This window comes from Salmo trutta, chromosome 24 (assembly GCF_901001165.1).
Source record: "Salmo trutta chromosome 24, fSalTru1.1, whole genome shotgun sequence".
NCBI classification, from domain to species: domain Eukaryota; kingdom Metazoa; phylum Chordata; class Actinopteri; order Salmoniformes; family Salmonidae; genus Salmo; species Salmo trutta.
Genome location: NC_042980.1, coordinates 38,005,442 through 38,149,620, shown reverse-complemented (window position 1 = coordinate 38,149,620; position 144,179 = coordinate 38,005,442). Strand labels below are relative to the sequence as shown.

Genomic DNA, 144,179 nt, shown 5'->3' with positions numbered 1-144,179 from the left:
CTGTTAAACAGCTTCTATCTCCAGACCATCAGACTGTTGAACAGCTTCTATCTCCAGACCATCAGACTGATAAACAGCTTCTATTACCAGACCATCCGACTGTTGAACAGCTTCTATCTCCAGACCATCAGACTGTTGAACAGCTTCTATCTCCAGACCATCAGACTGATAAACAGCTTCTATTACCAGACCATCCGACTGTTGAACAGCTTCTATCTCCAGACCATCAGACTGATAAACAGCTTCTATTACCAGACCATCCGACTGTTGAACAGCTTCTATCTCCAGACCATCAGACTGTTGAACAGCTTCTATCTCCAGACCATCAGACTGTTGAACAGCTTCTATCTCCAGACCATCAGACTGTTAAACAGCTTCTATCTCCAGACCATCAGACTGTTGAACAGCTTCTATCTCCAGGCCATCAGACTGTTGAACAGCTTCTATTACCATCAGACTGTTGAACAGCTTCTATCTCCAGGCCATCAGACTGTTGAACAGCTTCTATTACCATCAGACTGTTAAACAGCTTCTATCTCCAGACCATCAGACTGTTAAACAGCTTCTATCTCCAGACCATCAGACTGTTGAACAGCTTCTATTACCATCAGACTGTTGAACAGCTTCTATCTCCAGACCATCAGACTGTTAAACAGCTTCTATCTCCAGACCATCAGACTGTTGAACAGCTTCTATCTCCAGACCATCAGACTGATAAACAGCTTCTATTACCAGACCATCCGACTGTTGAACAGCTTCTATCTCCAGACCATCAGACTGTTAAACAGCTGCTATCTCCAGACCATCAGACTGTTGAACAGCTTCTATTACCATCAGACTGTTGAACAGCTTCTATCTCCAGACCATCAGACTGTTAAACAGCTTCTATCTCCAGACCATCAGACTGTTGAACAGCTTCTATCTCCAGACCATCAGACTGATAAACAGCTTATATTACCAGACCATCCGACTGTTGAACAGCTTCTATCTCCAGACCATCAGACTGTTGAACAGCTTCTATCTCCAGACCATCAGACTGATAAACAGCTTCTATTACCAGACCATCCGACTGTTGAACAGCTTCTATCTCCAGACCATCAGACTGATAAACAGCTTCTATTACCAGACCATCCGACTGTTGAACAGCTTCTATCTCCAGACCATCAGACTGTTGAACAGCTTCTATCTCCAGACCATCAGACTGTTAAACAGCTTCTATCTCCAGACCATCAGACTGTTGAACAGCTTCTATCTCCAGACCATCAGACTGTTGAACAGCTTCTATCTCCAGACCATCAGACTGTTGAACAGCTTCTATCTCCAGACCATCAGACTGTTAAACAGCTTCTATCTCCAGACCATCAGACTGTTAAACAGCTTCTATCTCCAGACCATCAGACTGTTGAACAGCTTCTATCTCCAGACCATCAGACTGTTAAACAGTCACCACCAGCAGGCCTCCACCCGGTACTCTACCCTGCACCTTAGAGACTGCTGCCCTATGTACATAGTCATTGAACACTGGTCACTTTAATAATGTTTACATACTGTTTTACCCACTTCATATGTATATACTATATTCTAGTCATGGCTGATCCTATATATTATACTACTAAAAAACATAAACGCAACATGTAAAGTGTTGAACCATGTTTCATGAGCTGAAATAAAAGATCCCACAAATTTTCCATACTCACAAAAAGCTTATTTGTCTCAAATTTTGTGCGCAAATATGTTACATCCCTGTTAGCAAGCATTTCTCCTTTGCCAAGATAATCCATCCACCTGACAGGTGTGGCATATCAAGAAGCTGATTAAACAACATGATCATTACACAGGTCACCTTGTGCTGGGGACAACAAAGGCCACTCTAAAATGTGCAGTTTTGTCACACAACACAATGCCACAGAAGTCTCAAGTTTTGAGGGAGTGTGTAATTGGCATGCTGACTGCAGGAATGTCCACCAGAGCTGCTATCAGACTTTAATGACATTCAGAGACTTGTCCCGAAGTCACTCCTGTGTTGTATTGGCTATGTGCTTAGGGACATTGTCCTGTTGGAAGGTGAACCTTCGCCCCAGTCTGTGGCCCTGAGCACCCTGGAACAGGTTTTCATCAAGAATCTCTCCGTTTCCTTGGTCTGTTCCCTCGATCCTGGCTAGTCTCCCAGTCCCTGATGCTGAAAAACATCCCCACAGCATGACGCTGCCACCATGCTTCACCGTAGGGATGGTGCCAGGTCTCCTCCAGACGTGACGCTTGGCTTTCAGGCCAAAGCGTTCAATCTTGCTTTCATCAGACCAGGGAATCTTGTTTCTCATGGTCTGGAGGTCCTTCAGATGCCTTTTGGCAAACTCCAAGCAGGCAGTTAGTTATATGTCTTTTACTCAGGAGTGGCTTCCATCTTGATCACTCTACCATAAGGGCCTGATTGGTGGAGTGCTCCAGAAACGGTTGTCCTTCTGGAAAGTTCTCCCATCTCCACAGAGGAACTCTGGAGCTCTTTCAGAGTGACCATCGGGTTCTTGGTCACCTCTCTGACCAAGGTCCTTCTCTCTCAATTGCTCAGTTTGGCCAGGCGGCCAGCTCTAGGATGAGTCTTGGTGGTTCCAAACTTCTTCCATTTAAGAATGATGGAGGTCACTTTGTTCTTGGGGACCTTCAATGCTACAGAAATGTTTTGGTACCCTTCCCCAGATCTGTGCCTCAACACAATACTGTCTCGGCGCTCGATGGACAATTCCTTCGACCTCATGGCTTGGTTTTTGCTCTGATATGCACTGTCAACTGTGGGACCTTAATAAAAACAGGTGTGTGTCTTTCCAACTCATGTCCAAGCAATTGAATTTAACACAGGTGGACTACAATCAAGTTGTAGAAACAACTGAAGCATGATCAATGGAAACAGGATGAAAATATAAAAATACATTTGCAAAAATGTCTAAAAACCTGTTTTTGCTTTGTCATTATGGGCTATTGTGTGTAGATTGATGAGGGGGGAAAACGATGTAATCCATTTTAGAATAAGGCTGAAAAATAACAAAATGTGGAAAAAGAAAAGGGGTCTGAATACTTTCCGAATGCACTGTATATACCAGTCAAAAGTTTAGACACACCTACTACAATATTTTCTATATTGTGAAGACATCAAAACTATGAAATAACACATATGGAATCATGTAGTAACCAAAAAGGTGTTAAAAAAATCTAAATATATTTTATATTTTACATTCTTCAAAGTAGCCACCCTTTGCCTTGATGACAGCTTTGCACACTCTTGACATTCTCTCAACCAGCTTCACCTGGAATGTTTTCCAACAGTCTTGAAGAAGTTCCCACATATGCTGAGCACTTTTTGGCTGCTTTTCCTTCACTCTGCGATCCAACTCATCCCAAACCATCTTCAATTAGGTTGAGGTCATCTGATGCAGCATTCCATCACTCTCCTTCTTGGTCAAATAGCCTTTACACAGCCTGGAGGTGTGTTGGGTCATTGTCCTGTTTAAAAACAAATGATAGTCCCACTAAGCGCAAACCAGATGGGCTGGCGTTTCACTGCAGAATGCTGTGGTAGCCATGCTGGTTAAGTGTGCCTTTAATTCTGATTAAATTACCGACAGTTTCACCAGCAAAGCACCCCCACACCATCACACCTCCTCCTCAATGCTTCACGGTGGGAACCACACATGCGGAGGTCATCCGTTCACCTACTCTGAGTCTCACAAAGATACATCGGTTGGAACCAAAAATCTCAAATTTGGACTTATCAGACCAAAGGACAGATTTACACCGGTCTAACGTCCATTGCTCGTGTTTCTTGGACCAAGCAAGTCTCTTCTTATTGGTGTCCTTTAGTAGTGGTTTCTTTGCAGCAATTCGACCATGAAGGCCTGATTCATGCAGTCTCCTGCGTTGAGATGTTTGTTACTTGAACTCTGTGAAGCATTTACTGGGGCTGTAATTTCTGACTGGTAACTCTAATGAACTTATCATCTGCAGTAGAGGCAACTATTTTATATATATTTTTTTTATTTAACCTTTATTTAACTAGGCAAAACAGTTAAGAACAAATTATTATCTACATTGACTGCCTATCTTGGCCAAACCCTAACCCGGACGACGCTGGGCCAATTGTGCGCCGCCCTATAGGACATCCGATCACGGCCGGATGTGAAACAGCCCAAGATCGAACCAGGGTCTGTAGTGACACCTCTAGCACTGAGATGCAGTGCATTAGACCGCTGCGCCACTCGGGAGCCCAAACTCTGGGTCTTCCTGTAGCGGTCCTCATGAGAGCCAGTTTGATCATAGAGCTTGATGGTTTTTGCGATTGCACTTGAAGAAACTTCCAAAGTTCTTGACATTTTCTGGATTGAAGTAATGATGGACTGTCATTTCTCTTTGCTTATTTGAGCTGTTCTTGCCATAATATGGACTTGGTCTTTTACGAAATAGGGCAATCTTCTGTATACCATCCCTACCTTGTCACAACACAACTGATTGGCTCAAACGTAACCTGTTAGGGATGGGGGCAGTATTTTCCCGTTCAGATGAAAAGCGTGCCCAGAGTAAACTGCCTGCTACTCGGGCCCAGAGTCAAATATTTTCATTTTATTAGTAGATTTGGATAGATAACTCTGAAGCTTCTAAAACTGTTTGAATGATGTCTGTGAGAATAACAGAACTCATATGGTAGGCAAAAACCTGAGAAAAATCCAACCACGAAGTGGGAAATCTGAGGTTGGAGTTTTTCTTTCTAATCCCTATCAAAACTACAGGGTCTGTGGGGTCACATTGCACTTCCTAAGGCTTCCATTGGCTATCAACAGCCTTCAGAAACTTGTTTCATGCTTCTACTGTTACTGGGCAGAGAATAGGAGCTCAGTCAATTAGTGGACTGCCTGGGACCAGTGAGTTGTTCACGCTTGCGCGCCGCTCCTTCTTTTTCTTCTGTAATGAATACGCTATTGTCCAGTTGGAATATTATCGAAGTTTTATGTTCAAAAGACCCTAAGGATTGATTGTAAACATCGTTTGACATGTTTCTAAGAACGGTAATGGAACATTTTGACCTTTTGTCTCTGGTTTTACGCTCGCGCATTTTGCCTTTGGATAGTGATCTGAACGCGCAAACAAAAGGAGGTATTTGGACATAAATATGGAGTATTTCGAACAAAAATAACATTTCTTGTGGGAGTCCTGGGAGTGCATTCCGACGAAGATCAGCAAAGGTAAGGGAAGATTTATAACACTAATTCTGATTTTAGTTGACTCCAGAACTTGGCGGGTAACTGTATAGCTTGCTTTGATGGCTGAGCTCTGTACTCAGAATATTGAAAAATGTGCTTTCGCCGTAAAGCTATTTTGAAATCTGACACAGCGGTTGCATTAAGGAGAAGTGTATCTATAATTCTTTCAATAACTGTTTTAAAGTTTATCAACGTTTATGATGAGTATTTTTGTAAATTGATGTGCTCATTCACCAGAAGTTTTGGGTGGCAATACATTTTCTGAATATCACGCGCCAATGTAAAATGGGTTTTTTGGATATAAATATGAACTTTGTCGAACAAAACATTCATGTATTGTCTAACATTGAGTCTTGGGAGTGTCATCTGATGAAGATCGTCAAAGGTTAGTGATTAATTTTAGCTGTATTTCTGGTTTTTGTGATGACTCTCCTTGCTTGGAAAATGACTGTGTGGTTTTTCTTGTGAAGTTGATGTCCTAACATAATCTAATGTTTTGCTTTCGCTGTAAAGCCTTTTTGAAATCAGACACTGTGGTTGGATTAAGGAAAATCTTATCTTTAAAATGGTGTATAATAGTTGTATGTTTGAGAAAATTTAATTATGAGATTTTTGCTGTTTTGTATTTCACGCCCTGCTGTTTCGCTAGCGGAACTCCTGTCCATAACATGTTTTAAGAAGGAAAGAAATTCCACATATTAACTTTTAACAAGGCACACCTGTTAATTGAAATGCATTCCAGATGATCACCTCATGAAGCTGGTTGAGAAAATGCTAAGATTGTGCAAAGCTGTCATCAAGGCAAAGTGTGGCTACTTTGAAGAATCTTAAATATAAAATATATTTTGATTTGTTTAACACTTTTTTGGTTACTACATGATTCCATATGTGTTATTTCATAGTTTTGATGTCTTCACTATTATTCTACAATGTAGAAAATAGTAAAAAATAAAGAAAAAGCCTGGAATGAGTAGGTGTGTCTAAACTTTTGACAGGTACTGTATATACTATTACTTTTGGATTATGTGTGTATTGTTTTGTACTGCTTGCTATTATTGCAATATTGGAGCTAGAAACACAAGCATTTAGCTGCATCTGCAATAATTTCTGCAAATCTGTGTATGCAACCAATAAATGTTTTTTATTTAAAACATGTTTTATAGGTAAGCATTGCCCAGGTACAGTCCACTGTGATAATAAAATGGTAACAGCCCACCCAAGGCCAGGTACAGATGTAGGATTAATTTGACCTATGTTGTCAGAGAAAAATAATCCTGCAGCAATATGATTTTAGAATTTGGTCCATAATGCTGCTTGATTGGTGGTTAGGCTATTAGCTGGCCAAAAGTAAGCTACATGAAAGTGCAATACTATTGTGTTAGTGTGGGTTTACAGTGAATTAATGTTTTCTCAGCAACAAAAGACTGATCAAATTAAGATCCTAGATCTGAAAATCAACTTCTCTAGCTTTTCTCTGTGTGACACCTGTTCCAAACCCAGCTAAGTGGTCAGTTTAGTTGAATTGAGTATGTTTTCTGTGTTCTGCAACACTCTGTGAAATCAAGACATTGTGGTTGGCCCTTAGGTGTAATTTTGTTGATGGGCTATTATGTTTCGCTCCAACGGGACCACATATTTTCTCTATAATCTGACCCCGGGTCATTTCATTTAGCAGCATGTTGAACTCCTATTGAACTCACGTTGGTTTGTAACATGGTGAAATGTACTTGTTCCCCCCTGCTTAGTTTTCTTCTCTATTCAGTTAGTTTGCTACTGACTTGCATCATGCTTGTTATTTTCTGTTGGCAGGCTGTTTGTTTGGCTCCCAGACAAAAGAGCGTAACTTATTCTGAGCACAGAGCAACTGGCTTTCAGAGCCAACTCTCAGTCGTCAGATAGACTCACAATACTCATATAGAAAAACACACACCCTACTTCCTGAGGCTTATTTATAGAAATACGGACTCAGCTCTGATAACTCCTAAATCCTGGTGTGTGTGGGAGTGTGCGACAGAGAGAGAGAGAGAGAGGGAGGGAGGGAGGGAGGGAGGGAGGAAGGGTGGAAGTGGGAGAGGGAAAGGGAAGGAGACGGAATGGGGGCAAGTGTGGTAACACTGCCCTCTTTTGAATCTACTTGACCGCATCTCCAACAAACTGTAGAAACAGAAATAAAGCAATGAACTCTTTTGAGAGAGACAGAGTGAAAAGTAGCACAGTCATATGTTGACAGTGTATAATGTAAACAAACAAATGTACAGGACAGTAAGGAGGCAGTAGTAATAGAGGCTTGTTGTGAAAGAGGACCTCTGTGGTTTTACCACCAGCTCTTATCACCCTCTCACTGTCTGTCTGCTGTCCCTCCGACCATGTCACGACGTCACATGTCACGCCAGTGTTCCAAAAGGGGCGTGACCTCGTTGTTCATTGCCGATGAGGTGACTGCTGCTGAGAGTGGATGGAAGACGGGCAGCACTGAAATAACCACCAACCCTGCTCTCCTTATCCCTCCACCCTCTTCTCCTCCACCACCCTCCTTCTCTTCTCTCTAAGCAGGAAGCCCAACCGCCCAACCAGATCTCATGGTTTTACCAATTTTACTTCACATTCCGACGTTTATCCAAATTTCTCCAAACGTCAAATTTCGAAGTTAAAGATTAAGGTTTGCGATGGGGTTATAACAAAAAACAAAAAATGACTATCTACCACTGGGATTGAACATGAGACTTTCGGATCTGGAGTCATGGGATTGAACACAAGACCTTCGGCTCTGGAGTCATGGGACTGAACACGAGACCTTTGGATCCATAGTCATGGGATTGAATACGCGACCTTTGGATCCATAGTCATGGAATTGAACACGAGACCTTTGGCTACATAGTCATGGGATTGAATACGCGACCTTTGGATCCATAGTCATGGGATTGAACAAGCGACCTTCGGATCCATAGTCATGGGATTGAACACGAGACCTTTGGATCCATAGTCATGGGATTGAATACGCGACCTTTGGATCCATAGTCATGGGATTGAATACGCGACCTTTGGATCCATAGTCATGGGATTGAATACGTGACCTTCGGATCTGGTGTCATGGGATAACACCCATTCACCACCCCCGTCCACAACGCCATATCAAAACCCAAGGCTACTTGCAATCACTGTTGCCCCTAGTGGCCGGTAATGAAGGCATTTCACGATGTCCTCAGGACTGTCCAATTTTGAAGTCAATTTTGAGCTGCAAGCTGCTCAGGTGTTACCGGTTTGGGTTACGATCCGTTACCCTGGTCACCTGTTACCCCCCTCTGGTTCCGCTCTGATTCTTCTTCTCTCTGACTGCGCACACACACACACACACACACACACACACACACACACACACACACACACACACACACACACACACACACACACACACGGTCTTGTACAACTAACCTTATGGGAACACAAGATTCAGTCTCATTCAAAATCCTATTTTCCCCTAACCCTAACCCTAACCCCTAACCCCTAACCCCTAAACCCTAACCCCTAACCCTAACCTTATCCCTAACCCCTAACCCCTAACCCTAACCCCTAACCCCTAACCCCTAACCCTAACCCTAACCCTAAACCTAACCCCTAACCCCTAACCCTAACCCCTAACCCTAACCCTAACCCCTAACCCTAACCCTAACCCCTAACCCTAACCCCTAACCCTAACCCTAAACCTAACCCCTAACTCCTAACCCCTAACCCTAAACCTAACCCCTAACCCCTAACCCCTAACCCTAACCCCTAACCCTAAACCTAACCCCTAACCCCTAACCCTAAACCTAACCCCTAACCCCTAACCCCTAACCCTAACCCTAACCCTAAACCTAACCCCTAACCCCTAACCCTAAACCTAACCCCTAACCCCTAACCCTAACCCCTAACCCTAACCCTAAACCTAACCCTAACTGTTACCCTAACTCTAACCTAAACCTAACCTTAATACAAAAACCTAACCTTTTCCCTAAACCTAATTCTAACCCCTAACCCTAAACCTAACCCTAACTGTTACCCTAACTCTAACCTTAACCTAACCTTAATACAAAAACCTAACCTTATCCCTAAACCTAACCCTAACTGTTACCCTAACTCTAACCTTAACCTAACCTTAATACAAAAACCTAACCTTATCCCTAAACCTAATTCTAACCCCTAACCCTAAACCTAACCCTAACTGTTACCCTAACTCTAACCTAAACCTAACCTTAATACAAAAACCTAACCTAATACCTAATTCTAACCGTAACCCTAAATCCCCTAAAAATAGCATCTGACCTTATGGGGACTAACAAAATGTCCCCAGTTGGTATAATGTTTGTTTGTTTACTATTCTTGTGGGGACATCTGGTCCCCGCAAGTATAGTTAAACAGATCCACATGCACGCACAGCCACACAAACACACCGCTCTGTTCCCCGACCCTTGCAGTCTGGTGGACAGGTCTGATAAAGTCATATCACTCATGATGAGGAGAAAGAGAAGGGTGCTGAAACTGTAGACCTTGCTAATTAGCTGACTGGATGGAGGGAGAGATAGAGGGAGAAAGAGATGAGGGATGGAAGATGGCAAATCAAAAGGAAGGAGGCTTTATTGACTGTGTTGGTTATTTATTTATAGGAAGGCTGAGGGGAAGTTTCAGAATAACACTGGGATATTCTGGGATTGAACACATCACCCTCGGAACCGGAACTTATGCCCGTCCTTATGCCCGTCTGTCTTCCCCGTCCACAGCGCACTAGCAAAATCCAAGCACTTGATGGTAACAGCGCTCACTGTTGCCCCTAGTGGCCGGTTTTCAAGTAATTTCCTGAAGTCTTGCTTACCTGGAAGGACGTCTAATTTCGCAGTGGATCTTGAGAGACCTGGCTGACGGGAGGGAGGAGACAGCAGGAGAGGGTGGGGATACGGGGTGGGGTGCAGTAAGTCTAGCCGGTTATAGAACGAAGCAGAGACGGGGCTAAAGAGGGGGATCGTTTTCAGTCTCCTGGGGACGTCAGGATTGGCGTGGCACCATACCGCCCACCCGACTTAAAGAGTCTCAGGTAACAACACTCTCATGGGCTACATAATCACCCTGCTGTCTCTGTCTGTCTGTCTCCACAGGGACCATCTGGGGGAGAGAGATAGAGAGAGAGAGAGAGAGAGAGAGAGAGAGAGAGAGAGAGAGAGAGAGAGAGAGAGAGAGAGAGAGGAGAGAGAGAGAGAGAGAGAGAGAGAGAGAGAGAGAGAGGGAGAGAGAGGGAGAGGGAGAGGGAGAGAGAGAGAGAGAGAGAGAGAGAGAGGGGGAATGAGAGAACAAACACAGGCAGACACATATCCTATCATGAATATATAAATCCTTTAAGAGGGGAAGGTTTCACAAAAACACACACAAAACACTGAGATACACACACACACACACACACACACACACACACATACACACATACACATATCTCTGAGGATGCCCTCTCTTTGTTGCCGTAGTAACAGCGCGATTGACACTCCTATCCCCGTGGAGATCAGAGGATGGACACCATGATTATCAGCTCACCGTGGTAACCGAGACACCTCTAATCCCATAATAATCCTTCAGTCAACACAGGAGTGTCCTGACCCCCTCTCTCTCACACATGCACACACACACAAGTAAACATGTGTGCACACACTCAGGCACACTCAGGCACACACACCTCCCCTAACATGACACAAGCAGCAGAATAACTTTACATGTGTGTAGATCAAAATTGCCTCTTGACTAATAATAAAATATCAGAGTAACAATTGAAATATAAAGGGTTGAATTGATAATTTAGAGATGAAGGATCCCTATTTGGGAGGTTTAGGACTAGCATTGAGCCATGCTCACTGTCATCTGCCAAGTCTCTCCACACTTTCCTATGGTCCCATGTCCCATGTCCAATCTGATTGCGGCTCTATCCTAGCTTTAGGTATAACCCTAACTCTAGCTATAACATTAATCCTAACCCTAACCTTAACCCTAACTCTAGCTATAACCCTAACCCTAACTCTAGCTATAACCCTAACCCTAACTCTAGCTATAACCCTAACCCTAACTCTAGCTATAACCCTAACCCTAACTCTAGCTATAACCCTAACCCCTAACTCTAGCTATAACCCTAACCCTAGCTCTAGCTATAACCCTAACCCTAACTCTAGCTATAACCCTAATCCTAACCCTAACTCTAGCTATAACCCTAATCCTAACTCTAGCTATAACCCTAATCCTAACCCTAACTCTAGCTATAACCCTAACCCTAACCCTAACTCTAGCTATAACCCTAACCCTAACTCTAGCTATAACCCTAACCCTAACTCTAGCTATAATCCTAACCCCTAACTCTAGCTATAACCCTAACCCATAACTCTAGCTATAACCCTAACCCTAACTCTAGCTATAACCCTAACCCTAACCCTAACTCTAGCTATAACCCTAACCCTAACTCTAGCTATAACCCTAACCCCTAACTCTAGCTATAACCCTAACCCCTAACTCTAGCTATAACCCTAACCCTAACTCTAGCTATAACCCTAACCCTAACTCTAGCTATAACCCTAACCCATAACTCTAGCTATAACCCTAACCCTAACTCTAGCTATAACCCTAACCCTAACCCTAACCCTAACTCTAGCTATAACCCTAACCCTAACTCTAGCTATAACCCTAACCCCTAACCCCTAACTCTAGCTATAACCCTAACCCTAACTCTAGCTATAACCCTAACCCCTAACTCTAGCTATAACCCTAACCCCTAACTCTAGCTATAACCCTAACCCCTAACTCTAGCTATAATCCTAACCCTAACCCTAACTCTAGCTATAACCCTAACCCTAACTCTAGCTATAACCCTAACCCCTAACTCTAGCTATAACCCTAACCCTAACTCTAGCTATAACCCTAACCCTAACTCTAGCTATAACCCTAACCCTAACTCTAGCTATAACCCTAACCCCTAACTCTAGCTATAACCCTAACCCTAACTCTAGCTATAACCCTAACCCCTAACTCTAGCTATAACCCTAACCCCTAACTGTAGCTATAACCCTAACCCTAACTCTAGCTATAACCCTAACCCTAACTCTAGCTATAACCCTAACCCTAGCTCTAGCTATAACCCTAACCCCTAACTGTAGCTATAACCCTAACCCTAACTCTAGCTATAACCCTAACCCCTAACTCTAGCTATAACCCTAACCCCTAACTCTAGCTATAACCCTAACCCCTATCTCTAGCTGCATCAACTTGAAAGGAGACTTGTTTTTAGACATGACAGGTGTGGGTAGGCCTACACATACACCCTGTTTTGAATGGCAGGTGAAAGAGGCCTTATACTCATCCTTCACTGTTAAACATCCTTCACTGTCTGACCCCTGACCCTTAACCTTTGACTCACTCCGAAAAATCTCATATGACATACACTCTTTGGGGCCATTGAATACAATCCAGAATTGTGATAATCAGCATGATCTTATCATAATTACCAATGACACTTATGAAGTGTCCATGTATTTTCAGTTGGAGGTTCGAAGTGAAATAAGGGCTTCATTATTGGGTTAATTGATTGGTACTCAGAAGAAGCCTTGGTCAACAGCCTCCCCCATTGATTATGATCATTATCAGTCTGAAGAGTCATTCCTCTCCACTGTAATATGCTAATTGCTAAATTGATTGGTTGATTAATTGGATCGGCATGGGAGTGATGCTCCTGTCTTGTTCTCACTCTTGTCCAGTTGTTGTCATCCCGGACGAAACTAGAGTGGTTGTAGTGTTGTGTACTCATCCATTCATCTCTGTCTGTTTATCTGTCCAGCCATCCGTCCGTCCATTCATCTGTCCGTCCGTCGGTTCATCCAATCATCCATCACCTCTCATCTCATCTCAACCAGGGTAACTCCACACTTAGGTTTCCAGTTACAGTTTTTTACAATCACTTTGGCACTAATTTCAGAACCATGTGGTCATTTTTCAAAACTCTAGACACAAAACTAAAAACGGTCATCACTTGTAACACAGGCTGTCCAGTGTTCAAAACATTGCATTGTGCATTCATATCTTTAAAGAAACCTTGTACTTGCAGAATCATTGGTTCAAATAACTCATTTATCCTGAAATACCATAGGAACATTCATTTAGATCAGCCACACACAAGATAGCGATAGTTTCACTGTGTAGTTGCTCGTACGATCATTAAATAAGTACAAAACACTACAGACACAGTGGAATCATTGAACAAAATCTGAAATTCATTGATGAAATACAATAACATCACAACATAGGTTTCTTTGAATAAAGCAAAAATAATTAAAGAAAAAAACTACAGTAAAACGTCAACTGCAGTGTTCCTCACCCGGCTTACTGTAAATGGCAAAACAAAGGATTGATTACTGTACTTCTATATTTCCATCAACCCTGTCTTGTGGATTAGCCAAACATCTTGGGAAGAATCTTCTGGCATGGCGAATCCAGGCCTGACACTGGTCTGCCGTGATGTCATCCAAGGCCTGGAGAAGGGTGGCTTGTTCGTGAGGGCGCCTATCATATACCTTCCACCTCCATGTGGAGAAAAATGAAGGAAAGGAGAGTATGGGGGTAAGTACAGGGTGGTAAATTGTGGATGGGCCTGAAACCATGCTTGCACCATTTGAACCTGACATTAACCCACACAATGACATATGTCACACCATCAGCTCTACAGACCTGATTTAGCTCATCAAGGAAGGTCTCAAGGAGAGCTGCATTATATGATCCAATACGAGGTCTGTGTCCCACCACACCATCAGCTCTACAGACTTGATTTAGCTCATCAAGGAAGGTTACAAGGAGAGCTGCATTATAAGATCCAATACGAGGTCTGTGTCCCACCACACCATCAGCTCTACAGACCTGATTTAGCTCATCAAGGAAGGTTACAAGGAGAGCTGCATTATATGATCCAATACGAGGTCTGTGTCCCACCACACCATCAGCTCTACAGACTTGATTTAGCTCATCAAGGAAGGTTACAAGGAGAGCTGCATTATAAGATCCAATACGAGGTCTGTGTCCCACCACACCATCAGCTCTACAGACCTGATTTAGCTCATCAAGGAAGGTTACAAGGAGAGCTGCATTATATGATCCAATACGAGGTCTGTGTCCCACCACACCATCAGCTCTACAGACCTGATTTAGCTCATCAAGGAAGGTTACAAGGAGAGCTGCATTATATGATCCAATACGAGGTCTGTGTCCCACCACACCGTCAGTCAGAATTTTGTCTCTGCCTCCCCTATTTGGCCTAGTCTCAATTCTGCAGGTAAAATGACAGTAAGAACACATTTAGTCACCTACTCTGTGGTACACATTGGCATGCAGTATACAGTCATTTGACAATTGAGAGTAGCCTAATGTTTAGTGCATGCTGAAGACTTACCGGTTCTCATTGAGGAAAGTTCTGATGATTGAGGCCACGGTTGATCTTCTGAGGTTTGGTTGAATCATTGTAGCTGCCTCAGTCATTGTCATGCCATGATTTACCACATGGTCTACAACTATTGCTCTGATTCCATTGGACACTCTTTGCTGTTGCTGCCGCTGTCTTGGTCCTTGGCCTTGTCCTCTACCACGTTCCCCCACACCTCTCAAACGAGGCCCATGGCCACCTCTCAGAAGGGGTGCTTGTCCCCTGCCATTCCTTTGTCTTCCTCGTCTTCCTCCTCCCACTGCTTGACCTCTATTGTGACCTGGATCACCTGCCGGCTCCATGTTATCGCTATGTTGTTGTAGGTGGATACCACTCATTTCACTATATACTCGTACCAAAATATGAAATCAATCATCAGTAACGAGTTGGCAGTATTGGAAAAACAATTACATGGGCCTGCAAACATACACTCACCAGACACTTTATTAGGTACATCTGCGTGTTTAATGCAGATAGCCTGCTCCTTCGAACAGCGAATCCTGTGGCTGCCTGCAACTCAATATATAGATTATATAGAGTAGAGAGCTTTAGTTGTTGTTTGACCAAACATTAGAACGGACAAGATGCGTAATCTAAGCAACTTTGACCGTGGTTTGATTGTTGTTGCCACACATGGTGGTTCCAGCATCTCAGAAACAGCTGCCCTCCTGGGATTTTTACAGACTACAGTCTCTAGAGTTTACAGAGAATGGTGCGATAAATAAAACACATTCAGTGAGCGGCAGTTCTGTGGGCAAATACACCTTGTTAATGAGAGAGGTCAGAGGACAATGTCCAGACTCATTCAAGCTAACAGAAAGGCCACAAATTCTCAAATAGATGTTTAAAACTGTGGTGGGCAGAAGGGCATCTCTTAACGTACAACACCATGAATAATTCAGGCTGTTGTGGAGGCAAAAGGGGGTCCTACCCAGCACTAGATAGGTGTACCTAATACAGTGGCCAGTGAGTGTACAGTAATGTCAAATGTGAAAACATGGTCTGGAAAAGTGGTACATGGGACCATAGAAACAGTGTCTGATAAAGAATGATGATGGAATATTACATCCATAGATAATGTAGTCCAATTGGTTCATGTTCTACGGTAATTGGTGTCAATGGATCTCGTTATCCTGAAACTTTCATGATCTAAATATGGAATATTGTTTGTCAGTTTCCATAAAACTATGCATTAAGAGTAATGCAACAGTTACTTATCATTTTGAGCAGTTGTATCAATTGATAGTTAGATCATTGTAATGAAATGAATAGAGAGTCATCTCAGATGTAATGTGTGAATTACATTTTGAAATGGTAATACTTTGATGTTAAGTTGTGTCATTTTGAACAGGTGATTTTAGTTCAATGAACAAATGATTGGATTGTGTGCTACGGGTGGGTGCTGCTATGGTGACCAGTGAGCTGAGATAAGGCGGGACTTTACCTAGCAAAGACTTATAGATGACCTGAAGCCAGTGGGTTTGGCGACTAATATGAAGCGAGGGCCAGCCAACGAGAGCATACAGGTCGCAATGGTGGGTAGTATATGGGGCTTTGGTGACAAAATGGATGGCACTGTGATAGACTGCATCCAATTTGCTGAGTAGAGTGTTGGAGGCTATTTTGTAAATGACATCGCCGAAGTCAAGGATTGGTAGGATATTCAGTTTTACGAGGGTATGTTTGACAGCATGAGTGAAGAATGACTTGTTGCGAAATAGGAAGCCGATTCTAGATTTAATTTTGGATTGGAGATGCATAATGTGAGTCTGGAAGGAGAGTTTACAGTCTAACCAGACACCTAGATATTTGTAGTTGTCCACATATTACATTTACATTTAGTCATTTAGCAGACACGCTTATCAAATCAAATCAAATCAAATTTATTTATATAGCCCTTCGTACATCAGCTGAAATCTCAAAGTGCTGTACAGAAACCCAGCCTAAAACCCCAAACAGCAAGCAATGCATGTGAAAGAAACATGGTGGCTGGGAAAAACTCCCTAGGAAAAACTCCTGAGAAAGGCCAAAAACCTAGGAAGAAACCTAGAGAGAAACCAGGCTATGAGGGGTGGCCAGTCCTCTTCTGGCTGTGCCGGGTGGATATTATAACAGAACATGGTCAAGATGTTAAAATGTTCGTAAATGACCAGCATGGTCAAATAATAATAATCATAGTAATTGTCGAGGGTGCAACAAGCACGTCCGGTGAAACAGGTCAGGGTTCCGTAGCCGCAGGCAGAACAGTTGAAACTGGAGCAGCAGCATGGCCAGGTGGACTGGGGACAGCAAGGAGTCATCATGCCAGGTAGTCCTGAGGCATGGTCCTAGGGCTCAGGTCCTCCGAGAGAAAGAAAGAAAGAGAGAAGAGAGAATTAGAGAGAGCATATTTACATTCACACAGGACACCGGATAAGACAAGAGAATACTCCAGATGTAACAGACTGACCCTAGCCCCCCGACACATAAACTACTGCAGCATAAATACTGGAGGCTGAGACAGGAGGGATCAGAAGACACTGTGGCCCCATCCGATGATACCCCCGGACAGGGCCAAACAGGCAGGATATAACCCCACCCACTTTGCCAAAGCACAGCCCCCACACCACTAGAGGGATATCTACAACCACCAACTTACCGTCCGAAGACAAGGCCGAGTATAGCCCACAAAGATCTCCGCCACGGCACAACCCAAGGGGGGGGCGCCAACCCAGACAGGAAGACCACGTCAGTGGCTCAACCTACTCAAGTGACGCACCCCTCCCATGGACGGCATGGAAGAACACCAGTAAGTCAGTGACTCAGCCCCTGTAAAAGGGTTAGAGGCAGAGAATCCCAGTGGGAAGAGGGGAACCGACAAGGCAGAGACAGCAAGGGCGGTTCGTTGCTCCAGCCTTTCCGTTCACCTTCACACTCCTGGGCCAGACTATACTTAATCATAGGACCTACTGAAGAGATAAGTCTTCAGTAAAGACTTAAAGGTTGAGACTGAGTCTGCGTCTCTCACATGGGTAGGCAGACCATTCCATAAAAATGGAGCTCTATAGGAGAAAGCCCTACCTCCAGCCGTTTGCTTAGAAATTCTAGGGACAATTAGGAGGCCTGCGTCTTGTGACCGTAGCGTACGTGTAGGTATGTACGGCAGGACCAAATCGGAAAGATAGGTAGGAGCAAGCCCATGTAATGCTTTGTAGGTTAGCAGTAAAACCTTGAAATCAGCCCTTGCCTTAACAGGAAGCCAGTGTAGGGAGGCTAGCACTGGAGTAATATGATCAAATTTTTTGGTTCTAGTCAGGATTCTAGCAGCCGTATTTAGCACTAACTGAAGTTTGCTTAGTGCTTTATCCGGGTAGCCGGAAAGTAGAGCATTGCAGTAGTCGAGCCTAGAAGTAACAAAAGCATGGATTAATTTTTCTGCGTCATTTTTGGACAGAAAGTTTCTGATTTTTGCAATGTTACGTAGATGGAAAAAAGCTGTCCTTGAAGCAGTCTTGATATGTTCTTCAAAAGAGAGATCAGGGTCCAGAGTAACGCCGAGGTCCTTCACAGTTTTATTTGAGACGACTGTACAACCATCCAGATTAATTGTCAGATTCAACAGAAGATCTCTTTGTTTCTTGGGACCTAGGACAAGCATCTCTGTTTTGTCCGAGTTTAAAAGTAGAACATTTGCAGCCATCCACTTCCTTATGTCTGAAACACAGGCTTCTAGCGAGGGCAATTTTGGGGCTTCACCATGTTTCATTGAAATGTACAGCTGTGTGTCGTCCGCATAGCAGTGAAATTTAACATTATGTTTTCGAATAACATCCCCAAGAGGTAAAAGAGCAACTTACAGTAGTGAATGCATACATTTCATTTCATGCATTTTTTTGTACTGGCCCCCCATGGGAATCGAACCCACAACCCTGGCGTTGCACACACCATGCTGGTGTTGGAAACACCATGCTCTACCAACTGAGCCACATTCTAAGTCAGAACCGTCCAGAGTAGTGATGCTGGACGGGCGGGCAGGTGCGGGCAGTGATCGGTTGAAGAGCATGCATTTAGTTTTACTTGCATTTAAGAGCAGTTGGAGGCCACGGAAGAAGAGTTGTATGGCATTGAAGCTCATCTGGAGGTTAGTTAACACAGTGTCCGAAGAAGGGCCAGAATTATACAGAATGGTGTCGTCTGCATAGAGATGGATCAGAGAATCACCAGCAGCAAAAGTGACATCATTGATGTATACAGAGAAGAAAGTCGGGCCGAGAATTGAACCCTGTGGCACCCCCATAGAGACTGCCCGAGGTCCGGACAACAGGCCCTCCGATTTGACACACTGAACTCTGTCTGCGAAGTAGTTGGTGAACCAGGCAAGGCAGTCATTTGAGAAGCCAAAACTGTTGAGTCTGCCAATAAGAATGCGGTGATTGACAGAGTCGAAAGCCTTGGCCAGGTCAATGAATACAGCTCCACAGTATTGTCTTTTATCGATGGCGGTTATGATATCTTTTAGGACCTTGAGCGTGGCTGAGGTGCACCCATGACCATCTTGCATAGCGGAGAAGGTACGGTGGGATTCGAAACGGTCGATGATCTGTTTGTTAATAACTTGGCTTTCGAAGACCTTAGAAAGGCAGGGTAGGATAGATATAGGTCTGTAACAGTTTGTGTCTAGAGTGTCTCCGCCTTTGAAGAGGAGGATGACCGCTGCAGCTTTTCAATCTTTGGGGATCTCAGACGAAACGAAAGAGAGGTTCAACAGGCTAGTAATAAGGGTTGCAACAATTGCGCTGGATAATTTCAGAAAGAGAGGGTCCAGATTGTCTAGCCCAGCTGATTTGAAGGGGTCCAGATTTTGCAGCTCTTTCAGAACATCAGCTATCTGGATTTGGGTGAAGGAGAAATGGGGGATGCTTGGGAAAGTTGTTGTGGGGGATGCAGAGCTGTTGACTGGGGTAGGGGTAGCCAGGTGGAAAGCATGGCCAGCTGTAAAAAAAGAAGCTTTTTGAAATTCTCAATTATTGTGGATTTATCGGTGGTGACAGTGTTTCCTAGCCTCAGTGCAGTGGGCAGCTGGGAGGAGGTACTCTTATTCTCCATGGACTTTACAGTGTCCCAGAACTTTTTGGAGTTTGTGCCATAGGATGCTAATTTTTGTCTGAAAAAGCTAGCCTTTGCTTTCCTAACTGATTGTGTATATTGTTTCCTAACTTCCCTGAAAGGTTGCATATCACGGGGGCTATTCGATGTTAATGCAGAACGCCACAGAATGTTTTCGTGCTGGTCAAGGGCAGACAGGTCTGGAGTGAACCAAGGGCTATATCTGTTCCTGGTTCTACATTTTTTGAATGGGGCATGCTTACTTAAGATGGTGAGGAAAGCACTTTTAAAGAATAGCCAGGCATCCTCTACTGACGGAATGAGGTCAATATCTTTCCAGGATACCCGGGCCAGGTCGATTAGAAAGGCCTGCTTGCTGAAGTGTTTTAGGGAGCATTTGACAGTGATGAGGGGTGGTCGTTTGACCGCGGACCCATTATGGACGCAGGCAATGAGGCAGTGATGGCTGACATCCTGGTTGAAGACAGCAGAGGTGTATTTAGAGGGAAGGTTGGTCAGGATGATATCTATGAGGGTGCCCGTGTTTACGGATTTGGGGTTGTAGCTGGTAGGTTCCTTGATAATTTGTGTGAGATTGAGGGCATCTTGCTTAGATTGTAGGACGTGTTAAGGGTGTGTTAAGGGTGTTAAGCATATCCCAGTTCAGGTCACCTAACAGTACAAACTCTGAAGATAAATGGGGGGCACTTAATTCACATATGATGTCCAGGGCACAGCTGGGGGCTGAGGGGGGTCTGTAACAAGCGTCAACAGCGAGAGACTTATTTCTGGAAAGGTAGATTTTTAAAAGTAGTAGCTCAAACTGTTTGGGCACAGACCTGGATAGCATGACAGAACTGTGCAGGCTGTCTCTGCAGTAGATTGCAACTCCACCCCCTTTGGCAGTTCTATCTCGGTGGAAAATGTTGTAGTTGGGGATGGACATTTCAGAATTGTTGGTGGCCTTCCTAAGACAGGATTCAGACACGGCTAGGACATCAGGGTTTGTGGAGTGTGCTAAAGCAGTGAAAAAAACAAACTTAGGGAGGAGGCTTCTGATGTTAACATGCATGAAACCAAGGCTTTTACGGTTACAGAAGTCAACAAATGATAGCACCTGGGGAATAGGACTGGTACTGGGGGCTCCAGGGCCTGGGTTAACCTCTACATCAACAGAGGAACAGAGGAGGAGTAGGATAAGGGTATGGCTAAGGGCTATAAGAACTGGTCATCTAGTGCGTTGGGGACAGAGAATAAAAGGAGCAGATTTCTGGGCGTAGTAGAATAGATTGAAGGCATAGTGTACAGACATGCGTATGGTAAGATGTGACTACAGTGGAGGTAAACCTATGTGTTGCGTGTTGATGAGAGAGGTTTCGTCTGTGGAGGCATCAATTAACGTAGGTGAGGCCTCCGCATGTGTGTGGGGTGGGACGAAAGAGCTATCTAAGGCATTTTGAGCGGGACTGAGGGCTCTACAGTGAAATAAAACAATAGAAACTAGCCAAGACAGCAGTAGACAGGGCATATTGACATTAGAGAGAGGCATAAAGCAATCACAGGTGTTGATCAGGAGAGCTAAGACAACAACGGGTAAATGGTGATGAATGGGCAGAGCGGGTCAGTTAGATACATACAGGACCTGAGTTCAAGGCTGGGGCCATCAGGTAAACAAAATGAGGTACCATGTTATTGAAACAATCCAGTAGGCATCAGCTGTGTAATCGAGTGATCATAGGGTCAAAAGAGTAGCAATAGGTGAGTCAGGGTGCTGTTCGGTTATCACTATTACGCTGGGCAAGCAGGGGACACAGCATTCAGAAAAAGCTAGCGGGCCAGGGGCTAGTAGATGGTTCTGTAGCGATATCGTAACAGAATAGCCTGTTGAGACCACATCGGGTGATCACGTCGGCAGTCCAGTCGTGATGGATCAGCGGGGCTCCGTGGACCCTCCAATAAAGGGTCCAGGCCAATTGGCAAAGGAGGTATTGTAGCCCTAGAATTAGCTGGTGTAACCAATGTGAAATGGCTAGCTAGTTAGCGGTGGTGCGCGCTAATAGCGTTTCAATCGGAGACGTCACTCGCTCTGCGACCTTAAGTAGCTGTTCCCCTTGCACTGCAAGGGCCGCGGCTTTTGTGGCGCAATGGGTAACGATGCTTCGTGGGGTGTCAGTTGTTGATGTGCGCAGAGGGTCCCTGGTTCAAGCCCAGGTTGGGGCAAGGAGAGGGACGGAAGCTATACTGTTACACTGGTATATGGGCCTAGCTTGAGGCTAGCTCAAGGCTAGCTGGTGCTTGCTTCAGGACAGAGGCGTTAGCTAACAGTAGCCACTCGTTTGCAGCTAGCTAGCTGCGATGATCCGGAGTAATGATTCGGTGTAATGATCCAGAGCGGCAGGATACCGGTGATATGGTAGAGAGAAGCAGTCCGATATGCTCTGGGTTGATATCGCGCTGTGCAGACTGGCAGGTGTTGTCTGAGCTAAGGCAGATCCGTACCACAATGGGTGAGGCGGGTTGTAGGAAAGTATATTTAGTTCGTAGATAGGAAGTGAGATTAAGATATATACGAAAAAGACTGGCTATTTACAAGGGATAAGACACGGGATAAGACAAAGACAGATATACACGTCCTACTGCGCTGCCATCTTGGATTCCAGGTGAATATGGTAATGATGCAGGCAGGGGTTAGAGAGTTTGGGGGGTACTCCTGTCACCCCACATGGGGTCTAAAGAGGGTGGTCCCGTCCCGTCTTACCAGAGCAAGAAATTAGTTCCTGTACTCTGTTTCACCCATTTTTGAGTGGCACAATTTGCCCTGGTAAAGTGGAAAAGGTGATTTTTATGTTAGAGTGAGACCTTGATCGAGTTGAAGGTTTGTGAAACCTTGCCCCGCTTTACTTCCATGAGAGTTATCATCCAATGAAAATAATGGCAATGTGGTCAGCGTTGGGTGGAATGTACTGTAAAGGTTAGTGCTTGTTTTGAAACGCTTTGCTCTCCGTTCTATTATAACTATTGTTTTCACATTTTACAGAACTCAGTGATCTATATTCTATAACATGTAGGACATATAAAAACAAGAGCTACATGCAGTAGAGATACATCTGTCAGAGACAGTGTCACTGCATCATTTACCCGACAGCACAATCATGTTTCACCGCGAACATACAGCAAATACACAGCTCCAGTCTCCACAGCTCCAGCATGAGGAGAAATCATAAAAAACACAACCAACCTGTCAACATGTCTCTCAGGAAAATAGAGCAGCTTTGTGTGCGTGTGTGTGTGTGTGTGTGTGTGTGAGAGAGAGAGTGTGTGTGTGTGTGTGTGTGTGTGTGTGTGTGTGCGTGTGTGTGTGTGAGTGTGTATGTGTGTGTGTGCGTTTGTGTGTGTTCGTGTGCATCTTTCAGACATCTCGGTATCTTTCTTTCTGGTAGAGGATGGCAAGCCATCTTAATAAGGTTCCTGTGCAGCCTTGGGCAGACAGAAAGGCCTGTCTCTCTTTTGTTTTCAGCGGGAAATAATCGAGTTTCAAGCTTTGCCTTTGTGTAGAAACCATGTCTTCTTTATATCCACCTGAACAAAAACTGTCCACCTTTAGTATCTGCTCATATTGCTGTCTGGCTGTCTATTCATTTGATCAATCATATATTCAGCAAGAAGAGGGAGTATAACACCCTTTCCTCTCACTGGTTGTGCCCACTCTGTTTTAGGATGGTGGAGACAGAACAATTAACACCTCCTAAGACTTGAGACAATGGCAGGAGGGTATAGGATTATAATTATTTTTCCTTTGGGCCTCCCGAGTGGCGCAGCGGTCTAAGGCACTGCATTGCAGTACTTGAGGGGTCACTACAGACCTGGGTTCAATCTCAGGCTGTGTCACAACCAGCCGTGATCGGGAGTCCCATAGCGCACCGCACAATTGGCCCAGTATTGTCCGGGTTAGAGGAGTGTTGTCCAGGTTAGAGGAGTGTTGTCCGGGTTAGAGGAGCGTTGTCCGGGTTAGGGGAGTGTTGTCCAGGTTAGAGGAGTGTTGTCCAGGTTAGGGGAGTGTTGTCCAGGTTAGGGGAGTGTTGTCCAGGTTAGGGGAGTGTTGTTCGGGTTAGAGGAGTGTTGTCCAGGTTAGGGGAGTGTTGTCCTGGTTAGGGGAGTGTTGTCCGGGTTAGAGGAGTGTTGTCCGGGTTAGAGGAGTGTTGTCCGGGTTAGTGGAGGGTTTGGCTGGGGGGGCATTACTTGGTTCGCTGTGCTCTAGTGACTCCTTGTGACGCACTGGGCGCCTGCAGGCTGACTTCGTTTGTCAGTTGAACGGTGTTTCCACTGACACATTGGTGCTTCTGGGTTAAGTGGGTGGGTGTTAAGAAGCACGGTTTGGTGGGTCATGTTTTGGAGGACGCATGACTCCCGAGACCAGGCAGAACTTCAAGCTTTTCAAGTGCTCAGAACAAGTTTCTTGTAAGAAAGTTCAGGACAGAAAGAGTCAACAAAGTTGAACAGAAGTGTGGTGAAAGGAGGGTTAGAGTAGGACAAGAAGAAAGACCCCTCAGAGGACTGAGACACACCTGCTGTTTTCATGCCTGTCGGTGTGTGTGTGTGTGTGTGTGTGCATGCGATCACATAATTACCTGTGATTGATGGGGTTGAATATGAAACCATGCCTTGAGCCATCCTCTGGGCAGCGTATTGTAAGTGGAGATGTCTGGAACCTGAGACAGGTATTAGCATCACACCATCTCAGTTAAACAGGCCTTAGAACAGACATATACTGTACACACACTTCAAACCAGAAACAAAAGCACGTTATATTTATGTATTTGACCCATATCTGACGGACATAAAGAGAGATGTTTTACATTTTTAAGTGATCCATTCTCTCTGGTTCAGAACTCAATGTGGATCCTTTCCTTTCCTTAATCAGTAATTTCCTTTCCTTAAACAGTAATTTCCTTTCCCTTAACAGTTATTTCCTTTCCTTAAACAACGTACAGTATCACTCACTCATGTTCATACTCTCTGCTTCTTTCCTAGGTTGATCTGTACACTGCTTTGTTCCTCTGAGGAAGATGAATAGCTGCTTTCAGATCAGCACTCTGTACACTCAGATTGAGACAGATGTGAGAAGAAACAGAAATGCTTCAAAGCCAAACATCTGCTGAGGCAAAGAGAGCCCTCACTTGTTATAAGACACCCATCTCCACATCTCATCCCCCCCGTCTCATTTATCCCCTCCATTTCCAAGACAGATTTATTCACCCCTTCCCCTGTGTGTGTGTGTGTGTGTGTGTGTGTGTGTGTGTGTGTGTGTGTGTGTGTGTGTGTGTGTGTGTGTGTGTGTGTGTGTGTGTGTGTGTGTGTGTGTGCGGGTGTGTGTGTGAGTCTGTTACAGGGTAGTGGCTGTTACCTTTGATAAAAGGAGGCGGAAATCAATCACCTCAATTGACAACCATGTGAGTGACACTAGAGGACAGTCATTTGCAATCTCTCTCTCTTTCGCTCTCTCTCATTTTCTTTCTCTCTCTCTCTCTCTCTCTCTCTCCTCTCTATTTCTCTCTAATTTTCTCTATTTCGCTCTCTTTCTGTCTCTCTCTTTCTTTCATTCTCTCTTTCTCTCTCTCTTTCTCTCTCTCTCTCATTTTCCTTCTCTCTCTCTCTCTCTCTCACTCTCTCATTCTCTCTATTTCTCTCTCATTTTCTCTATTTCGCTCTCTTTCTGTCTCTCTCTTTCTTTCATTCTCTCTTTCTCTCTCTTTCTCTCTCTCTCTCTTTCTCTCTCTCTCATTTTCCTTCTCTCTCTCTGTCTCTCGCATTCTCTCTATTTCTCTCTCATTTTCTCTATTTCGCTCTTTTTCTGTCTCTCTCTTTCTTTCATTCTCTCTATCTCTCTTGCTCTCATTTTCTCTCTCTTTCTCTCTGTATTTTGTCCTGTAGTTCATTCAATGTAATGGGAGAATCCAGTGGGTTCTAGTAGTCTTTAATAGGTTATTCTAAAATTGGTATTTTATCATGTGTTTTTGTTGTTTGTTCTCTGTTATAGAGCCAAAAAGATTGGAGAAGTGGTTTCGTACTGTTTTGGATAGATAACTCTTCGTGTGGTTGTTTGTTTAGTGTGTTTTCCCAGAAGTGTTTAGATTCTATGGATTCTTCATTTACATTGAGCTGATTTCTGATGTGCTGTTTCTTCTTTTTCCATAGTGTATTTCTGTATTGTTTTAGGGATTCACCATAGTGAAGGCGTAGATGCAGGTTTTGTTGGATAGGTTTCTCAATTTCTTTGTTTGGTTTTTGCATTCTTCAACAAACCGTTTGTCATTGCTTCTTAGGTTGTCTGCTTGACATTTTTTGATTTGATTGGGAAGCTGAAAGGTCAAATAGGCTTTCTACTGCCAAGTTTACACCTTCACCATTACAGTGAAATGTTTTGTCCAGGAAGTTGTCTAAAACGGATTGACTTTGTTGTTGCCTAATAGTTTTTTGGTAGGTTTACACGCTATTTTCCTTCCATCTATAGCATTTCTTAACCTGTTGGGGCTAGGGGGCAGTATTTTCACGTCCGGATAAAAAACATACACGATTTTAACTGGTTACTACTCTTGCCCAGAAATGAGAATATGCATATAATTAGTAGATTTGAATAGAAAACACTCTAAAGTTTCTAAAACTCTTTGAATGGTGTCTGTGAGTATAACATAACTCATATGGCAGGCAAAAACCTGAGAAGATTCCATGCAGGAAGTGCCCTGTCTGACAATTTTTTGTCCTTCTGTTGCATCTCTATCAAAAATACAGCATCTCTGCTGTTATGTGACACTTTCTAAGGCTTCCATTGGCTCTCTGAAGCGTTCAGAAAGCGGAATGACGTGTCTACTGTCTCTGGGCAAAGTACAGCAGCAGAGTTTGTAAGTGGCCTGCTTGGGGACAGTGAGACAGATGCGCTTTCACGAGACTTCTCCATTTTTTTCTTTCAGTCTTTGAATGAATACAACGTTGTCCGGTTGGAATATTATCGCTATTTTACGAGAAAAATAGCATAAAAATTGATTTTAAACAGCGTTTGACATGCTTCTAAGTACGGTAATGGAATATTTCGATTTTTTTGTCACGAAATGCGCTCGCGCGTTACCCTTCGGATAGTGACCTGAAAGCACGAACAAAACGGAGTTATTTGGATATAACTATGGATTATTTGGAACCAAAGCAACATTTGTTGTTGAAGTAGAAGTCCTGGGAGTGCATTCTGACGAAGAACAGCAAAGGTAATACAATTTTTCGAATAGTAATTCTGAGTTTAGGTTGCCCCAAACTTGGTGGGTGTCAAATTAGCTAGCCTGTGATGGCCGAGCTATGTACTCAGAATATTGAAAAATGTGCTTTCGCCGAAAAGCTATTTTAAAATCTGACATAGCGTTTGCATAAAGGAGTTCTGTATCTATAATTCTTAAAATAATTGTTATGTATTTTATCAATGTTTATCATGAGTAATTTAGTAAATTCACCGGAAGTTTTTGGTGGGTATGCTAGTTCTGAACATCACATGCTAATGTAAAAAGCTGTTTTTTGATATAAATATGAACTTGATTGAACAAAACATGCATGTATTGTATAACATAATGTCCTAGGAGTGTCATCTGATGAAGATCATCAAAGGTTAGTGCTGCATTTAGCTGTGGTTTTGGTTTTTGTGACATATATGCTTGCTTTGAAAATGGCTGTGTGATTATTTTTGGCAGGGTACTCTCCTGACATAATCTAATGTTTGCTTTCGCTGTAAAGCCTTTTTGAAATCGGACAACGTGGTTAGATTAATGAGAGTCTTATCTTTAAAATGGTGTAAAATAGTCATGTTTGAGAAATTGAAGTTATAGCATTTTTTAGGTTTTTTTATTTCGCGCCACGCGATTCCACTGGCTGTTGACTAGGGTGGGACGCAAACGTCCCCCTGGCCCAGAGAGGTTAATATTATTCAGTTCCTTTGGATTTGATGCCTCATGATTGAGCATAGCTCTGTTCAGGTAGACTGGGATTTAGCCTTCCACAAGCTTCCCACAATCAGTTGGGGGAATTTTGGCCCATTCCTCCTGACAGAGCTGGTGTAACTGAGTCAGGTTTCTAGGCCTCCTTGCTCGCACACGCTTTTTCAGTTCTGCCCACAAATTTTCTATAGGATTGAGGTCAGGGCTTTGTGATGGCCACTCCAATACCTTGACTTTGTTGTCATTAAGCCATTTTGCCACAACTATGGAAGCATGCTTGGTGTCATTGTCCATTTGGAAGACCCATGTGCCACCAAGCTTTAACTTCCTGACTGATGTCTTTAAATGTTGCTTCAATATATCCACCTAATTTTGCTTCCTCATGATTCTATCTATTTTGTGAAGTGCACCAGTCCGTCCTGCAGCAAAGCACGCCCACAACATGATACTGCCACCCCCGTGCTTCATGGTTGGGATGTTGTTCTTGGGTTTGCAAGCCTTCCCCTTTATCCTCCAAACATAACGAGGGTCATCATGGCCAAACCGTTCTATTATTGTTTCATCAGACCAGAGGACATTTCTCCAAAAAGTACGATCTTTGTCCCCATGTGCAGTTGTAAAACGTAGTCTGGCTTTTTTATGGTGGTTTTGGAGCAGTGGCTTCTTCCTTGCTGAGTGGCCTTTCAGGTTATGTCAATATAGGTGTTACGTGCCTCCTAGTAGGAGGGAGGTGCAGGAATCAGGAGCAGGAGAGCAAGGAAGTCCCAGTGGCACAATCATTTTATTTAAAGAGTCCCAAACAAACAACAACGTGTCGGAAAACATGCTAAAATGAAGTCGCCACACACAGGGAAGAAATGCAACACACGGAGGAGAAACCTCTACTACTAGACGAATAAAACAAAATGGTAAGGTTACCGTGAGCAAAGAAAACCCCATGGTGCAATACACGCACCCCTAACAAAGTAACATAGAACAATCCCGCACAGACTAGCAGGCAGCGGGGTGTAAATAAACCCATTGAAATCAACTAAATGAACACAGGTGTGAAAAAACAGACAGACACAAACGAAAAGGAAAAATGGATCGGTGGCAGCTAGTAGGCTGGCGACGAAGACCGCCGAGCGCAGCCCGAACAGGGAGAGGAGCCACCTATAGGACTTGTTTTACTGTAGATATAGATACTTTTGTACCTGTTTCCTCCAGCATCTTCACAAGGTCCTTTGCTGTTGTTCTGGGATTGATTTTCACTTTTCGCACCAAAGTACGTTCATCTCTAGGAGAAATCGTCTCCTTCCTGAGCGGTATGACGGCTGCGTGGTGTTTATACTTGCGTACTATTGTTTGTACAGATGAACGTGGTACCATCAGGCGTTTGGAAATTGCTCCCAAGGATGAACCAGACTTGTGGAGGTCTACAATTTTTTTCTGAGGTCTTGGCTGATTTCTTTTGATTTTCTCATGATGTCAAGCAGAGGCATTGAGTTTAAAGGTAGGCCTTGAATACATCCACCGGTACAATTCCTATTGACTCAAATGATGCCAATTAGCCTATCAGAAGCCATGACATAATTTTCTGGAATTTTCCAAGCTGTTTAAAGGCACAGTCAACTTAGTGTATGTAAACTTCTGACCCACTGAAATTGTAATACAGTTAATTTGAATTGAAATAATCTGTCTGTAAACAATTGTTGGAAAAATTACTTGTGTCATGCACAAAGTAGATGTCGTAACTGACTTGTCAAAACTATAGTTTGTTAACAAGAAATTTGTGGAGTGGTTGAAAAACAAGTTGTAATGACTTCAACCTAAGTGTATGTAAACTTCTGACTTCAACTGTAGGTAGCACGCAGTAGGACATTTTTCTCTGTTGAAATCATTTCCTTATTAATATCTAGCCAGATGTAAAATGTTCCTGTTTTGACAAATTTCATGGAGTGGGTTAGGTCTGCTCTACAATAAAGTAGCATACCCCCTAAGTCTCTTCCATGTTTCCCACCTGGTAGTTTGCTGGATGGGACTGCCAGCCCTCTGTAACTCTATACCATGTTTCTTGTAGGATGACAATGTATTTATTTCCAATTTCTTTGGTGCAGTCTGGGTTCCTGCTCTTTAGACCAAAGGCAGATGACCTCAGACCTTGTATATCCCAGGATGAGATAGTAAAAGTTTTGTGTTCCATAGTGTCTAGTGTTGTTTTTGTGTGGTTTAGGCCCGGACCATTACAGTAAGTGTGAGCAGAGCATGTTGAACATCTGATACATACCTCTTAGGTTGCAGGATGGGGCTTGGGTGGGTGTATTAGTGGGGGTTGGGCCTATTGCTCTGCTTATGGCCTGGGCATATGTGCGGCTCTCATGTTGAGGTCTTTGCAGTGGGGCGGGGGGCATGGGGGGCAGAAGGGGCATAGGTCTGATCTGGGGGGCCTATATAGGGTGTGGCCAGGGTTTGTTTGGGCTGGTCTCAGCTGGTTGGGGTGTGGCTGATGAAGCTGTGGTCTGGGTGTAGGTCCTCTTGGTGTGGGTTCTCTTGATGCAGGTCCTTCGGGAGGGTGTCTCGCTGGTCTGGGAGGGGTGTTCGTTGCTCGGTTGCTCCTGTGTGAGGTGCTCGGGTCCTCTCTCTTTATCTCTTTCTTTATCTCTTTCTCTTTCAATTCAATTCTATTTGCTTTCTTGGCATAACACTGTAACAATGTACATATTGCCAAAGTTTACTTTTGAGATTTACAATATTAACATAATTCAAATAATAATAATCCATATTGTCAAAGGGACAACAGTAACAACAAAAAATATCCATACATTGAACAATAACAATAACAATAAGCATAGACGGCATGTGCAGGTTTGTTGGTCTGTCAGACACTGTCCCTCATCTTATGTCAGGCAGCAATGTAGTGCGCTGCCAACCCGCAGCTCTCTGCGTCCTCCCCCAACCTTGATCAAGGGTTTCAAATTTGGGGAAATGACACTGTCATGACTTTCCTTGCTGGGTGAGGATCAAAGAGAGCCACCCCCCACCCCTCCACCAGAGAATAAGGGGGGGAAGTGGGGCCGGTTCTAGGACTTTAACGACCAGTCGTAAACTTTCTCTCTCGTGCACATCAGTACGGAGAAGTCAAAAAACCTTTGTGTGTAGAGAAAGAATCTGCCACCAAAACTCCAACATCCAAAAGTGGATAATGAAACAATTTTTCTTCATAAAGAATGTGGGAACTGGTTGGTGGGGCTCCAAACAATAATCATCTCAAATCAGTGTTGTTTTGTGATATCATTAAGGACGGTATAACTAAATAACTGTATCTCTGAAAGTGTACGCAGGTTTACATCTAAATGTTGTAAAACTTATATGATTAAATATGAAACTATTTGTGAGAAGATGAGATGTGGTTTTAGCCTTCTAAATGAGTTAATTGTTTTAATATAAACTTTTGCCAAGGCAGTAACCACACCCACGTGAGCACAGACATTGTGGCAACATGATGGAACCACTCTCCAAAGCGAGGGCATTAAAGGACTCCTAACATAACGTACATTAGACCAGAAAACGTGGAGCGGTGGCTACTCGTTGAAATGGTTGCAATTTAAATACAGACCAGTACATTGCAGGGTTGCTACTGGCGTGTAAAATGGTTTAAAACTACTAGACCACTATACGTGCAGCGCGAGCTGAATACGTGACAAATGGTTCTAAACCTACAAGACCCTCTGAAACTCGACGAGTGAAGAAGACTAAGACATGCACCGCCTGCAGCTCTGTATGTAAAGTAGTCTAGAACTTTGGCCAAAGACACAAGGAAGATCTTATCAAACGACCATTGGAATGTCTGGAGTATCCAGTCTAACGAACACTTCCAGAACAAAGAAAGCTACTACTACTACTAACTACGAAGGACATGGTGAACTCTGGTGGACAACCAGAGACTTACACAGTGACTTTCTGTCAAACTATTCGTCACAGACAAATCAGGCGATTTCAACAGAGAGAGACGACAAAGACATACAAGCGTAAATATGTACATTGCATTTCTAAATCCGAATGAGCGGTTGTTAGGGTGCTAAATATCCATATTTACGAAGAGCGTATTATTCAACTGTATGTATGATAGTTGAATTCCTTTGTCTCTCCTCCTCCCTCTCTTTCTTTCCCCACCCCTTTCACTGTGCAACCAGCCGTCATATCGGGTTAGTCCACTAGGGACTTTCATTGCGTTATGTTAGTAATCATTGTATAATCTATCCTGTGTGTTTCTTTATGTAATTCTGTGTGGTTATTTAGTTAGTAAATAAATAATTAAGCCAATTTGTGTATCGCTGAATCATCCTTTAGACTAGGTTTCGTGCAGATTTGAAGTCAACAACATTCAGAATGAGACTGATATGAGGTAATAATAATTAATGGATGACTAATATGATAACGATATATTCTGATATTCTTGAGTTAATTCGGGAAATGGTAACTCATTAAACAAACTTTTTCTGTGGTGCCCCATGATTGCTAATGAGTTAATTGTAACATGATTAATTTAATAATATAATAATTAAACATAGTTCATTGATTTGATAAAATAGCATCTCATCACATTAATGATAGTCACGTCATGACAACACTCTCTGATTGTTTTATATATTTATTTATTATCTCCAGGAAATGCAGTTCTGTCTCGGATTCTGTCTCGGATTCTGTCTCGGATTCTGTCTCGGATTCTGTCTCGGATTCTGTCTCTGATTCTGTCTCGGATTCTGTCTCGGATTCTGTCTCGGATTCTGCTGTGATGCAGTGGTTGCACAGCCTTTCCTCTAGAGGGAGGGAACCAGGTTTTCCTGTGTCTACCCTTCTTAATGGCAAGGCTGTGCTCACTGAGCCTGTACTTTGTCAAGGTTTTTCGAGGGTTTTGATCAGTAACCCTGATCAAATACTTTGCCACGGTGTACTGTCGATTTAGGGCCAGATAGCACTGCATTGTGCTTTGTTATTGTGCTTGTGTTTCCCAATAAGCAATGTAGTTTTGTTTTGACTGTGTTGTAATTTGGTTTATTCTGATTGATTGGATGTTCTGGTCCTGAGGCTTCAGTGTCTTAGTAAAACAAGTTTGTGAACTCAGCCCCAGGACCAGCTGGATGAGGGGACTCTTTTCTTTGCCCAGCTCTTGGCATTGCAGGGCCTGGTAATGATATGAGAGGGGGTCAATGTATTTTAGATGTTTCCAAAACGTAATTACTCTTTTTTGAGTTTTTATTATTAGAGGATATTGTCCTAATTCTTTCTGCATGCATTGTTTGTAGTTTTCCTCTGGACATGTAGAAGAATCTTACAGAACTTTGCATGCGTGCTTTCTCTCTCAGTTCATTCACTGCCTCATTAAGGTGTCCAGTTGAGCTTCTTTTTAAACCTAAGTAATTGTAGTGTGTGCAGTACTCTATATATTTAAACCTAAGTAATTGTGGTGTGTGCAGTACTCTATATATTTAAACCTAAGTAATTGTAGTGTGTGCAGTACTCTATATATTTAAACCTAAGTAATTGTAGTGTGTGCAGTACTCTATATATTTAAACCTAAGTAATTGTAGTGTGTGCAGTACTCTATATATTTAAACCTAAGTAATTGTAGTGTGTGCAGTACTCTATATATTTTGTACCAATTGAGAACTTTGTTCTAATTCCCTGAGATCTGCATCTTCTCTGGAAATTCATTGTTTCTGTCTTTTGGGGGTTTACTGCCAGGGCCCAGGTCTGGCAGTACTGCTCAAGTAGGTCCAGGCTCTGCTGTAGACAATGTACTGTGGGTGACAGCAGGCACAGGTCATCTGCAAAGTGCAGCCATTTAACCTCTGAATTGTGGAGACTAACACCAGGGGCTGAGGATTTTTCAAGAATAGTGGCCAATTCGTTGATCTAAATATTGAAGAGTGCAGGGCTCAGATTGCAACCCTGGCAATCTTTCTCTCTCTCTCTCTCTCCCTCTCTCTCTCTCTCCCTCTCTCTCTCTCTCTCTCTTGCTTTCTCTTTCTCTCTCGTTTTCTCTCTTTTTCTCTCACTTTCTTTTATCTCTTTCTTCATTTCTCTCTCTGCCTCTCTCTCTTTCTCTCTGTCTTAGCCATTGGCTCCTATCTGTATCTTTGAAACTGTCTTGTTAACTAGCCGTATGTGACGCTGACACACACAAACACTCACGCACACACACTCACACTCACACTCACACACACACCACCTGGTGTAGACATGGCAGGATTAGTGTGTTGTATAAGCTGATTTCTGTGATGAACACATGTTCAGTCACTCTGTCTGCCTATGTCACAGTGTCATTCTCATTTTGCTACCACACGTGTGCGTGTGGGTGAGTGTGTGTGTGCGTGTGTGTGTGTGTATGCGTTCATGTGTGTGTTGGAGGGGTGAGGGGGGCACCAAAGCCGTAGAGAGTACTTGGCAGAGTCCCCTCTCCCTCTCGCTTCATCGTTCAGCTCCAACCCAAATCCTATTTAGCGGTGCCAGGCATTCTCTCCCTGGGATCTCCACAGCTCCCGTCTTTAAGTCCCTCTCCTGGCATCCAATCTGGGCTTGGAGAGGAGCGAGACGGGGTGCCCAGCACCACTGCCAACATCACAGACACACACCTATTATCATTACCCATGCTACATGGTCCTTCCATGTTCACTTACACACAAAGTAACTCACAGCCTCACCAGGTTTCTGAAACATCCCTAAAACCAACAGTCACAAAGTCACTCACAGCCTCACTAGGTTTCTGAAACATCCCTAAAACCAACAGTCACAAAGTAACTCACAGCCTCACCAGGTTTCTGAAACATCCCTAAAACCAACAGTCACAAAGTCACTCACAGCCTCACCAGGTTTCTGAAACATCCCTAAAACCAACAGTCACAAAGTCACTCACAGCCTCACTAGGTTTCTGAAACATACGTAAAACCAACAGTCACAAAGTCACTCACAGCCTCACCAGGTTTCTGAAACATACGTAAAACCAACAGTCACAAAGTCACTCGCTCAATCAAAAACTCATCAATGTTCGTACCCATAGCGACACACACACACACACGCTCACTCACTCACTCACTCACTCACTCACTCACTCACTCACTCACTCACTCACTCACTCACTCACTCACTCACTCACTCTTAGAACTGTTTTGTTCATTTTAAATCCAGTCATTTGATTCGGCTCCACAGTTTCTAAACTTAACATTATCCTTAAAAATTCAGAGTTAATGCCTAAACCCTTCAAAATTTGGCGTTTGGAACAACTTCGAAATTTGACGTTTGAGAATCATGGGTGAACGTCTAATTCTGACGTGAGACTGTGAAAGCTGGTTGCAACAACAGGAAATAATCAGTTCTGCCTCCAGAGCAAAATTCACGACAATAAACGTTAACATGCGTTCTGATGAAGGGTCACTGACTTTCAATTCAACCCTAGTGGATTCACAACATGAAGCAGTGGATTAGACAATCTGAAGTGTGCATGTTCAACAACATACCACTAGATGACAGCACATACTAATATTTCATCCTGAAAGCTTCCTAATGTGAAGTGAACTTGGACAGAGATCAGTATATAATGACAAGAAGCTCATGTTTCCACCCTAACAGTGGGAGTCGCATTGGGCTTATTTTGGACAGATTTTGGCGAGAGTGGAACCTCTCGCTTCGCCTCTTCCTCTCTGACTTGGACAATCACAGAAAGTCATTGCCTGAACTGTGTGTTTCCCTGGACTCTACCCTTCTGGCCTAACAGTCTTGTAACACACGTCCCTTCTTACATCCTCTGATGTCAAGGTTTTTACTAAGGCCATTGTCCACAGTTTCTATTACAGGTGTAGGATCTTAATTTGATCACTCTTTTATTGCTTAGAATTTTCCTGCACAGCAGGAAATGCAAACATGTAGTGTACTCAAGATTTAAAAAGGCTTCTAAAGTTTGTAATTTCCAAAAAAAGTACCAGCCCCTACAAACAAATATAAGAATAAAAATGTCCTGTTGCAGTATGATTATTTTCCTACTGTAGCAAACTGGCTCAAGTTAAGATCCTACATATGTAGTCATCCTCATTCAGATATGGTAATGCTATCTGGGGCGGTGGAAGTAGACCTGCTCCTGTCACTACTCTCTAAATACACTCGAAACCTAAACAATGTATGGTTGGCCTAATGGCCTACTACATATTAGAAATAAGTGAAACACTGACACAGTCAGATTTTTTTCAATATCCCTAGATTAAGGTCAGGTAGGGTAATCTGATGATAAAGACAACTAAAGACAACTTCTAGCTCTAAAGTTGCCTCCATGTGACCTCCCTCAGATAGATTCAGTCACGGGCAGGTAAACAGCAACATCTCCAGACACAATCTGAAATGAAAGAGTGAAGCAGGCCAGAGTAACCCACCCTGAATGACACACCTCTAACACTTCTTGTGATGTTGGTTACCCTGTGGCCTATTTCCTGCTAGTCTCTTGTGCACTACGGCGGTGCCCCCACAATTAGACAGCTAGCGGGCGAAGGAGCATTAGCGCCGACCCATTTCCCACAGTCAGCTGGAGCCACCATGTGCAGTCATCTATGCGATAACCACGGCAACATCCGACAGAACAAACACCCCTCCTTGCTGCTCATTGGACCAAACATGAGGCCCAATCATTCCTTTTTATTTGGCCACCTTGCAGTCCAATCCTAGAACACAGATAGCATCCTGTCTGATGTGGTTTTAGCTTGAGTTAATATTGGTGCTATGGGGCTGGAAGATAACATTATTAAAGGGATTAAGATAGCTGAATTCATAGAATGATCGGCACCTACAATAGCACTTCATATGGATGGATGATGGATGGATGGATGATGGATAATGGATGGATGGATAGATGGATTAATTAATTAATTAACGAATTAACGAATGAATGAATGGTGACCTGTCCTCAGTTTTACAAGCAACACAAAACAATGTCGACAATACATTTCAAAGCCACAACACACCTATGTGATGTATGGCTACAAAAGAGGGAAGTGTAATACTCTATTGTCATTAAACATTTATAACCCAGGGGATGAGGGAGATGTAAACAGCGACAGCCAGCACTAGCACATTAGCGCTGTAAGTGCTGGATCCCTTATGCATTATTGATAACGCTGATGCTAATTGAAACTCATAACTCCACAAATGAAATGTCTGGGCAGACAGTCAGACACACTCTGATATTCTGTAATACCAGTGAATCTTTCTCTGATGGGAGAAGAGGCTTTTTTAACTGTCTATGTGCTCAGCTCAACAAATACATAGTCATGGGTCTAATGGGAGAGTTGAATTCTTGTTTACCCTCTGAGCAATCCTTGTAGTCAATATGTTATGTCAGAACTCAGTAGACTAGACTTAATTTACACTTCGGCTATTGTATAGAGCCATGCTTGTTTTACTCTGCTGCTGTGAGCTCTCTCTCTCTCTCTCTCTCTCTCTCTCTCTCTCTCTCTCTCTCTCTCTCTCTCTCTCTCTCTCTCTATATATATATATATATATATATATATATATATATATTATTGGCCTTTTATTTTTATTTTTGCTCTGTCTCTATGCACACTCACAGGGCCCTACACAATCACACACACACTCATTCCATCATCTGCTCACTCACACACAATATGCACATACATTTATACTGACTCTACACACATGCACACCCACTCATATTCAAGCTGCTGCTACTGTGTTTATCTTATGTCTTGTTGCCTAGTTACCCTTATATATATCTACCTCCATCACTCCAGTATCCCTGCATATCGTAAATATGGTATTGGAACTGACCCTGTTTAAACAGTTGAAATCGGAAGTTTACATACTTAGGTTGGAGTCATTAAAACTCGTTTTTCAACCACTCCACACATTTCTTGTTAACAAACTATAGTTTTAGCAAGTCGGTTAGGACATCTACTTTGTACATGACACAAGTCATTTTTCCAACAATTGTTAACAGACAGATTATTTCACTTATAATTCACTGTATCACAAATCCAGTGGTTTCAGAAGTTAACATACACTAAGTTGACTGTGCCTTTAAACAGCTTGGAAAATTCCAGAAAATTATGTCATGGCTTTAGAAGCTTCTGATAGGTTAATTGACGTAATTTGAGTCAATTGAAGGTATACCTGTGGATGTATTTCAAGGTTTACCTTCAAACTCAGTGCCTCTTTGCTTGACATCATGGGAAAATTAAAAGAAATCAGCCAAGACCTCAGAAAAAAATTGTAAACCTCCACAAGTCTGGTTCATCTTGGGAGCAATTTCCAAACACCTGAAAGTACCACGTTCATCTGTACAAACAACAGTACGCAAGTATAAACACCATGGGACCACACAGCCGTCATACCGCTCAGGAAGGAGACGCGTTCTGTCTCCTAGAGATGAACGTACTTTGCTGTGAAAAGTGCATATCAATCCCAGAACAACAGCAAAGGACCTTGTGAAGATGCTGGAGGAAACAAGTACAAAGTATCTATATCCACAGTAAAACGAGTCCTATATCGACATAACCTGAAAGGCCGCTCAGCAAGGAAGAAGCCACTGCTCCAAAACCGCCATAAAAAGCCAGACTATGGTTTGCAACTGCACAAGGGGACAAAGATCGTACTTTCTGGAGAAATGTCCTCTGGTCTGATGAAACAAAAATACAACTGTCTGGCCATAATGACCATCGTTATGTTTGGAGGAAAAAGGGGAGGCTTGCAAGCCGACGAACACCATCCCAACCGTGAAGCACGGGGGTGGCAGGATCATGTTGTGGGCGTGCTTTGCTGCTGGAGGAACTGGTGCACTTCACAAAATAGATGGCATCATGAGGAAGCAACATTAGGTGGATATATTTAAGCAACATCAAAAGACATCAGTCAGGAAGTTAAAGCTTGGTCGCAAATGGGTCTTCCAAATGGACAATGACCCCAAGCATATTTCAAAAGTTGTGGCAAAATGGCTTAAGGACAACAAAGTCAAGGTATTGGAGTGGCCATCACAAAGCCCTGACCTCAATCCCATAGAAAATGTGTGGGCAGAACTGAAAAAGTGTGTGCGAGCAAGGAGGCCTAGAAACCTGACTCAGTTACACCAGCTCTGTCAGGAGGAATGGGACAAAATTCACCCAATTTATTGTGGGAAGCTTGTGGAAGGCTACCCAAAACATTTGACCCAAGTTAAACAATTTAAAGGCAATGTTACCAAATACTTATTGAGTGTATGCAAACTTCTGACCCACTGGGAATGTGAAGAAAGAAATTAAAGCTGAAATAAATAATTCTCTCTACTATTATTCTGACATTTCACATTCTTAAAATTAAGTGGTGATCCTAACTGACCTAAGACAGGGAATTTTTACTAGGATTAAATGTCAGGAATTGTGAAAAACTGAGTTTAAAGGTATTTGGCTGAGATGTATGTAAACTTCCGATTTCAACTGTAGTAGTCCTTACTTACTTACTTATTGTGTTCTTCATATTTTTTTTATTTCTTGTGTTTTTTTTTCTATTATTACATTGTTATTGATTATTGCATTGTTGAGTTTTGAGTTTCGAGAAAGTCATTACACTGTACTTGTGTATGTGTAACCGATGTGAAATGGCTAGTTAGTTAGCGGTGGTGCGCGCTAATAGCGTTTCAATCATATGCAAGATTAAACCTTTAAAAGTAAAACTATATATAACAGTGCCATGAGAAAGTTTTTGCCCCCTTTCTAATTTTTACTACTTTTGCATGTTTTTGATACTGAATATTATCAGATCTTCAACCAAAACCTAATATTACATGTAGTGAACCTGAGTGAACAAATAACACAATTACATACTTACAGTATTTCATTTATTTCATCAACTTTTTTTATTTTTTAAATTTTATTTAACCTTTATTTCACTAAGCAAGTCAGTTAAAAACTAATTCTGCTACTACTTATCAAATGTAATAAGTAGTAGCAAAGTTGCTAATTACGTAAAATTGTCAGTGATGAACCCCCCAACCAACCACCATCCTTTCGTTTTTGCTTTACGTAACCTTCTGTCTTATGCACCCATACCAAACGTAAAATTTCTTCCCAATTTGAGAGTCTAGGATTTATGTTTACTATGTTACGTATAGTCTATGTTACCAGGCTGTGCATGGGGAGAACAATTTCAATACGCAGGCGCAGCGAAGCATTCTGACGTATGGAAGCGATGAACCTTTCGCATTTTCTCCCTCCAGATGGAAGAACCATAACAGAGCGAAAAGGCAGCGGGACTGTGGGGAAAGACTGATGTGACAGGAGATTTCCAGAAGGTCAAGAAGATAAACGCACTCTTGGAACAAACAACCAATGGAAGAGGTGAAAATAAGCTGTTCAAAAGCCCTTGCAATGATCCGTTTTGCAAACGTTTATTCGTTGTGAAAAGCGACATTCTGGAAACTATGAATCAAGGATAGCAGTACAGTCACATTTAACAGCTGCATGGCTGTCCAAAGCGCAAACATGAAAGGATGACATGGAAATCAGAACAGCCGACTGAAAGACCACTGCTTTCTCACGCTCATATAGATGGGAGAGACAGGGTTTGTGAACGATGTATGCTGGAGGAGAGATGAACATTAGGTAGCGTCGGTAAATATCCAAGGAAACTGGAAAGTGGACGTGAAAAGGATGGATTTTAGCGTACTACGGAATCTCATCAGTAGATACGTAAGTAGCGGATCGATGGATCGATAAACGCCAGTGTGCTTGCGTTACATTCCAGTAACATCATCTGCAACTGGCATTCTGTTACATATTTGTTACAATGTAATAATGTTGACTCGTTCAAACAGGGACGTGGGTTTTGTAGGTTATTTTTTCAAGTTGTTTGAGTCGGGGGTTTGTTAATGTTTGATGACAAACATGTAATCAAAGGTTTGTCACCGCTAAACCGCAGTCCATTTACGAGCTCGCGCCAGGCATCCGGTAGCCGTTTTCGAGCTGAATGTCGAATGTGCCAGAAAGGTCCAGACGGATGCATTGGAAGAGTGTGCGGAATAGGAATACAGATCAACTTGGCTGGTCCATTTATTGTGCTTTTGAAGAACATGCTTTATAGGTTCTTGTTATTCCATTCCCAGAGGCCAGCAACAACACACCTGATCTAATGGTCTAATCAAACTGCACTTTATTTTCAATCAGGTGTGTTGGTGCAGGGCAAGAAAGAAATCAAACTGCACTTTATTTTCAATCAGGTGTGTTGGTGCAGGGCAAGAAAGAAATCAAACTGCACTTTATTTTCAATCAGGTGTGTTGGTGCAGGGCAAGAAAGAAACGCTGCAAGTCATTTCTCTCTCACTCTTACCACACACACACACACACACACACACACACACACACACACACACACACACACACACACACACACACACACACACACACACACACACACACACACACAGTGAGACATGGTGAAGAAGGTAAAAGTATTTCTAATGGCTTATGATTGACAGTTATTAGTAAGTGTTACCAAAGAGACCAACTAAAAGGGCGAGAGAAAAAGATAGATACCAAAAGAGAATAAGGCCAACTGAATGCATTCAACTGAAATGTGTCTTCAGCATTTAACCCACCACTTCTGAATCAGAGAGGTGCGGGGGGCTGCCGTAATCGACATCCACGTCATCGGTGCCCGGGCAACAATGGGTTAACTGCCTTTCTAGAGAGAGAGATTACTTGACACATTAGAAAGAATTTAACAAAAAACAGAGCAAACTGGAATGCTATTTGGCCCTAAACAGAGAGTACTCAGTGGCAGAATACCTGAATTCTGTGAATGACCCAAAATGAAGGAAAGCTATGTACAGACTCAGTGAGCATAGCCTTGCTATTGAGAGAGGCCATCGTAGGCAGACCTGGCTCTCAAGAGAAAACCGTCTATGTGCACACTGCCCACAAAATGAGGTGGAAACTGAGCTGCACTTCATAACCTCCTACCAAATGTATGACCATATTAGAGACACATATTTCCCTCAGATTACACAGATCCACAAAGAATTCGAAAACAAACCCGATTTGATAAACTCCCATATCTACTGGGTGAAATACCACAGTGTGCCAACACAGAAGCAAGATGTGTGACCTGTTGCCACAAGAAAAGGTCAACCAGTGAAGAACAAACACCATTGTAAATACTACCCATATGTGACCGACCGGCTCAAATCGGTCTTATGTAGCAACATTTGAAATTGTGTTTTTTACATTGTATAAAGTAGAGACTCAGGGCTACAAAATAGTGTATCATACACTACAGTTGAGGAACAATGGGAAGTAATTTTGCTTTGAAAGTTAATAAACTTGTAAACTCACTTTTGAGAAAATAGCCATAGAATGTTTTGGTAGTACTTTTGGAGAGTTCTTCTTTGTCTACACCCATTCAGCATCGTTCAACACTCTTAAGCTTTAGCCCAACCCATTTTCTTAACAGTTGATCCGAGAGTTCTGTCCTAACAACAGCAGTCAAGCACACAAGCTAACTTGCTAGCTACTTCCAGACACATAATGAGAGAACACCTCCCTCTGACCATATTACTCGCCCTGGCAGAGCTGGTTAGGCTGTTTTCATGTTATCCAGAGTGTTGGTGACTGTAACTGTGCTGCTGGCAACAATTTAATTATGCTTGTTTTGCTGACGTTTAGTAACACCGGCCATATTCAACAGTTGTTGAGCGTTCGTAAATTCATCAGTTATTCTGAGCTCTGGCACACTCAGACGAGAATGCTCTGAAATCTGAGTAGATGGCCAGACTGAATTTACGAGCACACCCGAAATGGTTACTTGCATAGTGGAGTCTTTTGTTAAGACATGTAGCTAGCTAGCTAGGTAAACAATGAACCATAATCCCAACTCAGGATGTTACTACCCTGCATGAATCTTCAGGTAGTTAACCAACCATGTTCAATGTTAGCTAGCTAACATTGGGCTATAGCTAGCCAAGCAAATGGCTCTTTCTGTCAAAATTAGAAATGTGTAATATCTGAAAATGTATCTAGCAGGGCTATCTTACCCGTATACATAGTTCATGGATGGATGCGTCTCCTGTTGGATGCCATGGTTGCCCTTAGTTTGAAGATTTAATCCAGAGACAGGTGTTTTCTCTATCTCCTTAGCTATCATACTCGAATTCCACTGATTTCAAAACTCGGTCCTCCAGAATGTGGAGAGCAACACTTATGCAATTTTAATACACAATACATTTTTTTTAAGCATGTTAGGCAGAATTACCTAAACATACTGACCAGGTCAAATAGACAGAAACATGCTATATGGCAGACCAATCCAAACTCATCTCTTGGCATGTCCAGCCCACTCATTATCTCAGCCAATCATGGCTAGCGGGAAGGTTGCTCACTTTTTCTGTGGCTGAACCTACTTGGCTCGTAATTTAACAATTTTATTCGTATTTACAGATGGCATACAAGTTCGTTAAGGCACATAAAAGTTTACATCTTCCAGAAGGTATTTCTGCCAAAAAACGCATTTTGATTTTTAAAAAAAAGTTTATGTTCAAATGGCTCTCCTGTGAAGTAGTGACCCGTGACATAGGCCTAGTTTCCTGAAACGGGTCACATATTTATGTTTATTTATTTTCCCTTTTGTACTTTAACTATTTACAAATCATTATCACACTGTACAGAGCCATAATGACATTTGAAATGTGTCCATTCCTTTGAAACTTGAGTGTAATGTTTCCTGTTAATTTTTTATTATTTATTTCACATTTGTTTATTATCTACTTCACTTGCTTTGGTAATGTAAACGTATGTTTCCCCATGCCAATAGAGCTCTTTGAACTGAATTGAGAGGAGAAACGGAGAGAAAGCAGAGCAGGAAAGGGTTGTGTTGATGAGCGTCAGTTACAGTATTACCGGTCAGCGCCCTAATGTCACTGCCATTAACACAGCTGTCTATCTGCACAGACAGGAAGCAGCTGGAATATAAAGAGGAACAGAAATAGAAAGCATGCTTCTGACTTATTTGTCTTAAATTACACCCTATTCCCTACGTAGTGCACTGTCATTAAAAAAGGTAGTGAACAGAGTTGAAAGGTTAAAATAGTAATCAGACAGTCAAGCAGTATGTGGTGCACTATAGGGAAAAGGGTTTGGACTAGCTGTGGTCCTATAGAGAGAGGGTAACAGTACTCTGGACGTAGAGTAGCATCTTTATTTCAATCTGCCTGCACGGGGAATCTCTCTAATCAATCTGCCTGCACGGGGAATCTCTCTAATCAATCTGCCTGCACAGGGAATCTCTCTAATCAATCTGCCTGCACGGGGAATCTCTCTAATCAATCTGCCTGCACGGGGAATCTCTCTAATCAATCTGCCTGCACGGGGAATCTCTCTAATCAATCTGCCTGCACGGGGAATCTCTCTAATCAATCTGCCTGCACGGGGAATCTCTCTAATCAATCTGCCTGCACGGGGAATCTCTCTAATCAATCTGCCTGCACGGGGAATCTCTCTAATCAATCTGCCTGCACGGGGAATCTCTCTAATCAATCTGCCTGCACGGGAATCTCTCTAATCAATCTGCCTGCACGGGGAATCTCTCTAATCAATCTGCCTGCACGGGGAATCTCTCTAATCAATCTGCCTGCACGGGGAATCTCTCTAATCAATCTGCCTGCACGGGGAATCTCTCTAATCAATCTGCCTGCACGGGGAATCTCTCTAATCAATCTGCCTGCACGGGGAATCTCTCTAATCAATCTGCCTGCACGGGGAATCTCTCTAATCAATCTGCCTGCACGGGGATCTCTCTAATCAATCTGCCTGCACGGGGAATCTCTCTAATCAATCTGCCTGCACGGGGAATCTCTCTAATCAATCTGCCTGCACGGGGAATCTCTCTAATCAATCTGCCTGCACAGGGAATCTCTCTAATCAATCTGCCTGCACGGGGAATCTCTCTAATCAATCTGCCTGCACGGGGAATCTCTCTAATCAATCTGCCTGCACGGGGAATCTCTCTAATCAATCTGCCTGCACGGGGAATCTCTCTAATCAATCTGCCTGCACAGGGAATCTCTCTAATCAATCTGCCTGCACAGGGAATCTCTCTAATCAATCTGCCTGCACAGGGAATCTTTCTTAATTGTCTTGTAGGATGTGTATATCTTTCTCTGTCTGCCTCTCTCGGGTTCTGACTCAGTCTCTGAAACCTGTTAGGTTGTAGTGATCTACAGAAAGAGGAGACAACCTTGGTCCTGGAGCTGCTGTGTGTGTTTCTGTGTGTAGATAGGTGCTTGACTGATGCCCTGCTAGATGTAATGTCAGGGGAAATCAGATTCATTATCGAGAGGAGTAGAGGAGGCCACTCAGATCACATCTCATCCCTCACTCCCCATTCATCTCTGTATCACCATGGCAACATGAAGTTGAAGTGGCCATGCACTCTTTCCTATATCAGCTTGATCTTCTAAGCTACAGGTATGCACTTCAGGCAGGTGTTGACAGGTGGGCTAGAGGTGTTTACTATGTCTTGATGACTTCTTCATGTTGTTCTAGTGTTGTTATGGACGTATGTGCTCAGCTACTGCCACTGCCCATCTAAGGTGCTCCTGGGAATCCTGTGTCTTATCTGTGGTGGCTAATTTCTGCATTACCAAATGAGGAGACTTACAAACTTCACACACCAGTCAGAGTTATACTTAAAACTACATCTTTAATAATTAAGATGCTTTTGCAATAGCACTTGACCTTCAATGATGCACTATCTCTAATGAACCATTGAAAAAGTGATTACACAAAAGTACAAAGATCTTTTATACCCAAGATCCACCACTCTCAATGTACATGACGAACAACAGATCGTAGGAACAGTTCACAAAGGTTAAGTTGTGTATGAAAGATATCTATAAAACATAGCAGGCAGCAACTGCTGTATCAACAGTGTTCATTGTATAGACCAGTATCTGGTCCTCCTACCCCAAATTGGAACCGTCTCTCCCTGGTACGGTATAGAACAGAACCATTAGCTCATCCAATGGCATAAATCAATTGACAACTCTAGATACTCCCATCTCAAGTAAACCCCCTCTTGACTCCACTCCTGGACAAGCTCACTGAGGGGAGTGAGCCTCTAGGTCATACACTATCCCAGGATAAGTGCAAGATCTAAGAGAGGACATACAATGGTCCCAGACACTGCCATACACCTTCCCCCAATGCCAAAGGAGGGAGTGACTTGTGCACAGACATTGTGGAGACAAGTAATTGGTTCCCCATTAATCACGCCATCCCTTCACATGGTTTAACAGATACATTCACATATGACAAGTATCTCACATAAGCATATTATGCAAATAAAACATCTTAATTATCTATGTTACCCAACTAATTCTGATTCATCCGCCACATATCATAGGGGTGTGCAGCATCCAGCTGGATGTGTCTCTTAGCAAATTCACACAGACCTCAAAGCAGCATTATGTCACATCATCACATGACTGTGTATGCGGTGCACTGCAGTAGCGGTGCGTGAGTACAATCAATGGGGAAGTCCCCCACCCCCCAAAAAAGCCATATTACAATGTATGCGTTGTGATAATTGCGTTGTTTTCTCTATAACCTGTTAGTTAATATGCCTTGTGACCGTGTTATATAAGGCCTAACGGCAGAGACAATAAGGAGACAGAATGAATTCCACCACACCTTTGTTGTATCACAAAATAAGATACCAACCTCTGTCTACTGAAGTCTACAAAGCGTATTGCATGTACAGTAACAGACAGTTACATGACCTACAGCATGGTCAAGCAAGTTAATATTTTGGGACCACTAAACTATTATTGATTTAAAACCACAGAGAGTTACCACAAGTCACAAAGAAAACAGGGCCTGCCTCCACTATTCCAGCAACATTTCAACATTTCAACATCAAATCACCTCAGCTTAGTCTAATACAATGACAATTAAAAGATACCAAAAAAATGTGGTCCAATCAATGTCAGCTAAATATGTGGCTGTCCATGGTTGTGATTTCTGTGTGTGTGCACAAGTAGAAAAACATGCTGACTCACCCGACTTGTAGAGAAACACCAATACCATACTCATCTCTTTCCTGTTGAAGAAACAGTCTATCACTTTTATTTTTGTTGTCCTAGGCTACGTGGCTAAAATGTTTACTCGCTAGCCTAACTTCCATTCATGGGCAACGTTAGCTAGTTAACATTAGCCTTCTACATCTAGCTACATATTGAACTTCCATCCTCTCAGGCCAGGGGCACAACAATGTATGAATTAATGGTTGGATCAGAATCGCTGTTATAATCATTGGCCAATATGGAGAATTAAGTGAAACCACAAGTCCAAATCCCTATCTCCATCCAGGACTAATTTAGGAAAGGGACAATTTTGGCTAGCTAGCTAGCCACCAGACGACAACAACACAATGAGATGGAGCAATTCAAGTTTTTCTGTCAATGACGTATGTTCTGAATGAGTTTGATAGGAGTCACTCCAAGTCCAAGCTGGCTTCCTTTGACACTTATTTTTTGGTGCGTCAGGACCATTCACAGTTGAGCTCGCTCAGTTTAGCTCAACGCTGATTGGCCCATTTAAAAAATATATTTTTTTATCAAGGGAAGCCAAATGCTCGCCATCGTGGTGGGAATGGATGCTTGACGGTGGTGGGAATGGATGCTTGACGGTGGTGGGAATGAATGCTTGACGATGGTGGGAATGGATGCTTGAAGGTGGTGGGAATGGATGCTTGACGGTGGTGGGAATGGATGCTTGAAGGTGGTGGGAATGGATGCTTGACGGTGGTGGGAATGGATGCTTGACGGTGGTGGGAATGGATGCTTGACGGTGGTGGGAATGGATGCTTGACGGTGGTGGGAATGGATGCTTGACGGTGGTGGGAATGGATGCTTGACGGTGGTGGGAATGAATGCTTGACGATGGTGGGAATGGATGCTTGACGATGGTGGGAATGGATGCTTGACGATGGTGGGAATGGATGCTTGACGATGGTGGGAATGGATGCTTGAAGGTGGTGGGAATGGATGCTTGACGGTGGTGGGAATGGATGCTTGACGGTGGTGGGAATGGATGCTTGACGGTGGTGGGAATGGATGCTTGACGGTGGTGGGAATGAATGCTTGACGGTGGTGGGAATGGATGCTTGACGGTGGTGGGAATGGATGCTTGACGGTGGTGGGAATGAATGCTTGACGATGGTGGGAATGAATGCTTGACGGTGGTGGGAATGGATGCTTGACGGTGGTAGGGAATGGATGCTTGACGGTGTGTGAAAGTGATTGTTTGAGTAGATGTCACTAAATGTGTGTAATGCTGTGTGTCATGGGCCTCTTTTTGCATGTGTGTTAGTGTGTGTCTAAGTGCATGTTAGCGTGTGTTGTGTGTGTGTGTTAGTGTTTAAGTGTTGTGTGTGTGTTAGCGTGTGTTGTGTGTGTTAGTGTGTGTGTAAGTGTCTAAGTGCGTGTTAGCGTGGGTTATGTGTGTGTGTAAGTGTCTAAGTGCGTGTTATAGTGTGTTGTGTGTGTGTGTAAGTGTTGTGTGTGTGTGTTGTGTGTGTTAGCATGTGTTGTGTGTGTGTTAGTGTCTAAGTGTTGTGTGTTTTAGCGTGTGTTGTGTGTGTTAGTGTGTGTGTGTAAGTGTCTAAGTGCGTGTTAGCGTGTGTTATGTGTGTGTGTAAGTGTAAGTGCGTGTTATAGTGTGTTGTGTGTGTGTGTAAGTGTCTAAGTGTTGTGTGTGTGTGTTGTGTGTGTGTATGTGTGTGTGTGTAAGTGTTTAAGTGCGTGTTATAGTGTGTTGTGTGTGTGTGTGTGTGTGTGTGTGTGTGTGTGTGTGTGTGTGTGTGTCTCTGTGTGTGTGTGTGTGGAGAGGAGGAGTGGTGGAGAGGGTGAGAGGAGGAGTGGCGGAGAGGGTGAGAGGAGGAGTGCAGATGCTTTGTTTGGTTTAGTGTGGCATCTATTTACTTTACAGCTGTGGCCGGGCTGTTGAGATAATTTCCTTTTAAATTTCTAGCGAAATGTAAAATGTTCCTGTTTTCATTAATTTAATAGAGTGAATTAGGTCTGCTCTATACCAAATTAGCCGCTGGAGGCTCTGGGCTGCAGACCGCCTCTGAAGTCTCTGGGCTGCAGACCTCCGCTGAAGGCTCTGGGCTGCAGACCTCCGCTGAAGGCTCTGGGCTGCAGACCTCCGCTGAAGGCTCTGGGCTACAGACCTCCGCTGAAGGCTCTGGGCTGCAGACCGCCGCTGAAGACTCTGGGCTGCAGACCTCCGCTGAAGGCTCTGGGCTGCAGACCCTCGCTGAAGACTCCGGACTGGGGAGCGTAAATGGAGGCTCCAGGCTGAGGAGCGTCGCTGGAGGCTCCAGACTGGGGAGCGTCGCTGGAGGCTCTGGACTGGGGAGCGTCGCTGGAGGCTCCAGGCTAAGGAGCGTCGCTGGAGGCTCCAGACTGGGGAGCGTTGCTGGAGGTTCCAGACTGGGGAGCGTTGCTGGAGGTTCCAGACTGGGAGGCATCATAATAGGTTCCGAACTAGTGACCGTTGCTGCTGGCTCCATGCCATGGATCATCTCTACAGGTTCCGCGCCCTGGATCATCACTGGAGGCTTCTTACCATGGATGACCTCTACAGGTGCCGGGCCATGGATTATTCCTACAGGCTTCGTGCCAGGGTTTATCCCTACATGCGCCGGACCACTTATAATCCCTTCAGGCTTTTTGCCAAGGATTATTTCTACAGGCTCCGGGCCATGGATTACCTCTAGAAGCTTCGTGCCATGGAACATCCCTACAGGCTCCGGGCCATGGATCATCACTAGAGGCTTCGTGCCATGGATCATCTCTATAGGCTTCGGACCATCGCTTATCACTGGAGGCTTAGATCGTGGAGCTGAAACAGGTCTCACCGGACTAGGAAGACGCACTGAGGACCGGGTGCTCAGAGCAGGCACCGGCCGTACTGGGCTATGGAGGCGAACTGGAGGGAGAGTGCGAGGAGCAGGCACAGGACGTACTGGGCTATGGAGGCGAACTGGAGAGAGAGCGCGAGAGGCAGGCACAGGACGTACTGGATTATGGAGGCGCACTGGAGAGAGAGCGCGAGAGGCAGGCACATGCTCACCACAATAAGCACGGGGAGTTGGCTCAGGTCTCAGTCCTGGCCCAGCCAAACTACCCGTGTGCCCCCCCCCAACATTTTTTTGGGCGGCTGCCTCCCGTTCTTCCCCGGTTGGCTCCGATATCTCTCTATTACTTGCCCCCAAGTCCAGTTTCTCCTTTCCGTCCACTCCTTATGGGACCAGGTGTCCATTTCTTCCTGGGCACGCCGCTTGATCCAATCATGGTTAGCAGTTCTGTAACGTGAGTCGTATAAAGGGGACCAAGGCGCAACGTGTAGAGTGCTCATACTTTCCTTTAAAGATGACACTTAAACAAAAACAACAAAACGACAGCCAACAGTTCCGTCAGGTATACCAACAAAACGGAAAACAACTACCCACACCAACACAGGAAAAACAGGCTGCCTAAGTATGGCTTCCAATCAGAGACAACGATAGACAGCTGCCTCTGATTGGAAACCATACCTGGCCAAAACATAGAAAACAAAAACATAGAATGCCCACCCATTTATCACACCCTGAACTAACTAAACAGAAAAACACAGCTCTCCTAGGTCAGAGCGTGACACGGCTAGTGAGTCCCTGTGCCGAAGAACACTAAGGTAACCTGCCTAAATGACTACCAACCCATAGCACTCACGTCTGTTACCATGAAGTGCTTTGAAAGGCTGGTCATTGCTCACATCAACACCATCATCCCAGAAACTCTAGACCCACTCCAATTTGCATACCGCCCCAACAGATCCACAGATGATGCAATCTCTACTGCATTCCACACTGCCCTTTCCCACCTGGACAAAGGGAACACCTATGTGAGAATGCTATTCATTGACTACAGCTCAGCATTCAGCACCATAGTGCCCTGAAAGCTCATCAATAAGCTAAGGACCCTGGGACTAAACACCTCCCTCTGCAACTGGATCCTGGACTTCCTGACGGGCCGCCCCAAGGTGGTAAGGGTAGGTAACAACACATCCGCCACGCTGATCCTCAACACAGGGGCCCCTCAGCGGTGCGTGCTCAGTCCCCTCCTGTACTCCCTGTTCACTCATGACTGCACGGGCAGGCACGACTACAACACCATCATTAAATTTACCAATGACACAACAGTAGTAGGCCTTATCACCGACAAGACAGCCTATAGGGAGGAGGTCAGAGACCTGGCTGTGTGGTGCCAGGACAACAACCTCTCTCTCAACGTGATCAAGACAATGGTGTAGAACCTCAGGTTCTACAGCTGCACCATTGAGAGCATCCTGACTGGTTGCATCACTGCCTGGTATCCCAACTGCTCAGCCTCTGACCGCAAGGCACTACAGAGGGTAGTGCGAATGGCCCAGTACATCACTGGGGCCAAGCTTCCTGCCATCCAGTACCTCTATACCAGGCGGTGTCAGAGGAAGTCCCTAAAAAGTGTCAAAGACTCCAGCCACCCTAGTCCTAGACGGTTCTCTCTGCAACCGCACGGTAAGCGGTACCGGAGCGCCAAGTCTTGGTCCAAGAGGCTTCTAAACAGCTTCTACCCCCATGCCATAAGACTCCTGAACATCTAGTCAAATGGCTCCCCTGACTATTTGCAAGGAAAGGAACCCTCTGTAGAGCCCTGCGGTTGCGGGCGGTGCATTTGCCGTACCAGGCAGTGATACAGTCCGACAAGATGCTCTCAATTGTGCATCTGTAAAAGTTTGTGGGGGTTTTAGGGGCCAAGCCAAATTTCTTCAGCCTCCTGAGGTTGAAGAAGCATTGTTGTGCCTTATTCACCACACTGTCTGTGTGGGTGGACCATTTCAGATTGTCAGTGACATGTACGCCGAGGAACTTGAAGCTTTCCACCTTCTACACTGCTGTCCCATTGATGTGGATGGGGTGTGCTTCCTCTGCTGTTTCCTGAAGTCCATGATCAGCTCCTTCGTTTTGTTGACGTTAAGGGAGAGGTTATTTTCCTGGCACTACTCCGCCAGGGCCCTCACCTCCTCCCTGTAGGCTGTCTTCTCATTGTTGGTAATCAGGCCTACTACTGTTGTATCGTCTGCGCACTTGATGATTGAGTTGAAGGCGTGCGTAGCCACGCAGTCATGGGTGAACAGGGAGTACAGAAGGGGGCTGTGTTGAGGATCAGTGTAGTGGAAGTGTTGTTGCCTACCTTTACCACCTGGGGGCGGCCTGTCAGGAAGTCCAGGACCCAGTTGCACAGGGCGGGGTTTAGACCTAGGGCCCTGAGCTTTATGATGAGCTTGGAGGGTACTATGGTGTTGAACGCAGAGCTGTAGTCAATGAACAGCATTCTTACATAGGTATTCCTCTTGTCCAGATGGGATAGGGCAGTTTGTAGTGCAATGGTGATTGCATTGTCTGTGGATCTATTGGGGCATTATGCAAATTGAAGTGGGTCTAGGGTTTCAGGTAAGGTGGAGGGGATATGATCCTTAACTAGCCTCTCAAAGCACTTCATGATGACAGAAGTAAGTGCTACGGGGCGATAGTCATTTAGTTCAGATACCCTTTGCTTTCTTGGGTACAGGAACAATGGTGGGACATCTTGAAGAAAGTGGGGACAGCAGACTGGGATAGGGAGAGATTGAAGATGTCCGTAAACACTCCAGCCAGCTGGTCTGCGCATGCTCTGAGGACGCGGCTAAGGATGCCTTCTGGGCCGGCAGCCTTGCGAGGGTTAACACGCTTAAATTTCTTACTCACGTCGGCCACGGAGAACGAGAGCCCACAGTCTTTGGTAGCGGTCTGCGTCGGTGGCACCGTGTTATCCTCAAAGCAGGCGAAGATATGTTTGGCTTGTCCGGGAGCAAGATGTCGGTGTCCGCGACATGGCTGGTTTTCCCTTTGTAATCTGTGATTGTCTGGAGTCCCTGCTACATACGTCTCATGTCTGAGCTGTATAATTGCAATTCCACTTTGTCTCTGTACTGAAGTTTTGCTTGTTTGATTGCCTTACGGAGGGAAATACTGCACTGTTTGTATTCAACCATTTTCCCATTCACCTTGCCGTGGTTAAATGCAGTGATTCGCGCTTTCAGTTTTGCGCGAATGCTAACATCTATCCACGGTTTTTGGTTTGGGTAGGTTTTAGTAGTCACGGTGGGAACAACATCCCCTATACAGTGATGAACTTCGTCACGGTGTCTGTGTATACGTCAGTTTTATTCTCAGAGGCAACCCGGAACATATCTTATTCTGCGTGATCAAAACAATCTTGAAGCATGGATTCCGATTGGTCAGACCAGCGTTGAATAGACCTTAGCACGGGTACTTCCTGTTTGAGTTTCTGCCTATAGGAAGGGAGGAGCAGAATGTTGTGATCTGATTTGCCGAAGGGAGGGTGGGGGAGGGCCTTGTAGCCATCCCGGAAGGGAGAGTAACAATGGTTAAGAGTTTTTGAAGCGAGAGTACTACAGGCAATGTGTTGATAGAACTTCGGTAGCGTTTTTCTCAAATTTGCTTTGTTAAAATCCCAGCTACAATACATCTGGTCTCAGGATATGTGGTTTTCAGTTTGCATAAAGTCCACTGTTGTTCCTTGAGGGCCATCGTGGTATCGGCTTGAGGGGGAATATACAAGGCTGTAACTATAACCGAAGAGAATTCATTTGGGAGGTAATACGGTTTGCATTTGATAGTGAGGTATTCTAGGTTGGGTGAAAAAAAGGATTTGAGTTTCTGTACGTTATCATAATCACACCATGAGTAGTTAATCATGAAATATACACTTCTGCCTTTCTTCTTCCCGGAGAGTTCTTTATTCCTGTTTGCGCAATGTACTGAGAACCCAGCTGGCTGTATGGATGGGGGCAATATATCCGGAGAGAGCCATGATTCTGTGAAACAGAGTATGTTTCAGTCCCTGATGTCTCTCTGGAAGGAGATCCTTGTCCTGAGCTCGTCTACTTTGTCCATGGACTGAACATTAGCAAGTAATATACTCAAAAGCGGAGGATGGTGTGCACGCCTCCTGAGTCGGACTAGAAGTCCAATCCGATTGCCTCTTCTCCGCCGGTTTATAGCAGGTCTACATTGATGTTATGTCCTGCATGGTGTTTATAGCAGGTCTATATTGATGTTATGTCCTGCATGGTGTTTATATAGCAGGTCTACATTGATGTTATGTCCTGCATGGTGTTTATAGCAGGTCTATATTGATGTTATGTCCTGCATGGTGTTTATAGCAGGTCTATATTGATGTTATGTCCTGCATGGTGTTTATAGCAGGTCTATATTGATGTTATGTCCTGCATGGTGTTTATAGCAGGTCTATATTGATGTTATGTCCTGCATGGTGTTTATATAGCAGGTTGATGTTATGTCCTGCCTGGTGTTTATAGCAGGTCTATATTGATGTTATGACCTGCATGGTGTTTATAGCAGGTCTATATTGATGTTATGTCCTGCATGGTGTTTATATAGCAGGTTGATGTTATGTCCTGCATGGTGTTTATATAGCAGGTTGATGTAATGTCCTGCATGGTGTTTATAGCAGGTCTATATTGATGTTATGTCCTGCATGGTGTTTATAGCAGGTCTACATTGATGTTATGTCCTGCATGGTGTTTATAGCAGGTCTATATTGATGTTATGTCCTGCATGGTGTTTATATAGCAGGTTGATGTTATGTCCTGCATGGTGTTTATATAGCAGGTCTATATTGATGTTATGTCCTGCATGGTGTTTATATAGCAGGTCTATATTGATGTTATGTCCTGCATGGTGTTTATATAGCAGGTCTACATTGATGTTATGTCCTACATGGTGTTTATATAGCAGGTCTATATTGATGTTATGTCCTGCATGGTGTTTATAGCAGGTCTATATTGATGTTATGTCCTGCATGGTGTTTAAATAGCAGGTTGATGTTATGTCCTGCATGGTGTTTATATAGCAGGTTGATGTAATGTCCTGCATGGTGTTTATAGCAGGTCTATATTGATGTTATGTCCTGCATGGTGTTTATAGCAGGTCTACATTGATGTTATGTCCTGCATGGTGTTTATAGCAGGTCTATATTGATGTTATGTCCTGCATGGTATTTATATAGCAGGTCTACATTGATGTTATGTCCTGCATGGTGTTTATAGCAGGTCTATATTGATGTTATGTCCTGCATGGTGTTTATATAGCAGGTCTACATTGATGTTATGTCCTGCATGGTGTTTATAGCAGGTCTATATTGATGTTATGTCCTGCATGGTGTTTATAGCAGGTCTATATTGATGTTATGTCCTGCATGGTGTTTATAGCAGGTCTATATTGATGTTATGTCCTGCATGGTGTTTATAGCAGGTCTATATTGATGTTATGTCCTGCATGGTGTTTATATAGCAGGTTGATGTTATGTCCTGCCTGGTGTTTATAGCAGGTCTATATTGATGTTATGTCCTGCATGGTGTTTATAGCAGGTCTATATTGATGTTATGTCCTGCATGGTGTTTATATAGCAGGTTGATGTTATGTCCTGCATGGTGTTTATATAGCAGGTTGATGTAATGTCCTGCATGGTGTTTATAGCAGGTCTATATTGATGTTATGTCCTGCATGGTGTTTATAGCAGGTCTACATTGATGTTATGTCCTGCATGGTGTTTATAGCAGGTCTATATTGATGTTATGTCCTGCATGGTGTTTATATAGCAGGTTGATGTTATGTCCTGCATGGTGTTTATATAGCAGGTCTATATTGATGTTATGTCCTGCATGGTGTTTATATAGCAGGTCTATATTGATGTTATGTCCTGCATGGTGTTTATATAGCAGGTCTACATTGATGTTATGTCCTGCATGGTGTTTATATAGCAGGTCTATATTGATGTTATGTCCTGCATGGTGTTTATAGCAGGTCTATATTGATGTTATGTCCTGCATGGTGTTTATATAGCAGGTTGATGTTATGTCCTGCATGGTGTTTATATAGCAGGTTGATGTAATGTCCTGCATGGTGTTTATAGCAGGTCTATATTGATGTTATGTCCTGCATGGTGTTTATAGCAGGTCTACATTGATGTTATGTCCTGCATGGTGTTTATAGCAGGTCTATATTGATGTTATGTCCTGCATGGTATTTATATAGCAGGTCTACATTGATGTTATGTCCTGCATGGTGTTTATAGCAGGTCTATATTGATGTTATGTCCTGCATTGTGTTTATAGCAGGTCTATATTAATGTTATGTCCTGCATGGTGTTTATAGCAGGTCTATATTGATGTTATGTCCTGCATGGTGTTTATATAGCAGGTTGATGTTATGTCCTGCCTGGTGTTTATAGCAGGTCTATATTGATGTTATGTCCTGCATGGTGTTTATATAGCAGGTTGATGTTATGTCCTGCATGGTGTTTATATAGCAGGTTGATGTAATGTCCTGCATGGTGATTATAGCAGGTCTATATTGATGTTATGTCCTGCATGGTGTTTATAGCAGGTCTATATTGATGTTATGTCCTGCATGGTGTTTATATAGCAGGTTGATGTTATGTCCTGCATGGTGTTTATATAGCAGGTTGATGTTATGTCCTGCATGGTGTTTATATAGCAGGTCTATATTGATGTTATGTCCTGCATGGTGTTTATAGCAGGTCTATATTGATGTTATGTCCTGCATGGTGTTTATATAGCAGGTCTACATTGATGTTATGTCCTGCATGGTGTTTATAGCAGGTCTATATTGATGTTATGTCCTGCATGGTGTTTATAGCAGGTCTATATTGATGTTATGTCCTGCATGGTGTTTATAGCAGGTCTATATTGATGTTATGTCCTGCATGGTGTTTATAGCAGGTCTATATTGATGTTATGTCCTGCATGGTGTTTATATAGCAGGTTGATGTTATGTCCTGCCTGGTGTTTATAGCAGGTCTATATTGATGTTATGTCCTGCATGGTGTTTATAGCAGGTCTATATTGATGTTATGTCCTGCATGGTGTTTATATAGCAGGTTGATGTTATGTCCTGCATGGTGTTTATATAGCAGGTTGATGTAATGTCCTGCATGGTGTTTATAGCAGGTCTATATTGATGTTATGTCCTGCATGGTGTTTATAGCAGGTCTACATTGATGTTATGTCCTGCATGGTGTTTATAGCAGGTCTATATTGATGTTATGTCCTGCATGGTGTTTATATAGCAGGTTGATGTTATGTCCTGCATGGTGTTTATATAGCAGGTCTATATTGATGTTATGTCCTGCATGGTGTTTATATAGCAGGTCTATATTGATGTTATGTCCTGCATGGTGTTTATATAGCAGGTCTACATTGATGTTATGTCCTGCATGGTGTTTATATAGCAGGTCTATATTGATGTTATGTCCTGCATGGTGTTTATAGCAGGTCTATATTGATGTTATTTCCTGCATGGTGTTTATATAGCAGGTTGATGTTATGTCCTGCATGGTGTTTATATAGCAGGTTGATGTAATGTCCTGCATGGTGTTTATAGCAGGTCTATATTGATGTTATGTCCTGCATGGTGTTTATAGCAGGTCTACATTGATATTATGTCCTGCATGGTGTTTATAGCAGGTCTATATTGATGTTATGTCCTGCATGGTATTTATATAGCAGGTCTACATTGATGTTATATCCTGCATGGTGTTTATAGCAGGTCTATATTGATGTTATGTCCTGCATGGTGTTTATATAGCAGGTCTACATTGATGTTATGTCCTGCATGGTGTTTATAGCAGGTCTATATTGATGTTATGTCCTGCATGGTGTTTATATAGCAGGTCTATATTGATGTTATGTCCTGCCTGGTGTTTATAGCAGGTCTATATTGATGTTATGTCCTGCATTGTGTTTATAGCAGGTCTATATTGATGTTATGTCCTGCATGGTGTTTATATAGCAGGTTGATGTTATGTCCTGCGTGGTGTTTATATAGCAGGTCTATATTGATGTTATGTCCTGCATGGTGTTTATAGCAGGTCTATATTGATGTTATGTCCTGCATGGTGTTTATATAGCAGGTCTACATTGATGTTATGTCATGCCTGGTGTTTATAGCAGGTCTACATTGATGTTATTGGTGTTTAAATAGCAGGTCTACATTGATTTTATGTCCTGCATGGTGTTTATAGCAGGTCTACATTGATTTTATGTGCTGTTTCCTGTCATCGTGGAAACAGATCTGTCTGTCTGGACAGACGTCTACTCACTCTCTCATTCTCCCCCCTCTTGTCATAGATGTAAACCTCTTTTCCATATAAAGTCAATATCAGGTCCTATTGTACTACTACGGTATTACTACTACTACTGTACTACTACTACTACTGTACTACAACTACTACTACCACACTCATTCTTTGAAGACACAGCTTTTGTGTCCTCTCCTTTTTGGTGGCTCCCTGCTGTGTTGCCATGACGATTAATGACAGATCAGTGGTGACAACATGAGTGTGGCGCAGAGATTGTAACTGTGGTGGTATCGCTGGTCAGAGACAGACACACAGACACAGATAGACAGACGTGTTTCTCCCAGTCATATACACAGTAGAAGAGTTTGACCACATTTTTAGATGGACACGATGTTGCTGTCTTTGAGCATTTCATTTGCTATTCTCTGTCTGTGTCTGTCAATCAGTGTCTGATTCTAAAACCTATTCTAAATCCTGATTGCATATAAATGTGCGTATAAACGTGTGTGCGTGCGTGTGTGTGTGTGCGTGCCATAACACTGGTGTGCAATGAAAGTACTATATTAAGGTGAGGCTAAGAGCAGAACAGTGGATATTTAATCTGGTAGTTAATGAGGGGTACCTGCTTAACAACGTCTGTGGCAATTCAGTGCTGTCATGGTTGTCGTTGGGAAAGGAGGACCAAAATGCAGCAGAAATAAGTGTACTCATCCTCTTTATTAAATAAAGAAGGAAAACTGAAAACAACAAACACGTACACTGAAACACTACGACAAAATAACAGTCTGGCAAGGCACACGGCTAAACACAGAACAATCTCCCACAAAACCTACACCAAACAATTACCCAGATATAGGACTCTCAATCAGAGGCAACGAGGAAGCACCTGCCTCCAATTGAGAGTCCCAACCCCCCCATTAACTAACATAGAAATACACTCACTCGACTAAACATAGAAATACCTAAACATAGAACATAAACCAAAACCCGGAAATAATAAATCAAACGCCCTTCAACAAACACACCACCCCGAACCACATAAAACAAATACCCTCTGCCACGTCCTGACCAAACTACCATAACAATTAACCCTTATACTGGCCAGGACGTGACAAGTGCAGCGTGGGGTAGCACTGGGATAGCAGAAGAGGACTCTGACACACATTTAATAAGGGGGGTTAATGGTGAGTGGAGAGGACCTTAATTACACGATAACAGCTGTGGTGGATGGAAGCCCTACTGGGAGCAAGGTGGCGTGGGATAGAGGAGGTGATTGGAGAAGGGGTGGGGAGGTGGAATAGTAGGGAGGGAGGGAGTTGGAGGCTGAAAGCTCCTGTTGACGCTGATCTATGTTCTGTTTTGTGTTTTCCCCTTTAATAATTAAGGTAAGGATTTAAGGAAGGGAGTCATTCCACCTAAAAAAGAACAAGAAAGAGGAAGTCAACACCCACCATCTCAGATTGTTCTGAAATCGTTTCTGTAGTTAGATAAGATTAGCATTACTGTAAAAGTATTTTGCTGAAATATAATTTGATCTCTGAGAAATTAATGGCCATTTTTTATTTATAGGATTCATATAGTCTTCAATAAATATAAACTCAGCAAAAAAAGAAACGTCCTCTCACTGTCAACTGCGTTTATTTTCAGCAAACTTAACCTCTCTTGGGTAGGGGGCAGTATTTTGACGTCCGGATGAAAAGCGTGCCCGTAGTAAACTGCCTGCTACTCAGGCCCAGAAGGTAGGATATGCATATCATTAGTTGATTTGGATAGAAAACACTCTGAAGTTTCTAAAACTGTTTGAATGATGTCTGTGAGTATAACAGAACTCATATGGCACGCAAAGACCTGAGAAAAGATCCAACCAGGAAGTGTGGAAATCTGAGGTTTGTAGTTTTTCAAGTAATTCCCTATTCAATATACAGTGTCTGTGGGGTCATTTTGCACGTCCTAAGGCTTCCACTAGATGTCAACAGTCTTTAGAACGTTGTTTCATGCTTCTGCTGTGAATGGGGAGAGAATAAGAGCGCTTGGAATCAGATGACTGAGAAAATGACATGAGCGCAATCACGCGCACTCCCGTGAGAGTTAGGTGTGTTCCTTTTCATTTCTGAAGACAAAGGAATCGTCCGGTTGGAATATTATGGAAGATTTATGATAAAAACATCCTAAAGATTGATTCTATACATCGTTTGACATGTTTCTACGAACTGTAATATAACTTTTTAGACTATTCGTCTGAACTTACTGTGCGAGCACAGTGCATTTGGATTACTCGACTGAACGCGCGAACAAAATGGAAGTATTTGGACATAAAGATGAACTTTATCGAACAAAACAAACATTTATTGTGGAACTGAGATTCCTGGGAGTGCATTCCAATGAAGATCATCAAAGGTAAGTGAATATTTATAATGTTATTTGTGACTTCTGTTGACTCCAAAATGGCAGGTATCTGTATGGCTTGTTTTGATGTCTGAGCGCTGTACTCAGATTACTGCAGTTTGCTTTCGCCGTAAAGCTTTTTTGAAATCTGACACAGCGGTTGCATTAAGGAGAAGTGCATCTATAATTCTTTGAATAACAGTTGTATATTTTATCAACGTTTATGATGAGTATTTCTGTAAATTGATGTGCTCATTCACCGGAAGTTTTGGGAGGCAAAACATTTCTGAACATTACACGCCAATGTAAAATGGGATTTTTGGATAGAAATATGAACTTATTCGAGCAAAACATAAATTTATTGTGTAACATGAAATCCAATGAGTGCCATCTGATGAAGATCATCAAAGGTTAGTGATTAAATTTAGCTGTAGTTCTGGTTTTTGTGACGCCTCTCCTTGCTTGGAAAATGGCTGTGTGGTTTTTCTTGTCTAGGCGCTGTTTTAATATAATCTAATGTTATGCTTTCGCCGTAAAGCCTTTTTGAAATCGGACACTGTGGTTGGATTAACGAGAAGTGTATCTTTAAAATGGGAAATAATAGTTGTATTTTTCAGAAATTTGAATTATGAGATTTTTGTTGTTTTGAATTTGGCGCCCTGCTAGCGTCCCACATACCCCAGTTAACATGTGTACATATTTGTATGAACATAACAAGATTCAACAACTGAGTCATAAACTGAACAAGTTCCACAGACATGACTACAGAAATTGAATAATGTGTCCCTGAACAAAGAGGGGGTCAAAATCAAATGTAACAGTCAGTATCTGGTGTGGGCACCAGCTGCATTAAGTACTGCAGTGCATCTCCTCCTCATGGACTGCACCAGATTTGCCAGTTCTTGCTGTGAGATGTTACCCCACTCTTCCACCAAGGCACCTGCCATGGCCAGCGAAGAACCCGGACATTTATGGGGGGAATGGCCCTAGCCCTCACCCTCCGATCCAACAGGTCCCAGACTTGCTCAATGGGATTGAGATCCGGGCTCTTCGCTGACCATGGCAGAACACTGACATTCCTGTCTTGCAGGAAATCACGCACAGAACGAGCAGTATGGCTGGTGGTATTGTCATGCTGGAGGGTCATGTCAGGATGAGCCTGCAGGAAGGGTACCACATGAGGGAGGATGATGTCTTCCCTGTAACGCACAGCGTTGAGATTGCCTGCAATGACAACAAGCTCAGACCGATGATGCTGTGACACACCGCCCCAGACCATGACGGACCCTCCACCTCCAAATCGATCCCGTTCCAGAATACAGGCCTCAGTGTAACTCTCATTCCTTCGACGATAAACGAGAATCCGACTATCATCCCTGGTGAGACAAAACCGTGATTCATCAGTGAACAACACTTTTTGCCAGTCCTGTCTGGTCCAGCGACGGTGGGTTTGTGCCCATAGGCGATGTTGTTGCCGGGATGTCTGGTGAGGACCTGCCTTACAACAGGCCTACAAGCCCTCAGTCCAGCCTCTCTCAGCCTATTGCGGACAGTCTGAGCACTGATGGAGGGATTGTGCGTTCCTGGTGTAACTCGGGCCGTTGTTGTTGCCATCCTGTACCTGTCCCGCAGGTGTGATGTTCGGATGTACCGATCCTGTACAGGTGTTGTTACACGTGGTCTGCCACTGTGAGGACGATCAGCTGTCCGTCCTGTCTCCCTGTAGTGCTGTCTTTTGCGTCTCACAGTACGGACATTGCAATTTATTGCCCTGGCCACATCTGCACTCCTCATGCCTCCTTGCAGTATGCCTAAGGCACGTTCACGTAGATGAGCAGGGACCCTGGGCATCTTTCTTTGTGTTTTTCAGAGTCAGTAGAAAGGCCTCTTTAGTGTCCTAAGTTTTCATAACTGTGACCTTAGTTGCCTACCATCTGTAAGCTGTTAGTGTCTTAACGACCGTTCCACAGGTGCATGTTCATGAATTGTTTATGAAACAGTGTTTAAACCCTTTACAATGAAGACCTGTGAAGTTATTTGGATTTTTACGAATTATCTTTGAAAGACAGGGTCCTGAAAAAGGGACGTTTCTTTTTTTGATGAATTTAGTACCTAACATCTGATTTGGACCATAATTCTTCCTAACAATGAGTAAGAAATGAGGAATCCAATACAATGATTACTAGTCACCCACGAATCTCCCCCACACCCCACGCCTCCATTCCCATCCCCTTCCTTCCTCTCCTCTCCAATCCCCTCCCTGTCAGTTCTGTAAATGTGACAGTGTGAGAGAAGGAAAGCTTTCCAGTCTGCAGCTGTCTGATCAGTAATCCGTTCTGATCCCTATCAAACCGTCCTACCCTTTTTCTGCTGATGAGAAGAGACCTACGGACAGAGACAGTGTGGCAACATATTGTTTTGATGTGTTTTATTAATAACTAAAGAGGTCTGTCTCTATATAAAGATGGTGTTGCATCATCGCTAGATCCTACCACAGGTCATGTGGTCATAATCTGATGTGACATGGATGGGATAAACCACAACAGAGATCAGATAAGACCCCGACCCACATTCTCAGTCCCCTCCTGGAGTCGGTCCCCCTCCTGGAGTCGGTCCCCCTCCTGGAGTCGGTCTCCTCCTGGAGTCAGTCCCCTCCTGGAGTCAGTCCTGGAGTCAGTCCCCTCCTGGAGTCGGTTGTCCAGATCTAGGACTATTGAGCGCAACTGAATATAAGCCACACCCACTGAATTAAAAAATATATATTATTTTGAACATAAATAAGCTGCACGTGTCTTTAAGCCGCAACACCTCGGCCGTCTGTTCTCTGTGTGTTGACCCAGTCTTCGAGCTCATTTTCTAGTTCGGGCCATCTGCTTTTCTTCCCTCTGAAAGCTTTAGTTGTCTTTTTGCACTGAGTCAATTCCTAACGCTGCTGTTTCCAACGTCTTATCATCGACTCATTAAGACCAAGCTCCCGTGCAGCAGCTCTATTTCCTTTTCCAACAGCCAGATCAATCGCCTTCAACTTGAAAGCTGCATCATATGCATTTCTCCGTGTCTACCGTAAATGACTACCGTAATCAGAATGATGGGAAGTTTGAGAGTGCTCTATTTAATCTAAACAGTAAACAAAAAAGTTGTTTGACCTTAACCCGTTCGGCAATTTCATTGGTCTAATGAAAGCTTCATGCCGCCAAAAAACTGAGCACGTTACAGAATGTTTTTTTGTATAAAAAAAAATTGAAAGCGGGAAAAATCCATATATTAGCCGTGTCATTGTTTAAGCCGCGAGGTTCAAAGCGTGGGAAAAAAGTTGCGGCTTATAGTCCGGAATTTACGGTACTGTAGGATCAGCTTACCCAAGGGTCATTCCATGTCATTTCAACAAGCCATGACACCCTCCCATCTGAAGTTGTTTCTGTAGTTAGAAACAGATAACATTAGCATTCTTGAAACATTATTTTTGTTGAGATATAATTTGATCTCTGAGAAATTAAACTAATTGATTGTACTCAAATTGGCCATTTTAAAATATAGGATTCATATAATCTTCAATAAATATAATACCCATCATCTGATTTGGACCATAATTCTTCCTAACAACGAGTAAGACATGAGGAATCCAATACAATGATCACTAGCCACCCACGGACCCCCCCACACCCCACACCAATCCCACCCCAAGTATACAGTATCAGTTCTCAATGTCTGACCAGTTGTATGGAGCTGTTGCCTGGAGTTCCCAGTGAAACTGGTTGTTTTTCCCCCTGTTCAGAGAAATGAAAGTTGCTTGCATTATTTACCATACATTTGTGTGTGTTTGTCTATGCCAAGAGTGTGCAAAGCTGTCATCAAGGCAAAGGGTGGCTTTTCCGACTGGAACGTGCTGCAACAAACACTCAAACTGGACAGTTTTATCTCAATCTCTTCATTCAAAGACTCAATCATGGACACTTACTGACAGTTGTGGCTCTTTCTCTCTCACTCTTTTTCTCTCTCACTCTCTTTCTCTCTCGCTCTCACTTGCTCTCTATCCTATCTATCCTCTCGCGCTCTATCCTATCTCACTTGCTCTCGCTCGCTCTCTCATTCTCTATGCTCTCTCACGCTCTCTCTCTCTCTATCCTATCTATCCTCTCGCTCTCTCGCTCTCTATTTTATCTATCCTATCTCTCGCTTTCTCACTCTATCCTATCTCTCACGTGCTCTCTCGTGCTCGCTCTCTATCCTATCTCTCTCGCTCGCTCTCTAACTCTCTATCCTATCTCTCTCACTTGCTCTCTATCCTATCTCTCTCGCTCGCTCTCGTTCTCTATCCTATCTCTCGCTCGCTCTCGCTCTCTATCCTATCTCTCGCTCGCTCTCTCACTCTCTATCCTATCTCTCGCGCTCTCTCACTCTCTATCCTATCTCTCTCGCTCTCTCACTCTATATCCTATCTCTCTCGCTCACTCTCTATCCTATTTCGCGCTCGCTCGCACTCTCTATACTATCTCTCTCTCTCGCTCGCTCTCTCTCTCTGGGTCATGGCATTCCTCTTGTGTTTTTTTTTTGTTCAGCAGTCCAAAGTCGGCTGACTCTCTGTTGGCTAAGTGACTATTTATAACTGGCTGCCTGGACTGGGCTGCCCTGTCATGGACTTTACCCCTGGGAGAGAGACAGCGCAGAGGCAGTAATGGCAGCCAGTATCACAATTAGCATCAAATGTTTTTAGACCTTATCAACCTATTGTGGTTTCATCCGTAGAATTCTAATTCTATGTTCTGACCTATTATAGAATGTAATCTATGGCAGAGAAATGTGAGCTCTCACGCTGCCTTTGGTTAGTCAGATCAGCTGGTTTATATCAGTCATTCCATTCAAGATGTTCTGAGAAGATGTTCTGAGAATCAGTGAGTGGATATCACTGGTTGGATGACTAAAGTTATGGAGGTGCTTTTTCTAGTATTTGTTATTGGAATGTTTTATTTTTTCTCCAGAAGGTTTTACCACAGTCAGGGGACTGACATGTTGGTTTGGAAGGCTTAGAGCTAACACACCACAGAACAGGTACCAGAACATTCTGCTAAATGTCCACACTGGACCACTGGGCTTTTGCAGTGATAAGAGACAATTGTAAACTCTGTAAAACCAAATGGAAAAAACATGTTGTAAATGTGTAAAATGTAATGTGCAATACAATGCTCTCTATTTCCGTCTCCAGTATTCTGTTTAATTTTAGACTTTATCTGTTTCCTGGAGAGAGTTCCAGAGCCACCCAGTGTACAGGGCTCTGCCAGGCCAGGGAGGAAGCACCCCCTGTGGGGGAGAGATCACACAGTATGTGTGGGCTGCTGCACAAAAACACAATCTGCTCCCCTCACTCCCCCTTCTCACTCTTTCTCTGTTACTCTCTCTAAAACTGAGACACACACAATCCTGAGATCTGGCTTGAATTCAACCTTGTGTATTCTTTGACATTTCTGTGGTAATGGCACAGCTGCAATCTGAAGCAATGGTTTGCATCAGACATTTCACTTCTGTTTTTTGACAATTTTGTGGAACATTGTTCAATTCAGGGCAGCTCAACTTCCTTGTCTAACTTGGGTCATGTAGGCAGGAAAGGAGGAAATGTTTTGAAACTGACAAGGTACTGCTGATCATGAACTTGTCCAATATGAACGGTCATTTTCATTTCACATCCTGAACTAAACCTGTTATTCCCTCTCCTTCCTCCCCTCTCCCTCCTCCCTCTTTCTTTCTCTATCCCTCTCTGTCTCTCTCTCTCTCGCTTTTTCTCAATTCAATTTGAATTTAAGGAATTTATTGGCGTGGTTATCATATGTTTACATTGCCAAAGCAAATGAAATAGAAAAGAAAAAAAGTGAAATAAACAATAAAAAATGTACAGTAAACATTACACAAGTTCCAAAAGAATAAATACATTTCAAATGTCATATTATGTCTATATACAGTGTTGTAACGAAGTGCAAGTAGTTAAAGTACAAAGGGGAAAATAAATAAACATAAATATGGGCTGTATTTACAATGGTGTTTGTTCTTCACAAGCCATTTGGAACGGAATAGGAAATCTTCTGTGGCTAAACTAATTGAGTTTCTTGTGGCAACAGGTCACAAATCTTGCTGCTGTGATGACACACTGTGGTATTTCACCCAGTAGATATGGGAGTTTATCAAAAAATCGTTAAAAAATATATATTTTTGGGTCTGTGTAATCTGAGGTAAATATGTGTCTTTAATATTGTCATACATATCGCAGGAGGTTATGAAGTGCAGCTCTGTTTCCACCTCATTTTGTGAGCAGTGTGCACATAGCCTGTCTTCTCTTGAGAGCCAGGTCTGCCTACGGTCGACTTTCTCAATAGCAAGGCTGAGTCTGTACATAGTCAAAGATTTCCTTCATTTTGGGTCAGTCACAGTGGTCTGGTATTCTGCCACTGTGTACTCTCTGTTTAGGACCAAATAGCATTCTAGTTTGCTCAGTTTTTTTGTAAATTCTTTCCAATGTGTCAAGTAATTATCTTTTTGTTTTCTCTGATTTGGTTGGTTCTAATTGTGTTGCTGTCCTGGGGCTCTGTGGGGCCTGTTTGTGTTTGTGAACAGAGTGCCATGACCAGCTTGCTTAGAGGACTCTTCTCCAGGTTAATTTCTCTATAGGTGATGGCTTTGTTATGGAAGGTTTGGGAATCGCTTCCTTTTAGGTGGTTGTAGAATTTAACAGCTCTTTTCTGGATTTTGATAATTAGCAGGTATCGGCCTAATTCTTCTCTGCATGCATTATTTGGTGTTTTACATTGTACATGGAGGATATTTTTGCATGCAGCATTCTTTTGTCCCATTTTGTTGGTTGGTGAGCGGACCCCAGACCTCACAACCATAACGGGCAATGGGTTCTATAACTGATTCAAGTATTTTTAGCCAGATCCTAATTGGTATGTTAAATTGTATGTTCCTTTTGATGGTATAGAAGGCCCTTCTTGCCTTTTCTCTCAGATCGTTCACAGCTTTGTGGAAGTTACCTGTGGTGCTGATGTTTAGGCCGAGGTATGTATAGTTTTTTGTGTGCTCTAGGGCAACGGTGTCTAGAGGGAATTTGTATTTGTGGTCCTGGTGACTGGACCTTTTTTGGAACATCATTATTTATGTCTTACAGAGATTAACTGTCAGGGCCCGGGTCTGGCAGAATCTGTGCAGAATATCTAGGTGCTGCTGTAGGCCCTCCTTGGTTGGTGACAGAAGCACCAGGTCATCAGCAAACAGTTGACATTTTACTTCAGATTCTAGTAGGGTGAGGCCAGGTGCTGCAGACTGTTCTAGTGCACTCGCCAATTCGTTGATATATATGTTGAAAAGGGTGAGGCTTATGCTTTATCCCTGTCTCACCCCACGGCCTTGTGGAAATAAATGTTTTTTCCAATTATAACCACACACTTGTTGTTTGTTTACATGGATTTTATAATGTCGTATATTTTTCCCCCAACACCACTTTCCATCAATTTGTATAGCAGGCCCTCATGCCAAATTGAGTCAAGCTTTTTTTTAAATCAACAAAGCATGAAAGACTTTGCCTTTGTTTTGGTTTGTTTGTTTGTCAATTAGGGTTTGCAGGGTGAATGCGTGGTCTGTCGTACGGTAATTTGGTAAAATGCCAATTTGACATTTACTCAGTACATTGTTTTCACTGAGGAAATGTACGAGTCTGCTGTTAATGATAATACAGAGGATTTTCCCAAGGTTGCTGTTGACACATATTCCACGGTAGTTATTGGGGTCAAATTTGTCTCTACTTTTGTGCATTGTGGTGATCAGTCCTTGGTTCTAAATATTGGGGAATATGCCAGAGCTGATAATGATGTTAAAGAGTTTAAGTATAGCCAATTGGAATTTGATGTGTGTATATTTTAGCATTTCATTTAGGATACCATTAACCCCACAGGCCTTTTGGGGTTGGTGGGTTTGTATTTTGTCCTGTAATTCATTCAATGTAATTGGAGAATCCAGTGGGTTCTATTAGTCTTTAATAGGTTATTCTAAGATTGGTATTTGATCATGTATATGTTTTTGATGTTTGTTCTTTGTTATAGATTTTTTGGGAGGAGAAGTGATTTATCCATACATCTCTGTTTTGGATAGATAACATCTTTTCGTGTTGTTTGTTTAGTGTTTTCCAGTTTTCCCAGAAGTGGTTAGATTCTATGGATTCTTCAATTACATTGAGCTGATTTCTGATCGGCTGTTCCTTCTTTTTCCGTAGTGTATTTCTGTATTGTTTTAGTGATTCACCATAGTGAAGGCGTAGGCTCAGGGTTTCTGGGTCTCTATGTTTTTGGTTGGATAGGTTTCTCAATTTCAAACCATTTGTCATTGTTCATTTTCTTAAGTTGTCTGCTTGAAATATTTTGATTTGATAGGGAAGCTGTTTACACCTTCACTATTACAGTGAAACATTTTGTTCAGGAAGTTGTCTAGAAGTGATTGAATTTGTTGTTGCCTAATTGTTTTTTGGTAGATTTCCACACTACTTTCCTTCCTTCTATAGCATTTCTTAATATTATTCAGTTCCTTTGGCTTTGATGTCTCGTGATTGAGCAAAGCTCTGTTCAAGTAGAGTGTGATTTTGCTGTGATCTGATAGGGGTGTCAGTGTACTGACTGTGAACACTGTGAGAGACTGGGTTGAGGTTAGTGATAATTAGTGATGTACCGATATGACATTTTTGGTAGATACCGATATCCGATATTTACTTGTAAAAAAAAAAAAGACGATACCGATAACCGATATCTAACATTTTAGCGGCCTTTTAAGCATTCTAGTACAGTTAAATAGTTAACACACACACATGGATGCAGCAGTCTAAGGCACTGCATCTCAGTGCAAGAGGCGTCACTACAGTCCCTGGTTCTAATCCAGGCTGTATCACATCTGGCAGTGATTGGGAGTCCCATAGGGCGGTGCACAATTGGCCCAGTGTCCTCCGGGCCGTCATTGTAAATAATAATTTGTTCTTAACTGACTTGCCTAGTTAAATAAAGGTTACACACACACACACACACACACACACACACACACACACACACACACACACACACACACACACACACACACACACACACACACCACACTGACCAAAAAGTTATTTTGTTGGCATTTACGCATGTCCGCATTACCAGTAAAACATAATCAAAACCTATTTCTTTCACTTACTTGCTGTGCTGTTTCATTGTTCATTTGTTTCATTCTCAACCAGGATTTCTATGGAACGCCGTTTGGGTCTTGGCATGTCAAAAAGATACACATCAAATAACACTATTTGACATGTCAAATAAGTTTGTTGACCAATCAGGACCTGAATATGACTATGTTACATAATAATATAACGCCTTCATACATTTTTTACGTAGTTATTACACATTGATTACACTATCACTCGTATTTCATATGTCACAACGATTCATCGATACGTATGCTATGATGCTGGTAAAGTTGTCTCGCACACCTACAGTGCTGGTCATTAAAAAGCTAGCTAACTCATGGGTGCAAACAATGTTCTTCCCCAAAAACATAGCAAAACAACATAATCGGTTTCAGTAGCTTGGTGTCATCATCTAAAATAACACTCATTTATAAAACAGTTCTAATTTGATTAATGGTGGTCAGACCCATCTATGTGAAGCTAGCCACAATAAGGATTAGCCACAATAGTGGACTTTGCGGTTAGCCTTCAAAATAAAAATTATACTATTTGTATTCATTTGCATCACTGTGAGTGACATACTTTTATTTTGAAGGCAAACCGCAAATTCCACTATTGTGGCTAATCCTTATTGTGGCTAGCTTCACAACACATAACCCGGTCTGATCGAACCTCACTAGCCAGATGCTAGTGGCTGCTTATAATGTTAGCTTAGGGCAACGGGGTTAAGTAGTTGGCTAGCTATTTATTTTCAGGAACTAAAGTTCAATTTCAATAGGCAAACAACAAGTGGCAAACAAGCTAATACTTACTCACAAGGATTCTTAAATCATTGCTAAGAATAATGAAAATGACTGCAGTTTCTACTGGTCATTGTTTTCAGGCTGATTGTATTGGTGCTAGCTAGCTACCCCAGAAGTTGCGGTTGAACAAATGATGCTTTATTACCAACACTGTAGTGCAAACACATCGTTCGTGGCCGGTGTTTTCAGACTTTTTTGTACAGCTTCGAAAGTGCTACTGTATCTTTTTTGACACGCAAAGACCCAAACGGTGTTCCATAGTATTGTAATGAAACAGCAGGCAGGGAGCAGGTTTCGAACCCTCGACCTTCAAGCCCGAAGTCCGGCGCGCTATCGACTGTGCCGCAAAAGCATGCTCGTCCGGCAGAGTCAATTTCCACGCTTATAAACCCAGGGTTGTTACACTATGTATGTCATGAAGCTAATAGCAGTGACGCTATTACTGGGTAACTCCGGTAGGGCAACATCTGAAAAACTGCTTGAACAGTCGGCGATTGCCAACATCACCCATGACAGAGTACGGTTGATTGTCAAGGGCAATGAATTCCATTATCTTGGCTTTAATGGATTTTGCCTTTTGAGTTGTCTCGCTGAAATGTTCTTACTCTTTCAAATGACTGCTTGACTTGTTGACTGCTCGATCCACACAGCAGACATTGTGGGCTAGGTTAGGAATGCTGTGTTGCACATGTAGCGCTAAATTTTACATGGCGTCATTGCGTCATGTACCTACGTTATATTGATATGCACGGTAGCTTTGACATCGATGTTAAACTAGACATCGGGCCAATATCGATGTTGGCATTTTTAGCTAATATCGGCCGTTTCCGATGGGTTCACCGATATATCGTGCATCTCTATTGATAATGTAGTCTACAGTACTACTGCCAAGAGATGAGCTATAGGTGTACCTACCATAGGAGTCCCCTCGAAGCTTACCATTGACTATGTACCTACCCAGCGTCCAACAGAGATACAGGAGTTGTGACCCGTTTTTGTTAGTGATGTTGTTGTAGTTGGGTCTAAGGGGGCATATGGAGGAGGGAATGATGTCACCTCCTGGTAGGTGTTTGTCCCCCTGTGTGCTGAGGGTGGCAGGTTCTTGTCCGGTTCTGGCATTTAGGTCGCCACAGACTAGTACATGTCCCTGGGCCTGGAAATGGTTGATCTCCCCTTCTAGGATGGAGAAGCTGTCGGGGTAGTATGGGGATTCTACTGGGGGGATATAGGTAGCACACATTACAAAATTGTTCTCTGTTGAGATCATTTCCTTACTAATTTATAGCCAGATGTAAAATGTTCCTGTTTTCTCTCGTTCTCTCTCTCTCCCTCGTTCTCTAACAGTGTGCTGGGGAGGAGTACTGGGTGGACAGCCGGACAGTATACATCGGTCACAAAGAACCCCCGCTGGGGGCCGATGCCTACATCCCTCAGCGTTATCCCGACAACCGCATTGTCTCTTCCAAGGTGAGCAGGCTCCACAGCAACCAAGCAGTTGGCATGACAACAGCATCACCTACCCCTGAAAACCAAATCGATACCTTGATAACCAAGCCTGTTGTGCTCCATTAACAGTACCTCTGTCCTTTAAGGTTAGCAACCTTTTGGACCACACACACACACACATATACACACACACTGCTGTTCCTCTCTCAAGACTGCCTTTTAATAGTGTGTGTTCTCTCTACCAGTACACCTTATGGAACTTCATCCCCAAGAACCTGTTTGAACAGTTCAGAAGAATCGCCAACTTCTATTTCCTGCTCATCTTCCTGGTCCAGGTGACAATATGCCATCTCTCTGTTAGATCAGGGCCATTTTACCATACATATTGTACAGACTGGGGTTTCACATGTTCAGGTTACACACTATTAGTTAAAGACGTAGGCTATGTGAAGTAACGTTAATTATTTGGCTTGGAATTACATTGGTCAAGTACGCATGGGCCTCTGGTCATGGTCCATGATAGATATGATATGAGCCCGTCCAGTAGCACTATGAGGAGGAGACTAAGGTGGCCGGTCCAGCTTGCTACAATGGTTGAAGGGATAGTTTAAGATTTTGGCATGCTAGCTGCTCCTGTACTCTTCCAGCTATTGCTCTAATGCATGTTAACAATCTCACTCTTTCTCTGTCGCTCTCTAAAACTGAGACACACACACACACACACACACACACACACACACACCCTGAGATCTGGCTTGAATTCAACCTTGTGTATTCTGTAGAATGGCGCCAGAATCTACCTTCAACTTCATTAAAACTGCACACAAAGACATAAAAAGTTAATCTCAAACTATCCCTTTAAACTGAAATGAATGAGTTATGAGTAACCAGCGGGTAGGAGGACGTTAGTTATGCAGGTGTGGTTAAATACTGTGGAGAGGGCCGAGATATAAACTGAAGTCTTGCTCCATCACTCCCCCCGAACTGGAATTTATATGAAACTATGTTTATTGACTCCTGCTCTACTGTCCTCCTTGTTCCTTCCCTCTCCGTTCCCTGCCTGATTCCTCTTTTTCTCTCTCCTCAGCTCATCATAGACACGCCTACCAGCCCCGTCACCAGCGGACTGCCTCTATTCTTTGTCATCACCGTCACTGCCATTAAACAGGTAGGACACACACACACTGGAATGAATCTATTGATCTCAACAAAATGTCATAATTAATGGTATACAGTGCATTCGTAAAGTATTCAGACCACTTGACTTTTTCCACATTTTGTTACGCTACAGCCTGATTCTAAAATTGATGAAATACTTTTTTTCCCTCATCAATGTACAAACAATACACCATAATGACAAAGAAAAAACAGGTTTTTACAAATGTATTAAAAATGAAAAACAGAAATACCATATTTACATAAGTATTCAGGCCCTTTGCTATAAGACTCAAAATTGAGCTCAGGTGCATCCTGTTTCCATTGATCATCCTTGAGATGTTTCTACAACTTGATTGGAGTCCACCTGTGGTAAATTCAATTGATTGGACATGATTTGGAAAGGCACACACCTGTCTATATAAGGTCCCACAGTTGACAGTGCATGTCAGAGCAAAAACCAAGCCATGAGGTTGAAGGGATTGTTCGTAGAGCTCCGAGACAGGATTGTGTTGAGGCTCAGATCTGTGGAAGGGTACCAAAACATTTCTGCAGCATTGAAGGTCCCCAAGAACACGGTGGCATCTATCATTCTTAAATGGAAGAAGTTTGGAACCACCAAGACTCTTCCTAGAGCTGGCCGCCCGGCCAAACTGAGCAATGGGGGAGAAGGGCCTTGGTCAGGGAGGTGACCAAGAACCCGATGGTCATTCTGACAGAGCTCCAGAGTTCCTCTGTGGAGATGGGAGAACCTTCCAGAAGGACAACCATTTCTGCAGCACTTCACCAACCAGGCCTTTATGGTAGAGTGGCCAGACAGAAGGCACTCCTCAGTAAAAGGCCACATGACGGCCTACTTGAAGTTTGCCAAAAGGCACCTAAAGGACTCTCAGACCATGAGAAACAACATTCTCTGGTCTGATAAAACCAAGATTGAACTCTTTGTCCTGAATGCCAAGCGTCATGTCTGGAAGAAACCTGTCACCATCCCTACAGTGAAGCATGGTGGTGGCAGCATCATGCTGTGGGGATGTTTTTCAGCGTCAGGGAATGGGAGACTCGTCAGGATCGAGGGAAAGATGAACGGAGCAAAGTACAGAGAGATCCTTGATAAAAACCTGCTCCAGAGCACTCAGGACCTCAGGCTGGGGCGAAGGTTCACCTTCCAACAGGACAACGACCCTAAGCACACAGCCAAGACAATGCAGGAGTGGCTGCGGGACAAGTCTCTGAATGTCCTTGAGTGGCCCAGCCAGAGCCCAGACTTGAACCCGATCTAAGATCTCTGGAGAGACCTGAAAATAGCTGTTCAGCGACGCTCCCCATCCAACCTGACAGCTTGATAGGATCTGCAGAGAAGAATGGGAGAAACTCCCCAAATGTGCCAAGCTTGTAGCATCATACCCAAGAAGACTCAAGGCTGTAATCACTGCCAAAGGTGCTTCAACAAAGTACTGAGTAAAGGATCTGAATACTTATGTAAATGTGATATTTCAGTTTTTTATTTGTAATACATTTGCAAACATGTCAAAAAAACTGTTTTTGCTTTGTCATTATGGGGTATTGTGTGTAGATTGATGAGAATAAAACAAATGAAGGCTGTAACGTAACAAAATGTGGAAAAAGTCAAGGGGTCTGAATACTTTCCGAATGCGCTGTATATTTATCCTCTGTTCGTTGGTGTTGGAAGCCTTCCTCCACTGTGTTCCGTTAGAGACAGATGTGCTAACAGCAGGGGTGTATGTACCTCTTCTGGCTAACAGGGCCCAGGCCAGGTCATATGCACTCATTAACCTACAAGATGACATGTTGTGTAGAGGCCCTGGAAACAGGTCACCATGCTGACAGAACTGACCACTCATTTCATACCACATACTGTATGACCTTGTATGATGCTATCGCCCTCTCTCCTCTGTGTTCCATTTCTTCCCACGATCCCAACATATTTCTTCTCCTGCCCTTTGCTCCTTGTTTATCTCAACCCCTTCGCCCTCCCTTCCTCCCCCTCTTCCTCTCTCCCCCAGGGTTATGAAGACTGGCTGAGACACAAGGCAGACTGCAGTATAAATGAGTGTCCTGTGGACGTGGTGAAGGAAGGGACGGTGGTGAGGACACAGAGTCACAAGCTACGGGTATGACTGCCCTAGTAATGGGCCTTCTACTCTCCAGTCTACTACACATCATTATACTGCCCTAGTAATGGGCCTTCTACTCTCCAGTCTACTACACATCATTATACTGCCCTAGTAATGGGCCTTCTACTCTCCAGTCTACCACACATCATTATACTGCCCTAGTAATGGGCCTTCTACTCTCCACATCATTATGACTGCCCTAGTAATGGGCCTTCTACTCTCCAGTCTACCACACATCATTATACTGCCCTAGTAATGGGCCTTCTACTCTCCAGTCTACCACATATCATTATGACTGCCCTAGTAATGGGCCTTCTACTCTCCAGTCTACCACACATCATTATACTGCCCTAGTAATGGGCCTTCTACTCTCCAGTCTACCACACATCATTATACTGCCCTAGTAATGGGCCTTCTACTCTCTAGTCTACCACACATCATTATACTGCCCTAGTAATGGGCCTTCTACTCTCCACATCATTATACTGCCCTAGTAATGGGCCTTCTACTCTCCAGTCTACCACACATCATTATACTGCCCTAGTAATGGGCCTTCTACTCTCCAGTCTACCACACATCATTATACTGCCCTAGTAATGGGCCTTCTACTCTCCACATCATTATACTGCCCTAGTAATGGGCCTTCTACTCTCCACATCATTATGACTGCCCTAGTAATGGGCCTTCTACTCTCCAGTCTACCACACATCATTATACTGCCCTAGTACTGGGCCTTCTACTCTCCACATCATTATACTGCCCTAGTAATGGGCCTTCTACTCTCCACATCATTATACTGCCCTAGTAATGGGCCTTCTACTCTCCAGTCTACCACACATCATTATACTGCCCTAGTAATGGGCCTTCTACTCTCCACATCATTATGACTGCCCTAGTAATGGGCCTTCTACTCTCCAGTCTACCACACATCATTATACTGCCCTAGTAATGGGCCTTCTACTCTCCAGTCTACCACACATCATTATACTGCCCTAGTAATGGGCCTTCTACTCTCCACATCATTATACTGCCCTAGTAATGGGCCTTCTACTCTCCACATCATTATACTGCCCTAGTAATGGGCCTTCTACTCTCCACATCATTATACTGCCCTAGTAATGGGCCTTCTACTCTCCACATCATTATACTGCCCTAGTAATGGGCCTTCTACTCTCCACATCATTATACTGCCCTAGTAATGGGCCTTCTACTCTCCACATCATTATACTGCCCTAGTAATGGGCCTTCTACTCTCCACATCATTATACTGCCCTAGTAATGGGCCTTCTACTCTCCACATCATTATACTGCCCTAGTAATGGGCCTTCTACTCTCCAGTCTACCACACATCATTATACTGCCCTAGTAATGGGCCTTCTACTCTCCAGTCTACCACACATCATTATACTGCCCTAGTAATGGGCCTTCTACTCTCCACATCATTATACTGCCCTAGTAATGGGCCTTCTACTCTCCACATCATTATACTGCCCTAGTAATGGGCCTTCTACTCTCCACATCATTATACTGCCCTAGTAATGGGCCTTCTACTCTCCAGTCTACCACACGTAATTGTGACTCCTTTGGGCTGCATTGGCTGTTGTTTATCTATTCTAACCATATATTTATGTTCCTTCATATTCAGATAGATAAAATCGCTAGTATGTGAGCTAGTATGTGAGCTAGTATGTGAGCTAGTATGTGAGCTAGTATGTGAACTAGTATGTGAGCTAGTATGTGAGCTAGTATGTGAGCTAGTATGTGAGCTAGTATATGAGCTAGTATAGAGGGCTTGCAGTTGCGTCACAAATCACCTAGCAACCGCACCAGGCGCCATGTTGGAAGAAGACCAGTCAGTCTGGAGAAAGTCCTCCAATCGTCCACATGGCTGGCTGCGTTTTGCTACCACCGGAAACTTCTGGAAGATTGCTCATAATTTTTTTTTTCTGAGGACACAGAAAACTGAGGTAGTGGGAGAACCTTTGCAAGTAAGTAAATATATTTTGAAAATGATCAAAAACGATGTAGCTGTTATTAGGTAGATAGCCTGCACACAAAGTTCCTATAGCAAGCTAACTCAAATGAGCTGCTAACGTAATGTTTGTTAGCTAGCTAGATAACTTTACATACTGTATAGCTGACCAAGTGAATTAAATATCTCCAGCTAGCTAACTTCATTTTAGCTAGTAAGTTATGTTGATGTATTTATCATTGTAACTCCAAATGCATTTGTAGCTAGGTAGCTAGCTAACAGCAATGGAAGAGGATGAAAGGATTAGCTAACATTAGCACTTTCAGCTGTCAGAGGAGGGGGAGTAGGCTACTCTGGATAGGGCAGGCACCTTTGTGGGAGGACATTGTGGAAATATTCTCCAGTTCCAGTCCCTAGTGAGAAAAACTGAGGACAGAGAGATATAGCAACATAATATTCAGTGCTGTCTAATTTGAATATCATGCAGCCTGTTTCTTTGTGATGTTTTCTGTCAGCAGATGAAGAGGTCCCGATGAATGTCCCAAGAGAATAAGGGTAAATCCTTGTATACCATGGATTATTTATGCCTAACTATGTTAGCAAATTTTATAAACAAAGATACAGTTTAAAAGTCACACAATGTATTACAAGGGGAGCAGGCTGACCCTGCTGGGTGTGCAGGGTTCTGTTCCAGCCCAGCACTAACACACCTGATTCAATGTATCAAACCTAATTAGTTAATAATCAAGTGTGCTATTGCTGGCCTGGAGCAGAAGTCTGCTCACCCAGTAGATCAGGGATCAGTGGAGCGAGGTTGGCCACCAACGGTATCGACTTTTTTTTTAAACCTGAAATTATGTTTAAGTAATAATAGCCTACTTGTTACAAAAATGTCTAACCTTTACATATGAGTTGGCTTACTTGTACACGTTGAAATGAATTTGTTGATGCTTTGAAGTTAAGTGTTTTAAACTTGTTTTCATTGTTACCTTAACTACTATTCAAGATGAACTAGTGTTGATGAATCACAGATCACAATCCTGCAATAGAGGGGAAGGGAATCTGTTTCTAATTTGTCTGTGTTTGTGTTGCATTATTTGATTGTCACAATTTTTTAATGATATCCATGTGAACTCATTTTGCAGCTGATAATGGCATGTAATCCAATGAGGTCATAGGCCTACAGGCTCCCAGCTCTGGTCCTTGAGTACCCCCAATAAATCAAATCAAATGTTATTTGTCACATACACGTGTTTAGCAGATGTTATTTCGGGTGTAGCGAAATGCTTATGGTGTAGCGAAATGCTTGTGGTGTAGCGAAATGCTTGTGCAACAGTACACATTGCAAAATGCAACAGTACACATTTTAGTTGTAGCCCCTTACAAACATACCTGATTCAACTTATTTAGGGCCTGATGATTAGTTTACAAGTTGAACCTTTGTCCGGGTCTACAATAAAATTGTACTGTTGGGGGTACTCCAGGACCGAAGTTAGGAACCACAGTATGATGGCATTAGCCTTATTGGCATTTGGAATGCAACCCTTGACATTGTGCATCTGAAGCAGAGAAAAGCTTAACGCACATATTGTTTACATATTGTTCAGCTATATGTTCTCCAATCAATAAACGATACCAGTAGACAATGTATATGAGGCTAATCATTGTACTCGATTTTGTACATGCCTTGCGCTGACATTAAATTGTTTATCACAAATCCAACCCTTGTAATCTAGGTGGTGAGATGTCTGATAGCAGATGATGGGATCTTAGCTTAAAACATACACACAACTACTACCACCAAGTTCAATGCCAGGTACTTTTCTCCCAGAAGGTCTGAGTAGCACTTGGAGGTGCCATTGTGATAATGAAGATGGTTTGCCTAAGCAGACTACCACAACAATGACATTGTATATGCTCAATGTGTTTAAATTATAAAAGAAAGAGAATAGTTGGCTATAAGAAATACTTTTTATTCAATAGGGCAAGGCAAAGCAGAGATTACACAATACTTTTCATTTCACCCATACAACAATATTGCTTATTATTAATAAAGAACAATATGTTTGCAATATCATAAACAATAGCCTTTTACACATTCCAAATGTCATTTCATATATTTAAATGGTTTAAGGGGGCACTTTTGTTATGACGACAAGGGGAAGATGCTCTCTACTCAATTGGCACAACAGAGTCATTCAGATTGACCCAACCACAGCATATGACAACCATCTCATATAACTGACGGATGACTCCTTTCATATCTGGAAAAGGATGAAGTAGTGGAAGTAGAAACTGATGCTGCTGAAGCATTACTCATCTTCAAAGTGTGAATCCCGTCGACATGGGTGTCTTGATTAGAGATCGACTGGTTAATCGGCATGGCTGATTAATTATGGCCGATTTCAAGTTTTCATAGCAATCGGTAATCAGCGTTTTTGGAAGCCGATTATGTCTGATTACATTGCAATCCACGAGGAGACTGCGTGGCAGGCTGACCACCTGTTACGTGAGTGCAGCATCAAAAGGACCTTTTGGCTGCAAGCAGCCAAGGTAAGTTGCTAGCTAGCATTAAACTTATAAAAAACAATCAATCTTCACATAATCACTAGTTAACTACACATGGTTGGTGATATTACTAGTTTAACTAGCTTGTCCTGCGTTGCATATAATAAAAGCGGTGCCTGTTAATTTATCATCGAATCACAGCCTACTTCAACTTCGCCAAACAGGTGATGATTTAACAAAGCACATTTGTGAAAAAAGCACAGGCGTTGCACAAGTGTACCTAACCATAAACATCAATGCCTTTCTTAAAATCAATACACAGAAGTATATATTTTTAAACCTGCATATTTAGTTAAAAGAAATTCATGTTAGCAGGCAATATTAACTAGGGAAGTTGGGAACTGTGAAGATTTCTTCCTAACAGACCGTAATTAATTTGCCAGAATTGTACATAATTATGACATAACATTGAAGGTTGTGCAATGTAACAGCAATATTTAGACTTAGGGATGCCACCCTTCAGATAAAATACGGAACGGTTCCGATTTTCACTGAAAGAATGAACATTTTGTTTTCGAAATGATAGTTTCCGGATTTGACCATATTAATGACCAAAGGCTCGTATTTCTGTGTGTTATATTATAATTAAGTCTATGATTTGACATTTGATAGAGCAGACTTACTGAGTGGTGGTAGGCAGCAGCATGCTCGTAAGCATTCATTCAAACAGCACTTTACTGTGTTTGCCAGCAGTTCTTAGCAATGCTTGACCCACAGCGCTGTTTATGACTTCAAGCCTATCAACTCCTGAGATTAGGCTGGCAATACTAAAGTGCCTATAAGAACATTCAATAGTCAAAGGTACAGTTGAAGTCGGAAGTTTACATACACCTTAGCCAAATACATTTAAACTCAGTTTTTCACAATTCCTGACATTTAATCCTAGTAAAAATTCCCTGTCTTGTGAAATGTCAGAATAATAGTAGAGAGAATGATTTATTTCAGCTTTTATTTCTTTCATCACATTCCCTGTGGGTCAGAAGTTTACATACACTCAATTAGTATTAGGTAGCATTGCCTTTAAATTGTTTAACTAGGGTCAAACGTTTCGGGTAGCCTTCCACAAGCTTCCCACAATAAGTTGGGTAAATTTTGGCCCATTCCTCCTGACAGAGCTGGTGTAACTGAGTGAGGTTTGTAGGCCTCCTTGCTCGCACACGCTTTTTCAGTTCTGCCCATGCATTTTCTATAGGATTGAGGTCAGGGCTTTGTTGTCCTTGAGGCATTTTGATACAACTTTGGAAGTATGCTTGGTGTCATTGTCCATTTGGAAGACCCATTTGCGACAAAGCTTTAACTTCCTGACTGATGTCTTGAGATGTTGTTTCAAAATATCCACATAATTTTCCTGCCTCATGATGCCATCTATTTTGTGAAGTGCACCAGTCCCTCCTGCAGCAAAGCAGCCCCACAACATGATGCTGCCACCCCCGTTCTTCACGGTTGGGATGGTGTTCTTCGGCTTGCAAGCCTCCCCCTTTTTCCTCCAAACATAACGATGGTCATTATGGCTAAACAGTTCTATTTTTGTTTGATCAGAACAGAGGACATTTCTCCAAATAGTACGATCTTTGTTCCCCATGTGTAGTTGCAAACTGTAGTCTGGCTTTTTTTATGGCGGATTTGGAGCAGTGGCTTCTTCCTTGCTGAGCGGCCTTTCAGGTTATGTCGATATAGGACTCGTTTTACTGTGGATATAGATACTTTTGTACCTGTTTCCTCCATCATCTTCACAAGGGCCTTTGCTGTTGTTCTGGGATTGATTTGCACTTTTCCCACCGAAGTACATTCATCTCTAGGAGACAGAACGCATCTCCTTCCTGAGCGGTATGACGGCTGCGTGGTCCCATGGTGTTTATACTTGCATACTATTGTTTGTACAGATGAACGTGGTGCCTTGCGGCGTTTGGAAATTGCTCCCAAGGATGAACCAGATTTTTGGAGCTCTACAATTTTTTTCTGAGGTCTTGGCTGATTTCTTTTGACGTTCCCATGATATCAAGTAAAGGGGCAATGAGTTTGAAGGAAGGCCTTGAAATACATCCACAGGTACACCTCCAGTTGACTCAAATGATGTCAATTAGCCTATCAGAAGCTTCTAAAGCCATGACATCCTTTTCTGGAATTTTCCAAGCAAAGTAGATGTCCTAACCGACTTGCCAAAACTATAGTTTGTTAACAAGACATTTGTGTAGTGGTTGAAAAACAAGTTTTAATGACTCCAACCTAAGTGTATGTAAACTTTCGAACTTCAACTGTATATGAAATACACATGGTATAGAGAGAAATAGTCAACACATCATAATTCCTATAAATAGTCCTATAATAACTACAACCTGAAACTTCTTAACTGGGAATATTGCCAACTCATGTTAAAAGGAACCACCAGCTTTCATATGTTCTCATGTTCTGAGTAAGGAACTTAAACGTTAGATTTTATACATGGCACATCTTGCACTTCTACTTTCACTGTTTTTGCATTATTTAAACCAAATTGAACACGTTTCATTAATTATTTGAGACTAAATTGATTTTATTTATGTATTATATTAAGTTAAAATAAAAGTATTCATTGTTCATTCAGTATTGTTGTAATTGTCGTTATTACAAATTAAATAACGGGAAAAAAATTGGCCAATTTAATCGGTAGCGGCTTTTTTTGGTCCTCCAATAGTCAGTATCGGCGTTGAAAAATCATAATCAGTCGACCTCTAGTCTTGATAGAGTCAGGTGGTGAACCTACAGTAGTACATAAACAAATGATAGTACATAAACAAATGAAAAGCACACCTGATGTTAGAATATCACTTCTTCAGGTCACCTATACCATCAGGGCTCTTGACTGTTTGGTTGTGTTTCATTCAGGTGTTTTAGTGTCATATAAAGATGACATCTATTCTTGGACTGGAACAACTAATAGGACAATCTGCTGTTTTAAGTATCCCATTGAGGCCTTTGTTCTACGCTGTAATGTCCATACATTTTCCCTCCTCTTATGAAAAAAGTTCTCAACAAATTATCATTGGTTTATCATATGATAACCATTTGAGTATTTTTGGACAATAATGTCCTCCAGGCTGTATGGACGTCATATTGTACAATTTGCGTCTCCACTATTCATGGCTAGGAGGGATCTGGTTTTTTTTCTCAAATTAACATCATATTTGACATTTCGGAGCATTAGGTTAAGGTTAGGAAAAGGGTAAGTGTTAGCTAAAATGAAAAAAAATATAACTTTTGACATTCATTTGACCAAAGCTGGATCCCTTTTAGCAAGGACCCCTTTTCATAGGCCTAGATTACATGATTGCATTCAAGACAAGGTTGTTTTTATTGATTTGTTATTAACCCCTCATAACCTAGCACACACTGAAAAGGAGATAGGTTAGTGGAGGAGTGGCGGAGGGAGTTCTGGGCCATCTCTGCCCAGGGGATGAAAGCCACACACTCCCCGGCCGGTCCTGGCAATAGGACCGCAGAAACCTACCCACATCCTGGTTAACTCTCTCCACCTGCCTGTTACTCTCGGGGTGAAAACTTGATGTGAGGCTGACCGAGACCCCCAGACGTTCCATAAACGCCCTCCAGACCCTAGACGTGAACTGGGGACCCCAATCAGAAACTATATCCTCAGGCACCCCGTAGTGCCGGAAGACGTTGGTGAACAGGGCCTCTGCAGTCTGTAGGGCCGTAGGGAGACCGGGCAAAGGGAGGAGACGGCAGGACTTAGAAAACCGATCCACAACGACCAGGATCGTGGTGTTTCCTTATGACGGAGGAAGATCCGTCAAGAAATCCACCGATAGGTGTGACCACGGTCGTTGTGGAACGGGTAGGGGTTGTAATTTCCCTCTGGGCAGGTGTCTAGGTGCCTTGCACTGGGTGCACACCGAGCAGGAGGAAATATAAACCCTCACGTCCTTAGTGGGAAGTACTGGTGGCCCACTTTGGCTAAGACAGCGCACCGTCCTACCGATGCCAGGGTGACCAGAGGAGGGGGACATGTGGACCCAATAGAGCAAACGGTCGCGGACAGCAGACGGAATATACAGCCACCCAGCTGGACACTGGGTGGGAGTGGGCTCTGTACGTAACGCCCGCTCGATGTCCACGTCCAGCTCCCACACCACAAGTGCCACCAGGCAAGAAGCTGGAAGTATGGGAGTGGGATCCATGGGCCGCTCCTCTGTGTCATACATCCAGGACAGTGCGTCTGCCTTCGCGTTCTGGGAACCTGGTCTGTAGGATAGGGTGAAAACAAAACGGGTGAAAAACATGGCCCACCTTGCCTGGTGAGGGTTCAGTGTCCTCGCCGCCCGGATGTACTCCAGATTGCGGTGGTCAGTCCAGATGAGGAAAGGGTGTTTAGCCCCCTCAAGCCAATGCCTCCACGCTTTCAGAGCCTTTACGACAGCCAGTAGCTCCCGGTCCCCCACATCATAGTTACGTTCCGCCGATCTAAGCTTCTTCGAAAAGAAAGCACAGGGGCGGAGTTTAGGTGGCGTACCCGAGCGCTGAGACAGCACAGCACCTATCCCAGCCTCGGACGCGTCCACCTCCACTATAAATGCCAAAGAGGGATCGGGATGAGCCAGCACGGGAGCCTGGGTAAACAGAGCCTTCAGGCGACCAAAAGCCCTGTCCACCCCAGCCGACCACTGCAGTCGCACCGGTCACCCCTTAAGCAGTGAGGTAATGGGAGCCGCTACCTGACCAAAGCCCCAGATAAATCTCCGGAAGTAGTTGGCAAACCGTAAGAACCGCTGCACCTCCTTTACCGTGGTTGGAGTCGGCCAATTACGCACAGCTGAAGTACCCCTGACGTGGAGTCGATCAGGGCCCCCTCATTCCATCCCGCGTTGACTGCCAGGGTCCTGAAGTCCAGTGCAAAGTCCTGTGCGCTCCTCATCCCCTGTCTAAGATGGAACAAACGCTCCCCCGCCGCTCTCCCATCAGGTGGATGATTGAAGACCGCCCGGAAGCGGTCTTCATAGTGGACCAACGCTGCGCCTTCTTTCCCCCATACGGCGTTGGCCCACTCAAGTGCTCTCCCCGACAAACAGGAGATGAGGGCGAACACGGTCTCGTATCCCGAGGGAGCCGGGTGGACGGTCGCCAGGTAGAGCTCCAACTGGAGCAAGAACCCCTGGCACCCGGCAGCCATCCCATCATATGCTCTCGGGAGCGAGAGCCAAATCCCACTGCGTCCAGGTGACGGAGGAGTGGACAGTGGTGTGGGTTGGGGTGCAGTTGATGGAGATATGGGAAAACCCCCTCTCTCCCATCGCTCCATGGAGTGCAGCACGCGATCCATGGCTGTGCCAAGATTTTGTAGCATCGTCGCGTGCTGCTGGACACACTCCTCCACAGGTAACGGAGGACTGGGTGCACCTGCTGACTACATATCTAGTGTGTGTTTCTGTTAAGGGTCGATGTGCAGCAGGTGGGACGGAGTCAGGCGCAGGACACAGAGGATGAGTAATAACGGGCTTTACGACAACAAAAATAAATTCCACGCAGGGAAAACATACCAGCTCACAATAGTAGCGACAGCTGAACACAGAACAAACACGCACAAAACCATGTGTGAATCAGAGGGTTAAATAAGGAATAACTAATGATGTAATGGAAACCAGGTGTGTACAATAAAGACAAAACAAATGGACAATGAAACATAGATCGGTAGCGGCTAGAAGACCGGTGACGTCGACCGCCGAACGCCGCCCGAACAATGAGAGGCACCAACTTCGGCGGAAGTCGTGACAAAAGGCCACATTTTTACCATGCAAAGGAACGAAACATCTCTGATCTAGCCTATGCCACAATGTTCTTATTAATCGCCTAAATTATCACTATCCAATCTGCTCACCACATTGGGGAATAATATGCTTACATTAATCTGCAATTGCGATTACAGAGGCATGCAATCCTTTGTTATAAAGGTGCTTTTTTATGGTGAAAAATAGCTTCCCCAAACCTTCAAACTCACCCAACATATGCTAACAGCTAGACTACAAGCTATCTAGCTAGCTAATATTGGCTAACTTAGTCTTGTTGTTAACATCTGGTGAGCATAACAAGCTAAACTCAAAATCGATCAGACTTACCTGTGATGAAATGATGGGAGCAGACCCTGTACTGACAGCTGTCTGGGTTCAGGTCTTGACATGCAAAAAGATTCCTTCGCTTTTCTGACAGTTCTTGAGTCTTATTTTCTTGGTGTTTCATGATTGCAGTGTAGCCTAGTGGTTAGAGTGTTGGACTAGTAACCCAAATGGTTTCAAGTTCAAATCTCTGAGCTGACAAGGTACAAATATGTTGTTCTGAACAAGGCAGTTAACCCACTGTTCCTAGGCTGTCATTGTAAAAAATATTTTTTTCTTAACTGACTTGCCTGGTAAAATAGAAAAATTGCGGTTCATCTGTAAAAACATTTTTTCCCGTAGTTTGTCTTTCCTGCCTTGTTAGAGCAGCCAAATACCGCACAATTGACCGTAGTGATGAAGAAACTAGTTTAAGGCACTGTTATCATGCAGTTTGAGGTAGCCATAATTGATGCAGTGGTCTTCCAACGTGGCCACCGGGAAGCTTCATACGGCAACTGGCAACGCTCTATAGCTAGTAAATTAGCTTGTTTGTGAGCTAGTTTAGCTAGTATATTAACTAGTATGTGAGCTAGTGTATAGCTAGTACAGTGCATTCTGAAAGTATTCAGACCCCTTGACTTTTTCCACATTTTGTTAAGTTACATCTTATTCTAAAATTGATTTAAATACTTTTTTTTCTTCATCAATCTACACACAATACCCCGTAATGACACAATACCCAATAATGACAAAATGAGAACAGGTTTTTAGACATTTCTGCAAATGTATAAAAAATAAAAAACATACCTTATTTACATAAGTATTCAGACCCTTTGCTATGAGACTTGAAATTGAGCTCAGCTGCATCCTGTTTCCATTGATCACCCTTGAGATGTTTCTACAACTTGATTGGAGTCCACCTGTGGTAAATTCAATTTATTGGACATGATTTGGAAAGGCACACACCTGTCTGTATAAGGTCCCACTGTTGACAGTGCATGTCAGAGCAAAAACCAAACCATGAGGTCGAAGGAATTGTCCGCAGAGCTTCGAGACAGGATTGTGTCAAGGCACAGATCTGGGGAAGGGTACCAAAACATTTCTGCAGCATTGAAGGTCCCCAAGAACAAAATGGCCTCCATCATTCTTAAATGGAAGAAGTTTTGAACCACCAAGACTCTTCCTAGAGCTGGCCACCTGGCCAAACTGAGCAATCTGGGGAGAAGGGCCTTGGTCAGGGTGGTGACCAAGAACCCAATGGTCACTCTGACAGAACTCAAGAGTTCCTTTGTGGTGATGAGAGAACCTTCCAGAAGGACAACCATCTCTGCAGCACTCCACTAATCAGGCCTTCATGGTGGCAGCATCATACTGTGGGCATGTTTTTCAGTAGCAGTGACTGGGAGACTAGTCCGGGTCGAGGGAAAGAGGAACGGAGCAAAGTATAGAGAGATCCTTGATGAAAACCTGCTCAGGACCTCAGGCTGGGGCGAAGGTTCACCTTCCAACAGAACAACGACCCTAAGCACACAGCCAAGACAACGCAGGAGTGTCTTCGGGACAAGTCTCTGAATGTCCTTGAGTGGCCCAGCCAGAGCCCAGACTTGAACCCGATTGAACATCTCTGGAGAGACCTGACAATAGCTGTTCAGCAACGCTCCCCATCCAACCGGACAGAGCTTGAGAGGATCTGCAGAGAAGAATGGGAGAAACTCCCCAAATACAGGTGTGCCAAGCTTGTAGCGTCATAACCAAGAAGACTCGAGGCTGTAATCGCTGACAGGTGCTTCAACAAAGTATTGAGTAAAGGGTCTGAATACATATGTAGATGTTATATTTCAGTTTTTTTATAAATTTGCAAACATTTCTAAAAACCTGTTTTTGCTTTGTCATTATGGGGCATTGAGTGTAGATTGATGAGTGGAAAAATGATTGAATCTCTTTCATAATCAAGCCTTCCTTGTGGCTCTGTTGGTAGAGCATGGTGTTTGCAATGCCAGCATGGTGTGTGCACTGCCAGCATGGTGTGTGCACTGCCAGGGTTGTGGGTTTGATTCCCACGGGGGGCCAGTACATGAAATGTATGCGTTCACTACTGTAAGTCGCTCTGGGTAAGAGCATCTGCTAAATGACTAAAATGTAAACATAATAAGGCTGTAACAAAATGTGGAAAAAGTCAAGGGGTCTGAATGCTTTGTATGACCAGTATGTGAGCTCATCCCTCTTCTATGCAATAAAGCACAAGAGGCAGCTCTGTATCATGAATACAGGTAAATGGTGTTGTTTTGCCCGACGTGATAGCTACCTCGCCTCAGAACACTGCCTCACATGCCTTATTGCTTTTACAAAACTGTTAACATATCAAAATAACAATGAATAAATTCAATATTTTCATTAAAATGTTATTTTACTGAGCCAATTAATAAAATGTCATTCTTCCACCAGATGATATAGTCCAGACAAAAATCTGGTTGTTAGTAAAACATTGTTTCCGAGGTCGGACAGGCAGACAGTGAGGCTTATATTAACCCCGCTGTACCAAACTAAATGCTAGGCTTATATTAACCCCTGCTGTACCAAACTAAATGCTAGGCTTATATTAACCCCTGCTGTACCAAACTAAATGCTAGGCTTATATTAACCCCCGCTGTACCAAACTAAATGCTAGGCTTATATTAACCCCTGCTGTACCAAACTAAATGCTAGGCTTATATTAACCACTGCTGTACCAAACTAAATGCTAGGCTTATATTAACCCCTGCTGTACCAAACTAAATGCTAGGCTTATATTAACCCCTGCTGTACCAAACTAAATGCTAGGCTTATATTAACCCCTGCTGTACCAAACTAAATGCTAGGCTTATATTAACCCCCGCTGTACCAAACTAAATGCTAGGCTTATATTAACCTCCACTGTACCAAACTAAATGCTAGGCTTATATTAACCCCCGCTGTACCAAACTAAATGCTAGGCTTATATTAACCCCTGCTGTACCAAACTAAATGCTAGGCTTATATTAACCTCCACTGTACCAAACTAAATGCTAGGCTTATATTAACCCCTGCTGTACCAAACTAAATGCTAGGCTTATATTAACCCCAGCTGTACCAAACTAAATGCTAGGCTTATATTAACCCCTGCTGTACCAAACTAAATGCTAGGCTTATATTAACCCCTGCTGTACCAAACTAAATGCTAGGCAAGGGGAAATTATATGCGCGATAAATACAAGAGATGATTGGGACAGTAACGTGAACATGATATTCTGATGGAGACGCAGTGATAATTGTCAGTTGGAACTGTTAGCAGGCATAGGCCTGTCTGTGACGGCCAATACAGAACGGCTTGGAACGCTGCTCGTCCAATCAGCATCCAGGATCCAAACAACCAGTTTTTATGATAATATTTATGAACATTTAAATCATAGCCACAGCTATCATCTTTAATCATTATACTAATTACCATTCAATCCATTCCTGAGACCTTTTAAGCTGGTCTCCATGGGATGCCCTAGCTAGCGTCCGAGAGAAGATTAACATTCCCCCTACAATACCATCTCAAACATTCCTGTTGTGATTACTCTGGTTGCATACAGGGGAAAGGATTTGTCTCTCCAGACAGAGATTAAATATCAATATGACTGATATGAACGGACGCTATTATCCTGTTATCTACTCTGATGTCAGACAGGACTAGGGTCAAAACAGTAGCGCTACCATAGAATTAGGAATGCGAATTTAATAGAATCTCTATGGGCGTTACTGTGGAACAGATTGCACTGTCATAATAACCACATAGCAGATATTACAGAGTGGAAACAGGGACTATGTCCCATTTAGAGAAGCACCCTGCAGTGTCCAGCAGGTCCACGTGTTGCCATAGCTGTGCTGTCCACCGAAATGTGTCTTTGTCGTGCTACAGATTCTGCCTGCGGTTATGGAGCCCTGACATTTTCACTGGTCGTGCTACCTTGTCCTGGACCTGCTGTCTCGAACCTTTGAATGCTCGGCAGCTATGAAAAGCCAACTGACATTTACTCCTGAGGTGCTGACCTGTTGCACCCTCTACAACCACTGTGATTATTATTATTTGACCCTGCTGGTCATCTATGAACGTTTGAACATCTTGAAGAACGATTTGGCCTTAATGGCCATGTACTCTTATAATCTCCACCCGGTACAGCCAGAAGAGGACTGGGGACCCCTAGGTTCCTGCCTTTTTCCTAGCCACCGTGCTTCTACATCTGCATTGTTGCTGTTCAGGGTTTTAGGCTGGGTATATGTATAAGCACTTTGTGACATCTGCAGATGTAAAAAGGGCTTTATAAATGTTATTGATTGAATGAAAGTTGAAAAACATTCTATATCCACACACACACACACACACACACACACACACACACACACACACACACACACACACACACACATTCTCTGGATGGTCCTCACCCATGGCCCCCCACAGATCAAACAGGAAGAGTAATGATGAAAATATTCATCATGATCACTTGTAGCTATATAGCGTATGTACTGTAGGGGAGAGTAGGGTAAGTTGAGCCATTTTTTTACATTCAGCATCACTCCGTCAAGGGAAATATAGAATTCTTTCTAACATAGACATCTACATATATTTCAGGATGTTGTGTATCCCTGGAAAAATCTGAATTCATGTTAACATTGCAGTTTTGAAAACATAGCACATTGTCCAAAAAAAGTGAGATGGATCTCTTGGCACAAATTACCTGGGTATGGAGGAAGTTGAGCCATGGAACAGGGTAAATTAAGCCGCCTTTCTGTACTGAATGAAATATTATCACTGCATTTTTAAAACCATGACTATCTTTATTCCCCAAACACAATTCAACACAAGTTTTGGTCTTTTAATAATTTTAAGCATTTTTTAAAACCTAACAAACACTTTTTTAAACACGTTTAACATAGGCCAGACCCTGTTGTTACCTCATATCCCAGTGATAATGCCTTCAATTACGCATTTTGACTATATTAGCCCACACAGCTACAAGGATGTACGTTCATGCTAGGTTTAGGTCCTCATATTGAAGCTGATAGAGAACCCAACTGATTGTTCTATATATATATATGTATATGTATATGTATGTATATGTATATATATATATATATATATATATATATATATATATATGTGTGTATATATATATATATGTGTGTATTTTTGTATAAAAATGTATATGTATAAAAATGTATATGTATATATATGTATATATAGAACAATCTTAAATCAATGAATTTGACTTGGTGAAAATATTTTTGGGACCTACTGTAACTTGCTTGCCACTTTTTCCATGTGGTTTCTTCCTTCAGACTCCAGGAAAGGATGACCTCTTCCTAAACATTTGGTCAAATTATACATTTTGTGTATGGTTTCCTAGAAACAAGGGTGGCTCAACTTCCCCCACTTTCCCCTACTGTGGTGTGTATGGTCACCGTGGAGATGGGATTTATAGGCTATTTAATCCCACCGTTATGCAACAACTCAATCCCCAGGAAAAAAGGAATGGGAAAAGATGTATGTGTTTCCTGTAGAAGTGCTCCTACTCAGTAGTGATTCTTTCTGGATCTGCAGCAGTATGGTGGCTCACCAGATCCAAAATACCTTTTGTGAATAATGTTCGTTTACAACGACATTGAGGTTTATAGTGAGTTAATTTAAATGACATCCCATCCCCCCAACTAGTGCACACATTTTGATGATCAGAGTCACCAGGTTGGGCTCTGGTCAACAGTAGTGCACTGCATGAGGAATGGGGTAGTCCACTACATTTAGATCAGGTCATTTATTTTATTTAACCTTTATTGAACAAGGCAAGTCAGTTAAGAACAAATTCTTATTTACAATGACGGCCTACTGGGGAACAGTGGGTTAACTGTCTTGTTCAGGGGCAGAACGACAGATTTTTACCTTGTCAGTTCGGGGATTCAATCCAGCAACCTTTCGGTTACTGGCCCAAAGCTCTAACTACTAGGCTACCTGCCACCCCCAAGGTCAGCAGTAGTGCACAAGAGAATAGGGTGTGATTTGGGACGCAGCCTGTATTTCTATAGTCTAAAGTGACAGTCATTGTTGATGTGCTTGTCCTGTCAGGTGGGGGACGTTGTCATGGCGAGGGAAGACGAGACGTTCCCCTGTGACCTCATCCTGCTCTCGTCCAGCCGCGATGACGGAACCTGCTACGTCACCACCACCAGCCTGGATGGAGAGTCCAGCCACAAGGTAAACACACACACACTGCACCATTCTCCCAGCACGCTCTCTGATCAAACAGGACTTCTTGTGACTCATCTCTCTCTCGCTCTCTCTTGCTCTGTACCAGACCTACTATGCTGTGCCAGACACCACGGCCTTTAAGACAGAGCAGGAGGTGGACTCTCTACATGCGACTATTGAATGTGAACAACCACAGCCTGACCTCTACAAGTGAGTGACACATGTTTAACACAGAATCATTATGAGTGACCTGTTCGTTTGTTGAAAATGGCATGACCTTTTTTTTTCCTCATACAGATTTGTGGGGCGCATCAATATTTATAAGGAAAGTGAAGATCCCATAGCCAGGTAAGACCAACATTCCCATCTCACGTTCCTAAAATGTCTTTGTCATACAGCTCTTTCTTTTTAACTTTTCATCTTTCATTTGTTCCTCCTCTTTTGTCAGACCCCTGGGAGCGGAGAACCTTCTCCTCAGAGGAGCCACCCTGAAGAACACAGAACACATTTATGGTAACACACACACACACACACACTGTACTGTGTATGTAGTGATGGTAACCCCTGGTTGTTGTCCCCACAGCTGTAGCCATCTACACGGGCATGGACACCAAGATGACGCTGAACTACCAGTCCAAATCCCAGAAACGCTCCGCTGTAGAAAAGTAAGATCAAATCAAAGTTTATTGGTCACGTACAAAGATTAGCAGGTGTTATAGCAGCTGCAGCTAAATGTTTATGTTACTAGCTCCTAACAATGCAGTAGAATGTCTCATAAATACTATACAAATACACAAATAATCCAAAATCTATAAATGACAGAATGAGTCCAATTAACAATCCAAGGGTAGATACAGTATATTAGAGTGAGCATGTGTCAGAATATACAATTTAAATATGTGCTGTGTGTAGACAAGATCATTTGGAAGGAAAGTGGTATGTACAATAGTATGTAGATCTATTCCAGTAGTAGGTAGACCTATTCCCGTAGTAGGTAGATCTATTCCAGTAGTAGGTAGACCTATTCCCGTAGTAGGTAGATCTATTCCAGTAGTAGGTAGATCTATTCTAGTAGAAGGTAGACGTATTCCCGTAGTAGGTAGATCTATTCCAGTAGTAGGCAGATCTATTCCAATAGTAGGTAGACCTATTCCAGTAGTAGGTAGATCTATTCCAATAGTAGGTAGACCTATTCCAATAGTAGGTAGACCTATTCCAGTAGTAGGTAGATCTATTCCAGTAGTAGGTAGACCTATTCCAGTAGTAGGTAGATCTATTCCAGTAGTAGGTAGACCTATTCCCGTAGTAGGTAGATCTATTCCAGTAGTAGGTAGATCTATTCCAGTAGTAGGTAGATCTATTCCAATAGTAGGTAGACCTATTCCAGTAGTAGGTAGATCTATTCCAGTAGTAGGTAGACCTATTCCAATTGTAGGTAGACCTATTCCAATAGTAGGTAGACCTATTCCAGTAGTAGGTAGATCTATTCCAGTAGTAGGTAGACCTATTCCAGTAGTAGGTAGACCTATTCCTGTAGTAGGTAGACCTATTCCAGTAGTAGGTAGATCTATTCCAGTAGTAGGTAGACCTATTCCAGTAGTAGGTAGATCTATTCCAGTAGTAGGTAGACCTATTCCCGTAGTAGGTAGATCTATTCCAGTAGTAGGTAGATCTATTCCAGTAGTAGGTAGATCTATTCCAATAGTAGGTAGACCTATTCCAGTAGTAGGTAGATCTATTCCAGTAGTAGGTAGATCTATTCCAGTAGTAGGTAGACCTATTCCCGTAGTAGGTAGATCTATTCCAGTAGTAGGTAGATCTGTTCCCGTAGTAGGTAGATCTATTACTGTAGTGTACTGTAGTGTACTGTAGTGTGCTGTGCTGTAGTGTAGTGTAGTTCAGTGTAGTGTACTGTAGTGTAGTGTACTGTAGTGTACTATACTGTAGCGTACTATAGTGTACTGTACTGTAGTGTAGTGTACTGTAGTGTAGTGTAGTGTGCTGTAGTGTAGTGTAGTGTACTGTAGTGTACTGTAGTATAGCGTACTGTAGTGAGGTGTAGTGTGCTGTACTGTAGTGTAGTGTACTGTAGTGTAGCGTGCTGTACTTTAGTGTAGTGTACTGTAGACGTAGTGTAGTGTACTGTAGTGTGCTGTACTTTAGTGTAGTGTACTGTAGTGTAGTGTAGTGTACTGTAGTGTAGTGTACTGTACTATAGTGTAGTGTAGTGTACTGTAGTGTAGTGTAGTGTAGTGGAGTGTACTGTACTATAGTGTAGTGTAGTGTACTGTAGTGTAGTGTAGTGTGCTGTATTGTAGTGTAGTGTAGTGTACTGTAGTGTACTGTAGTGTAGTGTACTTCAGTGTAGTGTACTGTACTGTAGTGTAGTGTACTGTAGTGTACTGTAGTGTAGTGTAGTGTAGTGTACTGTAGTGTACTGTAGTGTAGTGTACTGTAGTGTACTGTAGTGTAGTGTAGTGTACTGTAGTGTAGTGTAGTGTACTGTACTGTAGTGTACTGTAGTTGTACTGTAGTGTAGTGTAGTGAGGTGTAGTGTGCTGTACTGTAGTGTAGTGTAGTGTACTGTAGTGTAGCGTGCTGTACTTTAGTGTAGTGTACTGTAGTGTAGTGTAGTGTACTGTAGTGTGCTGTACTTTAGTGTAGTGTACTGTAGTGTGCTGTACTTTAGTGTAGTGTACTGTAGTGTAGTGTAGTGTAGTGTACTGTAGTGTAGTGTACTGTACTATAGTGTAGTGTAGTGTACTGTAGTGTAGTGTAGTGTAGTGGAGTGTACTGTACTATAGTGTAGTGTAGTGTACTGTAGTGTAGTGTAGTGTGCTGTATTGTAGTGTACTGTAGTGTACTGTAGTGTACTGTAGTGTAGTGTACTTCAGTGTAGTGTAGTGTACTGTACTGTAGTGTAGTGTACTGTAGTGTACTGTAGTGTAGTGTAGTGTACTGTAGTGTACTGTAGTGTAGTGTACTGTAGTGTACTGTAGTGTAGTGTAGTGTACTGTAGTGTAGTGTACTGTAGTGTAGTGTAGTGTACTGTACTGTAGTGTACTGTAGTTGTACTGTAGTGTAGTGTAGTGTACTGTAGTGTACTGTAGTGTAGTGTCGTGTAATGTAGTGTAGTGTACTGTAGTGTACTGTAGTGTAGTGTCGTGTAATGTAGTGTAGTGTACTGTAGTGTACTGTAGTGTAGTGTCGTGTAATGTAGTGTAGTGTAGTGTAGTGTATTGTAGTGTACTGACTGGGTCTCCCACAGACAGTTTGATATTGAAAACAAGCTATTGAATATATTAGACCAGCTGGCTCCTATCTCAACCTGCTGCTCTTGCTGTTATTACATTATGGCTGCATCATTCTGGTTGATTTCATTCAAGCTGTGTGTGTGTGTGTGTGTGTGTGTGTGTGTGTGTGTGTGTGTGTGTGTGTGTGTGTGTGTGTGTGTGTGTGTGTGTGAGTGAAACTCTATTGACAATCCTTTTACATCCAGTTCTGCCGAATCAATCTGCATTTAGCTCATCTAAACTTCTCCTAACTCCCTCCTTCCCTCTCTCTCCCTCCTTCCCTCTCTCTCCCTCCTTCCCTCTCTCTCCCTCCTTCCCTCTCTCTCCTTCCCTCTCCCTCCTTCCCTCTCTCCCTCCTTCCCTCTCTCTCCTTCCCTCTCCCTCCTTCCCTCTCTCTCCCTCCCTCTCTCCTTCCCTCTCTCTCCTTCCCTTTCTCTCTCCCTCCATCTCTCCCTCTCTCTCCCTCCCTCTCTCCCTCCCTCTCTCTCTCCCTCCCTCCCTCTCTCTCTCCCTCCCTCTCTCTCTCTCCTCCATCTCTCTCGCCCTCCCTCTTTCTCGCCCTCCCTCCCTCTCTCTCACGCCCTCCCTCTCTCTCACGCCCTCCCTCTCTCACCCTCCCTCTCTCTCCCCGCTCTCTCTCCCCCTCCATCTCTCTCCCTACCTCTCTCTGCCCCCTCCATCTCTCTCTCCCTCCATCTCTCTCTCCTTCCATCTCTCTTTCCCTCCATCTCTCTCCCTCCCTTATTCTTTCTTTCTCCCTCTCTCCCTCCCTCTCTCTCGCCCTCCCTCTCTCTCCCCTCCCTCTCTCTCACCCTCCCTCTCTCTCCCCGCTCTCTCTCTCCCTCCCTCTCTCTCCCCCTCCATCTCTCTCTCCCTAACTCCCTCTCTCTCCCCCCTCCATCTCTCTCTCTCTCCCCCCCTCCATCTCTCTCTCCCTCCCTCTCTCTCTAACCTCCATATCTCTCTCCCTCCCTCTCTCTCCCCCCTCCATCTCTCTCCCTAAATCCCTCTCTCTCCCCCTCCATCTCTCTCTCCCTAACTCCCTCCCTCTCTCCCCCTTCATCTCTCTCTCCCTAACTCCCTCTTTCCCCCTCCATCTCTCTCTCCCTAACTCCCTCTCTCCCCCCCCTCCCTCTCTCCCCCCTCCTCTCTCTCCCTAACTCCCTCTCCCCCCTCCATCTCTCTCTCCCTAACTCCCTCTCACTCCCCCCTCCATCTCTCTCTCCCTAACTCCCTCTCTCCCCCTTCCATCTCTCTCCCTCCCTCTCTCCCCCCTCCATCTCTCTCTCCCTCTCTCCCCCCTGCATCTCTCTCTCCCTAACTCCCTCTCTCCCCCTCCATCTCTCTCTCCCTAACTCCCTCTCTCTCCCCCCTCCATCTCTCTCTCCCTAACTCCCTCTCTCCCCCTTCCATCTCTCTCTCCCCCCTCCATCTCTCTCTCCCCCCTCCATCTCTCTCTCCCTAACTCCCTCTCTCCCCCCTCCCTCCCTCTCTCCCCCTCCATCTCTCTCTCCCTAACTCCCTCTCTCTCCCCCCTCCATCTCTCTCTCCCCCAGGTCTATGAATGCATTCCTCATAGTGTATCTGTGTATCCTGATCAGTAAAGCGGTCATTAACACAGTTCTGAAGTATGTGTGGCAGTGGCCTGCTGACCACGACCAACCCTGGTACAATCACAGGACCGAGATCGACAGAGAACGCCACGTGGTCAGTCCCACAAGCAACTACACTACCCACAATGCATGCGGTCACAGTAAAACGATTCATCAGGTCTCTCCCAGATTAACGTTCACTGATTCTGATTAAGGCTGTTGTTCTCTCTCTCTAAATCTCCTCTCTGTCTCTCTATCTTCCTCATCCCTTCCTCTCTCTCTCTCAGGTGATCAGGGCGTTCACAGACTTCCTGGCCTTCATGGTGTTGTTTAATTACATCATCCCAGTCTCCATGTACGTTACCGTGGAGATGCAGAAGTTCCTGGGGTCTTACTTCATAGCTTGGGACAAGGATATGTACGATGATGAGATGGGGGAGGGGGCTCAGGTCAACACATCAGACCTCAATGAAGAGCTGGGACAGGTACACACACATATATAGATATACTACACTCACTCGTGTTCACACACACACACACACAGGTAGATATAGATATAGATATACTAGACTCACTCGTGTTCACACACACACACACACACACACACAGGTACACACACATATATAGATATACTACACTCACTCGTGTTCACACACACACACACACACACACAGGTATATATAGATATAGATATACTAGACTCACTTGTGTACACACACACATATATAGAGATATATATATATATATATATATAGATATACTAGACTCACTCGTGTGCGCACACACACACACACACACGTATAATGTGCATATACTGCACAGACACTTATAATGAAATGTTAGATCTATGCTGGACACACATTCCAATAACTGACCTGAGATCAGCATCTACCTGTTCTGTGTATGTGCAGGTGGAGTATGTGTTTACTGATAAGACGGGGACGTTAACAGAGAACAACATGGAGTTCATAGAGTGCTGTGTGGACGGACACGTCTATATCCCCCACGCCATCTGTAATGGACAGATCCTCAGTGCTGCTTCCAGCATAGACATGATCGACTCTTCACCTGGAGGAGACCACAGGGTAAGACAGAGAGAGAGAGTCTGTCTGTCTCTCTGTCTGTCTGTCTGTGTTTCTGTCTGTCTGTCTGTCTGTCTGTCTGTCTGTCTGTCTGTCTGTCTGTCTGTCTGTGCGCGTGTGTCTGTGTGTCTGTCTGCGCATGTGTCTGTCTGTCTGTGCGTGTCTGTGTGTGTCTGTGTGTGTGTGTGTGTCTGTGTGTGTGTCTGTGTGTGTGTGTGTGTGTGTGTGTGTGTGTCTAACAGTGTGTGTGTCTAACAGTGTGTGTGTGTGTGTGTGTGTGTGTGTGTGTGTGTGTGTGTGTGTGTGTGTGTGTGTGTGTGTGTGTGTGTGTCTAGCAGCAGGAGGACCTGTTCTTCCGGGCTCTGTGTGTGTGCCACACGGTGCAGGTGAAGGAGGAGGAGACAGTGGAGAGCATCAAGAGAGGGATCCACCAGGGAAAAGCCACCTCCTCCTACATATCATCCTCTCCTGATGAGGTGGCTCTGGTGGAGGGTATGAAGAGGTAACACACACACTGAAGAACAATACACACACTGAAGAACACACACACACACACTGAAGAACAATACACACACTGAAGAACACACACACACACTGAAGAACAATACACACACTGAAGAACAATACACACACTGAATAACAATACACACACTGAAGAACACACACAAACACTGAAGAACAATACACACACTGAAGGACACACACACACACTGAAGGACACACACACACACACACACACACTGAAGAACACACACACACTGAAGGACACACACACACTAAAGGACACACACACACTAAAGGACACACACACACACACACACCACACACACACGCACACACTGAAGGACACACACACACACTGAAACACACGCACCGACTGAAACACACACACACACACACACACACACACACACACACACACACACACACACTGAAACACAGACACACACACACACTGAAGGACACACACACACACACACACACACTGAAGAACGGACACGCACACTGAAGAACACAAAAACACACACTCACTGAAACACACAAACACACACACCACACACACACACACGCACACACTGAAGGACACACACACACTGAAACACACGCACCGACTGAAACACACACACACACACACACACACACTGAAACACAGACACACACACACACTGAAGGACACACACACACACACACACACTGAAGAACGGACACACACACACTGAAGAACACAAACACACACACACAAACACATACTGAAGGACACACATACATACACTGAAGGACACACACACACACACTGAAAGACACAGATACACGCACACACTAAGCAATACATGCACACACTTAACAATACACACACACTTGGTGATACACACACTTAGGGATAATACAGAAAAGCACCGAAATAGTCATGCCTCTTCTCTAACCTACTGAACACTCTCTCTCTCCCTCATCTCGCTCTCTGTCCCCCTCTCTCTCTCCCGCTCATCTCGCTCTCTGTCCCCCTCTCTCTCTCATCTCGCTCATCTCGCTCTCTGTCCCCCTCTCTCTCTCTCCCTCATCTCGCTCTCTGTCCCCCTCTCTCTCTCTCTCTCATCTCGCTCTCTGTCCCCCTCTCTCTCTCCCGCTCATCTCGCTCTCTGTCCCCCTCTCTCTCTCTCTCCCTCATCTCACTCTCTGTCTCCCTCTCTCTCTCCCGCTCATCTCGCTCTCTGTCCCCCTCTCTCTCTCTGTCCCTCATCTCGCTCTCTGTCCCTCTCTCTCTCTCCCTCATCTCGCTCTCTGTCCCCCTCTCTCTCTCTCCCTCATCTCGCTCTCTGTCCCCCTCTCTCTCTCTCTCTCATCTCACTCTCTGTCCCCCTCTCTCTCTCTCATCTCGCTCTCTGTCCCCCTCTCTCTCTCCCTCTCATCTCGCTCTCTGTCCCCCTCTCTCTCTCATCTCGCTCTCTGTCCCCCTCTCACTCTCATCTCGCTCTCTGTCCCCCTCTCTCTCTCCCTCATCTCGCTCTCTGTCCCCCTCTCTCTCTCCCTCATCTCGCTCTCTGTCCCCCTCTCTCTCTCCCTCATCTCGCTCTCTGTCCCCCTCTCTCTCTCCCTCTCATCTCGCTCTCTGTCCCCCTCTCTCTCATCTCGCTCTCTGTCCCCCTCTCTCTCTCCCTCATCTCGCTCTCTGTCCCCCTCTCTCTCTCTCCCTCATCTCGCTCTCTGTCCCCCTCTCTCTCTCCCTCATCTCGCTCTCTGTCCCCCTCTCTCTCTCCCTCATCTCGCTCTCTGTCCCCTTCTCTCTCTCCCTCATCTCGCTCTCTGTCCCTCATCTCACTCTCTGTCTCTCATCTCGCTCTCTGTCCCTCTCTCTCTCTCCCTCATCTCGCTCTCTGTCCCCCTCTCTCTCTCTCCCTCTCATCTCGCTCTCTGTCCCCCTCTCTCTCTCCCTCATCTCACTCTCTGTCTCTCATCTCACTCTCTGTCCCCCTCTCTCTCTCCCTCATCTCGCTCTCTGTCCCCCTCTCTCTCTCCCTCTCATCTCGCTCTCTGTCCCCCTCTCTCTCTCCCTCATCTCGCTCTCTGTCTCTCTCTCTCTCAGGTTGGGGTACACATATCTAAGACTCAAAGACCGTCATATGGAGATTCTCAATAAGGAGGATGAGATTGAGAGGTGGGGCTCTGCTCACAACATCTTTTAATTTCATATTTCACAGCTTCCTGTGAAAGCAGGGAGTTACCATAGAGTTACACATTCATATCACAAGTTATTAATTCAATCTAATTAATAGAAGTTAAATCCATATTGCTGCCAATTGTCAAAACCTAGATACTTTAGGTGGTGTGTTTACAATATTGCAATAAGACAACTTCCCTGTAGTAAGACAACACTGCCAAGAAGACTGTGAAAGCCCTTTGAGAAGACACATAGAGAGTGTGAAAGCCCTTTGAGAAGACACATAGAGAGTGTGAAAGCCCTTTGAGAAGACACATAGAGAGTGTGAAAGCCCTGTGAAAGACACATAGAAGAGTGTGAAAGCCCTGTGAGAAGACACATAGAAGAGTGTGAAAGCCCTGTGAGAAGACACATAGAGAGTGTGAAAGCCCTGTGAGAAGACACATAGAAGAGTGTGCAAGCCCTGTGAGAAGACACATAGAAGAGTGTGAAAGCCCTGTGAGAAGACACATAGAAGAGTGTGAAAGCCCTGTAAGAAGACACATAGAAGAGTGTGAAAGCCCTGAGAGAAGACACATAGAGAGTGTGAAAGCCCTGTGAGAAGACACATAGAGAGTGTGAAAGCCCTGTGAGAAGACACATAGAAGAGTGTGAAAGCCCTGTAAGAAGACACATAGAAGAGTGTGAAAGCCCTGTGAGAAGACACATAGAAGAGTGTGAAAGCCCTGTGAGAAGACATACAGAAGAGTGTGGGAGCAGAAGCCAGTAGATCGTGTGGGACAGTGGTTTTTATCAAGGGTATAAATAGCAGGTTTGAATCCCATAGGCACTGCTTGTATAACATCAGTATCTACATCCCCCTCTGCAATGGGCAGTCTATGAAACAGCTGTTTAGAGAGAACGAAGGAGGAAGAAAGGGAGGGAGAAGAGATAAGGGAGGGACAGAGAAGGATAATTCCTCTTTACAAAGGCCTGCTGTGTATTTGCTTGTCTCTAGCCACTGGTGTTGCTGTGTATTTTGGCTGATACTAAACCAGACATCTACTCTGGTGTGTGTTCCAGGTTTGAGCTGCTACACGTGCTGAACTTTGACTCTGTCAGGAGGAGAATGAGCGTCATTGTCAAGTCTAGTGCAGGTAACACACATACAAACACGCACATAGACATGATCTATCTCTACATGATCTTTCTCACTCACACTGTCTTAACTAACTGTGTTGTCCCCAGGGGAGTACCTGTTGTTCTGTAAGGGGGCTGACTCCTCCATCTTCCCCAGAGTGGTTTCAGGGAAGGTGGGGCAGGTGAGGGCGCGGGTGGAGCAGAACGCTCTGGTAAGTCTACACATACAAACAAACACACAGCATATGTTTTACTATCCTTTTGGGTACCTTCAATTGATTTCCATTCAAAATCATTTCTTCCCTATTTTCCTAGCCCTAACCTTACCTTTTACCCTAACTCCTAACCCTAATTGTAACCCTTAACCTTTTAGGCTTAACCACTAAACCTAAAATAGCCTTTGTCCTCGTGAGGACTTTTGGGTATTTCCGGATAGCAATATTTTTTATTTTTTTATTGTCACATACACCGGATAGGTGCAGTGAAATGTGTTGTTTTATAGGGTCAGGCATAGTAGTACAGCGACCCTGGAGAAAATCAGGATTAAGTTCCTGGCTCAAGGGCACATCAACAGAGGTTCACCTTGTCGGCTCGGGTATTCGAACACACACACACGCTGTATAGACAGTATTACCTCTGTCTTTATACCTAGACCAATTCCCTAAACACACTCCTTAACCCAATACTCTTACTCCTTATATGCCTGTACCATAACTAAAACTCCAAATATATACAGTCGTTTGGAAAGTATTCAGACCAATAGACTTTTACCACAGTTTGTTACCTTACAGCCTTATTCTAAAATGTATGAAATAAAAACATTTCCTCAGAAATCTACATACACAACCCCATAATGACAAAGCGAAAACAGGTTTTTACATAAGTTTTCAGACCCTTTGCTATGAGACTCGAAATTGAGCTCAGGTCCATCCTGTTTCCATTGATCATCCTTGAGATGTTTTTACAACTTGATTGGAGTCCACCTGTAGTAAATTCAATTGATTGGACATGATTTGGAAAGGCACACACCTGTCTGTCTATATAAGGTCCCACAGTTGACAGTGCATGTCAGAGCAAAAACCAAGCCATGAGGTTGAAGGAATTGTCTGTAGAGATCCGAGACAGGATTGTGTTGCGGCACAGATCTGGGGAAGGGTACCAAAACATTTCTGCAGCATTGAAGGTCCCTAAGAACACAGTGGCCTCCATCATTCTTAAATGGAAGAATTTTGGAACCACCAAGAAACTGAGCAATCGGGGGAGAAGGGCTTTGGTCAGGGAGGTGACCAAGAACCCAAAGGTCACTCTGAAAGAGCTCAAGAGTTCCTCTGTGGAGATGGGAGAACCTTCAGAAGGACAACCATTTATACAGCACTCCAGCAATCAGGCCTTTATGGTAGAGTGGCCAGACGGAAGCCACTCCTCAGTAAAAGGCACATGACAGCCCGCTTGGAGTTTGCCAAAAGACACTTAAAAGACTCTCAGACCATGATAAACAAGATTCTCTGGTCTGATGAAACCAAGATTGAACTCTTTGTCCTGAATGCCAAGCATCACGTCTGGGGAAACCTGTCACCATCCCTACGGTGAAGCATGGTGGTGGCAGCATCATGCTGTGGGGATGTTTTTCAGCAGCAGGGACTGGAAGACTAGTCAGGGTTGAGGGAAAGAGGAACGGAGCAAAGTACAGAGAGATCCTTGATGAAAACCTGCTTCAGAGCTCTTAGGACCTCAGACTGGGGCGAAGGTTCACATTCCAACAGGACAACGACACAGCCAGGACAATGCAGGAGTAGCTTTGGGACAAGTCTCTGAATGTCCTTGAGTGGCCCAGTCAGAGCCCGAACTTGAACCTGATTGAACAACTCTGGAGAGACCTGAAAATTGCTGTGCAGTGATGCTCCCCATCTAACCTGACAGAGCTTGAGAGGATCTGCAGAGAAGAATGGGAGAAACTCCCCAAATACAGGTGTGCCAAGCTTGTAGCGTCATACCCAAGAAGGCTTGAGGCTGAAATTGCTGCCAAAGGTGCTTTAACAAAGTACTGAGTAAAAGGTCTGAATACTTATGTAAATGTGATATTCCAAAATGCAACATTTTTTGCACAAATGTATAAAAAACTGTTTTTGCTTTGTCATTATGGGGTACTGTGTGTAGATTGATGAGACAATATATTTAACCAATTTTAGAATAAGGCTGTAAAGTAACAAAATGTGGAAAATGTCAAGGGGTCTGAATACTTTCTGAATGTACAGTATATATTCAGTCACACAACCCAACTCTTATACCTACTATAGTGATAGGGCCACAGTACTAAGAGAGAACCCTAACCATCTCACCTTTACCTCTGTCAGGAGGGCTTGCGGACCCTGTGTGTGGCATACAGAAGTCTCTCCCTAGCAGAGTACGAGGAGGCGTGTCATAAGCTGAGCGACGCCAAGCTAGCCCTGCAGGACAGGGAGCAGCGACTGGCGCAGGCTTATGACCTCATCGAGAGGGACTTCACCCTGCTGGGGGCCACGGCTGTGGAGGACAGGTAGGAGAGCGGGACACAGGAGGCAGTAAGAGAGAGGAAGCCACTTAAATATATACAGTTGAAGTCAGAAGTTTACACACACTTAGGTTGGTGTCATTAAAACTCGTTTTTCAACCACTCTCCACAAATGTCATGTTAACAAACTATAGTTTTGGCAAGTCGGTTAAGACATCTACTTTGTGCATGACACAAGTCATTTTTCCAACAATTGTTTACAGACAGATTATTTCACTTATAATTCACTGTATCACAATTCCAGTGGGTCAGAAGTTTACATTCACTAAGTTGACTGTGCCTTTAAACAGCTTGGAAAATTCCAGAAAATGATGTCATGGCTTTAGAAGCTTCTGATAGGTTAATTGACATAATTTGAGTCATTTGGAGGTGTGCCTGTGGATATATTTCAAGGCCTACCTTCAAACTCAGTGCCTCTTTGCTTGACATCATGGGAACATGAAAAGAAATCAGCCAAGACCTCAGAAAACCTCCAAAGATCTAGTTCATCCTTGGGAGCAATTTCCAAATGCCTGAAGGTACCACGTTCATCTGTACAAACAATAGTACGCAGGTATAAACACCATGGGACCACACAGCCGCCATACCGCTCAGGAAGGAGACGCGTTCTGTCTCCTAGAGATGAACGTACTTTGGTGCGAAAAGTGCAAATCAATCCCAGAACAACAGCAAAGGACCTTGTGAATATGCTGGAGGAAACAGGTACAAAAGTATCTATATCCACAGTAAAACGAGTCCTATATCGACATAACCTGAAGGGCCCCGCAGCAAGGAAGAAGCCACTGCTCCAAAACCGCCAGAAAAAAGTCAGACTACGGTTTGCAATTGCACATGGGGACAAAGATCGTACTTTTTGGAGAAATTTCCTTTGGTCTGATGAAACAAATATAGAACTGTTTGGGCATAATGACCATCAAAGGGGGAGGCTTGCAAGCCGACGAACACCATCCCAACCATGAAGCACGGGAGTGGCAGCATCATGTTGTGGGGATGCTTTGCTACAGGAGGGACTGCAGCAAAATGGCTTAAGGACAACAAAGTCAATTCCATCGAAAATTTGTGGGCAGAACTGAAAAAGTGTGTGCAAGCAAGGAGGCCTACAAACCTGACTCAGTTACACCAGCTCTGTCAGGAGGAATGGGCCAAAATTCACCCAACTTATTGTGGGAAGCTTGTGGAAGGCTACCTGAAACGTTTGACCCAAGTTAAACAATTTAAAGGCAATGCTACCAAATACTAATTAAGTGTATGTAAACTTCTGACCCACTGGGAATGTGATGAAAGAAATTAAAGCTGAAATAAATCATTCTCTCTACTATTATTCTGACATTTCACATTCTTAAAATAAAGTGGTGATCCTAACTGACCTAAGACAGGGTATTTTTACTACAATTAAATGTCAGGAATTGTGAAAACTGAGTTTAAATGTATTTGGCTAAGATGTATATAAACTTCCCACTTCACCTGTATATACATTCTCCATGGATTTTACAGTGTCTCAAAACGTTTTGGAATTAGTGCTACAGGATGCAAATCTCTGTTTGAAAAAGCTAGCCTTGGCTTTCCTAACTGACTGAGTATATTGGTTCCTGACTTCCCTATCACAGGGGCTAATGTACTTGTCCTCTTGCTCAGTTGTACACCAGGGCCTCCCACTCCTATTTCAATTCTGGTTAGAGACAGTTTGCACCGTTCTGTGAAGGGAGTAGAGCACAGCGGGTTTTTTTTTTTACATTTTAGTAATTTAACAGACACTCTTATCCAGAGCGACTTACAGTAGTGAATGCATACATTTCATTTCATGCATTTTTTTTTTTTTGTACTGGCCCCCCATGGGAATCGATGCCACAACCCTGGCGTTGCACACACCGTGCTCTACCAACTGAGCCCCAGGGAAGACCGTTGTACAAGATCTTAATTTTCTTGGCAATTTCTCAGAACAAGAATAGACTGATGAGTTTCAGAAGAAAGTTATTTGTTTCTGGCCATTTTGAGCCTGTATTCGAACCCACAAATGCTGATGCTCCAGATACTCAACTCGTCTAAAGAAGGCCAGTTGTATTGCTGCTTTAATCAGAACAACAGTTTTCAGCTGTGCAAACATAATTGCAAAAGGGTTTTCTAATGATCAGTTAGCCTTTTTAAAATGATAAACTTGGATTAGCTAACACAACGTGCCATTGGAACACAGGAGTGATGGTTGCTGATAATGGGCCTCTGTACGCCTATGTAGATATTCCATAAAAAAATCAGTCGTTTCCAGCTACAATTGTCATTTACAACATTAACAATGTCTACACTGTATTTCTGATCTATTTTATTTTATTTTAATGGACAAAAAAAGTAGCTTTTCTTTAAAAAGCAAGGACATTTCTAAGTCACCCCAAACTTTTGAACGGGGATGTGTTTATATATATATATAAGAGAAAGGGAAAGAGAGAGACCCATATTTATTGTTTATTTCACTTTTGTTTATCTATTTCACTTGCTTTGGCAATGTTAACATATGTTTCCCATGCCAATAAAGAGAGAGAGATGTGTGGTAGATTTACTATCACGGATTTCCTGATTAATGACAGCTTGATTTCCTAATGGACTATCCTTCTGGTGTATGGTACACGTTGACCTAGCCATGTATACTGCAGATTAGTCATCAATACTTATACTGAGTGATTGATCAGTGTGTTAACCCATTGGCTACAGGACAAGGAGACTTATTGGCTACAGTAGTTATCAAGGACCACAGGGGAAATACTATTGACTCCTCTGCCTTGATTGTTTTTACAACCCTTCATGGTGTAGAATCAATGTACTGTTTTAATCAGGATTTTTAATCAGAGGTTATCTTTACATTATATTTAAAATGAATCAATATAAAATAAATAGGTTGTTGATCAGTACTGTAATCATTGATATCTATCTTCGACGTTTGTCCAAGATGGCGTAGCAGTCAGACGTCTTTCTCCTGTCGTGTCCCTTGTATATATCTTTTTACATCCTTTTCTTCGCATATCTTTTAAAAATATTTTCCTAAACCTCAACTTCTAAATACTCTCCTGCAACCCGCCTCACCCAATGTGGCGTGGATCTGTTTTTTTAAAATCTAAAGTATTTATTTCAGATCTGAAGCTAGCCAGCTAACTACCTACCAGCTATCAGTCATCAGACCATTGCTAACGGTCATCAGCTAGCCTTTAGCTCAGAAAGCTCTTGCCAGTTCGAACAACGTGACTGAATCCAGAGCATAACGGACCTATTATTATTTTATATATATATATATTTTTTCTTCCCATATCCCCGGATTCCTACCGCAAACTCTGAACATTTTCATCTGGATCTTCGCAACTAGCTAACCGCAATCCCGGGTGACTACTCCTGGCTAGCGTTTCCATCCCGGAGCAAGCACCAATTAGCCTGAAGCTAGCTCGGCCAGGGCTCCTGTGCTACCACCGAAGCCCACTCCTGGGCTGCAATATCCGGATCCCTTCTACTGCCGGTACGGGGCACGGAACCCAACCGATCCTCTACGACTGGAATACCGACATAATCTGCCCGAGGATTCCAACAGGCCCCTCAGGCGCGACGTCCGCTGAAGGCCCATTCTGCTAACCGGCCTGCTAGCTACCTAGAGCTACTTGGAACCCTACTAATTCCACGACTGGTCTATCGACGTAACCGCACGAAGAGGCAAAAACAGACTTACCCCCATCGCGACGTCCCCCAAAGGCTAACTTGCTAGCCCCAGTCTGCTAACAGCTAGCTTGCCTGCCCCGGTCTGCTAACTGCTAGCCCCGGTCTGCCTACTGCTTGCTTGCCAGCCCCGGTCTGCTAATTGCTAGCTTGTTTAGCCCCGGCCTACTAACTGTTAGCTTGTTAGCATCGGCCTGCTAACTGTCTGAATCGCCGTGTCCCCAGTCAACCCAACCAATCACTGGACCCATATGTTCACTTGGCTACGCATGCCCCTCTCTAATATCAATATGCCTCGTCCATTACTGTCCTGGTTAGTGATTACTGTCTTATTTCACTGTAGAGCCTCTAGCCCTGCTCAATATGCCTTAACCAACCATGTTGTTCCACCTCCTACATATGCGATGACATCACCTGGTTTAAACGTCTCTAGAGACTATATCTCTCTCATCATTACCCAATGCCTAGGTTTACCTCCAATGTACTCACATCCTACCTTACGTTTGTCTGTACACTATGCCTTGAATCTATGCTATCGTGCCCAGAAACCTGCTCCTTTTACTCTCTGTTCCAAACGTGCTAGACGGCCAGTTCGTATAGCCTTTAGCCGTATCCTTATCCTACTTCTCCTCTGTTCCTCTGGTGATGTGGAGGTTAATCAAGGTCCTGCAGTGCCTAGCTCCACTCCCCAGGTGCTCTCATTTGTTGACTTCTGTAACCGTAAAAGCCTTGGTTTCATGCATGTTAACATACTCCCTAAGTTTGTTTTACTCACTGCTTTAGCACACTCTGCCAACCCGGATGTCTTAGCCATGTCTGAATCCTGGCTTAGGAAAACCACCAAAAACCCTGAAATCTCCATCGCTACTATAACAGTTTCCGCCAAGATAGAACTGCCAAAGGGGGCGGTGTTGCAATCTACGGCAAAGATAGCCTGCAGAGTTCTGTATTACTATCCAAGTCTGTACCCAAACAATTTGAGCTTCTACTTCTAAAAATTCACCTTTCCAGAAACAAGTCTTTCACTGTTGCCGCTTGCTATAGACCTCCCTCTGCCCCCAGCTGTGCCCTCGATACCATATGTGAATTGATTGCCCCTCATCTATCTTCTGAGCTCGTACTACTAGGTGACCTAAACTGGGACATGCTTAACACCCCGGCCATCCTACAATCTAAGCTTGATGCCCTCAATCTCACACAAATGATCAATGAACCTACCAGGTACAACCCCAAATCCGTAAACACAGGCACCCTCATAGATGTCATCCGAACTAACTCGCCCTCCAAATACACTTCTGCTGTTTTCAATCAAGATCTCAGTGATCACTGCCTCATTGTTTGCATCCGTAATGGGTCTGCGACCAAACAACCACCCCTCATCACTGTCAAACGCTCCCTAAAACACTTCTGCGAGGAGGCCTTTCTAATCGACCTGGCCGGGGTATCCTGGAATGACATTGACCTCATCCCGTCAGTAGATGATGTCTGGCTATTCTTTAAAAGTGTCTTCCTCACCATTTTAAATAAGCATGCCCCGCTCAAAAAATGTTGAACTAGGAATAGATATAGTCCTTGGTTCACTCCAGACCTGTCTGCCCTTGACCAGCACAAAAACATCCTGTGGCGTTCTGCATTAGCATCGAATAGCCCCCGTGATATGCAACTTTTCAGGGAAGTTAAGAACAAATATACACAGGCAGTTAGAAAAGCAAAGGCTAGCTTTTTCAAACAGAAATTTGCTTCATGTAGTACTAACTCAAAAAAGTTCTGGGACACTGTAAAGTCCATGGAGAATAAGAGCACCTCCTCCCAGCTGCCTACTGCTCTGAGGCTAGGAAACACTGTTACCAGCGATAAATCCACTATAATTGTGAAGTTCAGTAAGCATTTCTCTACGGCTGGCCATGCTTTCCACCTGGCTACCCCTACCCCGGTCAACTGCCCGGCACCCTCTATAGCAACCCGCCAAAGCCCCCACCATTTCTCCTTCACCCAAATCCAGATAGCTGATGTTCTGAAAGAGCTGCAAAATCTGGACCCATACAAATCAGGGCTAGACAATCTGGACCCTCTCTTTCTAAAATTATCTGCCGAAATTGTTGCAACCTCTATTACTAGCCTGTTCAACCTCTCTTTCATATCGTCTGAGATTCCCAAAGACTGGAAAGCTGCCGCGGTCATCCCCCTCTTCAAAGGGGGTGACACTCTAGACCCAAACTGCTACAGACCTATATCTATCCTACCCTGTCTTTCTAAGGTCTTCAAAAGCCAAGTTAACAAACAGATTACCGACCATTTCGAATCCCACCGTACCTTCTCCGCTATGCAATCTGGTTTCAGAGCTGGTCATGGGTGCACCTCAGCCACGCTCAAGGTCCTAAACGACATCATAACCGCCATCGATAAGAGACATTACTGTGCAGCCGTATTCATCGACCTGGCCAAGGCTTTCAACTCTGTCAATCACCACATTCTTGTTGGCAGACTCGACAGCCTTGGTTCCTCAAATGATTGCCTCGCCTGGTTTACCAACTACTTCTCTGATAGAGTTCATTGTGTCGAATCGGAGGGCCTGTTGTCCGGACCTCTGGCAGTCTCTATTGGTGTGCCACAGGGTTCAATTCTCGGGCCGACTCTCTTCTCTGTATACATCAATGATGTTGCTCTTGCTGCTGGTGATTCTCTGATCCACCTTTACGCAGATGACACCATTCTGTATACTTCTGGACCCTCTTTGACACTGTGTTAACTAACCTCCAGACGAGCTTCAATGCCATACAACTCTCCTTCCATGGCCTCCAACTGCTCTTAAACAGAGGTAAAACTAAATGCATGCTATTCAATCGATCGCTGCCCGCACCTGCTCGCCCGTCCAGCATCACTACTCTGGACGGCTCTGACTTAGAATACGTGGACAACTACAAATAACTGGGTGTCTGGTTAGACTGTAAACTCTCCTTCCAGACTCACATTAAGCATCTCCAATCCAAAATTAAATCTAGAATCAGCTTCCTATATCGCAACAAAGCATCCTTCACTCATGCTGCCAAACATACCCTCGTAAAACTGACCATCCTACCGATCCTCGACTTCGGTGATGTCATCTATAAAATAGCCTCCAACACTCTACTCAACAAACTGGATGCAGTCTATCACAGTGCCATCCGTTTTGTCACCAAAGCCCCATACACTACCCACCATTGCGACCTGTACGCTCTCGTTGGTTGGCCCTCGCTTCATACTCGTCGCCAAACCCACTGGCTACAGGTTATCTACAAGTCTCTGCTAGGTAAAGCCCCTCTTTATCTCAGTTCACTGGTCACCATAGCAGCACCCACTCGTAGCATGCGCTCCAGCAGGTATATCTCACTGGTCACCCCGAAAGCCAATTCCTCTTTTGGCCGCCTTTCCTTCCAGTTCTCTGTTGCCAATGACTGGAACGAACTGCAAACATCTCTGAAGCCGGAGACTCATATCTCCCTCACTAGCTTTAAGCACCAGCTGTCAGAGCAGCTCACAGATCACTGCACCTATGCATAACCCATCTGTAAACAGCCTATCTATCTACCTCATCCCCATACTGTATTTATTTATTTATCTTGCTCCTTTGCACCCCAGTATCTCTACTTGCACATTCATCTTCTGCACATCTACCATTCCATTGTTTAATTGCTATATTGTAATTACTTCGCCACTATAGCCTATTTATTGCCTTAACTTACCTCATTTGCACTCACTGTATATAGACTTTTTGTTTTCTTTTGTTCTACTGTATTATTGACTGTATTTTTTGTTTATTCCATATGTAACTCTGTGTTGTTGTATGTGTCGAATTGCTACGCTTTATCTTGGCCAGGTCGCAGTTGTAAATGAGAACTTGTTCTCAACTAACCTACCTGGTTAAATAAAGGTGAAAAATAAAAAATGTATATCTTGCATTCTTTGAAAGGTCCATACACCCCCTATAGTGATGCTTATTGCTATTAACCTATTGACTGCTGTGCAGGCTCCAGGAGAAGGCAGCAGACACCATCGAGTCGCTCCACAAGGCTGGGATGAAGGTGTGGGTCCTGACGGGGGACAAGATGGAGACGGCGGCGGCTACATGTTATGCTAGCAAGCTGTTCCGCCGCTCCACCCAAATATTGGAGCTGACCAAGAAACGAACCGAGGAACAGAGTCTACATGATGTTCTGTTTGACCTGAGCAGAACCGTACTGAGACAGCGCTCCCTGTCGGGGTACGCTGCACACTCACACACACACCAATGTATCCTGTGTTTTGAGTGCGCACACAGCATGACAAGTACAAGTCAAATGTTTGGACACACCTACTCGTTCAAGGGTTTTTCTTTATTTTTACTATTTTCTACGTTGTAGAATTACAGTGAAGACTATGAAATAACACACATGGAATCATGTAGTAACCAAAAAAGTGTTAAACAAATCAAAATATATGTTATGATTGAGATTCTTCAAAGTAGCCACACTTTGCCTTGATGACAGCTTTGCACACTCTTAGCATTCTCTCAACCAGTTTCATGTGGTAGTCACCTGGAATGCATGTCAATTAACAGGTGTGCCTTGTTAAAAGTTAATTTGTGGAATTTCTTTCCTTTTTAATGCATTTGTGCCAATCAGTTGTGTTGTGACAAGGTAGGGGTGGTATACAGAAGATAGCCCTATTTGGTAAAAGACCAAGTCCATATTATGGCAAGAACAGCTCAAATAAGCAAAGAGAAACGACAGTCCATCATTACTTTAAGAAATGAAGGTCAGTCAATCCGTAACATTTCAAGAACTTTGAACGTTTCTTCAAGTGCAGTCGCAAAAACCATCAAGCGCTATGATGAAACTGGCTCTCATGAGGACCGCCACAGGAAAGGAAGACCCAGAGTTACCTCTGCTGCAGAGGATAAGTTCATTAGAGCTACCAGCCTCAGAAATTGCAGCCCAAATAAATGCTTCACATAGTTCAAGTAACAGACACATCTCAACATCAACTGTTCAGAGGAGACTGTATGAATCAGGCCAAAACACTACTAAAGGACACAAATAATAATAAGAAGAGACTTGCTTGGGCCAAGAAACATGAACAATGGACATTAGACTGGTGGAAATCTGTCCTTTGGACTGACGAGTCCACATTTGAGATTTTTGGTTCCAACCGCTGTGTCTTTGTGAGACGCAAAGTAGGTGAACTGATGGTCTCTGCATGTGTGGTTCCCACCGTGAAGCATGGAGGAGGAGGTGTAATGGTGTGGGGGTGCTTTGCTGGTGACACTGTCTGTGATTTATTTAGAATTCATGGCACACTTAACCAGCATGGCTACCACAGCATTCTGCAGCGATACACCATCCCATCTGGTTTGCGCTTAGTGGGACTATCATTTGTTTTTCAACAGGACAATGACCCAACGCACCTCCAGGTTGTGTAAGGGCTATTTGACCAAGAAGGAGAGTGATGGAGTGCTGCATCAGATTACCTAGCCTCTACAATCACCGATCTCAACCCAATTGAGATGGTTTGGGATGAGTTGGACCGCAGAGTGAAGGAAAAGCAGCCAACAAGTGCTCATTATATGTGGGAACTCCTTCAAGACTGTTGGAAAAGCATTCCAGGTGAAGCTGGTTGAGTGAGTGCAAAGCTGTCATAAAGGCAAAGGGAGGCTACTTTGAAGAATCTAAAATCTAAAATATATTTGAAGTTGTTTAACACTTTTTTGGGTTTCTACATGATTCCATATGCACTATTTCATAGTTTTGATGTCTTCACTATTATTCTACAATGTAAGAAAATAGTAAAAATAAAAACCCTTGAATGAGTAGGTGTGTCCAAACTTTTGACTGGTACTGTATATGTACAGTATTCATGCATCTCTGTGTAACATCTGTGTGTCTGTGTGTTTTTCCCCAGGCTGTCTGTAGACTGTCAGGACTATGGTCTGATCATCGACGGGGCCACCCTGTCTGCGGTGCTGAAGCCCAGTCCAGAGAGCTCTGGCTCTGGGAACTACAGAGAGATCTTCCTGGAGATCTGTAGGAACTGCAGCGCCGTTCTCTGCTGCCGCATGGCACCCCTACAGAAAGCACAGGTGGGTGTGATCTCACTTCCTGTCTCACATGGGAATCCAGGGAGAGAGATGGTGTTTGGATGGATGGACAGTCGATCAGTCAGTTAAAGTGTTTAATGAGTTGTGGTATGACTGTTGTCCAGATTGTGAAGCTGATCAAGGCATCTAAGGAGCACCCCATCACTCTGGCCATCGGTGACGGAGCCAACGACGTCAGCATGATCCTCGAGGCACACGTGGGCATCGGTAAGCTCATCTCTACACTGATTGGCAAGCCCCATGTGTTTGTACTCTGATTGGTGGGAACCATCAGCTAGCACTCATCTTTCTTCTTTGATTGGTGGGGGGCTTTGGCTCCAAGATATCTCATTTGGTGTATGTTTGTTTTCTATCAGTTAATCCATCAATCAACCAATCCCTCCCTCTCTCTTAAGGCATCATGGGTAAGGAGGGTCGCCAGGCAGCGAGGAACAGTGACTATGCCATCCCAAAGTTCAAACACCTGAAGAAGATGCTGCTAGTTCACGGCCACATCTACTACATCCGCATCGCTGAGCTGGTGCAGTACTTCTTCTATAAGGTGGGCTTTACTAATGACACTAATACTGAGCATTTACTGAGATCACATTGCAATTCTTTAGTAATGAATTACACAACTTGGGGGCTCCACACCACCCCAGTCTGGTAGCTGGCCCAGGACAGCACAAACCTCCAGGCTCTACGCTGCAAGTAGCAGAGTCAGTATAGAATGATGAACAATGTTTAGTCCTTACTTTCTCACTTTGCTTCTGCCCCTTTTTCTCTCTCTCCAGAATGTGTGCTTCATCTTCCCTCAGTTCCTCTATCAGTTCTTCTGTGGATTCTCTCAGCAGGTTGGTGCTCAAAATCACCCCTAATGACCTCATGGTTGCCTGTTTGGTCATGTGTAGTCTGTATATTACTGACTGTGCTCTGTGTGTCCCCGTGCAGCCCCTGTACGACACAGCCTACCTGACTCTGTACAACATCAGCTTCACCTCCCTGCCCATCCTCCTCTACAGCCTCATAGAGAAACACGTCAGCATAGAGACGCTGAAGAGAGACCCCACTCTGTACAGGTCAGAGGAACATCCCACCCAAATGAACACTTATTTGAAAGTCAATGTAATTCACAGGTTTTGTTTTGTTTAACAATTTTACTTCGCTCTCACTTGCCACTATCGCCCCCACTTCTCTCTCTCTCTCTCTCTCTCTCTCCCCATTCTCTCTCTCTCCCCCATTCCCTCTCTCTCTTCTCTCCTCTCTCTCTTTCCCCCCTATTCCCTCTCTCGATCTCTCTACCCCTCCTCTCACGATCTCTCTCGCTCTCCCTCTTTCTCTCTCTTCCCCTTCTCGCTTCCCCCCTTCTCTTTCTTCCTCTCTCTCCCTCTCTCCCCCCTCTCACCCCCGCGCCTCTCTTTCTCCCTCTCGCTCCCTCTCTCTACGCCTCCTCTCTCACTTTCTCCCAGGGACATAGCTAAGAACTCTCTCCTGCGCTGGCCCGTGTTCCTGTACTGGACATGCCTGGGCTTATTCGACGCCTGTATCTTCTTTTTTGGTGCCTACTTCCTGTTCGACAACACCACCTTCACTAGCAACGGACAGGTGAGCCCCGGCTACTGCCTCCACGGACAACTGTCAAGGACCAGTTGACAAGTTGCCCCCAACTACAGATCTAGGATCAGATGACCAAGTCATAAGCATCGACCATTAGCTGGATTCAACAACACCCTGTTTGGCTCTGGTCAGAAGAGGTGCACTGTGTAGGTCAAAGGGTTCCATTTGAGAGTCACCATAGTGATGGTTTCTAGAACACCCATCTCCACGTGATTGTCCCATAACACCAGAGTAAGACAATGTGGTCAGGTTGTGGTTATCTATGGGGAAGTTATGGTCAGGTTGTGGTTTAGTTGTGATCAGGGTCTCAGTGGTCCTCTTTAGCTTGGCGACCATCAGGATTCCATTCATATGGACAACGCTATAGCATCTTTCTCTGTACGGTTGATTTATGTCATATTAACTGTTGCCTTTGGTCCTGTTTTTTCTCTTTAAGTTGAAACATCCTGGAATTAATTTATTCTATGTCCTGATTACTTTCTCTCTTCTTCCTCCTCTCTGCTTCTTCTTCTCTTCTTCCTCCTCTCTGCTTCTTCTCTCTTCTTCCTCCTCTCTGCTTCTTCTCTCTTTATTTTGCTTTTCTTCCTGTTCCTCAGCTTATGACCACCAACACACAGATGGTAAGCCTCTCTCTCTCTCTCTCTCTCTCTCTCTCTCTCTCTCTCTCTCTCTCTCTCTCTCTCTCTCTCTCTCCTCTCTCTGTCTCTGTCTCTCTCTTCTCTGTCTCTGTCTCTCTCTGTCTCTCTCTCTTTCTCTCTCTCTCTCTCTCTCTCTCTCTGTCTCTCTCTCTCTGTCTCTCTCCCTCTCTCTGTCTCTCTCTCTCTGTCTCTCTGTCTCTCTGTCTCTCTCTCTCTGTCTCTCTCTCTCTCCCTCTCTCTGTCTCTCTCTCTCTGTCTCTCTGTCTCTCTGTCTCTCTGTCTCTCTCTCTCTCTCTCTCTGTCTCTCTCTCTCTTTCTGTCTATTATGTGCTTTTTAGTTATGAGTTTAGCTTTGAGTTTTACCGTTTCATCCCGAAACATCAATCCATCCATCCTCACTCCTCCATGCAGTTAAGTACCACATCTAGGGCCTCTCTACCCAGCCCAACACCTGACGACAGCAACTCCACTCTACTAATATACTAGTCTCTCCCCCACATCCTTATCCTGGTAGTAGACTTAAAATAACCTGTGTGTGTGTCTGTGCGTGTGAGAAATAAGTGCATGCGTGTGTGTGTGTGTGTGTGTGTGTGTGTGTGTGTGTGTGTGTGTGTGTGTGTGTGTGTGTGTGTGTGTGTGTGTGTGTGTGTGTGTGTGTGTAGTAGTAGTACATACACAATACATTTAGTGAAAAAAGCGGTCTCTGCTGTTTTAATAACATGGATTCATTCTAGCTGCACTGTCTTGGAGGGTGATCTCTCTCCAGGTAAAATGTATGCACGTATTACTGTAAGTCTCTTTGGATAAAACGTCTGCTAAGCATATATTATTATTATATTATCTTCACGTTATCTAGTATTTGTAGAGAGATGTATTTCTAGCATTTCAAATCAAAGTTTATTTGTCACGTGCGCTGAATACAACAGGTGTAGACCTTACAGTGAAATGCTTACTTACAGGCTCTAACCAATAGTGCAAAAAAAGTGTTAGGTGAACAATAGGTAGGAAAAGAAATAAAACAACAGTAAAAAGACAGGCTATATTCAGTAGCGAGGCTATAAAAGTAGCGAGGCTACATACAGACACTGGTTAGTGGGTGGCGGGACACAATGCAGATAGCCCGGTTAGCCAATGGTTGGTCGGCCCAATTGAGGTAGTATGTACATGAATGTATAGTTAAAGTGACTATGCATATATGATAAACAGAGAGTAGCAGCAGCGTAAAAAGAGGGGTTGGGGGCGCACACAATGTAAATAGTCCAGGTAGCCATTTGATTACCTGTTCAGGAGTCTTATGTCTTGGGGGTAAAAACTGTTGAGAAGCCTTTTTGTCCTAGACTTGGCACTCCGGTATCGCTTGCCATGCGGTAGTAGAGAGAACAGTCTATGACTGGGGTGGCTGGGGTCTTTGACAATTTTTAGGGCCTTCCTCTGACACCGCCTGGTGTAGAGATCCTGGATAGGAGGCAGCTTTGCCCCAGTGATGTACTGTGCCATACGCACTACCCTCTATAGTGCCTTGCGGTCAGAGGCCGAGCAATTGCCGTACCAGGCAGGGATGCAACCAGTCAGGATGCTCTCGATGTTGCAGCTGTAGAACCTTTTGAGGATCTCAGGACCCATGCCAAATCTTTTTCATTTCCTGAGGGGAAATAGGCTTTGTTCTACCCTCTTCACGACTGTCTTGGTGTGTTTGGACCATTCTAGTTTGTTGTTGATGTGGACACCAAGGAACTTGAAGCTCTCAACCTGCTCCACTACAGCCCCGTCGATGAGAATGGGGGCGTGCTCGGTCCTCCTTTTCCTGTAGTCCACAATCATCTCCTTAGTCTTGGTTACGTTGAGGGAGAGGTTGTTATTCTGGCACCACCTGGCCAGGTCTCTGACCTCCTCCCTATAGGCTGTCTCGTTGTTGTCGGTGATCAGGCCTACCACTGTTGTGTCGTTAATGATGGTGTTTGAGTCGTGCCTGGCCATGCAGTCGTGGGTGAACAGGGAGTACAGGAGGGGACTGAGCACGCACCCCTGTGGAGTTCCAGTGTTGAGGATCAACGTGGCAGATGTGTTGCAACCTACCCTCACCACCTGGGGGCGGCCCGTCAGGAAGTCCAGGATCCAGTTGCAGAGGGAGGTGTTTAGTCCCAGGATCCTTAGCTTAGTGATGAGCTTTGAGGGTACTATGGTGTTGAACGCTGAGCTGTCGTCAATGAATAGCATTCACACATAAGTGCTCCTTTTGTCCAGGTGGGAAAGGGCAGTGTGGAGTGTAATAGAGATTGCATCATCTGTGGATCTGTTTGGGCGGTATGGAAATTGTAGTGGGTCCAGGGTATCTAGGATAATGGTGTTGATGTGAGCCATGACCAACCTTTCAAAGCACTTCATGGCTACAGACGTGAGTGCTACGGGTCTGTAGTCATTTAGGCAGGTTGCCTTTGTGTTCTTGGGCACAGGGACTATGGTGGTCTGCTTGAAACATGTTGGTATTACAGACTTAATCAAGGACATGTTGAAAATGTCAGTGAAGACACCTGCCAGTTGGTCAGCACATGTCCGGAATACACGTCCTGGTAACCCGTCTGGCCCCACAGCCTTGTGTATGTTGACCTGTTTAAAGGTCTTACTCACATCGGCTACGGAGAGCGTGATCACACAGTCGTCCGGAACAGCTGATGCTCTCATGCATGCCTCAGTGTTGCTTGCCTCGAAGCGAGCATAGAAGTGATTTAGCTCGTCTGGTAGGCTCGTGTTACTGGGCAGCTCGCGGCTGTGCTTCCCATTGTAGTCTGTAATAGTTTGCAAGCCCTGCCACATCTGACGAGCGTCGGAGCCGGTGTAGTACGATTCAATCTTAGCCCTGTATTGACACTTTGTCTGTATGATGGTTCGTCGCAAGTCATAGCAGGATTTCTTGTAAGCTTCCGGGTTAGAGTCCCGCACCTTGAAAGCGGCAGCTCTACCCTTTAGCTCAGTGCGAATGTTGCCTGTAATCCATGGCTTCTGGTTGGGGAATGTAAGTACAGTCACTGTGGGGACGACGTCCTCGATGCACTTATTGATGAAGCCAGTGACTGATGTGGTGTACTCCTCAATGCCATCGGAAGAATCCCGGAACATGTTCCAGTCTGTGATAGCAAAACAGTCCTGTAGTTTAGCATCTGCTTCATCTGACCACTTTTTTATAGACCGAGTCACTGGTGCTTCCTGATTTAGTTTTTGCTTGTAAGCAGGAATCAGGAGGATAGAGTTGTGGTTGGATTTACCAAATGGAGGGCGAGGGAGAGCTTTGTACGCGTCTCTGTGTGTGGAGTACAGGTGATCTAGATTTTTTTTCCCTCTGGTTGCACATTTAACATGTTGATAGAGATTTGGTAGAACTGATTTAAGTTTCCCTGCATTAAGGTCTCTGGCCACTAGGAGCACCGCCTCTGGGTGAGTGGTTTCCTGTTTGCTTATTTCCTTATACAGCTGACTGAGTGCGGTCTTAGTGCCAGCATCTGTCTGAAAAGTATAGCTGAAAACTCTCTAGGCATTTGTATAGAGAGATGTATTTCTTGTGTAGAGAGATGTGTTTCTTGTGTAGAGAGATGTGTTTCTTGTGTAGAGAGATGTACTTATTGTGTAGAGAGATGTATTTCTTGTGTAGAGAGATGTACTTATTGTGTAGAGAGATGTATTTATTGTGTAGAGAGATGTATTTCTTGTGTAGAGAGATGTGTTTCTTGTGTAGAGAGATGTATTTATTGTGTAGAGAGATGTATTTCTAGTGTATAGAGATGTGTTTCTTGTGTAGAGAGATGTATTTATTGTGTAGAGAGATGTATTTCTAGTGTATAGAGAGATGTATTTGTAGTGTACATGTGTTGATTAGGCCAGGGTGTGAATTGAGAGATGGCTGATGTTGGAGGAGGAGGGGTAGTCAGGGATGAGAACATGGAGGTTCCAACAGCCTTCCACTATCCTCCTTCTCTCTCCCCCCCGCTCTCCATCTCTCACTCTACCTCTCCCTCCATCTCTCTCCATCTCTCACTCTACCTCTCCCTCCATCTCTCTTCTTCTGTCACTCTACTTCTCCCTCCATCTCTCTTCCTGTCACTCTACCTCTCCCTCCATCTCTCTTCCTGTCACTCTACCTCTCCCTCCATCTCTCTTCCTCTGTCACTCTACCTCTCCCTCCATCTCTCTTCCTCTGTCACTCTACCTCTCCCTCCATCTCTCTTCCTCTGTCACTCTACCTCTCCCTCCATCGCTCTTCCTGTCACTCTACCTCTCCCTCCATCTCTCTTCCTGTCACTCTACCTCTCCCTCCATCTCTCTTCCTCTGTCACTCTACCTCTCCCTCCATCTCTCTTCCTCTGTCACTCTACCTCTCCCTCCATCTCTCTTCCTCTGTCACTCTACCTCTCCCTCCATCTCTCTTCCTCTGTCACTCTACCTCTCCCTCCATCTCTCTTCCTGTCACTCTACCTCTCCCTCCATCTCTCTTCCTCTGTCACTCTACCTCTCCCTCCATCTCTCTCTTGCGCTCCCTCTCTTTATCTATAACCCTACCTCTCCCTTCAAATTTCTCTCTTGTTCGCCATCTCTCTCCCTGTCTCTTTCTCTTCCTCCATCTGTTCCTTCCTGATGGCAGTTTTTTGTCATCTGTGAGTAGAGAACACATCCTCAAAGAGCACGAGATCCATCTTTGCATCAAAGAGAGAGAGAGCGGGAGATGGCTAAGGGAAAAATGCAGAGTAGATTTTCTCTATTTTTTACTCTATATTTATGTATGTATTTATATATTTGGCATCCTGCTTTTTCTCTCAAGTTTCAAGGTTATTTACCATAATTAGCTTAATATGAGACTTACATGAATGGGATGCCATACAACAGTAAAAGACAAGGTGAAATACAGGTGAAATGGACGTAGCTTGTTGCAGCATCAAACACAATAGGGTTTAGGATTGTAATCAGTGATGTAGTGGTAAAGAATATATGGATAAAAGCTGATCGCCGTTCATGGTAAGTAAATTAATGTTACCTATTCTTAAATGCATTTAGCCGCAAAAGGTGGGTAAACGCTCGCGCAAAATAAAAAAGTTGGGTAAACGCTCGCGCAAGATAAAAAAGGTGGGGAAACGCTCGCGCAAAATAAAAAAGTTGGGTAAACGCTCGCGCAAGATAAAAAAGTTGGGGAAACGCTCGCGCAAAATAAAAAAGTTGGGGAAACGCTCGCGCAAGATAAAAAAGTTGGGTAAACGCTCGCGCAAGATAAAAAAGTTGGGGAAACGCTCGCGCAAAATAAAAAAGTTGGGGAAACGCTCGCGCAAGATAAAAAAGTTGGGGAAACGCTCGCGCAAAATAAAAAAGTTGGGGAAACGCTCGCGCAAAATAAAAAAGTTGGGGAAACGCTCGCGCAAAATAAAAAAGTTGGGGAAACGCTCGCGCAAGATAAAAAAGTTGGGGAAACGCTCGCGCAAAATAAAAAAGGTGGGTAAACGCTCGCGCAAAATAAAAAAGTTGGGGAAACGCTCGCGCAAAATAAAAAAGTTGGGGAAACGCTCGCGCAAGATAAAAAAGTTGGGGAAACGCTCGCGCAAAATAAAAAAGTTGGGGAAACGCTCGCGCAAAATAAAAAAGTTGGGGAAACGCTCGCGCAAAATAAAAAAGTTGGGGAAACGCTCGCGCAAGATAAAAAAGTTGGGGAAACGCTCGCGCAAAATAAAAAAGTTGGGGAAACGCTCGCGCAAGATAAAAAAGTTGGGGAAACGCTCGCGCAAAATAAAAAAGGTATGTGATCTGCATTTCCGTGCGTTTAGCATCAAACTACAACACAGGTTTAAATTAAGTAATTACAGTTAGTGCTCTGTGCTCATATCGGTGTGAATAGTTTCAACTGATATTTATACAAGTCAATTGTTTCAACTGATGATCAGTGATGGTGTTGACCCCTTGACCTTTTATGTTACAGCCTTAATCTAACACGGACTAAATTACCCCTACACACAATACCCCACAATGACAAAGCAAAACTTTTTATTTTTTTCATTTTTAGCAAATGTATTAAAATAAAAAAACGGAAATATGACATTTACATAAGTATTCAGACCCTTTACTCAGTACTTTGTTGAAACACCTTTGGCAGTGATTACAGCCTTGAGTCTTCTTGGGTATGATACTACAAGCTTGGCACATTTGGGGAGTTTCTCCCATTCTTCTCTGCAGATCCTATCAAGCTCTGTCAGGTTGGATGGGGAGCGTTGCTGAACAGCTATTTTCAGGTCTCTCCAGAGATGTTCGATCGGGTTCAAGTCTGGGCTCTGGCTGGGCCACTCAAGGACATCCAGAATTGTCCCGCAGCCACTCCTGCGTTGTCTTGGCTGTGTGCTTAGGGTCGTTGTCCTGTTGGAAGGTGAACCTTCGCCCGAGTCTGAGGTCCTGAGTGCTCTGGAGCAGGTTTTCATCAAGGATCTCTCTGTACTTTGCTCCGTTCATCTTTCCCTCGATCCTGACTAGTCTCCCAGTCCCTGACGCTGAAAAACATCCCACAGCATGATGCTGCCACCACCATGCTTCACCATATGGATGGTGCCAGGTTTCCTCCAGACGCAACGCTTGGCATTCAGGCCAAAGAGTTCAATCTTGGATTCATCAGACCAGAGAATCTTGTTTATCATGGGCTGAGAGTCCTTTAGGTGCCTTTTGGCAAACTCCAAGTAGGCCGTCATGTGCCTTTTACTGATGAGTGGCTTCCGTCTGGCCACTCTACCATAAAGGCTTGATTGCTGGATTGCTGCAGAGATGGTTGTCTTTCTGGAAGGTTCTCCCATCTCCACAGAGGAACTCTTGAGCTCTGTGATCATCGGTTTCATGGTCACCTCCCTGACCAAGGCCCTTCTCCCCCATTGCTTAGTTTTCCACTGTGTTCTTAGGGACCTTCAATGCTGCAGAAATGTTTTGGTACCCTTCCCCAGATCTGTGCCTCGACACAATCCTGTCTCTGAGCTCTACGGACAATCCCTTCAACCTCATGGCTTGGTTTTTGCTCTGACATGCACTGTCAACTGTGGGACCTTATATAGACAGGTGTGTGCCTTTCCAAATCATGTCCAATCAATTGAATTTACCACAGGTGGACTCCAATCAAGTTGAAGAAACATCTCAAGGATGATCAATGGGAACAGGATTCACCTGAGCTCAATTTTGAGTCTCATAGCAAAGGGTCTGAATACTTATGTAAATAAAGTATTTCAGTTTTTAATTTTGGAAACAGTTCTATAAACCTGTTTTTGCTCTGTCATGGGGTATTGTGAGGGGGAGAATGTATACAATCCATTTTAGAATGAGGCTGTAACATAACAAAATGTGGAAAAAGTCAAGGGGTCTGAATACTTTCCGAATGCGTTGTATAAAGGATGGATGAAATGTGTGCCTGATGAGATGTGGCTGACTTCCTGCTCGCTCTCTGTTCTTCTCTAGATGTTTGGGAACTGGACTTTCGGGACTCTTGTCTTTACTGTGCTGGTGTTCACGGTCACGCTCAAGGTGAGTGTGTGTGTGTGTGTGTGTGTGTGTGTGTGTGTGTGTGTGTGTGTGTGTGTGTGTGTGTGTGTGTGTGTGTGTGTTTACACTGTGTGAAGGAGTAAGAGACTGAGTGAATCTGATAATAGTGGACTGAATAATCTCTTTGCATGTGTATGTATGTGAGATAATAGATTGACTATATGTTCTCATCAATCGTTAGAGCTGTAACCCCTGGAGGCGTAACTATGGACTGATTGATAACGTGTGTGTGTGTGTGTGTGTGTGTGTGTGTGTGTGTGTGTGTGTGTGTGTGTGTGTGTGTGTGTGTGTGTGTGTGTGTGTGTGTGTGTGTGTGTGTGTGTGCGCGTGTGTGTGTTGCAGCTTGCCTTGGACACACACCACTGGACCTGGATCAACCATTTTGTCATCTGGGGCTCCCTGCTTTTCTATGTCATCTTCTCTCTGCTCTGGGGAGGCATCATCTGGTAGGCCTCTCATTCTTACAACTGACTGGTTCTTACTCTGTACATTATTCATTTCCCTTAAACATAGATATAGAATAACTAGATCCTCTGCTCTCCCTCCAGGCCTTTCCTGAACTACCAGAGGATGTACTATGTGTTCATGCAGATGTTGTCCAGCGGTCCGGCTTGGCTCAGCATCATCCTGCTCATTATGGTCAGCCTGCTGCCTGATGTGGTCAAGAAGGTCCTCTGCAGAACACTGTGGCCCACCGCCACCCATCTTGCACAGGTAGGACCACAACTTGACCACAGCTCAGGAAATACGACTGCACCAGTTAATTGAAGAGCTATTTGGTAGCAGCCCTCAATATGTACAGTAGACCTGCATGTATAAGTAGACCTGCATATGTACAGTAGACCTGCATGTATAATCACATCAAAAATACCTTCTCTACTGACCAAAAGTATCCAGGTATAGCTGCCTCTCACATGCCAGACGACTCAGTACTAAAACTCCTAAAACACGTGTCAATCTCAAGGCTGGATCTGGCCTGCGAGCCCATTCAATCCAGCCCGCGGGTGGTTTGAGTCATTTTATCAACATTGAAATTACTAAAACCGAATCAAATTTTGACACAGAGGAAATATAATCCAATTTAAATGCGGCCCTCCAGTCTGGGGAAGACTAAATGCGGCCCTCCAGTCTGGGGAAGACTAAATGCGGCCCTCCAGTCTGGTGAAGACTAAATGCGGCCCTCCAGTCTGGTGAAGACTAAATGCGGCCCGCGGGGAAATTTAGTTTGACACCCATGTCCTAAAAGATTGACCCTGTGTTAACCCACACTTTAAAAACTCCCTTCCCCTCTTTTCATCTGATATTACTACTTCCTGTCACTGCTTAGCTGAACTTCCTGCTTCCTGTGATTCAAGTGCTGAATTCCAAATAGACCCTTAGCCAGCCCTTAGCACTCCTGTAGATCTGACACCGTTGCATAGGTGTGAGCAAAATGGTGAAGATTACACCCAGCCTATCAGAAGGCAAGATGAAGCATATCATATTGCTTATACCTATCCAATGCTTTTTAGATGTACATTTGGGAAACGGATCTGTAGCTAAATCTAACGGATTTCTTTCCTCTTCCCATCTCTCTCTGCTCTGCTTCCTAATTGAACCCACCACCGTCCCCCTTTCCCTTTCTATCTCTCTCCTCTCCCCACCGCTCCCTCTGTCTCCCTCCTCCAATCCTCCACTCCTCTTCCTGTAACCTCCGCCCTCTGACCCCGTTACCTGGGGCAACGACAGTCCAATCGCCCGTGCCTTACCGTGGAGCCGTCCACCATCTTTGTGCTCTCTCAGTCCGACAGCAGATTGAGTTTCTGATTGGCCGAGAGACGGCAGAGGAGGATGAGGTGACTTTTTAAACACTTTATGTGCACGGTGGCATGTGCCAATGTCAAAATGACATCAGTGGTCCACCTTCATTCAGTTAAATCAGTGTTTCAACATTAACTCCCAACGTTCAAACATCAATCACAGTCACTGTAGTGTTCCCATCCAGGGCTCTCACCATTCAGGGCTCTCACCATTCAGGGCTCTCACCATTCAGGGCTCTCACCATTCAGGGCTCTCACCATTCAGGGCTCTCACCATCCAGGGCTCTCACCATCCAGGGCTCTCACCATCCAGGGCTCTCACCATCCAGGGTTCTCACCATCCAGGGTTCTCACCATCCAGGGTTCTCACCATCCAGGGTTCTCACCATCCAGGGCTTCCATTTCAAACAATTCAACTCAATTACCAGACAATACTATCATTCATACTGCTATATATGCTACTGCTGACCATGCTACAGCTGATAACAGGTTGTACTAATTTTGAGCCTTCTGTTAGCATCCTGCTAGCCTAACAATCTCACCCAGTACCATATTCAGCATCTCTTCTCTTCATGTTCCTCTATGGATGCTGTTCAAATGTATCTACTGTATATTGATGTATAAAATGTACATGAATGTGTTATTCCATCCAAATGCTAACTTGCTAGCATGTGTATGTATGTTATGTTTTCTACACTGGAGTAATCCTCAGCAGGCAGCAGGACACGGGAAGTTGAAGGGCTATCATTACATGTCACATACAGTTTGTTACAGTGCAATGCTTCACCGCATGGCTTCTGTTTAGAACCTCCTCCTGCTTCCTGACCCCTGCTCACCCTACTGTTTGCCCACAGAGGGTGAAGGCTGATGGTGTGTGTGATGGGAGTGTGTCCTCTGCCCCGGACGCCAGTCCTGTTGATGGAGGTGGAGGCAGTGAGAGAGACATGCTTTGCCCTGCTAGGACCTGTGAGAGGGACAGAGGTGGAGGGGTGCGAGCTACCAGGACCTATGACTGCATGATGTCACACAACCCTAACTACCTGCTCAGCCAGCCCCTAGACTCTTCCCCATCAGAGAACTAGGGTTGCTACGGTAACTGAACACCAATGGCCACAGAATATGGCAAGAGTGGCAATGCTGCTAAAATGTCTGCCTGTTGCCCTGTGGTTCTGGAGGGGTGCTGGTAGTGGGGGGCATTTTATTTACTGCTAGGGGGTCTTCACCGATGCCAGGTGGTCTCCTGTGCTGAGAGGCTTGCTCACTTGGGACGAATCACAATTGTGGAATGCAACGCATGGGGCTGTCTGGGTGATTTGATTGTCATGATTATCTTCGGGTGGTTTGTCTGGAGGGTCAGGGTGACTTGCTTGGGTTGGTACTCTATTGTAAACTCTCTTGGGATGCAACAGAGGCATTTTCTGGCTTTCCTTCTGTCCTGCTGAGAGCTGCTATAAGGTGGATGAGCTCAATGTCTTATTATTGGATCCCTCTCATACTGTCCATTCCAACACGGGGGTCAGAGAAAAATATATCACTGTAATTTTGTACAAATAAATACATTTGGTATCTTAAACATGGAAATAAAGTTTAAGACCCGGGGAAAACAATGGCATTGATTATTATTCTGTACACTGAATTGAATAAAACATCAGGCAGCATTAGTGGCCATTTGGATGAGGAACACTGACCTCTGGTGTTAGAAGATGATACAGCATGTGTGTGAATGTTTCATTTTCATTGCATGCTGATCATCTGAATGTGAGTTCAACCTGAAACAGACTAGGGTATTTTCAGTGATCTAAACATTCCCTCTCTTCTTCTCCGTTCTCTCCTTCCCTCTTTCTCCAGGACGTTGACAAGCTGTTGCAGGGCAGTGTAGCAGAGTTGACCCCCGTGTCCTCTCGCCCTTCTGGCCCTTCCTCCAAACGGAAGAGCACTGACTCCTCCCACCTCCACATCAGGGTTCTGAAGCCCCTCCCACTCCGCAGGTCTGAGTCCTTCCCCCACAAACTACTATTGGCCCACTGGACTGATGGGGGCGGGGCAGACCACCGGCACCCTCAACACCTACATGCTCCGCCTCTCAGGGGCCGGCTTTGCCTACTACGCACCGGGGCCAGAGACCTTTGTGTGACACACAATCACACACACACTCACACACACACACACATACTCACACACACACACACACTCACACACACACACACACACACACACACACACACACACACACACACACTCACACACACACACACACACTCACACACACACACACACTCACACACACACACACACACACTCACTCACACACACACACACTCACACACACACACACACACACTCACACACTCACTCACACACACACACACTCACACACACACACACTCACACACACACACACTCACACACACACACACACACACACACACACTCACACACACACTCACACACACACACTCACACACACACACACAGACTAATGTGTGAACACACTCTCACACACACACAGACTAATGTGTGAACACACACTCTCACACACACACACAGACTAATGTGTGAACACACACTCTCACACACACACACAGACTAATGTGTGAACACAAACTCTCTCACACACACAGACTAATGTGTGAACACACACAAAATGATGTGCTCACAAAACTATGTGCACACACAGAGACTAATGTGATCTAAACCTACAGCTTACCATGGATGTGGAAGGATTTGTATTCCACTCATAAAAATGCAAACACACACATATGCAAAATAAATCACACATACTGAAAAACGTGAAACATCTTCACACAATTCACCATGTGTATTGTCAGACATTTAGATACACCCCTCCCCCAAACTTTCTCCCACTGGTCCTGTCCGTTCCATTTCAGTCTGGTCCTGATCCCAGTCCACACCTCTACTCTGTTCTGCTACTCTATTCTACATGTAAGAATACTTGAATCCAACGTTGACACCAGTGGTGTTAAACACTGAACACAAGGAGGTGTTGTGTATTTGAATGTGCGTCCCTTCTACACTAAGGAATTGTGTATGAAACGGACCGGCCTTTTCTGGTTCTATTTTATTTACTGTCTCTGTCTTCTTTTTTTCTTCTTTTTCTTCGTTTCTCAAATGTACTCCTTTTGTTGAAATAACGGAAGTTGCTTCGCCACGTTGTTCTGGGGAGAAAGACATCTGTTATTCACTGCACGTATGTGTGTGTGTGTGTGTGTGTGTGTGTGTGTGTGTGTGTGTGTGTGTGTGTGTGTGTGTGTGTGTGTGTATATACAGTTGAAGTGGGAAGTTACCATACACTTAAGTTGGAGTCATTAAAACTCATTTTTCAACCAATACAGAAATTTCTTGTTAACTAACTATAGTTTTGGCAAGTCGGTTAAGACATCTACTTTGTGCATGACACAAGTCATTTTTCCAACAATTGTTTACAGACAGATTATTTCACTTATAATTCACTGTATCACAATTCCAGTGGGTCAGAAGTTTACATACACTAAGTTGACTGTGCCTTTAAACAGCTTGGAAAATTCCAGAAAATGATGTCATGGCTTTAGAAGCTTCTGATAGGCTAATTGACATAATTTGAGTCAGTTGTAGGTGTGCCTGTGGATGTATTTCAAGGCCTACCTTCAAACTCAGTGCCTCTTTGCTTGACATTATGGGAAAATCAAAAGAAATCAGCCAAGACCTCAGAAAAAAAATTATAGACCTCCACAAGTCTGGTTCATCCTTGGGAGCAATTTCCAAACGCCTGAAGGTACCACGTTCATCTGTACAAACAATAGTACACAAGTATAAACACCATGGGACCACGCAGCCATCATACCGATCAGGAAGGAGATGCGTTCTGTCTCCTAGAGATGAACGTACTTTGGTGTGAAAAGTGCAAATCAATCCCAGAACAATAGCAAAGGACCTTGTGAAGATGCTGGAGGAAACAGGTACAAAAGTATCTATATCTACAGTAAAACGAGTCCTATGTCAACATAACCTGAAAGGCCGCTCAGCAAGGAAGAAGCCACTGCTCCAAAACTGCCATAGAAAAGTCAGACTACAGATTGCAACTGCACATGGGGACAAAGATTGTACTATTTGGAGAAATGTCCTCTGGTCTGATGAAACAAAAATAGAACTGTTTGTCCATAATTACCATCATTATGTTTGGAGGATAAAGGGGAAGGCTTGCAAGCCGAAGAACACCATCCCAACCGTGAAGCATGGAGGTGGCAGGATCATGTTGTGGGGGTGCTTTGCTGCAGGAGGGACTGGTGCACTTCACAAAATAGATGGAATCATGAGGAAGCAAAATTAGGTGGATATATTGAAGCAACATCTCAAGACATCAGTCAGGAAGTTAAAGCTTGGTCGCAAATGGGTCTTCCAAATGGACAATGACCCCAAGCAGGGGCGGAAATCCCGGGGGGGACACGACCCCCCCATCCTGGGAAAAATATGATTTGTCCCCCCCAATATATCACTGAAACATAACTATGTAATTTAAATAATATTAATAATACGCAATGAAAGCAATTGTGCTGATTATAGACACTTAATAGCGCGTTTTTAAGTTTCAAAAGATTGCAACCCCCCCACCCTTTGCCTCACAATGGTTTGATCCACTGCCAGTTCCTTAGCTTGCTAGGTGACAGAGAGGTCGTATCTACTGTCTGAAAGGCACTTAATGAACGTAACTGACGCGAGGTCAGTCCAGTCAATCGCGCACACACACTAGCTGAATATGCAGAGCTAGCGCACAAATATTAACTATTAAGCTAGCTAGTACCTATTCCATTTATGTGGCGTCGTCAAAGATGGAATCAGCATGCAGATGATGTAAGTTAGTGCTTCAAAGTCCCTGTGATAAGGTTAGCGATAAACTGAAGTCCAAACTGAACAGAACTACACTCTCTTCTACCATTGTCTTAAATATATTTAATGGTCTCGTTGCAAAAGCTAAATTGTCGCAAGTGAACTTTTATTTATTTATTTTATTTCACCTTTATTTAACCCGGGTAGCAAAGATTATAGCAAACACCACTGAAACTGAATTGGTGCTCGCTAGCTTTGCAAATTCAGCTATTGTTGGAAGCCAGCCAATATGAAACAAACTATTAAAATTACAAAAGGTTGCAGCATATGTTGTGTAAATGGTGAACTCATACAGCTGTCAACTCTTGTCATTTTAATCCGTTTCACATTTGCTAGCTACCTTTTAGATCGAAGCCCAAATAGAATGATTGAAGATGATAGAAGCCCATCTCCTACTGTAAATAACCTACACACTGTGTGTGTAGCCAGCCAGCCAGGTAGAAAAATGGCAGAAAAATAAAAGACGGACATCAGAGTATTTTTCAATACACCAAAACGCATAGTAAGAACCCTAGTAGCCTAATATCTCAAAGACTAGTTGATAAAATGTTCATAAGAAAGAAATGAAATTCTAATGGAAATGTTTCACAATGATGTCATTAGGCAGAGCAGGCAACAGATGGCACACAGACAGCAGAGTTGGGGACAGATATGCGGGGACAGACTGGCAGAGACAGGGAGTCTCAGGTAAGTTTGTTGAGTCTTTGTTTGGCAACATTATGAAAGGTTCTAAATTTTTTTGACTTGTAAAATAGGAACATAATTGGAAAATGCCATGTATACCCCCACTCTCAACTTAAACTGGTGACTGAACTAAGATTTAAAGGCAATGGTATTGCTGTTGTGATTAGTTGTGTAGTTTTGGGTACCAGTAGTTAGGAGTACGGCAAACACCTTATTTCTTTGGTTCCTCAATATACATTTACCATATTACAATGTAGGCTATGTGTTACAGCACTACTTTTGGTGTCCCCCTCAGGAATTGCTCTTGAAAACATTTCATGTAATTGTTCCCTCCAAAGTTGATATCAGATTTTCGCCCCTGACCCCAAGCATACTTCAAAAGTTGTGGCAAAATGGCTTAAGGACAACAAAGTCAAGGTATTGGAGTGGCCATCACAAAGCCCTGACCTCAATCCTATAGAAAATTTGTGGGCAGAACTGAAAAAGCATGTGTGTGCAAGGAGGCCTACAAACCTGACTCAGTTACACCAGCTCTGTCAGGAGGAATGGGCCAAAATTCACCCAACTTATTGTGGGAAGCTTGTGGAAGGCTACCCGAAACGTTTGACCCAAGTTAAACAATTTAAAGGCAATGCATCCAAATACTAATTGAGTGTATGTAAACTTCTGACCCACTGGGAATGTGATGAATGAAATAAAAGCTGAAATAAATCATTCTCTCTACTATTCACATTCTTAAAATAAAGTGGTGATCCTAACTGACCTAAAACAGGGAATTTTTTACTAGGATTAAATGTCAGGAATTGTGAAAAACTGAGTTTAAATGTATTTGGCTAAGATGTATATAAACTTCCCACTTCAACTCTATATATAATGTGGCCATACACTGTAACAGCACTCTGTTTGGATCAGGCCTATGGGTCAGACCGATATCTCTGCCCTGTGCACAGACTGATAGGGTTCTTTCATGGATGTTTTAATGGATCATTATTCAGTGTTGCTTGCATTATGCTATGTTGTCTGAAGACTGTGTGTGTTGTGTTATGCAAAGGTTCTTGTCCGTACTCTAGAATGCTATACCTTATCGCACCAGTTTATGGCTTTTCGTATCTGTTCGATTATGAACTGAGGTATTTTATGTGGTATATATTATGAATGCAGGTTGTTTACCATGTATGGATGTAACTTAAACTAATGGAGATATGTATTTTTGGGGGGCAGTGTTAGGGGTTTGGGAAATACATTTTTTAAAAATGAATGCAAAGACTTGAATCAAACAGCGCAGTCACAATCAAATCCATCTTTCTAGAATGTCATATAAATGATATGATTGGTTCGCCACATGCTCTATGTAAATGATTGTAGATGGTGTTGAATTCATCTATTTTCCACATTTCTAACATGTAAAAGTCTTGAGGTGAAACATTTGCCTTTGTCCAAAGCTCATCTGTGGTGATAGTGACATCTGTGGTGTTAGTGAGAGACTCTGAAAGTCATTGGATTCATAAGCATATTTGTATGTTCATTGGTCTGCTGAGTGCTGACATGTACAACCAATATCTCTATACAGTAGAAATTGTGTCTCATGCTGTCTTTGCACCAGGGAACAACTCTGCCCTTTTGGGGATTTAAAAAAAAAAGTTCAGTGTTCAGGTTTTATGTTTGTTTATGACTAGATCCATTTGGTTGAGCTTACTGACATGGATTCTAAGGGGTTATCATGAATGTCATATATCAGACCAATGGAGGCTGCTGAGGGGAGGATGGCTCATGGTAATGGCTGGAATTGAGTGAAAGGAATGGTACCAAACATATGAAAAAAAATGTGCTTGATACTATTCCATTTACTCCGTTCTGGACATTATTATGAGCTGTCCTCCCCTCACCAGCCTCCACTGTATCAGACCCACTGTAAAGAGGACTTCATGATGATTTGACACAGTAACACAAACAGTGAAAACTCTCCCCATAAGCAACAGTCTGAATTTGTCCCAGCTACGCTGTTAGACCAGCCTTTTGTAATGACAAAAACATCAGACAATGAATGCATGACTTCCAACGGATATGACATAGGCTGCATTTACACAGCCAGCCCAATTCTGATCTTTTTTTTTTTTGACCAATCACATCAGATATTTTTCTTTTGCTAGTGTTTTATCCAGGGGAGAAGCTTTTATTTAAACTCTATGTATTTATAATTTTGCTTTTGGTTTTTGTAACAATCCAAATGAAAAGGTATTTCCACAGAATAAACACTCTGAAGACTTTTAGATGATAGTGACTCCCACTTTCTGCTACTGTAAGTGACCTGACTTTCATGAGTAGGCTAGTCACCCACAGAGATTATATTTCTATGTAGTCACCCACAGAGATTATATTTCTATGTAGTCACCCACAGATATTATATTTCTATGTAGTCACCCACAGAGATTATATTTCTATGGAGTCACCCACAGAGATTATAATTCTATGTGGTCACCCACAGAGATTATATTTCTATGTGGTCACCCACAGAGATTATATTTCTATGTAGTCACCCACAGATATAATATTTCAATGTAGTCACCCACAGAGATTATATTTCTATGTAGTCACCCACAGAGATTATATTTCTATGTGGTCACCCACAGAGATAATATTTCTATGTAGTCACCCACAGAGATTAAATTTCTATGTAGTCACCCACAGAGATTATATTTCTATGTAGTCACCCACAGAGATTATATTTCTATGTAGTCACCAACAGAGATTATATTTCTATGTAGTCACGCACAGAGATTATATTTATATGTAGTCACCTACAGAGATTATATTTCCATGTAGTCACCCACAGAGATTATATTTCTATGTAGTCACACAGAAAGATAATATTTCTATGTAGTCACCCACAGAGATTATAATTCTACGTAGTCACCTACAGAGATTATATTTCTATGTAGTCACCCACAGAGATTATATTTCTATGTAGTCACGCACAAAGATTATATTTCTATGTAGTCACCCACAGAGATTATAATTCTATGTAGTCACCCACAGAGATTATATTTCTATGTAGTCACACAGAAAGATTATATTTCTATGTAGTCACCCACAGAGATTATATTTCTATGTAGTCACACAGAAAGATTATATTTCTATGTAGTCACCCACAGAGATTATAATTCTACGTAGTCACCCACAGAGATTATATTTCTATGTAGTCACCCACAGAGATTATATTTCTATGTAGTCACCCACAGAGATTATAATTCTATGTAGTCACGCACAGAGATTATATTTCTATGTGGTCACCCACAGAGATTATATTTCTATGTAGTCACCCACAGAGATTATATTTCTATGTGGTCACCCACAGAGATTATATTTCTATGTAGTCACCCACAGAGGTTATATTTCTATGTAGCCACCCACAGAGATTATATTTCTATGTAGTCACGCACAAAGATTATATTTCTATGTAGTCACCCATCACTCGTCTCATAAACGGTTTGGATTACATTTTTTGTTTTCAAGATCACAGTGAGAGAAAAAGTGATTAGTCAATGAATATTTTGGATGTCTGTCTGTCTCTGTCTCTCATTGGTTAAACACACCAGCCCTGTGACTGTCGCTGACCAGAATGTCCACTTCCTTTATAAACACATTATCAGCACAGCTCCAAGTGCTCTCACCATACTGCTTCTGAACTTGTGATGCTCACAAATGAAATGAAACGTCAACTACTGTACTGTGCTCTCTAAAGGCAAACAGTATGCTATATCACATAGAAACCTACAGTACTGTTTGTATTCATGAGCAGTTTTCAAGGTTGTTTTTCTACAAAGATTTTAAAATATGTTCATCTGTTGACATTTTGACAGCCTTTCTGTAGCGAATGAGGGCAAAGCTCTGTGATGTCATTCTGCTTGTAATAAAGACATAAAACACACCAGTTTGTCGAACTCCATCCTGTCTTCCTATATGTCACAGTATCTGCATTTTTATTGAAGGATATAGGTGACCTGGCTAAATTGAATGGCCCAGGGTCCTGTGTCTCTGCACTGCAGTAATGGGTTGTAATGACAAAGAATGGCCACGTGGTGGTGATAGAGAACAGCTAATCCCAGAGCCTGTTTAGAAAACAACCCCAGAGAATGAATCATCATGTTGTTAATAAGGATGAGGTAAACCTTTTATCTTTTTCTCCCTTTAACTTTTCTCTACCCCCACCCTGTCTCCCTCCCTCTCTATTTCCCTCTCTGTCTCACTCCCTGTCTCTTTCCCTCTCTGTCTCCCTCCCTGTCTCTTTCCCTCTCTGTCTCCCTCCCTGTCTCTTTCCCTCTCTGTCTCACTCCCTGTCTCTTTCCCTCTCTGTCTCCCTCCCTGTCTCTTTCCCTCTCTGTCTCCCTCCCTGTCTCTTTCCCTCTCTGTCTCACTCCCTGTCTCTTTCGCTCTCTGTCTCCCTCCCTGTCTCATTCCCTCTCTCTGTCTCCCTCCGTGTCTCTTTCAGTCATGTCCTTTCTCAGAGCTGCATTGAGACTTTAAATCAAACTGACCTCTCGTCTTATTGTTGCGACTGCAGCCAAGCCACAGTCCCATCATTCGTGTGTGTGTGTGTGTATGTGAGGTGTGTGTGTGTGTATGTGAGGTTTGTGTGCGTCTTTAAAAATTGGACTTGCCTGCAATCCCCCCTCTCCACTCTTTCTCTCTAGGTCTGCATGCGCATGTTGCTACTGAAGGTTGCATGCGTACATGTTCAGTGTCCTCCCCTCCTCCTTTCCTCCTTCCCCTCTACACTGCTGGCATCCCCCATTCTGCATCTCTCCATCAGTGCAGCCGGGGACGTCTGCATCTATCACAGCTTCAGCATCTTCCCCATCCCCTCTCTGCAGCCAGCATCCTCTCTTCTCTCTGAAACATCCCTCGCTTCTCTCTCCTTTCTGCAGCGTCTCTCACTCCATCCACACCATCTGCAGTGTGAGTCAGCCAGCCAGGCACACCTCTCGTCTCTTTCTCCCCCTCCATAGAATCCTTACCCTGGACTAGTAACTCTGCAGTCTCCCCCTCTTGCCTCCTCTCCCTTTGGCTAAGCAGCTACGCCAGTCCCCCCTCGCTCCCTCCTCCACAGCATCGGCTGTTTGGAGCACCAGACATACATACAGGCAGGCTCCATCTATCCCCAGCCACGGAGTCCCTTCTCTGGGTAGCTGGGCTCCCGTTCCCCCTCCTGAGGATGATGCTGTGGATGAAGACGGAGGAGATGGCCCTTGGAACGATGCTAGAAAGACTCAGACTGGTCATCCAAAATGTTGGTATGTGTCAACAGTATGGCTATCTATAGGAATGCCTATGTAAATAATATGAACGTATGTACAGCATAGATTTCTACGTTTCTATGTCATCCTTGTCAATGATGCACCGATCAGTGTGGGAGGGCACTTACTGTAGCTATGTTCTGTGACGCTGTGTTTTGGAGCTAAAATATAGTGTGTGTCTGTCTGTCGTGTGATATTGACCTAAATCATCAGAACCCCTGCAGCTCTGGGATACCGCAATCAAGAATAGATTGGCTGATTGGTTGAATAGACAACTAGATGAGTAAGCTAGATTGTTATTGTAGATACCTACTGTATTACATAGTAATTACTGTATTGTGGCATAACCACGTCAGATAGGTCTCATTAGGGAAACACAATCACCCGTTTACACCATTTCTTTCGCCACTCTTTCCTGAAGTTCCAAGTATTCAGATGTGGTACATCTTGACAACAGTAAGCGTGTAGGACTGTAATAGGGGACCAGATGCTGCAGATGTTGTCGCTTCACGTCAGTATCTCCCAGCATCTTATCTAGATTTGACATATACATAACATCTCCTCTGACATTCCTTCCTACGGTAGTCAGGTCTCTAAAAAGGCCACAGACTGTGTGGTTTTAGCAGGTTAGGAGCTTTGAGCCAGTAAACACAAGGTTGCTGGTTCAAATCCTCGATCTGATTAGGTGAAAAATCTGATGTGCTCTTGAGCACAGCACTTAACCCTACTTTCACCTGTAAGTCTCTCTGGATAAGAGTGTCTGCTAAATGACTAAAATGTAAATGTCTGTACATACACTGAGTGTACAAAACATTAAGGATGCTCTTTCCATGACATATACTGACCAGGTGAATCCAGGTGAAAGCTATGATCCCTTATTGGTGTCACTTGTTAAATCCATTTAAATCAGTGTAGATGAAGGGGAGGAGACAGGTTAAAGAAGTATTTTTAAGCCTTGAGACAATTGAGACATGGATTGTGTATGCGTGCCATTCAGAGGCTGAATCGACAAGACAAAATATTTAAGTGCCTTTAAAATGGGGTATGGTAGTAGGTGCCAGGCGCACCAGTTTGTGTCAAGAACTTCAATGTTGCTGGGTTTTTCATGCTCAACAGTTTCCCATGTATTTCAAGAATGGTCCACCACCCAAAGGACATCCAACCAACTTCACACAACTGTGGGAAGCATTGGAGTCAACATGGACCAGCATCCCTGTAGAATGTTTTCATCACCTTATAGAGTCACTGCCCTGAAGAATTGAGGCTGTTCTGAGGGCAAAAACGTGGTGAAATTCAATATTAGGAAGCTGTTCTTAATGTTTTGTACACTCAGTGTATTTAGGCCGATAATATCAGATATGGTTTAATATCCTTATGATGCTCCCCTAGCCACAGGATGACCTGTAATTAGACAGCCAATAATCCTCTCAATCCATCTCATCCTATTAGTGGGATTCCTGCTGGTCTGGCCTACACTCTCGCCTTCTGTTGAGTTACACATTTCTGTTAGCTAGCTCTCTGAGACCAGGCACTAGAAACACACATACACGTACGAGAACATGCACACACACACACACACACACACACACACACACACACACACACACACACACACACACACACACACACACACACACACACACACACACACGAGCACACACACACACGAGCACATGCATACACACACACACACACGTAGGAGCACATGCACACACACACACACACGAACCGATTCACCAACGCGCACACGCACATGCATGCAAACAGTGGTGTAGTGGAGGGTATACGAAGGTGTACACCGTGAACCCACTTATTTTTCAGTGGGCATTGCGTATACTCACTTCTTAATCATCACCAGTGGTGATTTTAGCATGTAAATATTTTTTTAAATTTACATTTTTAATATTGCGGAAAGATTGTTGCTTCCATCAATGTAATTGTCTGCATCATTTCCAAACCCCCATATATTATTTTGGTAAATATATATATATCCATACACGTATGCATGCATATGCACATATATACATACACATACCTATATAGATATACATACTTTTTTAAGAATATATCTTTATTATCCCCCACAAACCCTACCACCCTTCCCCAATTGAAGTAAACTAATAAACACTTAGGCTTCTACCTTCAGTTTATACATCTTATACACGTTTTACAGACACAATCTATTTTACAATAGTTATATTTTGTTTGTTTTCAGTCCTTCCTCTATTTCTGATGTCCATCCAGTTTGATTTCTATTTGTAACTGTGCTATTTCACAAAATTTCCGAACCTATATACATTTTACAGACCCTGTATGTTTTACATTGGTTATCTTGTTATTAGTCCCACCCTTCAGCTCCATTCAACCCCTCACATCTATCTCTCAACATTATCCATTTTGGATTTCTATTTGCCATATATTTTTGTGTGTGATGCTTCACAAAAGTACTGAACCTTTCTATTCTCATAGCTTCTACAGATTGTAAAATAAAAATACATTTTTTTGCTAAAATAGTTATTATATTATTGATTGATTGACTATGGCTTTTCAAATCACACAGTATTGCTTTCTGCAACGTTAGTTCTATGTAAGTGTTGCAATTCTTCAGCCATTCCTGGACCTGTGACCAAAAACGAGCTACATATGGACAATACCAATTTAAATGATCTAATTACTCTGCCTCCTCACAGAAAAATCTGCAGAGCTGGGAAGATTGTATCCCCCATATATATAACATTCTATTGGTTGCAAGAATTTTGGATAATAATTTAAATGGAAAAATGTGAAGTTTTGAATCCGGCGTTGTTTTGCGTATCAATTCATAAACCATGTGCCATGGAATGCGTACATCGAAAATTTATATTTTGCAATTTATATGGCACAGCTGTCAGTTTTTTGGTCCTTAAATGAAATTGGCATATGTTTTTATTTATCACACTTTTCTTTAACCATTTATGTTCTTTGGTTTTCATAGCTAATTTTGAAAAGGCTTTTGATAAAGTATGACTGGAGTTTATATATTAATGCCTAGAATATTTCCATTTTGGGGAATCTCTTTTAAAATGGGTTAAAGTTATGTATAGTAACTCTAGGTGTAAAATAGTAAATAATGGCTACATCTCAGAAAGTTTTAAACTATCTAGAGGAGTAAAACAAGGTTGTCCACTATCGGCATATCTATTTATTATTGCCATCGAAATGTTAGCTGTTAAAATTAGATCTAACAATAATATTAAGGGATTAGAAATCCATAACTTAAAAACTAAGGTGTCACTGTACGCTGATGATTCATGTTTTCTTTTAAAACCACAATTAGAATCTCTCCATGGCCTCATAGAAGATCTAGATACTTTTGCTATCCTCTCTGGAGTGTACTTTATAACGTATTGGATCAATAAAAAATGCAAATTTTACATTACCATGTAGTTTACCAATTAAATGGTCTGACGGAGATGTGGACATACTCGGTATACAAATCCCAAAAGAAAGAAATGATCTCACTCCAATAAATTATTATAGAAAGTTAGCAAAAATAGATAAGATCTTGCTACCACGGAAAGGAAAATACCTGTATATTTCTGGAAAAATCACCCTGATTAACTCTTTAGTCATATCACAGTTTACCTATTTGCTTATAGTTTTGCCTACACCTAGTGACCTGCTTTTTAAATTATATGAACAAAAAATATTACATTTTATTTGGAACGGCAAGCCAGACAAAATTAAAAGGGCCTATTTATATAACGAATATGATTTCGGAGGGCTGAAATTATTAAATATTAAAGCATTAGACCTCTCACTAAAGGCATCAGTCATACAAAAGTTATACTTAAATCCAAACTGGTTCTCTAGTAAATTGGTAGGAATGTCTCATCCTATGTTCAAGAATGGCCTTTTCCCTTTATTCAGATTACACCTGCTCACTTTCGGTTGTTTGAAAAGGAGATAATCTCCTAAATATCGTTATTTTTTAAACAAGCCTTAGAAATTTGGTTGCAATTTCAGTTTAATCCACCTGAAAAGACAAAACAAATAATACAACAAATATTGTGGTTAAACTCAAATATACTAATTGATTTTAAAAAAATGTATTTTTCAAAGAAATGTTTAAAAAAGGTATAATTTTAGTGAAGGATATCATAAATAGGACTGGTGGAGTTATGTCACACATGCAGCTAATACAGACATATGGAAATGTCTGCTCTACCCAAAATTACAACATATTAATTACAGCATTACCACAGAAATGGAAGAGGCAAGGAGAAGGGGAAAAAAGTAAGGAACTTGTATGTCGGCCTAGCATGTAAATCTTGCAGGGGCAAACTCCCCCCAATTTTTTTAGATGCATGCCAGCAAAGCCACTACACAACACCAAACAATACATTAATTGCACTATAACGGTGACAAACGGTGCCCACAAACTGTTAGGGCCTACATAAAGCTATCCCAACAGCAGAGCTTTCTTTCCAGCACCATGGAGTGAATCCTTATCACTGCTACACCTGGCTATCAGCAGGGCCTTGTCTGGCAGCGAAACAATTAATTCAGCCTCATTTACTGCCTTTTAAAAAAACATAGCTGATATGGCTGACTTGCTTAAACAAATGTGGTTTCTACTGACAATTGAGATGTACAAACTATGGCATAAGGGAACGATGAGCGGATAAGAGGCATTCCGTAATTTCGATTAAGACATTAATGAACGAGCTAAGACGGACGTAGTCAATATAACTGTGTTCAGCACTTTTGAAATGTACAGCGACAGAATGCAGAACATGAGCTGCTCTTACAGTATTTTCCCTGTACACCAAGTCAGAACCATAGGATAAATAAAGGGGGCATATAAGCAGACAATGAAAGCTCTTACAATATTAGACGATGACATTTCTCAAAAACAGGTTATAGGCTACATGTGCAGCACCACTGAGTCAGAACAGTAGGCGAAATTAAGAGGTGAAAATAGACCAAATTATTAGAGTGAGGCACATGGACTACTAACAGCTTACTACACAACATACACTTAGTATTACTTTCTTATCTACAGTATACATATCTCCCTGGCGTATTACATCATTTTTTCAGCAGCATATAAGACATTTTTGGACTCACCTTTTTGTGATGTGCTCACTTGAACAGGAAGGTGGCGAGGTGGTCCTTCGTGGGCAAATTCTGTCATCAAAGAAAGAGAAAGCGATTTACAATTCCGAGTTGGATGACCGTTCAAAATGTATTTTCCCAGTCTGAGCTCCTCGTTTACTCCCGATTTCCCAGTTGTAATGCTTGCGGTTAGCCACTGTCACTGATTCCTTCCAAACCACTCATTGTTGAATTTACAACTTGTTGTGTAATGTTTATGTCCAATGGCCGATGAGCACTGATAAGTTTTATCTATAATTTATCTTCATTATTTCTCTTCATATGACAAGGATTTGCCAGTAGATTGTCGACTTCATTCAGAGTGTATGTCATTGTTTCTCATAGAATGTTTCGCACGGGGCGCCTTCCCTTCACCGGGCTGGCCGTTTGGGGAAAAATGTTGCCAAAACTAGTGTCTACCCACTTCACACACACACACACACACACACACACACTTGGGCCGAGCGTGGGGCCAGTATACCCGAGCCTTTCGAATACCCGAGCCTTTTGAATACCCGAGACGACAAGATGAAAAACCTGTTGATGTGTCCTTGAGCAAGGTACTTAACCTTCATTTGCTCCATTTGTGCCATACCATTATGGTTGATCCAGTAAAACAACACATTTCACTGCACCTCTCCGGTATATGTGACAATACAATATATAATATCAGCTTTAGGCCCAAAGAGGCAGCTCTCCAGATATTGGTCAGATGGATGTTGGTCAGACAGACTTACAGAGGTGATATATCCTCCTACTGTACTTGACAATACTGTGAACAGATATAACTGTTACCATGGCAACACCAGTGTCACTGTTATGGCCGTCAGCTCAATGGAATCATACAAGCTTTGGAGATGTTATGTAGAGGAGTGTGTGTGTATATGTGGTGTTACTGTATTAGTGGGGTTCATGTTCGGTTCATGTGTGTGTGGGTTGGATGCTGTGTGATGTGAAGGCAAAGTGGAAGGAGTCATGGACAGGTGAGTGATGGCAGAGAGGAAGGAGTCATGGACAGGTGAGTGATGGTAGAGAGGAAGGAGTCGTGGACAGGTGAGTGATGGCAGAGAGGAAGGCATCGTGGACAGGTGAGTGATGGCAGAGAGGAAGGAGTCATGGACAGGTGAGTGATGGCAGAGAGGAAGCAGTTATGGACAGGTGAGTGATGGCAGAGAGGAAGGCATCGTGGACAGGTGAGTGATGATAGAGAGGAAGGCATCGTGGACAGGTGAGTGATGATAGAGAGGAAGGCATCGTGGACAGGTGAGTGATGATAGAGAGGAAGCAGTTATGGACAGGTGAGTGATGGCAGAGAGGAAGCAGTCATGGACAGGTGAGTGATGTTAGAGAGGAAGCAGTTATGGACAGGTGAGTGATGTTAGAGAGGAAGCAGTCATGGACAGGTAGGAGATCCACCCTTCCTAGTCCTCAAGGTCTTCCAAACCTCATATTACTGGACCAAGACTGCCTCACATAAAGACAGATACCCCCCTGTGTTCTTTGGACAAATCACCTGTCTCTCTGGTCTTTGATGAAAGCTTTTGTTTTTAGCAGTCTTTTTGTTGTCTGTTGTTAGGGAGAATGAGATTTCCCTCCGGCCATGAGAGAGAAATAGGACAGACTCTCAGCCTGAACCATGCCCTCACACTGATCATAGTAGACAGCAGAGAAAGAGTCAAAGAGAGATGAAGATTAAGTCATCCATTACTGTCTGTATACTGTGCGTTCTGCGCTGTACAATTCAACTCAACTTGCAGTGTGGCACGCACACACACCAGACAGCACCGCCCTGGCTGACTAAATTCTAGTTTTGTCTTTGTGATTTCTAATCTGAACTGCACCTTGCTGCAGAAAGACTCTCTCTCTCTCATCAGGAATATAACGTGTTGTAATCAGCAGAGAGTGTGGAGATCACTTCTCTCCTCTATTTCCTAAATGGCTGATTTGACCTACTTCCAGTCAATCCACCCACTGGCACATCTACAGATGTAGGATCTTCATTTGATCACTCTTTTGTTGCTGAGAATTTTCCTGCGCCGCAGGAAATGCAGATGAGCTTAGTGATGAACATAAATTCACTGAAAACCTGCAATAACACACAGAAGTTTTTGTGTAGCCTCATTTTGACCAGCTAATAGCCTAACCACTAATCAAGCAACATTATGGACTAAACGTTCAAATCCTGTTGATGCAGGATTATTTTGCTGCAACAATACTGGTCAAATTAAGATTTTACATCTGTAGAGCACACTATGTTTTTTAAACAATTGTGTCAGGGTACGCTTTTAAATTATATCAATTATATCAATCTCAACTGTTTATCTTCTCCAGTGATGAAGACATGAATGTCTCATGGTATGGTGGGTTATGCTAAATGGGTCAACTTTGAGCACCTTTATCTATTGAATGTTTTGGTATTCAGGTCCAAAAAGTCACTTTCTGAGCACTTCTACAACAGGCAAATATGT

At 43.5% G+C, this 144,179-nt stretch overlaps 1 protein-coding gene across 8 annotated transcripts; it reads left to right on the top strand.

Moving 5' to 3' along the window:
- Window positions 1–39,954: 39,954 nt before the first annotated feature.
- Window positions 39,955–127,639, top strand: LOC115161253 (probable phospholipid-transporting ATPase IH). Of its 8 annotated transcripts, none has more exons than XM_029712076.1 (31): window positions 39,955–40,477; window positions 71,776–71,898; window positions 72,123–72,212; window positions 72,965–73,045; window positions 75,057–75,164; window positions 91,918–92,046; window positions 92,147–92,250; window positions 92,338–92,388; window positions 92,489–92,553; window positions 92,624–92,705; window positions 96,890–97,040; window positions 97,213–97,410; window positions 97,837–98,010; window positions 98,346–98,509; window positions 100,589–100,660; window positions 101,726–101,799; window positions 101,891–101,994; window positions 104,137–104,318; window positions 112,030–112,263; window positions 113,940–114,117; window positions 114,240–114,342; window positions 114,531–114,676; window positions 114,909–114,968; window positions 115,066–115,193; window positions 115,584–115,719; window positions 116,328–116,351; window positions 123,831–123,896; window positions 124,257–124,360; window positions 124,463–124,628; window positions 126,568–126,805; window positions 127,562–127,639. In XM_029712076.1, the coding sequence occupies exons 1-30, from the start codon at window positions 40,439–40,441 to the stop codon at window positions 126,793–126,795; spliced, it is 3,564 nt and encodes a 1,187-aa protein (XP_029567936.1). In that variant the 5' UTR covers window positions 39,955–40,438; the 3' UTR covers window positions 126,796–126,805; window positions 127,562–127,639. The 8 variants fall into 8 exon arrangements, with proteins under 8 accessions (XP_029567936.1, XP_029567935.1, XP_029567941.1 ...); XM_029712075.1 differs by having other exon boundaries at window positions 98,343–98,509; XM_029712081.1 differs by lacking the exon at window positions 127,562–127,639 and adding an exon at window positions 125,643–125,749 and having other exon boundaries at window positions 98,343–98,509; window positions 126,568–126,682.
- Window positions 127,640–144,179: the final 16,540 nt, after the last annotated feature.

What these genes read in the sequence shown, in the direction of transcription:
- LOC115161253 (XM_029712075.1), top strand. Translation starts at nt 40,439, where the DNA reads ATGGATTTTAGCGTACTACGGAATCTCATCAGTAGATAC. An exon ending in ACCGCATTGTCTCTTCCAAG is followed by an intron (nt 71,899 to 72,122) that starts GTGAGCAGGCTC and finishes TCTCTCTACCAG; the next exon opens with TACACCTTATGGAACTTCAT. An exon ending in CCACAGCCTGACCTCTACAA is followed by an intron (nt 92,251 to 92,337) that starts GTGAGTGACACA and finishes TTCCTCATACAG; the next exon opens with ATTTGTGGGGCGCATCAATA.